This window comes from Schistocerca serialis, chromosome 1 (assembly GCF_023864345.2).
Source record: "Schistocerca serialis cubense isolate TAMUIC-IGC-003099 chromosome 1, iqSchSeri2.2, whole genome shotgun sequence".
NCBI classification, from domain to species: domain Eukaryota; kingdom Metazoa; phylum Arthropoda; class Insecta; order Orthoptera; family Acrididae; genus Schistocerca; species Schistocerca serialis.
Window position 1 is genome coordinate 13,667,064 of NC_064638.1, and position 144,179 is coordinate 13,811,242.

Genomic DNA, 144,179 nt, shown 5'->3' on the forward strand with positions numbered 1-144,179 from the left:
ATACAAAAGGCACAATACCGACTTAAGTACAAGGAGACTGACTCTTCTTACTGACTATGTTTCGAACCATTCCTGTGACACTAGTCATAGATTCCGATGCTTCACTTCAGGATTACTGTATCCCTCTATCCTTCTTATTGACGATGAAACACAAAAATTGCATCGGAATTAAATACAAATGGCACAACGCCGACTTAAGTACAAGAAGACTGACTCTTCTTACAGTCTATGATTTGAACCATCAGTGTGACACTAGTTATAGATTCCGATGCTTCACTCCAGATTTACTGTATCCTTTGTACCTTCTTATTGACGATGAAACACAGAAATTGCATCGGAATTAAATACAAAAGCACAATACCGACTTAAGTACAAGAAGACTGACTCTTCTGACAGTCTATGTTTTGAACCATTCCTGTGACACTAGTTGTAGATTCCGATGCTTCAATTCAGGTCTGCTGTATCCCTTGGAACTTCTTATTGACGATGGAACACAGAAATTGCTTCGGAATTAAATACAAAAGGCACAATGCCGACTTAAGTACAAGAAGACTGATTCTTCTTACTGACTATGTTTGAACCATTCCTGTGACACTAGTTATAGAATCCGATGCTCACACATCAGGTTTACTGCATCCCTCTGACTTTCTTATTGACGATGAAACACAAAAATTGCATTGGAATTAAATACAAATGGCACAATGCCGATTTAAGTACATGCAGACTGATATTTTCTACTGTCTATGTTTTGAACCGTTCCTGTGACACTAGTTATAGATTCCGATGGTTCATTTCAGGTTTACTGTATCCCTTGGTCCTTCATATTGACGATGAAACACAGAAATTGCATCGGAATCAAATACAAAAGGCACAATGCCGACTTAAGTACAAGAAGACTGACTCTTCCAACTGTCTAAGATTTGAAAATTTCCTGTGACACCAGTTATAGATTCCGATGCTTCACTTCAGGATTACTGTATCCCTCTGACCCTCTTATTGACGATGATACACAGAAAGTGCATCGGAATTAAATACAAAAGGCACAATGCCGACTTAACTACAGGAAGACTGACTCTTCTTACTGACTATGCTTTGAACCAATCCTGTGACACTAGTTGTAGATTCCGATGCTTACCTTCAGGATTACTGTATCCCTCTGACCTTGTTAGTGACGATGAAACACAGAAATTGCATCGGAATTAAATACAAAAAGCACAATGCCGACTTAAGTACAAGAATACTGACACATCTTACTGTCTATGATTTGAACCGTCCCTGTGACACTAGATATAGATTCCGATGCTTCACTCCAGGTTTAATGTATCCCTTGGACCTTCTTATTGACGATGAAACACAGAAATTGCATCGGAATTAAATACAAAAGGCACAATGCCGACTTATGTACAAGAAGACTGACTCTTCTTACTGACTATGTTTTGAACCATTCCTGTGACACTAGTTATAGATTCCGATGGTTCATTTCAGGTTTACTGTATCCCTTGGACCTTCTTATTGACGATGAAACACAGAAATTGCATCGGAATTAAATAGAAAAGGCACAATGCCGACTTAACTACAAGAAGACTGACTCTTCTTACAGACTATGCTATGAACGATTCCTGTGACACTAGTTATAGATTCCGATGCTTCACTTCAGGATTACTGTATCCCTCTGACCTAGTTAGTGACGATGAAACACAGAAATTGCATCGGAATTAAATACAAAAAGCACAATGCCGACTTAAGTACAAGAATACTGACACATCTTACTGTCTATGATTTGGACCGTCCCTGTGACAATAGATATAGATTCCGATGTTTCACTCCAGGTTTAATGTATCCCTTGGACCTTCTTATTGACGATGAAACACAGAAATTGCATCGGAATTAAATACAAAAGACACAATGCCGACTTATGTACAAGAAGACTGACTCTTCTTACTGACTATGTTTTGAACCATTCCTGTGACACTAGTTATAGATTCCGATGCTTCACTTCAGGTTTACTGTATCCCTCTGACCTTCTTATTGACGTTGATACACAGAAATTGCATCGGAATTAAATACAAAAAGCACAATGCCGAATTAATTACAAGAAGACTGACTCTTCTTACTGCCTATGTTTTGAACCATTCCTGTGACACTAGTTATAGACTCCGATGCTTCACTCCAGGTTTACTGTATCCCTCTGACCTTCTTATTGACGATGAAACACAGAAATTGCATCGGAATTAAATTCAAAGGGCACAATGCCGACTTAAGTACAAGAAGACTGACTCTTCCTACTGTCTATGTTTTGAAAAATTCCTGTGACACTAGTTATAGATTCCGATGCTTCACTCCAGGTTTACCGTATCCCTCTGACCTTCTTATTGACGATGAAACACAGAAATTGCATCGCAATTAAATACAATAGCCACAATGCCGACTTAAGTACAAGAAGAGTGACTCTTGCTCCTGTCTATTTTTTGAACCATTCCTGTGACACTAGTTATGGATTCCGATGCATCACTTCAGGTTTACTGTACCCCTTGGACCTTCTTATTGACAATGAAACACAGAAATAGCATCGGAATTAAATACAAGAGGCACAATGCCGACTTAGGTACAAGAAGACTGACTCTTCTTACTGTCTATGTTTTGAACCATTCCTGTGACTCTAGTTATAGATTCCGATGCTTCACTTCAGGTTTACTGTATCCTCTGACCTTCTTATTGACGATGAAGCACAGAAATTGCATCAGAATTAAATACAAAAGGCACTATGCCGACTTAAGTACAAGAAGACTGACTCTTCTTACTGACTATGTTTTGAACCATTCCTGTGACACTAGTTATAGATTCCGATGGTAGACTTCACGTTTCCTGTATCGCTTGGAACTTCTTATTGACGATGAAACACAGAAATTGCATCGGAATTAAATACAGAAGGCACAAATCCGACGAAACTACAAGAAGACTGACTCTTCTTACTGACTATGTTTTGAACCATTCCTGTGACACTAGTTATAGATTACGATGCATAATTTAAGGATTACTGTATCCCTGTGACCCTCTTATTGACGATGAAACACAGAAATTGCTTCGGAATTAAATACAAAAGGCACAAAGCCGACTAAAGTACATGAAGACTGACTCTTCTGACAGTCTATGTTTTGAACCATTCCTGTGACACTAGTTATAGACTCCGATGATCACTCCAGGTTTACTGTATCCCTCTGACCTTCATATTGACGATGAAACACAGAAATTGCTTCGGAATTAAATACAAAAAGCACAATGCCGACTAAAGTACAAGCATACTGACTCATGTTACTGACTATGTTTTGAACCGTCCCTCTGACCCTAGTTATAGATTCCGATGCTTCACTCCAGGTTTACTGTATCCCTTGGACCTTCTTATTGACGATGAAACACAGAAATTGCATCAGAATTTAATCGAAAAGGCACAATGTTGACTTAAGTACAAGAAGACTGACTCGTCTTACTATCTATGCTTTGAACCATTCCTGTGACGCTAGGTTTATTTTCCGATGCTTCACTTCAGGTTTATTGTATCCCTTGGACGTTCTTATTGACGATGAAGCACAGAAATTGCATCGGAATTAAATACAAATGGCACAACGCCGACTTAAGTACAAGAAGACTGCCTCTTCTTACAGTCTATGATTTGAACCATCAGTGTGACACTAGTTATAGATTCCGATGCTTCACTCCAGGTTTACTGTATCCTTTGGACCTTCTTATTGACGATGAAACACAGAAATTGCATCGGAATTAAATACAAAAGGCACAATGCCGACTTAAGTACAAGAAGACTGACTCTTCTTACTGACTATGTTTTGAACCATTCCTGTGACACTAGTTATAGATTCCGATGCTTAACTTCTGGATTACTGTATCCCTCTGACCTTCATAGTGACGATGAATCACAGAAATTGCATCGGAATTAAATACAAAATGCACAATGCCGACTTAAGTACAACAATACTGACTCATCTTACTGTCTATGTTTTGAACAGTCCCTGTGACTGTGGTTTTAGATTCCGATGCTTCACTCCAGGTTTAAAGTATCCCTTGGACCTTCTTATAGACGATGAAACACAGAAATTGCATCGGAATTAAATACAAAAGGCACAATGCCGACTTAAGTACAAGAAGACTGACTCTTCTTACTGACTATGTTTTAAGCCATTCCTGTGACACTAATTGTGTCCGATGCCTCACTTGAGGCTTACAGTATCCCTCTGACCTTCGTATTGACGATGAAACACAGAAATTGCATCGGAATTAAATACAAAAGGCGCAATGCCGAATTTAGTACAAGAAGACTGACTCTTCTTACTGCCTATGCTTTGAACCATTCCTGTAACACTAGTTATAGACTCCGATGCTTCACTACATCTTCACTGTATCCCTCTGACCTTCTTATTTACGATGAAACACAGTAATTGCATCGGAATTAAATACAAAAGGCACAATGCTGACAAGTACAAGAAGACTGACTCTTCCTACTGTCTATGTTTTGTACCATTCCTGTGACACTAGTTATAGATTCCGATGCTTCACTTCAGGTTTCCTGTATCCCTCTGACCTTCTTATTGACGATGAATCACAGAAATTGCATCGGAATTAAATACAAAAGGCACAATGCCGACATAAGTACAAGAAGACTGACTCTTCTTACTGCCAATGTTTTGAACCATTCCTGTATTACTAGTTATAGACTCCGATGCTTCACTACAGGTTTACTGTATCCCTCTGACCTTCTTATTGACGATGAAACACAGAAATTGCATCGTAGTTAAATAAAAAAGGCACAATGCCGACTTAAGTACAAGAAGACTGACTCTTCCTACTATCTATGTTTGAACCATTCCTGTGACACTAGTTATAGATTCCGATGCTTCACTCCAGGTTTTCTTTGTCCCTTGGACTTTCTTATTGACAATGAAACACAGAAATAGCATCGGAATTAAATACAAAAGGCACTGTGCCGACTTTAGTACAAGAAGACTAACTCTTCTTACTGACTATGTTTTGAACCATTCCTGTGACACTAGTTATAGATTCCGATGGTACACTTCAGGTTTACTGTATCCCTTGGACCTTCTTATTGACGAAGAAGCACAGAAATTGCGCCGGAATTAAATACAGAAGGCACAAAGCCGACTTAACTACGAGAAGACTGACTCTTCTTACTGACTATGTTTTGAACCATTCCTGTAACACTAGTTATAGATTCCGATGCTTCACTTCAGGTTTACTGTATCCCTCTGACCTTCTTATTGACGATGAAACACAGAAATAGCATCGGAATTAAATACAAAAGGCACAATGCCGATTTAAGTACAAGAAGACTGACTCTTTTTACTGTCTATGCTTTGAACCATTCCTGTGACACTAGTTACAGACTCCGATGCTTCACTCCTGGTTTACTGTATCCCTCTGACCTTCTTATTGACGATGAAACACAGAAATTGCATCGGAATTAAATACAAAAGGCACAATGCCTTCTTAAGTACATGTAGACTGACTTTTCCTACTGTCTACGTTTTGAACCATTCCTGTGACACTAGTTATAGATTCCGATGGTTCATTTCAGGTTTACTGTATCCCTTGGACCTTCTTAATGACGATGAAACACAGAAATTGCATCGGAATTAAATAGAAAAGGCACAATGCCGACTTAACTACAAGAAGACTGACTCTTCTTACAGACTATGCTATGAACGATTCCTGTGACACTAGTTATAGATTCCGATGCTTAACTTCAGGATTACTGTATCCCTCAGACCTTGTTAGTGACGATGAAACACAGAAATTGCATCGGAATTAAATACAAAAAGCACAATGCCGACTTAAGTACAAGAATACTGACACATCTTACTGTCTATGATTTGAACCGTCCCTGTGACAATAGATATAGATTCCGATGCTTCACTCCAGGTTTAATGTATCCCTTGGACCTTCTTATTGACGATGAAACACAGAAATTGCATCGGAATTAAATACAAAGGGCACAATGCCGACTTCTGTACAAGAAGACAGACTCTTCTTACTGACTATGTTTTGAACCATTCCTGTGACACTAGTTATAGATTCCGATGCTTCACTTCAGGTTTACTGTATCCCTCTGACCTTCTTATTGACGATAAAACACAGAAATTGCATCGGAATTAAATACAAAAGGCACAATGCCGAATTAAGTACAAGAAGACTGACTCTTCTTACTGCCTATGTTTTGAACCACTCCTGTGACACTAGTTATAGACTCCGATGCTTCACTCCAGGTTTACTGTATCCCTCTGACCTTCTTATTGACGATGAAACACAGAAATTGCATCGGAATTAAATTCAAAAGGCACAATGCCGACTTAAGTACAAGAAGACTTACTCTTCCTACTGTCTATGCTTTGAAAAATTCCTGTGACACTAGTTATAGATTCCGATGCTTCACTCCAGGTTTACTGTGTCCCTTGGACCTTCTTATTGACGATGAAACACAGAAATAGCATCGGAAATTAGTACAAGGGCACAATGCCGACTTAAGTTCAAGAAGACTGACTCTTCTTACTGTCTATGTTTTGAACCATTCCTGTGACTCTAGTTATAGTTTCGGATGCTTCAATTCAGGTCTACTGTATCCCTTGGACCTTCTTATTGACGATGAAACACAGAAATTGCATCGGAATTAAATACAAAAGGCCCAATTCCGATTTAAGTACAATAAGACTGACTCTTCTTACTGACTGTGTTTTGAACCATTCCTGTGACTCCAGTTACAGATTCCGATGCTTCACTTCAGGTTTACTGTATCCTCTGACCTTCCTATTGACGATGAAACACAAAAATTGCATCGGAATTAAATACAAAAGGAACAATGCCGACTTAAGTACAAGATGACTGACTCTTCATACTGTCTATGTTTTGAACCATTCCTGTGACACTAGTTATAGATTCGGATGCTTCAATTCAGGTCTACTGTATCCCTAGGACCTTCATATTGACGATGAAACACAGAAATTGCATCGGAATTAAATACAAAAGGCACAATGCCGACTTAAGTACAAGAAGACTGACTCTTCCAACTGTCTAAGATTTGTAAATTTCCTGTGACACCAGTTATAGATTCCGATGCTTCACATCAGGATTACTGTATCCCTCTGACCTTCTTATTGACGATGAAACACAGATATTGCATCGGAATTAAATAAAAAAGGCACAACGCCGACTTAAGTACAAGAAGACTGACTCTTCCTACTGTCTATGTTTGAACCATTCCTGTGACACTAGTTATAGATTCCGATGCTTAACTTCTGGATTACTGTATCCCTCTGACCTTCATAGTGACGATGAAACACAGAAATTGCATCGGAATTAAATACAAAAAGCACAATGCCAACTTAAGTACAAGAATACTGACTCATCTTACTGTCTATGTTTTGAACAGTCCCTGTGACTGTGGTTATAGATTCCGATGCTTCACTCCAGGTTTAATGTATCCCTTGAACCTTCTTAGTGACGATGAAACACAGAAATTGCATCGGAATTAAATACAAAAGGCACAATGCCGACTTAAGTACAAGAAGACTGACTCTTCTTACTGACTATGTTTTAAGCCATTCCTGTGACACTAATTGATTCCGATGCCTCACTTGAGGCTTACAGTATCCCTCTGACCTTCTTATTGACGATGAAACACAGAAATTGCATCGGAATTAAATACAAAAGGCGCAATGCCGAATTAAGTACAAGAAGACTGACTCTTCTTACTGCCTATGCTTTGAACCATTCCTGTAACACTAGTTATAGACTCCGATGCTTCACTACAGGTTTACTGTATCCCTCTGACCTTCTTATTGACGATGAAACACAGTAATTGCATCGGAATTAAATACAAAAGACACAATGCTGACTTAAGTACAAGAAGACTGACTCTTCCTACTGTCTATGTTTTGAACCTTTCCTGTGACACTAGTTATAGATTCCGATGCTTCACTTCAGGTTTCCTGTATCCCTCTCACCTTCTTATTGACGATGAATCACAGAAATTGCATCGGAATTAAATACAAAAGGCTCAATGCCAACTTAAGTACAAGAAGACTGACTCTTCTTACTGCCTATGCTTTGAACCATTCCTGTATTACTAGTTATAGACTCCGATGCTTCACTACAGGTTTACTGTATCCCTCGGACCTTCTTATTGACGATGAAACACAGAAATTGCATCGTAATTAAATAAAAAAGGCACAATGCCGACTTAAGTACAAGAAGACTGACTCTTCCTACTATCTACGTTTGAACCATTCCTGTGACACTAGTTATAGATTCCGATGCTTCACTCCAGGTTTTCTGTGTCTCTGGGACCTTCTTATTGACAATGAAACACAGAAATTGCAGCGGAATTTAATACAAAAGGCACAATTCCGACTTAAGTACAAGAAGACTGACTCTTCTTACTGTCTATGTTTTGAACCATTCGTGTGACTCTAGTTATAGATTCCGATGCTTCACCTCAGGTTTACTGTATCCCTCTGACCTTCTTATTGACGATGAAACACAGAAATTGCATCGGAATTAAATACAAAAGGCACAATGCCGACTTAAGTACAAGAAGACTGACTCTTCCTACTGTCTCTGTTTGAACCATTCCTGTGACACTAGTTATAGATTCCGATGCTTCACTCCAGGTTTACTGTGTCCCTTGGACCTTCTTATTGACGATGAAACACAGAATTTGCATGGAATTAAATACAAAAAGCACGATGCCGATTTAAGTACAAGAAGACGGACCCTTCATACTGCCTATGTTTTGAACCATTCCTGTGACACTAGTTATAGACTCCGATGCTTCACTCCAGGTTTACTGTATCCCTCTGACCTTCTTATTGACGATGAAACACAGAAATTGTATCGCAATTAAATACAATAGCCACAATGCCGACTTAAGTACAAGAAGAGTGACTCTTGCTCCTGTCTATGTTTTGAACCATTCCTGTGACACTAGTTATGGATACCGATGCTTCACTTCAGGTTTACTGTATCCCTTGGTCCTTCTTAATGACAATGAAACACAGAAATAGCGTCGGAATTAAATACAAAAGGCACTATGCCGACTTTAGCACAAGAAGACTGACTCTTCCTACTATCTACGTTTGAACCATTCCTGTGACACTAGTTATAGATTCCGATGCTTCACTCCAGGTTTTCTGTGTCTCTGGGACCTTCTTATTGACAATGAAACACAGAAATTGCAGCGGAATTTAATACAAAAGGCACAATTCCGACTTAAGTACAAGAAGACTGACTCTTCTTACTGACTATGCTTTGAACCATTCCTGTGACACTAGTTATAGATTCTGATGGTACACTTCAGGTTTACTGTATCCCTTGGACCTTCTTATTGACGATGAAGCACAGAAATTGCACCGGAATTACATACAGAAGGCACAAAGCCGACTTAACTACAAGAAGACTGACTCTTCTTACTGACTATACTTTGAACCATTCCTCTGACACTAGTTATAGATTCCGATGCTTAACGTCAGGATTACTGTATCCCTCTGACCTTCATAGTGACAATGAAACACAGAAATTGCATCGGAATTAAATACAAAAAGCACAATGCCGACTTAAGTACAAGAATACTGACTCATCTTACTGTCTATGTTTTGAACCGTCCCTGTGACTGTAGTTACAGATTCCGATGCTTCACTCCAGGTTTAATGCATCCCTTGGACCTTCTTATTGACGATGAAACACAGAAATTGCATCGGAATTAAATACAAAAGGCACAATGCCGACTTAAGTACAAGATTACTGACTCTTCTTACTGACTATGTTTTAAACCATTCCTGGGACACTAATTGATTCCGATGCTTCACTTCAGGTTTACTGTATCCTCTGACCTTCTTATTGGCGATGAAACACCGTAATTGCATCGGAATTAAATACAAAAGGCACTATGCCGACTTAAGTACAAGAAGACTGACTGTTCTTCTTGACTATGTGTTGAACCATTCTTGTGACATTAGCTATAGATTCCGATGCTTCACCTCAGGTTTACTGTATCCCTTACACCTTGTTATTGACGATGAAACACAGAAATAGCATAGGAATTAAATACAAAAGGAACAATGCCGACTTAAGTACAAGAAGACTGATTCTTCTTATTGTCTATGTTTGAACCATTCGTGTGACACTAGTTATAGATTCCGATGCTTCACCTCAGGTTTACTGTATACCTCTGACCTTCTTATTGACGATGAAACACAGAAATTGCATCGGAAGTAAATACAAAAGGCATATTGCCGACTTAAGTACAAGAAGACTGACTCTTCATACTGTCTATGTTTGAAAAATTCCTGTGACACTAGTTATAGATTCCAATGCTTCACTCCAGGTTTACTGTGTCCCTTGGACCTTCTTATTGACGATGAAATACAGAAATTGCATCGGAATTATATGCAATAGCCGCAATGCCGACTTAAGTACAAGAAGAGTGACTCTTCCTCCTGTCAATGTTTTGAACCATTCCTGTGACACTAGTTATAGATTCCGATGCTTCACATCAGGTTTACTGTATCCCTCTGACCTTCTTATTGAAGATGAAACACAGAAATTGCATCGGAATTAAATACAAAAGGCACAATGCCGACTTAAGTACAAGAAGACTGACTCTTCTTACTGACTATGTTTTAAGCCATTCCTGTGACACTAATTGATTCCGATGATTCCCTTGAGGCTTACAGTATCCCTCTGACCATCTTATTGACGATGAAACACAGAAATTGCATCGCAATTAAATACAAAAGGCGCAATGCCGAATTAAGTACAAGAAGACTGACTCTTCTTACTGCCTATGCTTTGAACCATTCCTGTGACACTAGTTATAGATTCCGATGCTTCACTTCAGGTTTCCTGTATCCCTCTGACCTTCTTATTGACGATGAATCACAGAAATTGCATCGGAATTAAATACAAAAGGCACAATGCCGACTTAAGTACAAGAAGACTGACTCTTCCTACTGCCTATGCTTTGAACCATTCCTGTATTACTAGTTATAGACTCCGATGCTTCACTACAGGTTTGCAGTATCCCTCTGACCTTCTAATTGACGTTGAAACACAGAAATTGCATCGTAATTAAATAAAAAAGGCACAATGCCGACTTAAGTACAAGAAGACTGACTCTTCCTACTATCTATGTTTGAACCATTCCTGTGACACTAGTTATAGATTCCGATGCTTCACTCCAGGTTTTCTGTGTCCCTTGGACCTTCTTATTGACAATGAAACACAGAAATTGCATCGGAATTTAATACAAAAGGCACAATGCCGACTTAAGTACAAGATTACTGACTCTTCTTACTGACTATGTTTTAAACCATTCCTGGGACACTAATTGATTCCGATGCTTCACTTCAGGTTTACTGTATCCTCTGACCTTCTTATTGACGATGAAACACAGAAATTGCATCGGAATTAAATACAAAAGGCACTATGCCGACTTAAGTACAAGAAGACTGACTGTTCTTACTGACTATGTTTTGAACCATTCTTGTGACATTAGCTATAGATTCCGATGCTTCACTTCAGGTTTACTGTATCCCTTACACCTTCTTATTGACGATGAAACACAGAAATAGCATCGGAATTAAATACAAAAAGAACAATGCCGACTTAAGTACAAGAAGACTGACTCTTCTTACTGTCTATGTTTTGAACCATTCGTGTGACTCTAGTTATAGATTCCGATGCTTCACCTCAGGTTTACTGTATCATTCTGACCTTCTTATTGACGATGAAACACAGAAATTGCATCGGAATTAAATAAAAAAGGCACAATGCCGACTTAAGTACAAGAAGACTGACTCTTCCTACTGTCTATGTTTTAACCATTCCTGTGACACTAGTTATAGACTCCGATGCTTCACTCCAGGTTTACTGTGTCCCTTGGACCTTCTTATCGACGATGAAACACAGAATTTGCATGGAATTAAATACAAAAAGCACAATGCCGATTTAAGTACAAGAAGACGGACCCTTCATACTGCCTAGGTTTTGAACCATTCCTGTGACACTAGTTATAGACTCCGATGCTTCACTACAGGTTTACTGTATCCCTCTGACCTTCTTATTGACGATGAAACACAGAAATTGCATCGCAATTAAATACAATAGCCACAATGCCGACTTAAGTACAAGAAGAGTGACTCTTGCTCCTGTCTATGTTTTGAACCATTCCTGTGACACTAGTTATGGATTCCGATGCTTCACTTCAGGTTTACTGTATCCCTTGGTCCTTCTTAATGACAATGAAACACAGAAATAGAATCGGAATTAAATACAAAAGGCACTATGCCGACTTTAGTACAAGAAGACTGACTCTTCTTACTGACTATGTTTTGAACCATTCCTGTGACACTAGTTATAGATTCCGATGGTACACATCAGGTTTACTGTATCCCTTGGACCTTCTTATTGACGATGAAATACAGAAATTGCATCGGAATTATATGCAATAGCCGCAATGCCGACTTAAGTACAAGAAGAGTGACTCTTCCTCCTGTCAATGTTTTGAACCATTCCTGTGACACTAGTTATAGATTCCGATGCTTCACATCAGGTTTACTGTATCCCTCTGACCTTCTTATTGAAGATGAAACACAGAAATTGCATCGGAATTAAATACAAAAGGCACAATGCCGACTTAAGTACAAGAATACTGACTCTTCTTGCTGACTATGTTTTAAGCCATTCCTGTGACACTAATTGATTCCGATGCCTCACTTGAGGCTTACAGTATCCCTCTGACCTTCTTATTGACGATGAAACACAGAAATTGCATCGGAATTAAATACAAAAGGCGCAATGCCGAATTAAGTACAAGAAGACTGACTCTTCTTACTGCCTATGCTTTGAACCATTCCTGTAACACTAGTTATAGACTCCGATGCTTCACTACAGGTTTACTGTATCCCTCTGACCTTCTTATTGACGATGAAACACAGTAATTGCATCGGAATTAAATACAAAAGGCACAATGCTGACTTAAGTACAAGAAGACTGACTCTTCCTACTGTCTATGTTTTGTACCATTCCTGTGACACTAGTTATAGATTCCGATGCTTCACTTCAGGTTTCCTGTATCCCTCTGACCTTCTTATTGACGATGAATCACAGAAATTGCATCGGAATTAAATCCAAAAAGCACAATGCCGACTTAAGTACAAGAAGACTGACACTTCTTACTGCCTATGCTTTGAACCATTCCTGTATTACTAGTTATGGACTCCGATGCTTCACTACAGGTTTACTGTATCCCTCTGACCTTCTTATTGACGATGAAACACAGAAATTGCATCGTAATTAAATAAAAAAGGCACAATGCCGACTTAAGTACAAGAAGACTGACTCTTCCTACTATCTATGTTTGAACCATTCCTGTGACACTAGTTATAGATTCCGATGCTTCACTCCAGGTTTTCTGTGTCCCTTGGACCTTCTTATTGACAATGAAACACAGAAATTGCATCGGAATTTAATACAAAAGGCACAATGCCGACTTAAGTACAAGAGTACTGACTCTTCTTACTGACTATGTTTTAAACCATTCCTGGGACACTAATTGATTCCGATGCTTCACTTCAGGTTTACTGTATCCTCTGACCTTCTTATTGACGATGAAACACAGAAATTGCATCGGAATTAAATAAAAAAGGCACTATGCCGACTTAAGTACAAGAAGACTGACTGTTCTTACTGACTATGTTTTGAACCATTCTTGTGACATTAGCTATAGATTCCGATGCTTCACTTCAGGTTTACTGTATCCCTTACACCTTGTTATTGACGATGAAACACAGAAACAGCATCGGAATTAAATACAAAAAGAACAATGCCGACTTAAGTACAAGAAGACTGACTCTTCTTACTGTCTATGTTTTGAACCATTCGTGTGACTCTAGTTATAGATTCCGATGCTTCACCTCAGGTTTACTGTGTCCCTCTGACCTTCTTATTGACGATGAAACACAGAAATTGCATCGGAATTAAATAATAAAGGCACAATGCCGACTTAAGTACAAGAAGACTGACTCTTCCCACAGTCTATGTTTGAACCATTCCTGTGACACTAGTTATAGATTCCGATGCTTCACTCCAGGTTTACTGTGTCCCTTGGACCTTCTTATTGACGATGAAACACAGAATTTGCATGGAATTAAATACAAAAAGCACAATGCCGATTTAAGTACAAGAAGACGGACCCTTCATACTGCCTATGTTTTGAACCATTCCTGTGACACTAGTTATAGACTCCGATGCTTCACTCCAGGTTTACTGTATCCCTCTGACCTTCTTATTGACGATGAAACACAGAAATTGCATCGCAATTAAATACAATAGCCACAATGCCGACTTAAGTACAAGCAGAGTGACTCTTGCTCCTGTCTATGTTTTGAACCATTCCTGTGACACTAGTAATGGATTCCGATGCTTCACTTCAGGTTTACTGTATCCCTTGGTCCTTCTTAATGACAATGAAACACAGAAATAGCATCGGAATTAAATACAAAAGGCACTATGCCAACTTTAGTACAAGAAGACTGACTCTTCTTACTGACTATGTTTTGAACCATTCCTGTGACACTAGTTATAGATTCCGATGATACACTTCAGGTTTACTGTATCCCTTGGACCTTCTTATTGACGATGAAGCACAGAAATTGCACCGGAATTAAATACAGAAGGCACAAAGCCGACTTAACTACAAGAAGACTGACTCTTCTTACTGACTATGCTTTGAACCACTCCTGTGACACTAGTTATAGATTCCGATGCTTAACTTCAGGATTACTGTATCCCTCTGACCTTCATAATGACAATGAAACACAGAAATTGCATCGGAATTAAATACAAAAAGCACAATGCCGACTTAAGTACAAGAATACTGACTCATCTTACTGTCTATGTTTTGAACCGTCCCTGTGACTGTAGTTACAGATTCCGATGCTTCACTCCAGGTTTAATGCATCCCTTGGACCTTCTTATTGACGATGAAACACACAAATTGCATCGGAATTAAATACAAAAGGCACAATGCCGACTTAAGTACAAGATTACTGACTCTTCTTACTGACTATGTTTTAAACCATTCCTGGGACACTAATTGATTCCGATGCTTCACTTCAGGTTTACTGTATCCTCTGACCTTCTTATTGACGATGAAACACCGTAATTGCATCGGAATTAAATACAAAAGGCACTATGCCGACTTAAGTACAAGAAGACTGACTGTTCTTACTGACTATGTGTTGAACCATTCTTGTGACATTAGCTATAGATTCCGATGCTTCACCTCAGGTTTTCTGTATCCCTTACACCTTGTTATTGACGATGAGACACAGAAATAGCATAGGAATTAAATACAAAAGGAACAATGCCGACTTAAGTACAAGAAGACTGATTCTTCTTATTGTCTATGTTTGAACCATTCGTGTGACTCTAGTTATAGATTCCGATGCTTCACCTCAGGTTTACTGTATACCTCTGACCTTCTTATTGACGATGAAACACAGGAATTGCATCGGAAGTAAATACAAAAGGCATATTGCCGACTTAAGTACAAGAAAACTGACTCTTCATACTGTCTATGTTTGAAAAATTCCTGTGACACTAGTTATAGATTCCGATGCTTCCCTCCAGGTTTACTGTGTCCCTTGGACCTTCTTATTGACGATGAAATACAGAAATTGCATCGGAATTATATGCAATAGCCACAATGCCGACTTAAGCACAAGAAGAGTGACTCTTCCTCCTGTCAATGTTTTGAACCATTCCTGTGACACTAGTTATAGATTCCGATGCTTCACTCTAGGTTTACTGTATCCCTTGGATCTTCTTATTGACGATGAAACACATAAATTGCATCGGAATTAAATAGATAATGCACAATGATGACTTAAGTACAAGAAGACTGACTCGTCTTACTGACTATGATTTGAACCAGTCCTGTGACACTAGCTAGAGATTCCGATGCCTCACTTCAGGTTTACTGTATCCCTCTGACCTTCTTATTGTCTATGAAACACACAAATTGCAGCGGAATTAAATACAAAAGGCACAATACAGACTTAAGTACAAGACGACTGACTCTTCCTACTGTCTATGTTTTGAACTATTCCTGTGACACTAGTTATAGATTCCGATGCTTCACGCCAGGTTTATTGTGTCCCTTGGACCTTCTTATTGACGATGAAACACAGAAATTGCATGGAATTAAATACAAAAGGCACAATGCCGAATTAAGTACAAGAAGACTGACCCTTCTTACTGCCTATGTTTTGAACCATTCCTGTGACACTGGTTGTAGACTCCAGGTTTACTGTATCCCTCTGACCTTCTTATTGACGATGAAACACAGAAATTGCATCGGAATTATATACAAAAGGCATAATGCCGACTTAAGTACAAGAAGACTGACTCTTCCTACTGTCTGTGTTTTGAAAAATTCCTGTGACACTAGTTATAGATTTAGATGCTTCACTCCAGGTTTACTGTATCCCTTGGACTTTCTTATTGACGATTAAACACAGAAATAGCATCGTAATTAAATACAAGATGCACAATGCCGATTTAAGTACAAGAAGACTGACTCTTCTTACTGACTATGTTTTGAACCATTCTTGTGACACTACCTATAGATTCCGATGCTTCACTACAGGTTTACTGTATCCCTTAACCTTGTTATTGACGATGAAACACAGAAATAGCATTGGAATTAAATACAAGAGGCACAATGCCGACTTAAGTACAAGAAGACTTTACTCTTCTTACTGTCTATATTTTGAACCACTCCTGTGACTCTAGTTATAGATTCCGATGCTTCACTTCAGGTTTACTGTATCCTCTGTCCTTCATATTGACGATGAAACACAGTAATTGCATCGGAATTAAATACAAAAGGCACTATGCCGACTTAAGTACAAGAAGACTGACTCTTCATACTGACTATGTTTTGAACCATTCCTGTGACACTAGTTATAGAGTCTGATGGTTCACTTCAGGTTTACTGTATCCCTTGGACCTTCTTATTGACGATGAAACACAGAAATTGCATCGGAATTAAATACAAAACGCACAATGCCGATTTAAGTACAAGAAGACTGACTCTTCTTACTGACTATGTTTAAACCATTCCTGTGACACTAATTGATTCCGATGCTTCACTTCAGGCTTACAGTATCCCTCTGACCTTCTTATTGACGATGGAACACAGAAATTGCATCGGAATTAAATAAAAAGGCGCAATGCCGAATTAAGTACAAGAAGACTGACTCTTCTTATTGTCTATGTTTTGAACCATTCCTGTGACACTAGTTATAGACTCCGATGCTTCACTCCAGGTTTACTGTATCCCTTGGACCTTCTTATTGACGATGAAACACAGAAATTGCATAGGAATTAAATACAAAAGGCACAATGCCGACTTAAGTACAAAAATACTGACTCATCTTACTGTCTATGATTTGAACCGTCCCTGTAACACTAGTTATAGATTCCGATGCTTTACTCAAGGTTTACTGTATCCCTTGGACCTTCTTATTGACGATGAAACACAGAAATTGCATCGAAATTAAATACAAAAGGCATAATGCCGACTTAAGTACAAGAAGAATGACTCTTCTTACTGACTATGTTTAAACCATTCCTGTGACACTAATTGATTCCGATGCTTCACTTCAGGCTTACAGTATCCCTCTGACCTTCTTATTGACTAAGAATCACAGAAATTACATCGGAATTAAATACAGAAGGCACAATGCCGAATTAAGTACAAGAAGACTGACTCTTCTTACTGCCTATGTTTTGAACCATTCCTGTGACACTAGTTATTGATTCCGATGCTTAACTTCAGGATTGCTGTATCCCTCTAACCTTCATAGTGACGATGAAACACAGAAATTGCATCGGAATTAAATACAAAAAGCACAATTCCGACTTAGGTACAAGAATACTGACTCATCTTACTGTCAATGTTTTGAACCGTCTCTGTGACTGTAGTTACAGATTCCGATGCCTCACTCCAGGTTTAATGTATCCCTTGGACCTTCTTATTGACGATGAAACACAGAAATTGCATCGGAATTAAATACAAAAGGCACAATGCCGACTTAAGTACAATTACACTGACTCATCTTACTGTCTATGATTTGAACCGTCCCTGTGACACTAGTTATAGATTCCGATGCTTTACTCCAGGTTTACTGTATCCCTTGGACCGTCTTATCGACGATGAAACACAGAAATTGCATCGAAATTAAATACAAATGGGCACAAAGCCGACTTAACTACAAGAAGACTGACTCTTCTTACTGACTATGTTTTGAACCATTCCTGTGACACTAGTTATAGATTCCGATGCTTAACTTCAGGATTACTGTATCCCTCTGACCTTCATAGTGACGTTGAAACACAGAAATTGCATCGGAATTAAACACAAAAAGCACAATGCCGACTTAAGTACTAGAAGACTGACTCTTCTTACTGTCTATGTTTTGAACCATCCCTGTGACACTAGTTATAGATTCCGATGCTTCACTCCAGGTTTACTGTATCCCTTGGTCCTTCTTATTGACGATGAAACACAGAAATTGCATCGGAATTAAATACAAATGGCACAATGACGACTTAAGTACAAGAAGATTGACTCTTCTTACTGACTATGTTTTGAACCATTCCTGTGACACTAGTTATAAATACCGATGCTTCACTTCAGTTTTACTGTATCCCTCTGACCGTCTTATTGACGATGAAACACAGAAATTGCATCGGAATTAAATAGAATATGCACAATGCCGACTTAAGTACCAGAAGGCTGACTCTTCCTACTGTGTATGTTTTGAACCATTCCTGTGACACTAGTTACAGATTCCGATGCTTAACTTCAGGATTACTCTATCCCTTGGCCCTTGTTAATGACGATTAAACGCAGAAATTTCATCGGAATTAAGTACAAAAGGCACAATGCCGCCTTATGTACAAGAAGACTGACTCTTCTTACTGTCTATGTTTTGAACCATTCGTGTGTCTCTAGTTATAGATTCCGATGCTTCACTTCAGGTTTACTGTATCCCTCTGACCTTCTTATTGACAATGAAACACAGAAATTGCATCGGAATTAAATACAAAAGGCACCATACCAACTTAAGTACAAGAAAACTGACTCTTCTTACTGTCTATGTTTTAGAACCATTCCTGTGACACTAGTTACAGATTCCGATGCTTCAATTCAGGTCTACTGCATCCCTCTGACCTTCTTATTGACGATGAAACACAGAAATTGCATCGGAATTAAATACAAAAGGCACAATGCCGACTTAAGTACAAGAAGACTGACTCTTCTTACTGACTATGTTTTGAACCATTCCTGTTACACTAGTTATAAATTCCGATGCTTCACATCAGGTTTACTGTATCCCTCTGACCTTCTTATTGACGATGAAACACAGAAATTGCATCGGAATGAAATACAAAAGGCACAATGCCGACTTAACTACAAGAAGACTGACTCTTCTTACTGACTATGCTTTGAACCATTCCTGTGACACTAGTTATAGATTCCGATGCTTAACTTCAGGATTACTGTATCCCTCTGACCTTCTTAGTGACGATGAAACACAGAAATTGCATCGGAATTAAATACAAAAAGCACATTGCCGACTTAAGTTTAAGAATACTGAGTCAACTTACTGTCTATGATTTGAACCGTCCCTGTGACACTAGTTATAGATTCCGATGCTACACTTCAGGTTTACTGTATCCCTTGGACCTTCTTATTGACGATGAAACACAGAAATTGCATCGCAATTAAATAGAAAATGCGCAATGCCGACTTAGGTACTAGAAGACGGACTCTTCCTACTGTGTATGTTTTGAACCATTCCTGTGACACTAGTATTAGATTCCGATGCTTCACTTCAGGTTTATTGTATCCCATGGACCTTCTTATTGACGATGAAACACAGAAATTGCATCGGAATTAAATACAAAAGGCACAATGCCGACTTAAGTAAAAGAAGTCTGACTTTTCTTACTGTCTATGTATTGAACCATTCCTGTAACACTAGTTATAGATTCCGATGCTTCACTCCAGGTTTACTGTATCCCTTTGACCTTCTTATTGACGATGAAACACAGAAATTGCACCGAAATTAAGTACAAAAGGCACAATGCCGCCTTATGTACAAGAAAACTGACCCTTCTAACTGACTATGATTTGAACAAATCCTGTGACACTAGATATAGATTCCAATGCTTCACTTCAGGTTTACTGTATCCCTTGGACCTCCTTATTGACGATGAAACACAGAACTTGCATCGGAATTAAATAGAAAATGCACAATGCCGACTTAAGTACATGAATAATGACTCATCTTACTGTCTATGTTTTGAACCGTCCCTGTGACACTAGTGATAGATTCCGATGCTTCACTCCAGGTTTACTGTATCCCTTGGACCTTCTTATTGACGATGAAACACAGAAATTGCATCGGAATTAAATACAAAAGGCACAATGCCGACTTAAGTACAAGATGACTGACTCTTCTTACTGACTATGTTTTGAACCATTCCTGTGACATTAGTTATAGATTCCGATACTTCACTTCAGGTTTACTGTATCACTCTGACCATCTTATTGACGATGAAACACTGAAATTGCATCGCAATTAAATACAAAAGGCACAACGCCAAATTAAGTACAAGAAGACTGATTCTTCTTACTGTCTATGTTTGAACCATTCCTGTGACACTAGTTATAGACTCCGATGCTTCAATCCAGGTTAACTGTATCCCTTGGACCTTTTTGTTGACGATGAATCACAGAAATTGCAACGGAACTAAATACAAAAGGCACAATGCCGACTAAAGTACAAGAAGACTGACTCTTCTTACTATCTATGTTTTGAACCATGCTTGTGACACTAGTTATAGATTCCGATGCTTCACTCCAGGTTTACTGTATCCCTTGGTCCTTCTTATTGACGAAGAAACACAGAAATTGCATCGGAATTAAAAACACAAAAGGCACAATGCCGACTTAAGTACAAGAAGACTGACTCCTCTAACTGACTATGTTTTGAACCACTCCTGTGACACTAGTTATAAATACCGATGCTACACTTCAGGTTTACTGTATCCCTCTGACCGTCTTATTGACGATGAAACACAGAAATTACATCGGAATTAAATAGAATATGCACAATGCCGACTTAAGTACTAGAAGGCTGACTCTTCCTACTGTGTATGTTTTGAACCATTCCTGTGACACTAGTTATAGATTCCGATGCTTAACTTCAGGATTACTGTATCCCTCTGACCTTCTTAGTGACGCGGAAACACAGAAATTGCATCGGAATTAAATACAAAAAGCACATTGCCGACTTAAGTACAAGAATACTGAGTCAACTTACTGTCTATGTTTTGAACCGTCCCTGTGACACTAGTTATAGATTCCGATGCTACACTTCAGGTTAACTGCATCCCTTGGACCTTCTTATTGACGATGAAACACAGAAATTGCAACGGAACTAAATACAAAAGGCACAATGCCGACCTAAGTACAAGAAGACTGACTCTTCTTACTCTCTATGTTTTGAACCATGCCTGTGACACTAGTTATAGATTCCGATGCTTCACTCCAGGTTTACTGTATCCCTTGGTCCTTCTTATTGACGAAGAAACACAGAAATTGCATCGGAATTAAAAACACAAAAAGCACAATGCCGACTTAAGTACAAGAATACTGAGTCAACTTACTGTCTATGTTTTGAACCGTCCCTGTGACACTAGTTATAGATTCCGATGCTACACTTCAGGTTAACTGCATCCCTTGGACCTACTTATTGACGATGAAACACAGAAATTGCATCGGACTTAAATACAAGAGGCACAATGCAGACTTAACTACAAGAAGATTGACTCTTCTTACTGACTATGCTTTGAACCATTCCTGTGACACTAGTTATAGATTCCGATGCTTAACTTCAGGATTACTGTATCCCTCTGACCTTGTTAGTGATGATGAAACACAGAAATTGCATCGGAATTAAATACAAAAAGCACATTGCCGACTTAAGTACAAGAATACTGACTCATCTTACTGTCTATGTTTTGAACCGTCCCTGTGACACTAGTTATAGAGTCCGATGCTTCACTCCAGGTTTACTGTATCCCTTGGACCTTCTTAATGACGATGAAACACAGAAATTGCATCGGAATTGAATACAAAAGGCACAATGCCGACTTAAGTAAAAGAAGTCTGACTTTTCTTACTGTCTATGTTTTGAACCATTCCTGTAACACTAGTTATAGATTCCGATGATTCACTGCAGGTTTATTGTATCCCTTTGACCTTCTTATTGACGAAGAAACACAGAAATTGCACCGAAATAAATAGAAAATGCACAATGATGACTTAAGTACAAGAAAACTGACCCTTCTAACTGACTATGATTTGAACAAATCCTGTGACACTAGTTATAGATTCCAATGCTTCACTTCAGGTTTACTGTATCCCTTGGACCTCCTTATTGACGATGAAACACAGATCTTGCATCGGAATTAAGTAGAAAATTCACAATGCCGACTTAAGTACAAGAATACTGACTCATCTTACTGTCTATGTTTTGAACCGTCCCTGTGACACTAGTTATAGATTCCGATGCTTCACTCCAGGTTTACTGTATCCCTTGGACCTTCTTATTGACGATGAAACACAGAAATTGCATCGGAATTAAATACAAAAGGCACAATGCCGACTTAAATACAAGATGACTGACTCTTCTTACTGACTATGTTTGAACCATTCCTGTGACATTAGTTATAGATTACGATACTTCACTTCAGGTTTACTGTATCACTCTGACCATCTTATTGACGATGAAACACTGAAATTGCATCGGAATTAAAGACAAAAGGCACAACGCCAAATTAAGTACAAGAAGACTGACTCTTCTTACTGTCTATGTTTAAACCATTTCTGTGACACTAGTTATAGACTCCGATGCTACACTCCAGGTTAACTGTATCCCTTGGACCTTCTTATTGACGATGAAACACAGAAATTGCAACGGAACTAAATACAAAATGCACAATGCCGACGTAAGTACAAGAAGACTGACTCTTCTTGCTGTCTATGTTTTGAACCATGCCTGTGACACTAGTTATAGATTCCGATGCTTCACTCCAGGTTTACTGTATCCCTTGGTCCTTCTTATTGACGAAGAAACACAGAAATTGCATCGGAATTAAATACAAAAGGCACAATGCCGACTTAAGTACAAGATGACTGACTCTTCTTACTGACTATGTTTTGAACCATTCCTGTGACATTAGTTATAGATTCCGATACTTCACTTCAGGTTTACTGTATCACTCTGACCATCTTATTGACGATGAAACACTGAAATTGCATCGCAATTAAATACAAAAGGCACAACGCCAAATTAAGTACAAGAAGACTGATTCTTCTTACTGTCTATGTTTGAACCATTCCTGTGACACTAGTTATAGACTCCGATGCTTCAATCCAGGTTAACTGTATCCCTTGGACCTTTTTGTTGACGATGAAACACAGAAATTGCAACGGAACTAAATACAAAAGGCACAATGCCGACTAAAGTACAAGAAGACTGACTCTTCTTACTATCTATGTTTTGAACCATGCTTGTGACACTAGTTATAGATTCCGATGCTTCACTCCATGTTTACTGTATCCCTTGGTCCTTCTTATTGACGAAGAAACACAGAAATTGCATCGGAATTAAAAACACATAAAGCACAATGCCGACTTAAGTACAAGAATACTGAGTCAACTTACTGTCTATGTTTTGAACCGTCCCTGTGACACTAGTTATAGATTCCGATGCTACACTTCAGGTTAACTGCATCCCTTGGACCTACTTATTGACGATGAAACACAGAAATTGCATCGGACTTAAATACAAGAGGCACAATGCAGACTTAACTACAAGAAGATTGACTCTTCTTACTGACTATGCTTTGAACCATTCCTGTGACACTAGTTATAGATTCCAATGCTTCACTTCAGGTTTACTGTATCCCTTGGACCTCCTTATTGACGATGAAACACAGATCTTGCATCGGAATTAAGTAGAAAATTCACAATGCCGACTTAAGTACAAGAATACTGACTCATCTTACTGTCTATGTTTTGAACCGTCCCTGTGACACTAGTTATAGATTCCGATGCTTCACTCCAGGTTTACTGTATCCCTTGGACCTTCTTATTGACGATGAAACACAGAAATTGCATCGGAATTAAATACAAAAGGCACAATGCCGACTTAAATACAAGATGACTGACTCTTCTTACTGACTATGTTTGAACCATTCCTGTGACATTAGTTATAGATTACGATACTTCACTTCAGGTTTACTGTATCACTCTGACCATCTTATTGACGATGAAACACTGAAATTGCATCGGAATTAAAGACAAAAGGCACAACGCCAAATTAAGTACAAGAAGACTGACTCTTCTTACTGTCTATGTTTAAACCATTTCTGTGACACTAGTTATAGACTCCGATGCTACACTCCAGGTTAACTGTATCCCTTGGACCTTCTTATTGACGATGAAACACAGAAATTGCAACGGAACTAAATACAAAATGCACAATGCCGACGTAAGTACAAGAAGACTGACTCTTCTTGCTGTCTATGTTTTGAACCATGCCTGTGACACTAGTTATAGATTCCGATGCTTCACTCCAGGTTTACTGTATCCCTTGGTCCTTCTTATTGACGAAGAAACACAGAAATTGCATCGGAATTAAATACAAAAGGCACAATGCCGACTTAAGTACAAGATGACTGACTCTTCTTACTGACTATGTTTTGAACCATTCCTGTGACATTAGTTATAGATTCCGATACTTCACTTCAGGTTTACTGTATCACTCTGACCATCTTATTGACGATGAAACACTGAAATTGCATCGGAATTAAATACAAAAGGCACAACGCCAAATTAAGTACAAGAAGACTGACTCTTCTTACTGTCTATGTTTGAACCATTCCTGTGACACTAGTTATAGACTCCGATGCTTCACTCCAGGTTAACTGTATCCCTTGGACCTTTTTATTGACGATGAAACACAGAAATTGCAACGGAACTAAATACAAAAGGCACAATGCCGACTTAAGTACAAGAAGACTGACTCTTCTTGGCGTCTATGTTTTGAACCATGCCTGTGACACTAGTTATAGATTCTGATGCTTCACTCCAGGTTTACTGTATCCCTTGGTCCTTTTTATTGACGAAGAAACACAGAAATTGCATCGGAATTAAAAACACAAAAGGCAAAATGCCGACTTAAGTACAAGAAGACTGACTCTTCTTACTGACTATGTTTTGAACCACTCCTGTGACACTAGTTATAAATACCGATGCTTCACTTCAGGTTTACTGTATCCCTCTGACCGTCTTATTGACGATGAAACACAGAAATTACATCGGAATTAAATACAATATGCACAATGCCGACTTAAGTACTAGAAGGCTGACTCTTCCTACTGAGTATGTTTTGAACCATTCCTGTGACACTAGTTATAGATTCCGATGCTTAACTTCAGGATTACTGTATCCCTCTGACCTTCTTAGTGACGATGAAACACAGAAATTGCATCGGAATTAAATACAAAAAGCACATTGCCGACTTAAGTACAAGAATACTGAGTCAACTTACTGTCTATGTTTTGAACCGTCCCTGTGACACTAGTTATAGATTCCGATGCTACACTTCAGGTTTACTGTATCCCTTGGACCTTCTTATTGACGATGAAACACAGAAATTGCATCGCAATTAAATAGAAAATGCGCAATGCCGACTTAGGTACTAGAAGACGGACTCTTCCTACTGTGTAGGTTTTGAACCATTCCTGTGACACTAGTTATAGATTCCGAAGCTTCTCTTCAGGTTTACTGTATCCCTTGGACCTACTTATTGACGATGAAACACAGAAATTGCATCGGACTTAAATACAAAAGGCACAATGCAGACTTAACTACTAGAAGACTGACTCGTCTTACTGACTATGCTTTGAACCATTATTGTGACACTAGTTATAGATTCCGATGCTTAACTTCAGGATTACTGTATCCCTCTGACCTTCTTAGTGACGATGAAACACAGAAATTGCATCGGAATTAAATACAAAAAGCACATTGCCGACTTAAGTACAAGAATACTGACTGATCTTACTGTCTATGTTTTGAACCGTCCCTGTGACACTAGTTATAGATTCCGATGCTTCACTCCAGGTTTACTGTATCCCTTGGACCTTCTTATTGACGATGAAACACAGAAATTGCATCGGAATTAAATACAAAAGGCACAATGCCGACTTAAGTAAAAGAAGTCTGACTTTTCTTACTGTCTATGTTTTGAACCATTCCTGTAACACTAGTTATATATTCCGATGCTTCACTCCAGGTTTACTGTATCCCTTGGACCTTCTTATTGACGATGAAACACAGAAATTGCACCGACATTAAATAGAAAATGCACAATGATGACTTAAGTATAAGAAAACTGACTCTTCTAACTGACTATGATTTGAACCAATCCTGTGACACTAGTTATAGATTCCGATGCTTCACTTCAGGTTTACTGTATCCCTTGGACCTTCCTATTGTCGATGAAACACAGAACTTGCATCGGAATGAAATATAAAGTGCACAATGCCGACTTAAGTACAAGAATACTGACTCATCTTACTGTCTATGTTTTGAACCATTCCTGTGACTCTAGTTATAGATTCCGATGCTTCACTTCGGGTTTACTGTATCCCTCTGACCTTCATATTGACGATGAAACACAGAAATTGCACCGGAATTAAATACAAAAGGGACAATGCCGACCCAAGTACAAGAGGACTGACTCTTCCTACTGTCTATGTTTCGAAACATTCCTGTGACACTAGTTATAGATTCCGATGCTTCACCCCAGGTTTACTGTGTCTCTTGGACCTTCCTATTGACGATGAAACACAGAAATTGCATCGGAATTAAATACAATAGGCACAATGCCGACTTAAGTACAAGAAGACTGACTCTTGCTCCTGTCTATGCTTTGAACCATTCCTGTGACACTAGTTATAGATTCCGATGCTTCACTTTAGGTTTACTGTATCCCTTGGACCTTCTTATTGCCGATGAAACACAGTAATTGCATCGGAATTAAATACAAAGGGCACTATACCGACATAAGTACAAGAAGACTGACTCTTCTTAGTGACTATGTTTTGAACCATTCCTGTGACACTAGTCATAGATTCCGATGCTTAACTTCAGGATTACTGTATCCCTTGGACCTTCTTATTGACGATTAAACTCAAAAATGGCATCGGAATTTAATACAAAATGCACAATGGCGACTTAAGTACAAGAAGACTGACTCTTCTTACTGACTATGCTTTGAACCATTCTTGTGACACTACCTATAGATTCCGATGCTTCACTTCAGGTTTACTGTATCCCTTAACCTTCTTACTGACGCTGAAACACAGAAATAGCATCGGAATTAAATACAAGAGGCACAATGCCGACTTAAGTACAAGAAGACTGACTCTTTTTACTGTCTATGGTTTGAACCATTCCTGTGACTCTAGTTATAGATTCCGATTCTTTACTTCAGGTTTACTGTATCCTCTGACCTTCTTATTGACGATGAAACACAGAAATTGCATCGGAATTAAATACAAAAGGCACTATGCCGACTTAAGTACAACAAGACCGACTCTTCTTACTGACTATGTTTTGAACCATTCCTGTGACACTAGTTATAGAGACCGATGGTTCACTTCAGGTTTACTGTATCCCTTGGACCTTCTTATTGACGATGAAACACAGAGATCGCATCGGAATTAAATACAGAAGGCACAAAGCCGACTTAACTACAAGAAGACTGACTCTTCTTACTGACTATGCTTTGAACCATACCTGTGACACTAGGTATAGATTCCGATGCCTAACTTCAGGATTACTGTATCCCTCTGACCTTCATAGTGACGATGAAACACAGAAATTGCATCGGAATTAAATACATAAAGCACAATGCCGACTTAAGTACAAGAATACTGACTCATCTTACTGTCAATGTTTTGAATGGTCCCTGTGACTGTAGTTATAGACTCCGGTGCTTCACTCCAGGTTTAATGTATCGCTTGGACCTTCTTATTGACGACGAAACATAGAAATTGCATCGGAATTAAATACAAAAGGCACAATGCCGACATAAGTACAAGAAGACTGACTCTTTTTACTGACTATGTTTTAACCATTACTGTGACACTAATTGATTCCGATGCTTCACTTCAGGCTTACAGTATCCCTCTGGCCTTCTTATTGACGATGAAACACAGAAATTGCATCGGAATTAAATACAAAAGGGGCAATGCCGAATTAAGTACAAGAGGACTGACTCTTCTTACTGTCTATGTTTTGAACCATTCCTGTGACACTAGTTATAGACTCCCATGCTTCACTCCAGGTTTACTGTATGCCTTGGACCTTCTTATTGACGATGAAACACAGAAATTGCATCGGAATTGAATACAAAAGGCACAATGCCGACTTAAGTACAAGAGTACTGACTCTTCTTACTGTGTATGTTTTGAACCGTCCCTGTGACACTAGTTATAGATTCCGGTGCTTTACTCCGGGTTTACTGTATCCCTTGGACCTTCTTATTGACGATGAAACACAGAACTTGCATCGGAATTAAATAGAAAATGCACAATGCCGACTTAAGTACAAGAATACTGACTCATCTTACTGTCTATGTTTTGAACCGTCCCTGTGACACTAGTTATAGATTCCGATGCTTCACTCCAGGTTTACTGTATCCCTTGGACCTTCTTATTGGCGACGAAACACAGAAATTGCATCGGAATTAAATACAAAAGGCACAATGCCGACTTAAGTACAAGAAGACTGACTCTTCTTACTGTCTATGTTTTGAACCATTCCTGTGACATTAGTTATAGATTCCTATACTTCACTTCAGGTTTACTGTATCACTCTGACCATCTTATTGACGAAGAAACACTGAAATTGCATCGGAATTAAATACAAAAGGCACAACGCCAAATTAAGTACAAGAAGACTGACTCTTCTTACTGTCTATGTTTTGAACCATTCCTGTGACACTAGTTATAGACTCCCATGCTTCACTCCAGGTTTACTGTATGCCTTGGACCTTCTTATTGACGATGAAACACAGAAATTGCATCGGAATTGAATACAAAAGGCACAATGCCGACTTAAGTACAAGAGTACTGACTCTTCTTACTGTGTATGTTTTGAACCGTCCCTGTGACACTAGTTATAGATTCCGGTGCTTTACTCCAGGTTTACTGTATCCCTTGGACCTTCTTATTGACGATGAAACACAGAACTTGCATCGGAATTAATTAGAAAATGCACAATGCCGACTTCAGTACAAGAAGACTGACTCTTCTCACTGACTATGTTTTGAGCCACACCTGTGATACTAGTTATAAATACCGATGCTTCACTTCAGGTTTACTGTATCCCTCTGACCGTCTTATTGACCATGAAACACAGAAATTACATCGAAATTAAATAGAATATGCACAATCCCACCTTAAGTACTAGAAGGCTGACTCTTCCTACTGTGTATGTTTTGAACCATTCCTGTGACACTAGTTACAGATTCCGATGCTTCAATTCAGGTTTACAGTATCCCTTGGACCTTCTTATTGACGATGAAACACAGAAATTGCATCAGAATTAAATAGAAAAGGCACAATGCCGACTTAAGTACAAGTAGACTGACGATTCTTACTATGTTTTGAACCATTCCTGTGACACTAGTTGTTGATTCCGATGCTTCACTTCAGGTTTACTGTATCGCTTGGACCTTCTTATTGACCATAAAACACAGAAATTTCATCAGAATTAAATAGAAAAAGCACAATGCCGACTTAAGTACAAGAAGACTGACGCTTCTTACTGAATATGTTTTGAACCATTCCTGTGACACTAGTTATAGATTCCGATTCTTCACTTCAGGTTTACTCTATCCCTTGGACCATCTTATTGACGATGAAACACAGATATTGCATCGGAATTAAATAGAAAAGGCACACTGCCGACTTAGGTGCAGGAAGACTGACTCTTCTTACTGTTTATGTTTGAACCATTCCTGTGACACTAATTATAAATTCCGATGCTTCACTTCAGGTTTAATGTATCCCTCTGACCTTCCTATTGACGATGAAACACAGAAATTGCATCCGAATTAAATACAAAAGGCACAATGCCGACTTAAGTACAAGAAGACTGACTCTTCCTACTGTCTATGTTTTGAACCATTCCTGTGACACTACTTATAGATTCCGATGCTTCACTTCAGGTTTACTGTATCCCTCTGACCTTCTAATTGACGATGAAACACAGAAATTGCATCGGAATTAAATACAAAAGTCGCAATGCCGACTTAAGTACAAGAAGACTGACTCTTCTTACTGACTATGTTTTGAACCATTCTTGTGACACTGGTATAGATTCCGATGTTTCACTTCAGGTTTACTGTATCCCTTAAACTTTCTTATTGACGATGAAACAAAGAAATTGCATCGGAATTAAATACAAAAGGCACAATGCCGACTTAAGTACAAGAAGACTGACTCTTCTTACTGTCTATGTTTTGAACCATTCCTGTGACTCTAGTTATAGATTCTGATGCTTCACTTCAGGTTTACTGTATCCCTCTGACCTTCTTATTGACGATGAAACACAGAAATTGCACCGGAATTAAATACAAAAGGCACAATGCCGACTTAAGTACAAGAAGACTGACACTTCCTACTGTCTATGTTTCGAAAAATTCCTGTGACACTAGTTATAGATTCCGATGCTTCACTCCAGATTTACTGTGTCTCTTGGACCTTCTTATTGACGATGAAACACAGAAATTGCATCGGAATTAAATACAATAGGCACAATGCCGACTTAAGTACAAGAAGAGTGACTCTTGCTCCTGTCTATGTTTTGAACCATTCCTGTGACACTAGTTATAGATTCCGATGCTTCACTTTAGGTTTACTGTATCCTTCGGACCTTCTTATTGCCGATGAAGCACAGAAATTGCATCGGAATTAAATACAAAAGGCACTATACCGACATAAGTACAAGAAGACTGACTCTTCTTACTGACTATGTTTTGAAACAATTATGTGACACTAGTTATAAATACCGATGCTTCACTTCAGGTTTACTGTATCCCTCTGACCGTCTTATTGACCATGAAACACAGAAATTACATCGGAATTAAATAGAATATGCACAATCCCGCCTTAAGTACTAGAAGGCTGACTCTTCCTACTGTGTATGTTTTGAACCATTCCTGTGACACTAGTTACAGATTCCGATGCTTCACTTCAGGTTTACAGTATCCCTTGGACCTTCTTGTTGACGATGAAACACAGAAATTGCATCAGAATTAAATAGAAAAGGCACAATGCCGACTTAAGTACAAGTAGACTGACGATTCTTACTATGTTTTGAACCATTCCTGTGACACTAGTTATAGATTCCGATTCTTCACTTCAGGTTTACTCTATCCCTTGGACCATCTTATTGACGATGAAACACAGATATTGCATCGGAATTAAATAGAAAAGGCACACTGCCGACTTAGGTACAGAAAGACTTACTCTTCTTACTGTTTATGTTTGAACCATTCCTGTGACACTAATTATAAATTCCAATGCTTCACTTCAGGTTTAATGTATCCCTCTGACCTTCCTATTGACGATGAAACACAGAAATTGCATCCGAATTAAATACAAAAGGCACAATGCCGACTTAAGTACAAGAAGACTGACTCTTCCTACTGTCTATGTTTTGAACCATTCCTGTGACACTACTTATAGATTCCGATGCTTCACTTCAGGTTTACTGTATCCCTCTGACCTTCTAATTGACGATGAAACACAGAAATTGCATCGGAATTAAATACAAAGGGCGCAATGCCGACTTAAGTACAAGAAGACTGACTCTTCTTACTGACTATGTTTTGAACCATTCTTGTGACACTAGTATAGATTCCGATGTTTCACTTCAGGTTTACTGTATCCCTTAAACTTTCTTATTGACGATGACACAAAGAAATTGCATCGGAATTAAATACAAAAGGCACAATGCCGACTTAAGTACAAGAAGACTGACTCTTCTTACTGTCTATGTTTTGAACCATTCCTGTGACTCTAGTTATAGATTCTGATGCTTCACTTCAGGTTTACTGTATCCCTCTGACCTTCTTATTGACGATGAAACACAGAAATTGCACCGGAATTAAATACAAAAGGCACAATGCCGACTTAAGTACAAGAAGACTGACACTTCCTACTGTCTATGTTTCGAAAAATTCCTGTGACACTAGTTATAGATTCCGATGCTTCACTCCAGATTTACTGTGTCTCTTGGACCTTCTTATTGACGATGAAACACAGAAATTGCATCGGAATTAAATACAATAGGCACAATGCCGACTTAAGTACAAGAAGAGTGACTCTTGCTCCTGTCTATGTTTTGAACCATTCCTGTGACACTAGTTATAGATTCCGATGCTTCACTTTAGGTTTACTGTATCCTTCGGACCTTCTTATTGCAGATGAAGCACAGAAATTGCATCGGAATTAAATACAAAAGGCACTATACCGACATAAGTACAAGAAGACTGACTCTTCTTACTGACTATGTTTTGAAACAATCCTGTGACACTAGTCATAGATTCCGATGCTTAACTTCAGGATTACTATATCCCTTGGACCTTCTTATTGACGATTAAACACAGAAATGGCATCGGAATTTAATACAAAATGCACAATGCCGTCATAAGTACAAGAAGACTGACTCTTCTTACTGACTATGTTTTGAACCATTCTTGTGACACTACCTATAGATTCCGATGGTTCACTTCAGGTTTACTGTATCCCTTAACCTTCTTACTGACGCTGAAACACAGAAATAGCATCGGAATTAAATACAAGAGGCACAATGCCTACTTAAGTACATGAAGACTGACTCTTCTTACTGTCTATGTTTTGAACCATTCCTGTGACTCTAGTTATAGATTCCGATGCTTCACTTCAGGTTTACTGTATCCTCTGACCTTCTTGTTGAAGATGAAACACAGAAATTGCATCGGAATTAAATACAAACGGCACTATGCCGACTTAAGTACAACGAGACTGACTCTTTTTACTGACTACGTTTTGAACCATTCCTGTGACACTAGTTATAGAGACCGATGGTTCACTTCAGGTTTACTGTATCCCTTTGACCTCCTTATTGACGATGAAACACAGAAATCGCATCGGAATTAAATACAGAAGGCACAAAGCCGACATAACTACAAGAAGTCTGACTCTTCTTACTGACTATGCTTTGAACCATTCCTGTGACACTAGTTATAGATTCCGATGCTTAACTTCAGGATTACTGTATCCCTCTGACCTTCATAGTGACGATGAAACACAGAAATTGCATCGGAATTAAATACATAAAGCACAATGCCGACTTAAGTACAAGAATACTGACTCATCTTACTGCCAATGTTTTGAACCGTCCCTGTGACTGTAGTTATAGACTCCGTTGCTTCACTCCAGGTTTAATGTATCGCTTGGACCTTCTTATTGACGACGATACATAGAAATTGCATCGGAATTAAATACAAAAGGCACAATGCCGACATAAGTACAAGAAGACTGACTCTTCTTACTGACTATGTTTTAAACCATTACTGTGACACTAATTGATTCCGATGCTTCACTTCAGGCTTACAGTATCCCTCTGACCTTCTTATTGACGATGAAACACAGAAATTGCATCGGAATTAAATACAAAAGGCGCAATGCCGAATTAAGTACAAGAGGACTGACTCTTCTTACTGTCTATGTTTTGAACCATTCCTGTGACACTAGTTATAGACTCCGATGCTTCACTCCAGGTTTACTGTATCCCTTGGACCTTCTTATTGACGATGAAACACAGAAATTGCATCGGAATTTGAATACAAAAGGCACAATGCTGACCTAAGTACAAGAGTACTGACTCTTCTTACTGTGTATATTTTGAACCGTCCCTGTGACACTAGTTATAGATTCCGATGCTTTACTCCAGGTTTACTGTATCCGTTTGGACCTTCTTATTGACGATGAAACACAGAAATAGCATCGAAATTAAATACAAAAGGCATAATGCCGACTTAAGTACAAAAAGACTGACTCTTCTTACTGACTATGTTTTGAACCATTCCTGTGACACTAGTTATAGATTCCGATGCTTCACTTCAGGTTTACTGTATCCCTCTGACCTTCTTATTGACCAAGAATCACAGAAATTGCGTCGGAATTAAATACAAAAGGCACAATACCGACATAAGTACAAGAAGACTGACTCTTCTTACTGACTATGTTTTGAACCATTCCTGTGACACTAGTAATAGATTCCGATGCTTCACTTCAGGATTACTGTATCCCTTGGACCTTCTTATTGACGATTAAACAAAGAAATTGCATCGGAATTAAATACAAAAGGCACAATGCCGACTTAAGTACAAGAAGACTGACTCTTCTTACTGGCTATGTTTTGAACCATTCTTGTGACATTAGCTATAGATTCCGATGCTTCACCTCAGGTTTACTGTATCCCTTACACCTTCTTATTGACGATGAAACACAGAAATAGCATCGGAATTAAATACAAAAGGAACAATTTTGACTTAAGTACAAGAAGACTGACTCTTCTTTCTGTCTATGTTTTGAACCATTCGTGTTACTCTAGTTATAGATTCCGATGCTTCACTTCAGGGTTACTGCATCCCTCTGACCTCCTTATTGACGATGAAACACAGAAATTGCATCGGAATTAAATACAAAAGGCACCATACCGACATAAGTACAAGAAGACTGACTTTTCCTACTGTCTATGATTTGAACCATTCCTGTGACACAAGTTATAGATTCCGATGCTTCACTTCAGGTTCACTGTATCCCTTGGACATTCTTATTGACGATGAAACACAGAAATTGCAACTGAATTAAATACAAAGGCACAATACCGACATAAGTACAAGAAGACTGACTCTTCTTACTGACTATGTTTTGAACCATTCCTGTGACACTAGTAATAAATTCCGATGCTTCACTTCAGGATTACTGTATCCCTTGGACCTTCTTATTGACGATTAAACAAAGAAATTGCATCGGAATTAAATACAAAAGGCACAATGCCGACTTAAGTACAAGAAGACTGACTCTTCTTACTGGCTATGTTTTGAACCATTCTTGTGACATTAGCTATAGATTCCGATGCTTCACCTCAGGTTTACTGTATCCCTTACACCTTCTTATTGACGATGAAACACAGAAATAGCATCGGAATTAAATACAAAAGGAACAATTTTGACTTAAGTACAAGAAGACTGACTCTTCTTTCTGTCTATGTTTTGAACCATTCGTGTTACTCTAGTTATAGATTCCGATGCTTCACTTCAGGGTTACTGCATCCCTCTGACCTCCTTATTGACGATGAAACACAGAAATTGCATCGGAATTAAATACAAAAGGCACCATACCGACATAAGTACAAGAAGACTGACTTTTCCTGCTGTCTATGATTTGAACCATTCCTGTGACACAAGTTATAGATTCCGATGCTTCACTTCAGGTTCACTGTATCCCTTGGACATTCTTATTGACGATGAAACACAGAAATTGCAACTGAATTAAATACAAAGGCACAATACCGACATAAGTACAAGAAGACTGACTCTTCTTACTGACTATGTTTTGAACCATTCCTGTGACACTAGGCATAGATTCCGATGCTTCACTTCAGGATTACTGTATCCCTTGGACCTTCTTATTGACGTTTAAACACAGAAATTGCATCGGAATTAAATACAAAAGGCACAATGCCGACTTAAGTACAAGAAGACTGACTCTTCTTACTGACTATGTTTTGAACCATTCTTGTGACATTAGCTATAGATTCCGATGCTTCACCTCAGGTTTACTGTATCCCTTACACCTTCTTATTGACGATGAAACACAGAAATAGCATCGGAATTAAATACAAAAGGAACAATGCCGACTTAAGTACAAGAAGACTGACTCTTCTTACTGTCTATTTTTTGAACCATTCGTGTGACTCTAGTTATAGATTCCGATGCATCACTTCAGGTTTACTGTATCCCTCTGACCTTCTTATTGACGATGAATCACAGAAGTTGCATCGGAATTAAATACAAAATTCACCATACCGACTTAAGTACAAGAAGACTGACATTTCCTACTGTCTATGTTTTGAACCATTCCTGTGACACTAGTTATAGATTCCGATGGTTCATTTCAGGCTTTCTGTATCCCTTGGACCCTCTTATTGACGATGAAACACAGAAATTGCATCGGAATTAAATACAAAAGGCACAATGCCGACTTAAGTAAAAGAAGACTGACTCTTCCAACTGTCTATGTTTTGAACCATTCCTGTGACACTAGTTCTAGAGTCCGATGCTTCTCTTCAGGTTTACTGTATCCCTCTGACCGTCTTATTGACGATGAAACACAGAAATTGCATCGCAATTAAATAGAAAATGCGCAATGCCGACTTAAGTACTAGAAGACGGACTCTTCCTACTGTGTATGTTTTGAGCCATTCCTGTGACACTAGTTATAGAATCCGATGGCTCACTTCAGGTTTACTGTATCCCTTGGACCTTCTTATTGATGATGAAACACAGAAATTGCATCGGAATTAAATACAAAAGGCACAATGCCGACTTAAGTAAAAGAAGTCTGACTTTTCTTTCTGTCTATGTTTTGAACCATTCCTGTGACACTAGTTATAGATTCCGATGCTTCATTCCAGGTTTACTGTATCCCTTTGACCTTCTTATTCACGATGAAACACAGAAATTGCACCGAAATTAAATAGAAAATGCACAATGATGACTTAAGTACAACAAAACTGACCCTTCTAACTGACTATGATTTGAACAAATCCTGTGACACTAGTTATAGATTCCGATGCTTAACTTCAGGTTTACTGTATCCCTCTGACCATCCTGGTGACGATGAAACACAGAAACTGCATCGGAATTAAATACAAAAAGCAAATTGCCGAGTTAAGTAGATGAATACTGACTCATCTTACTGTCTATGTTTTGAACCGTCCCTGTGACACTAGTTATAGATTCCGATGCTTCACTTCAGGTTTCCTGTATCCCTTGGACCTTCTTATTGAAGATGAAACACAGAAATTGCAACGGAAATAAATAGAAAAGGCACAATGCCGACGTTTGTACAAGAAGACTGACTCTTCTTACTGACTATGTTTTGAACCATTCCTGTGACACTAGTTATAGACTCCGATGCTTCACTCCAGGTTTACTGTATCCCTTGGACATTCTTATTGACGATGAAACACGGAAATTGCTTCGGAATTAAATACAAAAGGCACAATGCCGGCTTAAGTAAAAGAAGTCTGAAATTTCTTACTGTCTATGTTTGAACAATTCCTGTGACACTAGTTATAGATTCCAATGCTTCACTTCAGGTTTACTGTATCCCTTGGACCTTCTTATTGACGATGAAACACAGAACTTGCATCGGGACTAAATACAAAAGGCACAATGCCGACATAAGTACAAGAGGACTGACCCTTTTTACTGTCTATGTTTTGAACCATCACTGTGACACTAGTTATAGATTACGATGCTTCACTCCAGGTTTACTGTAGCCCTTGATCCTTCTTATTGACGATGAAACACAGAAATTGCATCGGAATTAAATACAAAATGCACAATGCCGACTTAAGTACAAGAAGACTGACTCTTCTTACTGACTATTTTTTGAACCATTCCTGTGACACTAGTTATAGATACCGATGCTTCACTTCAGGTTTACTGTATCCCTTGGACCTTCTTATTGACGATGAAACACAGAAATTGCATCGGAATTAAATACTAAAGGCACAATGCAGAATTAAGTACAAGAAGACTGACTCTTCTTACTGTCTATGGTTTTAACCATTCCTGTGACACTAGTTATAGATTCCGATGCTTCACTCCAGGTTTACTGAATCCCTTGGACCTTCTTATTGACGATGAAACACAGAAATTGCATCGGAATTAAATAGAAAAGGCACAATGCCAATTTTAGTACAAGAATGCTGACTCATCTTACTCTCTATGTTTTGAAACATCCCTGTGACACTAGTTATAGATTCCGATGCTTCACACCAGGTTTACTGTATCCCTTGGACCTTCTTATTGACGATGAAACACAGAACTTGCATCGGGACTAAATACAAAAGGCACAATGCCGACATAAGTACAAGAGGACTGACCCTTTTTACTGTCTATGTTTTGAACCATCACTGTGACACTAGTTATAGATTACGATGCTTCACTCCAGGTTTACTGTAGCCCTTGATCCTTCTTATTGACGATGAAACACAGAAATTGCATCGGAATTAAATACAAAATGCACAATGCCGACTTAAGTACAAGAAGACTGACTCTTCTTACTGACTATTTTTTGAACCATTCCTGTGACACTAGTTATAGATACCGATGCTTCACTTCAGGTTTACTGTATCCCTTGGACCTTCTTATTGACGATGAAACACAGAAATTGCATCGGAATTAAATACTAAAGGCACAATGCAGAATTAAGTACAAGAAGACTGACTCTTCTTACTGTCTATGGTTTTAACCATTCCTGTGACACTAGTTATAGATTCCGATGCTTCACTCCAGGTTTACTGAATCCCTTGGACCTTCTTATTGACGATGAAACACAGAAATTGCATCGGAATTAAATACAAAAGGCACAATGCTGACTTAAGTAAAAGAAGTCTGACTTTTCTTACTGACTATGCTTTGAACCATTCCTGTGGCACTAGTTATAGATTCCAATAGTTCACTTGAGGTTTACTGTATCCCTCTGACCTTCTTATTGACGATGAAACACAGAAATTGCCTCAGAATTAAATACAAAAGGCACAATGCCAATTTAGTACAAGAAGACTGACTCTTCTTACAGTCTATGTTTTGAACTGTCCCTGTGACTGTAGTTATACATTCCGATGCTTTTCTCCAGGTTTAATGTAGCCCTCGGACCTTCTTATTGACGATGAAACACAGTAACTGCATCGGAAATAAATACAAAAGGCACAATGCCGACTTATGTACAAGAAGACTGACTCTTCTTACTGACTGTGTTTTGAACCTTTCCTGTGACACTAATAGATTCCGATGCCTCACTTCAGGCATACAGTATCCCTCTGACCTTCGTATTGACGATGAAACACAGAAATTGCATCGGAATTAAATACAAAAGGCGCAATGCCGACTTAAGTACAAGAATACTGACTCATCTTACTGTCTATGTTTTGAACCGTCCCTGTGACACTAGTTATAGATTCCGATGCTTCACTCCAGGTTTACTGTATCCCTTGACCTTCACATTGACGATGAAACACAGAAATTGCATCGAAATTAAATACAAAAGGCACAATGCCGAGTTAAGTACAAGAAGACTGACTCTTCTTACTGGGTATGCTTTGAACCATTCCTGTGACACTAGTTATAGATTCCGATGCTTCACTTCAGGTTTACTGTATCCCTCTGACCTTCTTATTGACGACGAAACACAGAAATTGAATTGGAATTAAATACAAAAATTCACAATGCCGACTTAAGTACAAGAAGACTGACTCTTCCAACTGTGTATGTTTTGAACCACTCCTGTGACACTAGTTATAGATTCCGATGCTTCACTCCAGGTTTACTGTGTCCCTTGGACCTTCTTATTGACGATGAAACACAGAAATTGCATCGGAATTAAATACAATAGGCACAATGCCGGCTTAAGTACAAGAAGGGTGACTCTTGCTACTGTCTATGTTTTGAAACATTCCTGTGACACTAGTTATAGACTCCGATGCTTCACTTCAGGTTTACTGTATCCCTCTGTCCTTCTTATTGACGATGAAACATAGAAATTGCGTCGGAATTAAATAGAAAAGCCACAATGCCGACTCAAGCACAAGAAGACTGACTCTTCTTACTGTCTATGAATTGAACCATTCCTGTGACACTAGTTATAGATTCAGATGCTTCACTTCAGGTGTACTGTATACCTCTGACCTTCTTATTGACGATGAAACACAGAAATTGCATCGGAATTAAATACAAAAGGCACAATGCCGAATTAAGTACAACTAGACAGACTCTTCTTATTGTCTATGTTTTGAACCATTCCTGTGACTCTAGTTATAGAATATGATGCTTCACTTCAGGTTTAATGTATCCCTCTGACCCACTTATTGACGATGAAACACAGATAATGCATCGGAATTAAGTACAAAAGGCACAATGCCGTCTTAAGTACAAGAAGACTGACTCTTCTTACTGACTATGTTTTGGACCATTCCTGTGACACTAGTTATAGATTCCGATGCCTCACTTCAGGTTTACTGTATCCCTCTGCCCTTCTTATTGACGATGAAACACAGATATTGCATCGGAATTAAATAGAAAAGGCACAATGCCGACTTAAGTACAAGAAGACTTACTATTCTTACTGACTATGCTTTGAACTATTCCTGTGACACTAGTTATAGACTCCGATGCTTCACTTCAGGTTTACTGTATCACTCTGACCTTCTTTTTGATGATGAAACACAGAAATTGCATCGGAATTAAATAGAATAGGCACAATGCCGACTTAAGTACAAGAAGACTGACTCTTCTTACTGACTATGTTTTAAACCATTCTGTGACACTAGTTGTAGATTCCGATGCCTCACTTCAGGTTTACTGTATCCCTCTGCCCTTCCTATTGACGATGAAACACAGATATTGCATCGGAATTAAATAGAAAAGGCACAATGCCGACTTAAGTACAAGAAGACTGGCTCTTCTTACTGTCTATGTTTTGAACCATTCCTGTGACACTAGTTATAGATTCCGATGCTTCACGTCAGGTTTACTGTATCCCTCTGTCCTTCTCATTGACGACGAAAAACAGAAATTGCATCGGAATTAAAAACAAAACGCACAATGCCGGCTCAAGTACAAGAAGACTCGCTCTTTCTACTGTCAATGTCCTGAACCATTCCTGTGACACGAGTTATAGATTCCGATGCCTCACTTCAGGTTTACTGTATCCCTTGGACCTTCTTATTGACGAAGAAACATAGAAATTGCATCGGAATTAAATACAAAAGGGACAATGCCGACTTAAGTACAATTAGACTGACACTTCTTACTGTCTATGTTTTGAACCATTCCTGTGACTCTAGTTATAGATTATGATGCTTCACTTCAGGTTCACTGTATCCCTCTGACCCTCTTATTGACGATGAAACACAGAAATAGCATCGGAATTAAATACAAAAGGCACAATGCCGACTTAAGCACAAGAAGACTGACTCATCTTACTGACAATGTTTTTAACCATTCCTGTGACACTAGTTATAGATTCCGATGCCTCACTTCAGGTTTACTGTATCCCTCTGCCCTTCCGATTGACGATGAAACACAGATATTGCATCGGATTTAAATAGAAAAGGCACAATGCCGACTTAAGTACAAGAAGACGGACTCTTCTTACTGATTATGTTTTGAACCATTCCTGTGACGCTAGTAGGTAATCCGATGCTTCACTTCAGGTTTACTGTATCACTCTGATCTTCTTATTGTTGATGAAACACAGAAATTTCATCGGAATTATATAGAAAAGGCACAATGCCGACTTAAGTACAAGAAGACTGACTCTTCTTACTGACTATGTTTTGAACCGTTCCTGTGACACTAGTTGTAGATTCCGATGCCTCACTTCAGGTTTACTGTATCCCTCTGCCCTTCTTATTGACGATGCAACACAGAAATTGCATCGGAATTAAACAGAAAAGGCACAAGGCCGAGTTAAGTACAAGAAGACTGACTCTTCTTACTGTCTATGTTTTGAACCATTCCTGTGACACTAGTTATAGATTCTAATGCCTCACTTCAGGTTTTCTGTATCCTTGGACCTTCATATTGACGATGAAACACAGAAATTGCATCGGAATTAAATACAAAAGCACAATGCCGACTTAAGTACAAGAAGACTGACTCATCCTGCTGTCTATGTTTTGAACCATTCCTGTGACACTAGTTATAGATTCCGATGCTTCACTTCAGGTTTACTGTATCCCTCTGTCCTTCTTATTGACGATGAAACATAGAAATTGCATCGGAATTAAATAGAAGAGGCACAATGCCGACTTAAGTGCAAGAAGACTGACTCTTCCTACTGTCTATGTTTTGAACCATTCCTGTGACACTAGTTATAGATTGCGATGCTTCACTTCAGGTTTACTGTATCCCTCTGCCCTTCTTATTGACGATGAAACACAGATAATGCATCGGAATTAAATAGAAAAGGCACAATGCCGACTTAAGTACAAGAAGACTGACTCTTCTTACTGATTATGTTTTGAACCATTCCTGTGACACTAGTAGTTGACTCCGATGCTTCACTTCAGGTTTACTGTATCACTCTGATCTTCTTATTGTTGATGAAACACAGAAATTGCTTCGGAATTAAATAGAAAAGGCACAATGCCGACTTAAGTACAAGAAGACAGACTCTTCTTACTGTCTATGTTTTGAACCGAACCTGTGACACCAGTTATAGATTCCGATGCTTCACTTCTGGTTTACTGTATCCCTTGGACCTTCTTATTGACGATGAAACACCGAATTTGCATCGGAATTATATACGAAAGGCACAATGCCGACTTAAGTACAAGAAGACTGACTCTTCTTACTGTCTATGATTTGAACCATTCCTGTGACACTAGTTATAGATTCCGATGCTTCACTTCATGTGTACTGTATCCCTTGGACCATCTTATTGACGATGAAACACAGAAATTGCATCGGAATTAAATACAAAAGGCACAATGGCGACTGAAGTACAAGTAGACTGACTCTTCTTACGGTCTATGCTTTGAACCATTCCTGTGACACTAGTTATAGATTCTGATGCTTCACTTCAGGTTTAATGCTTTCCTCTGACCCTCTTATAGACGATGAAACACAGATATTGCATCGGAATGAAATACAAAAGGCACAATGCCGACTCAAATACAAGATGACTGGCTCTTCTTATTGTCTATGATTTGAACCTTTCCTGTGATACGGGTTTTAGATTCCGATGCTTCACTTCAGGTTTACTGTATCCCTTGGACCTTCTTATTGATGATGAAACACAGAAATTGCATCGGAATTAAATAGAAAAGGCACAATGCCGACTTAAGTACAAGAAGACTGACTCTTCTTACTGACTATGTTTTGAACATTTTCTGTGAGACCAGTTTCAGATTCCGATCCTTCACTATATGTTTACTTTATCCTTTGGACCTTCTTATTGAAGATGAAACACAGATATTGCATCGGAATTAAATACAAATGGCACCATGCCGACTTAAGTACAAGGAGACTGACTCTTCTTACTGGCTATGTTTTGAACCATTCCTGTGACACTAGTTACAGATTCCGATGCCTCACATCGGGTTTACTGTATCCCTCTGACCTTCTTATTGACGATGAAACATACAAATTATATCGGAATGAAACAGAAAAGGCACAATGTCGACTTAAGTATGAGAAGACTGACTCTTCCTACTGTCTATGTTTTGAAGCATTCCTGTGACACTAGCTATAGATTCCGATGCATCACTTCTGGTTTACTGTATACCTCTGACCATCTTATTGACATTGAAAAACAGAAATTGCATCGGAATTAAATACAAAACTTACAATGCCGACCCAAGTACAAGAAGACTGACTCTTCCTACTGTCTATGTTTTGAACCATTCCTGTGACACTAGTTATAGATTCCGATGCTTCTCCTCAGGTTTACTGTATCCCTCTGACCTTCTTATTGACGATGAAACACAGAAATTTCATCGGAATTAAATAGGAAAGGCACAATGCCGACTTAAGTACAAGAAGACTGACTCTTCTTACTGTCTATGATTTAAACCATTCCTGTGACACTAGATATAAATTCCAATGCTTCACTTCAGGTGTACCGTATCCCTTGGACCATCTTATTAGACGATGAACCACAGAAATTGCATCGGAATCAAATACAAAGGGCACAATGCCGACCTAAGTACAAGAAGACTGACTCTTCCTACTGTCTACGTTTTGAACCATCCCTGTGACACTAGTTATAAATTCCGATGTTCACTTCAGGTTTACTGTATCCCTCTGACCTTCTTACTGACGATAAAACACAGAAATTGCACCGGAATTAAATACAAAAGGCACAATGCCGACTTAAGTACAAGAAGACTGATTCTTCTTACTGATTATGTTTTGAACCAAGCCTGTGACCCTAGTTATAGATTCCGATGCTTCACTTCAGGTTTACTGTATCCCTCTGACCATCATATTGACGATGAAACACAGAAATCGCATCGGAATTAAATACAAAATTCACAATTCGGACTCAAATACAAGATGACTGGCTCTTCTTACTCCCTTTCTTTTGAACCTTTCCTGTGAGACCCGTTTTAGATTCCAATGCTTCACTTCAGGTTTACTGTATCCCACTGACCTTCTTATTGACGATGAAACACATACATTGCATCGGCATTAAATACAAAAGGCACAATGACGACTTAAGTACAAGGAGACTGACTCTTCTTACTGACTATGTTTTGAACATTTCCTGTGATACCAGGTTTAGGATCCGTTGCTTCACTATATGATTACAGTATCTCTTGGACCTTCTTATTGCCAATGAAACACAGAAATTGCATCGGAATTAAACAGAAAAGGCACAATGCCGACTTAAGTACAAGAAAACTAACTCTTCTTACTGTCTAAGTTGTGAACCATTCCTGTGACACTAGTTTTAGATTCCGATGCCTCACTTTAGGTTTACTGTATCCCTTGGACCTTCTTATTGACGATGAAACACAGAAATTGCATCGGAATCAAATACAAATGGCACAATGCCGACTTAAGTACAAGTAGACTGACTCTTATTACTGTCTATGATTTGAACCATTCCTGTGACACTAGTTATCGATTCCGATGCTTCACTTCAGGTTTACTGTATCCCTCTGACCTCCTTATAGACGATGAGTCATAGAAATTGCATCGGAATTAAATAGAAAGGGCACAATGCCGACTTAAGTACAAGAAGACTGACTCTTCCTACTGTCTATGTTTTGAACAACTCCTGTGACACTAGTTATAGAATCCGATGCTTCACTTCAGGTTTACTGTATCCCTCTGATATTCTTATTGACAATGAAAAACAGAAATTGCATCCGAATTAAATACAAAAGGCACAATGCCGACTCAAGTACAACAAGACTGACTCTTCCTACAGTCTATGTTTTGAACCATTCCTGTGACACTAGTTATTGATTCCGATGATTCACTTAAGGTTTACTGTATCCCTCCGACCTTCTTATTGGCGATGAAACACAGAAATTGCATCGGAATTAAATAGAAAAGGCACAATGCCGACATAATTACAAGAAGACTGACTCTTCTTACTGTCTATGATTTGAACCATTCCTGTGACACTAGTTGTAGATTCCGATTCTTCACTTCAGGTGTGCTGTATCCCTTGGACCTTCTTATTGACGATGAAACACAGAAATTGCATCGAAGTTAAATACAAAAGGCACAATGCCGACTTAAGTACAAGTAGACTGACTCTTCTAACTGTCTATGTTTTGAACCATTCCTGTGGCACTAGTTAAAGATTCTGATGCCTCACTTCATGTTTACTGTATCCCTCTGACCTTCTTTTTGACGATGAAACTTAGATATTGCATCGGAATTAAATCCAAAAGGCACAATGCCGACTCAAATGCAAGATGAACGGCTCTTCTTACTCTCTATGTTTCGAACCTTTCCTGTGAGACCGGTTTTAGATTCCGATGCTTCACTTCAGGTTTATTGTATCCCTTGGACCTTCTTATTGACGACGAAACACAGAAATTGCATCGGAATTAAATACAAAAGGCCCAATGCCGACTTAAGTACAAGATGACTGACTCTTCTTACTGGCTATGTTTTGAATCATTCCTGTGACACTAGTTATAGATTCCGATGCTTAACTTTAGGTTTACTGTATCTCTTGGAACTCCTTATTGACGATGAAACACAGAAATTGCATAGGAATTAAATACAAAAGGCACAATGCCGACTCAAATACAAGATGACTGGCTCTTCTTACTCTCTGTGATTTGAACCTTTCCTGTGAGACGGGTTTTAGATTCCGATGCTTCACTTCAGGTTTACTGTATCCCTTGGACCTTCTTATTGACGACGAAACACAGAAATTGAATCGGAATTAAATAGAAAAGGCACAATGCCTACGTAAGTACAAGAAGACTGACTCTTCCTACTGACTGTGTTTTGAACATTTCCTGTGAGACCAGTTTCAGATTCCGATGCTTCACTATATGTTTACTGTATCCCTTGGACCTTCTTACTGAAGATGAAACACAGATATTGCATCAGAATTAAATAAAAAAGGCACCATGCCGACTTAAGTACAAGAAGACAGACTCTTCTTACTGACTATGATTTGAACCATTCCTGTGACACTAGTTATAGATTCCGATGCATCACATCAGGTTTGCTGTATCCCTCTGACCTTCTTATTGACGACGAAACATACAAATTATATCGGAATTAAATAGAAAAGGCACAATGCCGACTTAAGTACAAGAAGAGTGACTTTTCCTACTGTCTATGATTTAAACCATTCCTGTGACACTAGTTATAAATTCCGATGCTTCATTTCAGGTGTACCGTATCCCTTGGGCCTTCTTATTGACGATGAACCACATAAATTGCATCGGAATTAAATACAAAAAGCACAATGCCGACTTAAGTACAAGAAGACTGACTCTTCCTACTGTCTACATTTTGAACCATCCCTGTGATACTAGTTATAAATTCCGATGTTTCACTTTAGGTTTACTGTATCCCTCTGACCTTCTTACTGACAATAAAACACAGAAATTGCATCGGAATTAAATACAAAAGGCACAATGCCGACTTAAGTATAAGAAGACTGACTCTTCTAACTGTCTATGTCTTGAACCATTCCTGTGGCACTAGTTAAAGATTCTGATGCTTCACTTCAGGTTTACTGTATCCCTGTGACCCTCTTATTGACGATGAGACACAGAAATTGCATCGGAATTAAATACAAAAGGCACAATGCCGACTCAAGTACATGAAGACTGAGTCTTCCTACTGTCTATAATTTGAACCATCCCTGTGGCACTAGTTATAGATTCCGATGCTCCACTTCAGGTTTACTGTATCCCTATGACCTTCTTTTTGACGATGAAACTTAGAAATTGCATCGGAATTAAATACAAAAGGTACAATGCCGACTCAAATGCAAAATGAACGGCTCTTCTTACTCTCTATGTTTTGAACCTTTCCTGTGAGACCGGTTTAAGATTCCGATGCTTCACTTCCGTTTTACTGTATCCCTTGGACCTTCTTATTGAAGATGAAACACGGATATTGCATCGGAATTAAATAAAAAAGGCACCATGCCGACTTAAGTACAAGAAGACAGACTCTTCTTACTGACTATGATTTGAACCATTCCTGTGACACTAGTTATAGATTCCGTTGCCTCACATCAGGTTTGCTGTATCCCTCTGATCTTCTTATTGACAACGAAACATACAAATTACATCGGAATTAAATAGAAAAGGCACAATGCCGACTTAAGTACAAGAAGAGTGACTTTTCCTACTGTCTATGATTTAAACCATTCCTGTGACACTAGTTATAAATTCCGATGCTTCATTTCAGGTGTACCGTATCCCTTGGGCCTTCTTATTGACGATGAACCACAGAAATTGCATCGGAATTAAATACAAAAAGCACAATGCCGACTTAAGTACAAGAAGACTGACTCTTCCTACTGTCTACGTTTTGAACCATCCCTGTGACACTAGTTATAAATTCCGATGTTTCACTTCAGGTTTACTGTATCCCTCTGACCCTCTTATTGACGATGAGACACAGAAATAGCATCGGAATTAAATACAAAAGGCACAATGCCGACTCAAGTACATGAAGACTGAATCTTCCTACTGTCTATGTTTTGAACCATCACTGTGACACTAGTTATAGATTCCGACGCTTCACTTCAGGTTTACTGTATCCCTCTGACCTTCGTATTGACGATAAAACATAGAAATTGCATCGGAATCAAGTAGAAATGGCACAATGCCGACTTGAGTACAAGAAGACTGACTCTTCTTACTGACTATGTTTCGAACCATTCCTGTGACACTAGTTTTAGGTTCCGATGCATCACTTTAGGTTTGCTGTTTTCCTTGGACCTTCTTATTGACGTTGAAACACAGAAAATGCAACGGAATTAAATACAAAACGCACAATGCCGACTTAAGTACAAGAAGACTGACTCTTCTTACTGTCTATGTTTTTAACCATTCCTGTAACACTAGTTATAGATTCCGATGCTCCAATTCAGGTTTACTGTATCCCTCTGACCTTCTTTTTGACGATGAAACTTAGACATTGCATCGGAATTAAATACAAAAGGCACAATGCCGACTCAAATACAAGATGGACGGCTCTTCTTACTCTCTATGTTTTGAACCTTTCCTGTGAGACCGGTTTTAGATTCCGATGCTTCACTTCAGGTTTACTGTATCCCTCTGACTTTCTTATTGACGATGAAACAGAGAAATTGCATCGGAATTAAATAGAAAAGGCACAATGCCGACTTAAGTACAAGAAGACTGACTCTTCCTACTCTCTATGTTTTGAACCATACCTGTGACACTAGTTATAGTTTCCGATGCTTCACTTCAGGTTTACTGTATCCCTCTGACCTTCTTATTGACGATGAAACACAGAAATTGCATCGGAATTAAATACGAAAGACACAATGCCGACTCAACTACATGAAGACTGACTCTTCCTACTGTCAATGTTTTGAACCATTCCTGTTACACTACTTATACATTCTGATGCTTCGCTTCAGGTATACTGTATCCCTCTGACCTACTTCTTGATGATGACACACAGAAATTGCATCGGAGTTAAATAGAAAGGGCCCAATGCCGACTTAAGTACAAGAAGACTGACTCATCTTACTGTCTATGATTTGAACCATTCCCGTGACACTAGTTATAGATTCCGATGCTTCACTTCAGGTGTACTGTATCCCTCTGACCTTCTTGTTGACGATGAAACACACAAATTGCATCGGGATTAAATACAAAAGGCACAATGCCGACTTAAGTACAAGTAGACTGAGTCTTCTTACTGTCTCTGCTTTGAACCATTCCTGTGACACTAGTTATAGATTCTGATGCTTCACTTCAGTTTTACTGTATCCCTTGGACCTTCTTATTGGCGATGAAAGACAGAAATTGTATCGAAATTAAATACAAAAGGCACAATGCCGACTTAAGTACAAGAAGACTGACTCTTATTACTGTCTATGTTTTGAACCATTCCTGTGACACTAGTTATTGATTCCGATGCTTCACTTCAGGTTTACTGTATCCCTCTGTCCTCCTTACTGACGATGAGACACAGAAATTGCATCGGAATTAAATACAAAAAGCACAATGCCGACTTATGTACAAGAAGACAGACTCTTCCTACTGTCTATTTTTTGAACCATTCCTGTGACACTTGTTATAGATTCCGATACTTCTCTTCAGGTTTACTGTATCCCTCTGACTTTCTTATTGACGATGAAACAGAGACATTGCATCGGAATTAAATAGAAAAGGCACAATGCCGACTTAAGTACAAGAAGACTGACTCTTCCTACTGTCTATGTTTTGAACCGTTCCTGTGACACTTGTTATAGATTCCGATGCCCCACTTCAGGTTTACTGTATCCCTTGGACCTTCTTTTTGACGATGAAACACAGAAATTGCATCGGAATTAAATACAAAGGCACAATGCTGACATAAGTACAAGAAGACTGACCCTTCCTACTGTCTATTTTCTGAACCATTCCTGTGACACTTGTTATAGATTCCGATGCTTCACTTCAGGATTACTGTATCCCTCTGACTTTCTTATTGACGATGAAACAGAGAAATTGCATCGAAATTAAATAGAAAAGGCACAATGCCGACTTAAGTACAAGAAGACTGACTCTTCCTACTGTCTATGTTTTGAACCATTCCTGTGACACTAGTTATAGTTTCCGATGCTTCACTTCAGGTTTACTGTATCCCTCTGACCTTCTTATTGACGATGAAACACAGAAATTGCATCGGAATTAAATACAAAACGCACAATGCCGACTCAAGTACATGAAGACTGACTCTTCCTACTGTCGATGTTTTGAACCATTCCTGTTACACTAGTTATACATTCTGATGCTTCACTTTAGGTTTACTGTATCCCTCTGACCTACTTCTTGATGATGAAACACAGAAATTGCATCGGAATTAAATAGAAAGGGCACAATGCCGACTGAAGTACAAGGAGACTGGCTCATCTTACTGTCTATGATTTGAACCATTCCTGTGACACTAGTTATAGATTCCGATGCTTCACTTCAGGTGTACTGTTTCCCTTGGACCTTCTTATTGACGATGAAACACAGAAATTGCATCGGGCTTAAATACAAAAGGCACAATGCCGACTTAAGTACAAGTAGACTGACTCTTCTTACTGTCTATGTTTTGAACCATTCCTGTGACACTAGTTATAGATTCTGAAGCTTCACGTCAGGTTTACTGCATCCCTCTGACCCTCTTATTGACGATGAAACACAGAAATTGCATCGGAATAAAATACAAAAGGCACAATGCCGACTTAAGTACAAGAAGACTGTCTCTTCCTACTGTCTATGTTTTGAACCATTCCTGTAACAGTAGTTATTGATTCCGATGCACACATCAGGTTTACTGTATCCCTTGGACCTTCTTATTGGCGATGAAAGACAGAAATTGCATCGGAATTAAACAGAAAAGGCACAATGCCGACTTAAGTACAAGAAAACTGACTCTTATTACTGTCTATGTTTGAACCATTCCTGTGACACTAGTTATAGATTCCGATGCCTCACTTCAGGTTTACTATATCCCTTGGACCTTCTTATTGACGATGAAACACAGAAGTTGCATCGGAATTAAATACAAAAGGCACAATGCCGACTTAAGTACAAGAAGACTGAATCTTCCTACTGTCTATGTTTTGAACCATTCCTGTGACACTAGTTATAGATTCTGATGCTTCACTTCAGGTTTACTGTATCCCTCTGACCTTTTTATTGACGATGAAACATAGAAATTGCATCGGAATAAAATAGAAAAGGCACAATGCCGACTCAAGTACAAGAAGGCTGACTCTTCCTACTGTCTATGTTTTGAACCAATCCTGTGACACTAGTTATAGATTCCGATGATTCACTTCAGGTTTACTGTATCCCTCTGACCTTCTTATTGAGTATGAAACACAGAAATTGCATCGGAATTAAATACAAAAGGCACAATGCCGACTTAAGTACAAGTAGACTGACTCTTCTTACTGTCTATGTTTTGAACCATTCCTGTGACACTAGTTATAGATTTTGATGCCTCACTTCAGGTTTACTGTATCCCTCTGACCCTCTTATTGACGCTGAAACACAGAAATTGCATCGGAATTAAATACAAAAGGCACAATGCCGACTTAAGTACAAGAAGACTAACACTTCCTACTGTCAACGTCTTGAACCATCCCTGTGACACTAGTTATGGATTCCGATGCTTCACTTCAGTTTTCTGTATCCCTCTGACCTTCCTATTGACGATAAAACACAGAAATTGCAACGGAAATTAATAGAAAAGGCACTATGCTGACTTATGTACAAGATGACTGACTCTTCTTACTGTCTATGTTTTGAACCATTCCAGTGACAGTAGTAATAGATTCCGATGCCTCACTTCAGGTTTACTGTATCCCTTGGACCTTCTTATTGACGATGAAACACAGAAGTAGCTTCGGAATTAAATACAAAAGGCACAAAGCCGACTTAAGTACAAGAAGACTGACTCTTCTTACTGTCTATGTTTTTAACCATTCCTGTGACACTAGTTATAGATTCCTATGTTCCACTTCAGGTTTACTGTATCCCTCTGAGCTCCTTTTTGACGATGAAACTTAGAAATTGCATCGGAATTAAATACAAAAGGCACAATGCCGACTCAAATACAAGAAGACTGACTGTTCCTACTGTCTATGTTTTCAACCATTCCTGTGACACTGGTTATAGTTTCCGATGCATCACTTCAGGGTTACTGTATCCCTCTGACCTTCTTATTGACGATGAAACACAGAAATTGCATCGGAATTAAATATAAATGGCACAAAGCCGACCCAAGTACATGAAGACTGACTCGTCCTACTGTCAATGTTTTGAACCATTCCTGTTACACTAGTTATACATTCTGATGCTTCACTTCAGGTTTGCTGAATCCCTCTGACCTACTTCTTAATGATGAAACACAGAAATTGCATCGGAATTAAATAGAAAGGGCACAATGCCGACTTAAGTACAAGAAGACTGACTCATCTTACTGTCTATGATTTGAACCATTCCCGTGACACTAGTTATAGATTCCGATGCTTCACTTCAGGTGTACTGTATCCCTTGGACCTTCTTATTGACGATGAAACACAGAAATTGCATCGGGATTAAGTACAAATGGCACAATGCCGACTTAAGTACAAGTAGACTGACTCTTCTTACTGTCTATGTTTGAACCATTCCTGTGACACTAGTTGTAGATTCTGATGCTTCACTTCAGGTTTACTGTATCCCTCTGACCTTCTTATTGACGATGAAACACAGAAATTGCATCGCAATTAAATACAAAAGGCACAATGCCGACTTAAGTACAAGAAGACTGAATCTTCCTACTGTCTATGTTTTGAACCATTCCTGTGACACTAGTTATGGATTCCGATGCTTCACTTCAGGTTTACTGTATCTCTCTGACCTTCTTATTGACGATGAAACATAGAAATTGCATCGGAATAAAATAGAAAAGGCACAATGCCAAATTAAGTACAAGAAGACTGACTCCTCCTACTGTCTATGATTTGAACAATTCCTGTGACACTAGTTATAGATTCCGATGCTTCACTTTGGGTTTACTATATCCCTCTGACCTTCTTATTGGCGATGAAAAATAGCAATTGCATCGGAATTAAATACAAAAGGCACAATGCCGACATAAGTACAAAAAGACTGACTCTTCTTACGGTCTATGATTTGAACCATTCCTGCGACGCTAGTTATAGATTCCGATTTTTCACATCAGGTGTGCTGTATCCCTTGGACCTTCTTATTGACGATGAAACACAAAAATTGCATCGGAATTAAATACAAAAGACACAATGCCGACTTAAGTACAAGAAGACAGACTCTTCTTACTGTCAATGTTATTAACCATTCCTGTGGCACTAGTTATAGATTCCGATGCTTCACTTTAGGTTTACTGTATCCCACTGACCTTCTTATTGACGATGAAACTTAGAAAATGCATCGGAATTAAATACAAAAGGCACAATGCCGACTTAAGTACAAGAAGACTGCCTCTTCCTACTGTCAATGTTTTGAACCATTCCTGTGACACTATTTATGGATTCCGATGCTTCACTTCAAGTTTACTGTATCCCTCTGACCTTCGTATTGACGATAAAACACAGAAATTGCATCGGAATTAAATAGAAATGGCACAATGCTGACTTAAGTACAAGAAGACTGGCTCTTCTCACTCTCTATGTTTTGAACCTTCCCTGTGAGACCGGTTTTAGATTCCGATGTTTCACTTCAGGTTTACTGTATCCCTTGGACCTTCTTATTGACGACGAACCACAGATATTGAATCGGAATTAAATAGAAAAGGCACATTGCCGACTTAAGTACAAGAAGACTGACTCTTGTTACTTACTATGTTTGAACATTTCCTGTGAGACCAGTTTTAGATTCCGATGCTTCACTGTATGTTTAGTGTATCCCTTGGACCTTCTTATTGACGGTGAGACACAGAAATTGCATCGGAATTAAATACAAAAGGCACCATGAAGACTTAAGTACAAGAAGACTGACTCTTCTTACTGACTACGTTTTGAACCATTCCTGTGACACTTGTAATACATTCCGATGGTTCACTTCAGGTTTACTGTATCCCTCTGACCTTCTAACTGACGATGAAACACAGAAATTGCATCGGAATTAAATACAAAAGGCACAATGCCGACTAAAGTACAAGATGACTGACTCTTCCTACTATCTATGTTTTGAACCATTTCTGTGAGACTAGTTATACATTCCGATGCTTCACTTCAGGTTTACTGTATATCTCTGACCTCCTTCTTGATGATGAAACCCAGAAATTACATCGGAATTAAATAGAAAAGCACAATGCCGACATAAGTACAAGAAGACTGACTCTTCTTACTGTCTATGATTTGAACCATTCCCGTGACACTAGTTATAGATTCCGATTCTTCACATCAGGTGTGCTGTATCCCTTGGACCTTCTTATTGACGATGAAACACAAAAATTGCATCGGAATTAAATACAAAAGGCACAATGCCGACTTAAGTACAAGAAGACGGACCCTTCTTACTGTCAATGTTATTAACCATTCCTGTGACACAAGTTATAGATTCCGATGCTTCACTTCAGGTTTACTGTATCCCACTGACCTACTTATTGACGATGAAACTTAGAAATTGCATCGGAATTAAATAAAAAAGGCACATTGCCGACTTAAGTACAAGAAGACTGACTCTTCTTACTTACTATGTTTTGAACATTTCCTGTGAGACAAGTTTTAGATTCCGATGCATCACTGTATGTTTAGTGTATCCCTTGTACCTTCTTATTGACGATGAAACACAGAAATTGCATCGGAACTAAATACAAAAGGCACCATGCCGACTTAAGTACAAGAAGACTGACTCTTCTTACTGACTATGTTTTGAACCATTCCTGTGACACTTGTTATAGATTCCGATGCTTCACTTCAAGTTTACTGTATCCCTCTGACTTTCTTATTGACGATAAAACAGAGAAATGGCATCGGAATTAAATGGAAAAGGCACAATGCCGACTTAAGTACAAGAAGACTGACTCTTCCTACTGTCAATGATTTGAACCATACCTGTGACCCTAGTTATTGATTCCGATGGTTCACTTTAGGTTTACTGTATCCCTCTGACCTTCTAAATGACTATGAAACACAGAAATTGCATCGGAATTAAATACAAAAGGCACAATGCCGACTAAAGTACAAGATGACTGACTCTTCCTACTATCTATGTTTTGAACCATTCCTGTGAGACTAGTTATACATACCGATGCTTCACTTCACGTTTACTGTATCCCTCTGACCTTCTTCTTGATGATGAAATCCAGAAATTACATCGGAATTAAATAGAAAAGCACAATGCCGACTTAAGTACAAGAAGACTGACTCTTCTTACTGTCTACGATTTGAACCATTCCTGTGACACTAGTTATAGATTCCGATGCTTCACTCCAGCTGTACTGTATCCCTTGGACCTTCTTATTGACGATGAAACACAGAAATTGCATCGGAATTAAATACAAAAGGCACAATGCCGACTTAAGTACAAGAAGACTGTCTCTTCCTACTGTCTATGTTTTGAACCATTCCTGTGACACTAGTTATAGATTCCGATGCTTCACTTCAGGTTTACTGTATCCCCCAGACCTTCGTATTGACGATGAAACTTAGAAATTGCATCGGAATCAAATACAAAAGGCACAATGCCGACTCAAATACAAGATGACTGGCTCTTCTTACTCACCATGCTTTGAACCTTTCCTGTGAGACCGGTATTAGTTTCCGATGCTTCACTTAAGGTTTACTGTATCCCTTGGACCTTCTTATTGTCGACGAAACACAGAAATTACATCGGAATTAAATAGAAAAGGCGCAATGCCAACTTACGTACAAGAAGACTGACTCTTCTTACTGACTATGTTTGAACATTTCCTGTGAGACCAGTTTTAGATTCCGATGCTACACTATATGTTTACTGTATATCTTGGACCTTCTTATTGACGATGAAACACAAAAATTGCATCGGAATTAAATACAAAAGGCACCATGCCGACTTAAGTACAAGAAGACTGACACTTCTTACTGACTATGTTTTGAACCATTCCTGTGACACTAGTTATAGATTCCGATGCCTCACTTCAGGTTTACTGTATCCCTTGGACGTACGTATTGATGACGAAACACAGAAATTGCATCGGAATTAAATACAAAAGGCACAATGCCGACTTAAGTACAAGAAGACTGACTATTCCTACTGTCTATGTTTTGAACCATTCCAGTGACACTAGTTATAGATTCCGATGCCTCACTTCAGGTTCACTGTATCCCTTGGACCTTCTTATTGACGATGAAACACAGAAATTGCATCGGAATTAAATAGAAAATGCACAATGCCGACTTAAGTACAAGAAGAATGACACCTCCTACTGTCTATTTTTTGAACCATTCCTGTGACACTTGTTATAGATTCCGATGCTTCACTTCAGGTTTACTGTATCTCTCTGACCTTCTTATTGAAGATGAAACACAGAAATTGCATCGGAATTAAATACAAAAGACACAATGCCGACTCAAGTACAAGAAGACTGACTCTTCCTACTGTCTATGTTTTGAACCATTCCTGTGACACTAGTTACACATTCCGATGCTTCACTTCAGGTTTACTGTATCCCTCTGACCTTCTTATTGAAGATGAAACACAGAAATTGCATCGGAATTAAATACAAAAGACACAATGCCGACTCAAGTACAAGAAGACTGACTCTTCCTACTGTCTATGTTTTGAACCATTCCTGTAACACTAGTTATACATTCCGATGCTTCACTTCAGGTTTACTGTATCCCTCTGACCTTCTTCTTGATGATGAAACACAGAAAATGCATCGGAATTAAATAGAAAAGGCACAATGCCGACTTAAGTACAAGAAGACTGACTCTTCTTACTGTCTATGATTTGAACCATTCCTGTGACACTAGTTATAGATTCCGATGCTTCACTTCCAGTGTACTGTATCCCTTGGACCGTTGTATTGACGATGAAACACAGAAATTGCATCGGGATTAAATACAAAAGGAACAATGCCGACTTCAGTACAAGAAGACTGAATCTTCCTACTGTCTACGTTTTTAACCATCCCTGTGACACTAGTTATAGATTCCGATGCTTCACTTCAGGTTTACTGTATCCCTCTGACCTTCTTATTGACGATGAAACACAGAAATTGCATCGGAATTAAATTGAAAAGGCACAATGCTGACTTAAGTACAAGAAGACTGACTCTTCTTAATGTCTATGTTTTGAACCATTCCTGTGACACTAATTATAGATTCCGATGCCTCACTTCAGGTTCACTGTATCCCTAGGCCCCCTCTTATTGACGATGAAACACAGTAATTGCGTCGGAATTAAATACAAAAATCACAATGCCGACTCAAGTACAAGATGACTGACTCTTCCTACTGTCTATGTTTTGAACCAATCCTGTGACACTAGTTATAGAATCCGATGCTTCACTTCAGGTTTACTGTATCCCTCAGACCTTCTTATTGACGATGAAAAACAGAAATTACATCGGATTTAAATGCAAAAGGCACAATGTTGACATAAGTACAAGAAGACCGACTCTTCTCACTGCCTATGATTTGAACCATTCCTGTGACACTAGTAATAGATTCCGATTCTTCACTTCAGGTGTGCTGTATCCCTTGGACCTTCTTATTGACGATGAAATACAGAAATTGCATCGGAATTAAATACAAAAGGCACAATGCCGACTTAAGTACAAGTAGACTGACTCTTCTTACTGTCTATGATTTGAACCATTCCTGTGACACTTGTAATAGATTCCGATGCTTCGCTTCAGGTTTACTGTATCCCTCTGACTTTCTTATTGACGATGAAACAGAGAAATTGCATCGGAATTAAATAGAAAAGGCACAATGCCGACTTAAGTACAAGAAGACTGACTCTTCCTACTGTCAATGTTTTGAACCATACCTATGACACTAGTTATAGATTCCGATGGTTCACTTTAGGTTTACTGTATCCCTCTGACCTTCTAATTGACGATGAAACACAGAAATTGCATCGGAATTAAATACAAAAGGCACAATGCCGACTAAAGTACAAGATGACTGACTCTTCCTACTATCTACGTTTTGAACCAATCCTGTGAGACTAGGTATACATTCCGATGCTTCACTTCAGGTTTACTGTATCCCTTTGACCTTCTTCTTGATGATGAAACCCAGAAATTACATCGGAATTAAGTAGAAAAGCACAATGCCGACATAAGTACAAGAAGACTGACTCTTCTTACTGTCTATGATTTGAACCATTCCTGTGACACTAGTTATAGATTCCGATTCTTCACATCAGTTGTGCTGCATCCCTTGGACCTTCTTATTGACGATGAAACACAGAAATTGCATCGGAATTAAATACAAAAGGCACAATGCCGACTTAAGTACAAGAAGACTGTCTCTTCCTACTGTCTATGTTTTGAACCATTCCTGTGGCACTAGTTATAGATTCCGATGCTTCACTTCAGGTTTACTGTATCCCCCTGACATTCTTATTGACGATGAAACTTAGAAATTGCTTCGGAATGAAATACAAAAGGCACAATGCCGACTCAAATACAAGATGACTGGCTCTTCTTACTCACTATGCTTTGAACCTTTCCTGTGAGACCGGTATTAGTTTCCGATGCTTTACTTCAGGTTTACTGTATCCCTTAAACCTTCTTATTGAGGACGAAACACAGAAATTTCATCGGAATTAAATAGAAAAGGCACATTGCCGACTTACGTACAAGAAGACTGACTCTTCTTACTGACTATGCTTTGAACATTTCCTGTGAGACCAGTTTTAGATTCCGATGCTACACTATATGTTTACTGCATATCTTGGACCTTCTTATTGACGATGAAACACAGAAATTGCATCGGAATTAAATACAAAAGGCACCATGCCGACTTAAGTACAAGAAGACTGACTCTTCTTACTGACTATGTTTTGAACCATTCCTGTGACACTAGTTATATATTCCGATGCCTCACTTCAGGTTTACTGTATCCCTTGGACCTTCGTATTGGTGATGAATCACAGAAATTGCATCGGAATTAAATACAAAAGGCACAATGCCGACTTAAGTACAAGAAGACTGACTATTCCTACTGTCAATGTTTTGAACCATTCCTGTGACACTAGTTATACATTGCGATGCTTCACTTCAGGTTTACTGTATCCCTCTGGCCTTCTTCTTGATGATGAAACACAGAAATTGCATCGGAATTAAATAGAAAAGGCACAATGCCGACTTAAGTACAAGAAGACTGACTCTTCTTACTGTTTATGATTTACACCATTCCTATGACACTAGTTATAGATTCCGATGCTTCACTTCCGGCGTACTGTATCCCTTGGACCGTCGTATTGACGATGAAACACAGAAATTGCATCGGGATTAAATACAAAAGGAACAATGCCGACTTAAGTACAAGTAGACTGACTCTTCTTACTGTCTATGCTTTGAACCATTCCTGTGACACTAGTTATAGATTCTGATGCTTCACTTCAGTTTTACTGTATCCCTCGGACCTTCTTATTGACGATGAAACATAGAAATTGCATCGGAATTAAATACAAAAGGCACAATGCCGACTTAAGTACAAGAAGACTCTCTCTTCCTACTGTCTATGTTTTGAGCCATTCCTGTGACACTAGTTATAGATTCCGATGCCTCACTTCAGATTTACTGTATCCCTTGGACCTTCTTATTGATGATGAAAGACAGAAATTGCATCGGATTTAAATAGAAAAGGCACAATGCCGACTTCAGTACAAGAAGACTGAATCTTCCTACTATCTACGTTTTGAACCATCCCTGTGACACTAGTTATAGATTCTGATGCTTCACTTCAGGTTTACTGTATCCCTCTGACCTTCTTATTGACGATGAAACACAGAAATTGCATCGGAATTAAATAGAAAAGGCATAATGCTGACTTACGTACAAGAAGACTGACTCTTCTTAATGTCTATGTTTTGAACCATTCCTGTGACACTAGTTACACATTCCGATGCTTCACTTCAGGTTTACTGTATCCCTCTGACCTTCTTATTGAAGATGAAACACAGAAATTGCATCGGAATTAAATACAAAAGACACAATGCCGACTCAAGTACAAGAAGACTGACTCTTCCTACTGTCTATGTTTTGAACCATTCCTGTAACACTAGTTATACATTCCGATGCTTCACTTCAGGTTTACTGTATCCCTCTGACCTTCTTCTTGATGATGAAACACAGAAAATGCATCGGAATTAAATAGAAAAGGCACAATGCCGACTTAAGTACAAGAAGACTGACTCTTCTTACTGTCTATGATTTGAACCATTCCTGTGACACTAGTTATAGATTCCGATGCTTCACTTCCAGTGTACTGTATCCCTTGGACCGTTGTATTGACGATGAAACACAGAAATTGCATCGGGATTAAATACAAAAGGAACAATGCCGACTTCAGTACAAGAAGACTGAATCTTCCTACTGTCTACGTTTTTAACCATCCCTGTGACACTAGTTATAGATTCCGATGCTTCACTTCAGGTTTACTGTATCCCTCTGACCTTCTTATTGACGATGAAACACAGAAATTGCATCGGAATTAAATTGAAAAGGCACAATGCTGACTTAAGTACAAGAAGACTGACTCTTCTTAATGTCTATGTTTTGAACCATTCCTGTGACACTAATTATAGATTCCGATGCCTCACTTCAGGTTCACTGTATCCCTAGGCCCCCTCTTATTGACGATGAAACACAGTAATTGCGTCGGAATTAAATACAAAAATCACAATGCCGACTCAAGTACAAGATGACTGACTCTTCCTACTGTCTATGTTTTGAACCAATCCTGTGACACTAGTTATAGAATCCGATGCTTCACTTCAGGTTTACTGTATCCCTCAGACCTTCTTATTGACGATGAAAAACAGAAATTACATCGGATTTAAATGCAAAAGGCACAATGTTGACATAAGTACAAGAAGACCGACTCTTCTCACTGCCTATGATTTGAACCATTCCTGTGACACTAGTAATAGATTCCGATTCTTCACTTCAGGTGTGCTGTATCCCTTGGACCTTCTTATTGACGATGAAATACAGAAATTGCATCGGAATTAAATACAAAAGGCACAATGCCGACTTAAGTACAAGTAGACTGACTCTTCTTACTGTCTATGATTTGAACCATTCCTGTGACACTTGTAATAGATTCCGATGCTTCGCTTCAGGTTTACTGTATCCCTCTGACTTTCTTATTGACGATGAAACAGAGAAATTGCATCGGAATTAAATAGAAAAGGCACAATGCCGACTTAAGTACAAGAAGACTGACTCTTCCTACTGTCAATGTTTTGAACCATACCTATGACACTAGTTATAGATTCCGATGGTTCACTTTAGGTTTACTGTATCCCTCTGACCTTCTAATTGACGATGAAACACAGAAATTGCATCGGAATTAAATACAAAAGGCACAATGCCGACTAAAGTACAAGATGACTGACTCTTCCTACTATCTACGATTTGAACCAATCCTGTGAGACTAGGTATACATTCCGATGCTTCACTTCAGGTTTACTGTATCCCTTTGACCTTCTTCTTGATGATGAAACCCAGAAATTACATCGGAATTAAGTAGAAAAGCGCAATGCCGACATAAGTACAAGAAGACTGACTCTTCTTACTGTCTATGATTTGAACCATTCCTGTGACACTAGTTATAGATTCCGATTCTTCACATCAGTTGTGCTGCATCCCTTGGACCTTCTTATTGACGATGAAACACAGAAATTGCATCGGAATTAAATACAAAAGGCACAATGCCGACTTAAGTACAAGAAGACTGTCTCTTCCTACTGTCTATGTTTTGAACCATTCCTGTGGCACTAGTTATAGATTCCGATGCTTCACTTCAGGTTTACTGTATCCCCCTGACATTCTTATTGACGATGAAACTTAGAAATTGCTTCGGAATGAAATACAAAAGGCACAATGCCGACTCAAATACAAGATGACTGGCTCTTCTTACTCACTATGCTTTGAACCTTTCCTGTGAGACCGGTATTAGTTTCCGATGCTTTACTTCAGGTTTACTGTATCCCTTAAACCTTCTTATTGAGGACGAAACACAGAAATTTCATCGGAATTAAATAGAAAAGGCACATTGCCGACTTACGTACAAGAAGACTGACTCTTCTTACTGACTATGCTTTGAACATTTCCTGTGAGACCAGTTTTAGATTCCGATGCTACACTATATGTTTACTGCATATCTTGGACCTTCTTATTGACGATGAAACACAGAAATTGCATCGGAATTAAATACAAAAGGCACCATGCCGACTTAAGTACAAGAAGACTGACTCTTCTTACTGACTATGTTTTGAACCATTCCTGTGACACTAGTTATATATTCCGATGCCTCACTTCAGGTTTACTGTATCCCTTGGACCTTCGTATTGGTGATGAATCACAGAAATTGCATCGGAATTAAATACAAAAGGCACAATGCCGACTTAAGTACAAGAAGACTGACTATTCCTACTGTCAATGTTTTGAACCATTCCTGTGACACTAGTTATACATTCCGATGCTTCACTTCAGGTTTACTGTATCCCTCTGGCCTTCTTCTTGATGATGAAACACAGAAATTGCATCGGAATTAAATAGAAAAGGCACAATGCCGACTTAAGTACAAGAAGACTGACTCTTCTTACTGTTTATGATTTGAACCATTCCTATGACACTAGTTATAGATTCCGATGCTTCACTTCCGGCGTACTGTATCCCTTGGACCGTCGTATTGACGATGAAACACAGAAATTGCATCGGGATTAAATACAAAAGGAACAATGCCGACTTAAGTACAAGTAGACTGACTCTTCTTACTGTCTATGCTTTGAACCATTCCTGTGACACTAGTTATAGATTCTGATGCTTCACTTCAGTTTTACTGTATCCCTCGGACCTTCTTATTGACGATGAAACATAGAAATTGCATCGGAATTAAATACAAAAGGCACAATGCCGACTTAAGTACAAGAAGACTCTCTCTTCCTACTGTCTATGTTTTGAGCCATTCCTGTGACACTAGTTATAGATTCCGATGCCTCACTTCAGATTTACTGTATCCCTTGGACCTTCTTATTGATGATGAAAGACAGAAATTGCATCGGATTTAAATAGAAAAGGCACAATGCCGACTTCAGTACAAGAAGACTGAATCTTCCTACTATCTACGTTTTGAACCATCCCTGTGACACTAGTTATAGATTCTGATGCTTCACTTCAGGTTTACTGTATCCCTCTGACCTTCTTATTGACGATGAAACACAGAAATTGCATCGGAATTAAATAGAAAAGGCATAATGCTGACTTACGTACAAGAAGACTGACTCTTCTTAATGTCTATGTTTTGAACCATTCCTGTGACACTAATTATAGATTCCGATGCCTCACTTCAGGTTTACTGTATCCCTCTGACACTCATATTGACGATGAAACACAGAAATTGCATCGGAATTAAATACAAAAATCACAATGCCGACACAAGTACAAGAAGACTGACTCTTCCTACTGTCTATGTTTTGAACCAATCCTGTGACACTAGTTATAGATTCCGATGCCTCACTTCAGGTTCACTGTATCCCTCTGACCTTCTTATTGACGATGAAACATAGAAATTGCATCGGAATTAAATACAAAAGGCACAATGCCGACTTAAGTACAAGAAGACTCTCTCTTCCTACTGTCTATGTTTTGAACCATTCCTGTGACACTAGTTATAGATTCCGATGGCTCACTTCAGGTTTACTGTATCCCTTGGACTTTCTTATTGACGATGAAACACAGAAATTGCATCGGAATTAAATACAAATGGCACAATGCCGACTTCAGTACGAGGAGACTGACTCTTCTTACTGTCTATGTTTTGAACCATTCCTGTGACACTAGTTATAGATTCTAATGCCTCACTTCAGGTTTACTGTATCCCTCTGACCCTCTTAAAGACGATGAAACACAGAAATTGCATCGGATATTAATTGAAAAAGCACAATGCTGACTTAGGTAAAAGAAGACTGACTCTTCTTAGTGTCTATGATTTGAACCATTCCTGTGACAGTAGTAATAGATTCCGATGCCTCACTTCAGGTTTACTGTATCCCTTTGACCTTCTTCTTGATGATGAAACCCAGAAATTACATCGGAATTAAATAGAAAAGCACAATGCCGACATAAGTACAAGAAGACTGACTCTTCTTACTGTCTATGATTTGAACCATTCCTGTGACACTAGTTATAGATTCCGATTCTTCACATCAGGTGTGCTGTATCCCTTGGACCTTCTTATTGACGATGAAACACAAAAATTGCGTCGGAATTAAATACAAAAGGCACAATGCCGACTTAAGTACAAGAAGACTGACCCTTCTTACTGTCAATGTTATTAACCATACCTGTGACCCTAGTTATAGATTCCGACGGTTCACTTTAGGTTATCTGTATCCCTCTGACCTTGCAAATGACGATGAAACACAGAAATTGCATCGGAATCAAATACAAAAGACACAATGCCGACTAAAGTACAAGATGACTGACTCCTCCTACTATCTATGTTATGAACCATTCCTGTGAGACTAGTTATACATTCCGATGGTTCACTTCAGGTTTACTGTAACCCTCTGACCTTCTTCTTGATGATGAAACCCAGAAATTACATCGGAATTAAATAGAAAAGGCACAATGCCGTCTGAAGTACAAGAAGACTGACTCTTCACACTGTCTATGATTTGAACCATTCCTGTGACAATAGTTATAGATTCCGAAGCTTCACTCCAGGTGTACTGTATCTTTTGGACCTTCTTATTGACGATGAAACACAGATATTGCATCGGGATTAAATACAAAAGGCACAATGACGACTTAAGTACAAGTAGACTGACTCTTCTTACTGTCTATGTTTTGAACCATTCCTGTGACACTAGTTATAGATTCTGATGCTTCACTTCAGTTTTACTGTATCCCTCTGACCTTCTTATTGACGATGAAACACAGAAATTGCATCGGAATTAAATACAAAAGGCACAATGCCGACTTAAGTACAAGAAGACTGTCTCTTCCTACTGTTTATTTTTGAACCATTCCTGTGGCACTAGTTATAGATTCAGATGCTTCACTTCAGGTTTACTGTATCCCCCTGACCTTCTTATTGACGATGAAACTTAGAAATTGCTTCGGAATCAAATACAAAAGGCACAATGCCGACTCAAATACAAGATGACTGGCTCTTCTTACTCTCTATGATTTGAACCTTTCCTGTGAGACCGGTATTAGATTCCGATGCTTCACTTCAGGTTTACTGTATCCCTTGGACCTTCTTATTGAGGACGAAACACAGAAATTTCATCGGAATTAAATAGAAAAGGCACATTGCCGACTTACGTACAAGAAGACTGACTCTTCTTACGGACTATGCTTTGAACATTTCCTGTGAGACCACTTTTAGATTCCGATGCCACACTATATGTTAACTGCATATCTCGGACCTTCTTATTGACGATGAAAGACAGAAATTGCATCGGAATTAAATAGAAAAGGCACAATGCCGACTTCAGTACAAGAAGACTGAATCTTCCTACTGTCTACGTTTTTAACCATCCCTGTGACACTTGTTATAGATTCCGATGCTTCACTTCAGGTTTACTGTATCCATCTGACCTTCTTATTGACGATGAAACACAGAAATTGCATCGGAATTAAATAGAAATGGCACAATGCCGACTTCAGTACGAGTAGACTGACTCTTCTTACTGTCTATGTTTGAACCATTCCTGTGACACTAGTTATAGATTCTGATGCCTCACTTCAGGTTTACTGTATCCCTCTGACCCTCTTATTGACGATGAAACACAGAAATTGCATCGGAAATTAATTGCAAAGCACAATGCTGACTTAGGTACAAGAAGACTGACTCTTCTTAGTGTCTATGATTTGAACCATTTCTGTGACAGTAGTAATAGATTCCCATGCCTCACTTCAGGTTTACTGTATCCCTTTGACCTTCTTCTTGATGATGAAACCCAGAAATTACATCGGAATTAAATAGAAAAGCACAATGCCGACATAAGTACAAGAAGACTGACTCTTCTTACTGTCTATGATTTGAACCATTCCTGTGACACTAGTTATAGATTCCGATTCTTCACATCAGGTGTGCTGTATCCCTTGGACCTTCTTATAGACGATGAAACACAAAAATTGCATCGGAATTAAATACAAAAGGCACAATGCCGACTTAAGTACAAGAAGACTGACCCTTCTTACTGTCAATGTTATTAACCATACCTGTGACCCTAGTTATAGATTCCGACGGTTCACTTTAGGTTATCTGTATCCCTCTGACCTTCTAAATGACGATGAAACACAGAAATTGCATCGGAATTAAATACAAAAGGCAAAATGCCGACTAAAGTACAAGATGACTGACTCTTCCTACTATCTATGTTATGGACCATTCCTGTGAGACTAGTTATACATTCCGATGGTTCACTTCAGGTTTACTGTAACCCTCTGACCTTCTTCTTGATGATGAAACCCAGAAATTACATCGGAATTAAATAGAAAAGGCACAATGCCGACTGAAGTACAAGAAGACTGACTCTTCTTACTGTCTATGATTTGAACCATTCCTGTGACAATAGTTATAGATTCCGAAGCTACACTCCAGGTGTACTGTATCCCTTGGACCTTCTTATTGACGATGAAACACAGATATTGCATCGGGATTAAATACAAAAGGCACAATGCCGACTTAAGTACAAGTAGACTGACTCTTCTTACTGTCTATGTTTTGAACCATTCCTGTGACACTAGTTATAGATTCTGATGCTTCACTTCAGTTTTACTGTATCCCTCTGACCTTCTTATTGACGATGAAACACAGAAATTGCATCGGAATTAAATACAAAAGGCACAATGCCGACTTAAGTACAAGAAGACTGTCTCTTCCTACTGTTTATTTTTGAACCATTCCTGTGGCACTAGTTATAGATTCAGATGCTTCACTTCAGGTTTACTGTATCCCCCTGACCTTCTTATTGACGATGAAACTTAGAAATTGCTTCGGAATCAAATACAAAAGGCACAATGCCGACTCAAATACAAGATGACTGGCTCTTCTTACTCTCTATGCTTTGAACCTTTCCTGTGAGACCGGTATTAGATTCCGATGCTTCACTTCAGGTTTACTGTATCCCTTGGACCTTCTTATTGAGGACGAAACACAGAAATTTCATCGGAATTAAATAGAAAAGGCACATTGCCGACTTACGTACAAGAAGACTGACTCTTCTTACGGACTATGCTTTGAACATTTCCTGTGAGACCACTTTTAGATTCCGATGCCACACTATATGTTAACTGCATATCTTGGACCTTCTTATTGACGATGAAAGACAGAAATTGCATCGGAATTAAATAGAAAAGGCACAATGCCGACTTCAGTACAAGAAGACTGAATCTTCCTACTGTCTACGTTTTTAACCATCCCTGTGACACTAGTTATAGATTCCGATGCTTCACTTCAGGTTTACTGTATCCATCTGACCTTCTTATTGACGATGAAACACCGAAATTGCATCGGAATTAAATAGAAATGGCACAATGCCGACTTCAGTACGAGTAGACTTACTCTTCTTACTGTCTATTATTTGAACCATTCCTGTGACACTAGTTATAGATTCTGATGCCTCACTTCATGTTTACTGTATCCCTCTGACCCTCTTATTGACGATGAAACACAGAAATTGCATCGGAAATTAATTGCAAAGCACAATGCTGACTTAGGTACAAGAAGACTACCTCTTCTTAGTGTCTATGATTTGAACCATTCCTGTGACAGTAGTAATAGATTCCCATGCCTCACTTCAGGTTTACTGTATCCCTTTGACCTTCTTCTTGATGATGAAACCCAGAAATTACATCGGAATTAAATAGAAAAGCACAATGCCCACATAAGTACAAGAAGACTGACTCTTCTTACTGTCTATGATTTGAACCATTCCTGTGACACTAGTTATAGATTCCGATTCTTCACATCAGGTGCGCTGTATCCCTTGGACCTTCTTATTGACGATGAAACACAAAAATTGCATCGGAATTAAATACAAAAGGCACAATGCCGACTTAAGTACAAGAAGACTGACCCTTCTTACTGTCAATGTTATTAACCATACCTGTGACCCCAGTTATAGATTCCGACGGTTTACTTTAGGTTATCTGTATCCCTCTGACCTTCTAAATGACGAAGAAACACAGAAATTGCATCGGAATTAAATACAAAAGGCACAATGCCGACTAAAGTACAAGATGACTGACTCTTCCTACTATCTATGTTATGAACCATTCCTGTGAGACTAGTTATACATTCCGATGGTTCACTTCAGGTTTACTGTAACCCTCTGACCTTCTTCTTGATGATGAAACCCAGAAATTACATCGGAATTAAATAGAAAAGGCACAATGGCGACTGAAGTACAAGAAGACTGACTCTTCTTACTGTCTATGATTTGAACCATTCCTGTGACAATAGTTATAGATTGCGAAGCTTCACTCCAGGTGTACTGTATCCCTTGGACCTTCTTATTGACGATGAAACACAGATATTGCATCGGGATTAAATACAAAAGGCACAATGCCGACTTAAGTACAAGTAGACTGACTCTTCTTACTGTCTATGTTTTGAACCATTCCTGTGACACTAGTTATAGATTCTGATGCTTCACTTCAGTTTTACTGTATCCCTCTGACCTTCTTATTGACGATGAAACACAGAAATTGCATCGGAATTAAATACAAAAGGCACAATGCCGACTTAAGTACAAGAAGACTGTCTCTTCCTACTGTTTATTTTTGAACCATTCCTGTGGCACTAGTTATAGATTCAGATGCTTCACTTCAGGTTTACTGTATCCCCCTGACCTTCTTATTGACGATGAAACTTAGAAATTGCTTCGGAATCAAATACAAAAGGCACAATGCCGACTCAAATACAAGATGACTGGCTCTTCTTACTCACTATGCTTTAAACCTTTCCTGTGAGACCGGTATTAGATTCCGATGCTTCACTTCAGGTTTACTGTATCCCTTGGACCTTCTTATTGAGGACGAAAAACAGAAATTTCATCGGAATTAAATAGAAAAGGCACATTGCCGACTTACGTACAAGAAGACTGACTCTTCTTACGGACTATGCTTTGAACATTTCCTGTGAGACCACTTCAAGATTCCGATGCTACACTATATGTTAACTGCATATCTTGGACCTTCTTATTGACGATGAAAGACAGAAATTGCATCGGAATTAAATAGTAAAGGCACAATGCCGACTTCAGTACAAGAAGACTGATTCTTCCTACTGTCTACGTTTTTAACCATCCCTGTGACACTAGTTATATTTTCCGATGCTTCACTTCAGGTTTACTGTATCCATCTGACCTTCTTATTGACGATGAAACACAGAAATTGCATCGGAATTAAATAGAAATGGCACAATGCCGACTTCAGTACGAGTAGACTGACTCTTCTTACTGTCTATGTTTTGAACCATTCCTGTGACACTAGTTATAGATTCCGATGGCTAACTTCAGGTTTACTGTATCCCTTGGACCTTCTTATTGACGATGAAACACAGAAGTTGCATCGGAATTAAATACAAAAGGCACAGTGCCGACTTAAGTACTAGAAGACTGACTCTTCCTGCTGTCTATGTCTGGAACCATTCCTGTGACACTAATTACAGATTTCGATGATTCACTTCATGTATACTGTATCCCTCTAACCTTCTTATTGACGATGAAACACAGAAATTGCATCGGAATTAAATAGAAAAGGAGAAATGCCGACATAAGTACAAGAAGACTGACTCTTCTTACTGTCTATGATTTGAACAATTCCTGTGACACTAGTTATAGATTCCGATTCATCACTTCAGGTGTGCTGTATCCCTTGGACCTTCTTATTGACGATGAAACACAGTAATTGCATCGGAATTAAATACAAAAATCACAATGCCGACTTAAGTACAAGAAGAGTGTCTCTTCCTACTGTCTACGTTTTGAACCATCCCTGTGACATTAGTTATAGATTCCGATGCTTCACTTCAAGTTTACTGTATCCCTCTGACCTTCGTATTGACGATAAAACACAGAAATTGCATCGGAATTAAATAGAAATGGCACAATGTTGACTTAAGTACAAGAAGACTAACTCTTCTTACTGACTATGTTTTGATATATTCCTGTGACCCTAGTTATAGATTCCGGTGCTTCACTTTAGGTTTTCTGTATAACTTGGACCTTCTTATTGGCGATGAAACACAGAAATTGCATCGGAATTAAATAGAAAAGGCAGAATGCCGACTTAATTACAAGAAGACTGACTCTTCCTACTGTCAATGTTTTGAACCATTCCTGTGACACTAGTTATAGATTCCGATGCTTGACTTCAGGTTTACTGTATCCCTCTGACCTTCTTATTGACGATGTAACACAGAAATTGCATCGGAACCAAGTACAAAAGGCACAATGTCGACTTAAGTACAAGAAGACTGACTCTTCACACTGTCTACGTTTTGAACCATCCCTGTCACACTAGTTATAGATTCCGATGTTTCACTTCAGGTTTATTGTATCCCTCTGACCTTCTTATTGACGATGAAACACAGATATTGCATCGGGATTAAATACAAAAGGCACAATGCCGACTTAAGTACAAGTAGACTGACTCTTCTTACTGTCTATGTTTTGAACCATTCCTGTGACACTAGTTATAGATTCTGATGCTTCACTTCAGTTTTACTGTATCCCTCTTACCTTCTTATTGACGATGAAACACAGAAATTGCATCGGAATTAAATACAAAAGGCACAATGCCGACTTAAGTACAAGAAGACTGTCTCTTCCTACTGTTTATTTTTGAACCATTCCTGTGGCACTACTTATAGATTCAGGTGCTTCACTTCAGGTTTACTGTATCCCCCTGACCTTCTTATTGACGATGAAACTTAGAAATTGCTTCGGAATCAAATACAAAAGGCACAATGCCGACTCAAATACAAGATGACTGGCTCTTCTTACTCACTATGCTTTGAACCTTTCCTGTGAGACCGGTATTAGATTCCGATGCTTCACTTCAGGTTTACTGTATCCCTTGGACCTTCTTATTGAGGACGAAACACAGAAATTTCATCGGAATTAAATAGAAAAGGCACATTGCCGACTTACGTACAGGAAGACTGACTCTTCTTACGGACTATGCTTTGAACATTTCCTGTGAGACCACTTTTAGATTCCGATGCTACACTATATGTTTACTGCATATCTTGGACCTTCTTATTGACGATGAAAGACAGAAATTGCATCGGAATTAAGTAGAAAAGGCACAATGCCGACTTCAGTACAAGAAGACTGAATCTTCCTACTGTCTACGTTTTGAACCATCCCTGTGACACTAGTTATAGATTCCGATGCCTCACTTCAGGTTCACTGTATCCCTCTGACCCTATTATTGACGATGAAACACAGAAATTGCATCGGAATTAAATACAAAAATCACAATGCCGACTCAAGTACAAGAAGACTGACTCTTCCTACTGTCTATGTTTTGAACCAATCCTGTGACACTAGTTATAGATTCCGATGCCTCACTTCAGGTTCACTGTATCCCTCTGACCTTCTTATTGACGATGAAACATAGAAATTGCATCGGAATTAAATACAAAAGGCACAATGCCGACGTAAGTACAAGAAGACTCTCTCTTCCTACTGTCTATGTTTTGAACCATGCCTGTGACACTAGTTATAGATTCCGATGCCTCACTTCAGGTTTACTGTATCCCTCTGACCTTCTTATTGACGATGAAACACAAAAATTGCATCGGATTTAAATAGAAAAGGCACAATGCCGACTTAAGTACAAGAAGACTGTCTCTTCCTACTGTTTATTTTTGAACCATTCCTGTGGCACTACTTATAGATTCAGGTGCTTCACTTCAGGTTTACTGTATCCCCCTGACCTTCTTATTGACGATGAAACTTAGAAATTGCTTCGGAATCAAATACAAAAGGCACAATGCCGACTCAAATACAAGATGACTGGCTCTTCTTACTCACTATGCTTTGAACTTTTCCTGTGAGACCGGTATTAGATTCCGATGCTTCACTTCAGGTTTACTGTATCCCTTGGACCTTCTTATTGAGGACGAAACACAGAAATTTCATCGGAATTAAATAGAAAAGGCACATTGCCGACTTACGTACAGGAAGACTGACTCTTCTTACGGACTATGCTTTGAACATTTCCTGTGAGACCACTTTTAGATTCCGATGCTACACTATATGTTTACTGCATATCTTGGACCTTCTTATTGACGATGAAAGACAGAAATTGCATCGGAATTAAGTAGAAAAGGCACAATGCCGACTTCAGTACAAGAAGACTGAATCTTCCTACTGTCTACGTTTTGAACCATCCCTGTGACACTAGTTATAGATTCCGATGCCTCACTTCAGGTTCACTGTATCCCTCTGACCCTATTATTGACGATGAAACACAGAAATTGCATCGGAATTAAATACAAAAATCACAATGCCGACTCAAGTACAAGAAGACTGACTCTTCCTACTGTCTATGTTTTGAACCAATCCTGTGACACTAGTTATAGATTCCGATGCCTCACTTCAGGTTCGCTGTATCCCTCTGACCTTCTTATTGACGATGAAACATAGAAATTGCATCGGAATTAAATACAAAAGGCACAATGCCGACGTAAGTACAAGAAGACTCTCTCTTCCTACTGTCTATGTTTTGAACCATTCCTGTGACACTAGTTATAGATTCCGATGCCTCACTTCAGAATTACTGTATCCCTCTGACCTTCTTATTGACGATGAAACACAAAAATTGCATCGGATTTAAATAGAAAAGGCACAATGCCGACAAAAGTACAAGAAGACTGACTCTTTTTACCGTCTATGATTTGAACCACTCCTGTGACACTAGTTATAGATTCCGAATCTTCACTTCAGGTGTGCTGTATCCCTTGGACCTTCTTATTGACGATGAAACACAGAAATTGCATCGGAATTAAATACAAAAGGCACAGTGCCGACTTAAGTACAAGAAGACTGACTCTTCCTGCTGTATATGTCTGGAACCATTCCTGTGACACTAATTACAGATTTCGATGATTCACTTCATGTATACTGTATCCCTCTAACCTTCTTATTGACGATGAAACACAGAAATTGCATCGGAATTAAATAGAAAAGGCAAAATGCCGACATAAGTACAAGAAGACTGACTCTTCTTACTGACTATGTTTTGATATATTCCTGTGACCCTAGTTATAGATTCCGATGCTTCACTTTAGGTTTACTGTATAACTTGGACCTTCTTATTGGCGATGAAACACAGAAATTGCATCGGAATTAAATACAAAAGGTTCAATGCCGACTCAAGTACAAGAAGACTGACTCTTCCTACTGTCTATGTTTTGAACCATTCCTGTGGCACTAGTTATAGATTCCGATGCTTGACTTGAGGTTTACTGTATCCCTCTGACCTTCTTATTGACGATGTAACACAGAAATTGCATCGGAATTAAATACTAAAGGTACAATGCCGACTCAAGTACAAGAAGACTGACTCTTCCTACTGTCTACGTTTTGAACCATTCCTGTGAGACTAATTATACATTCCGATGCTTCCCTTCAGGTGTACTGTATCCCTTGGACCTTCGTATTAACGATGGAACACAGATATTGCATCGGGATTAAATACAAAAGGCACAATGCTGACTTAAGTACAAGTAGACTGACTCTTCTTACTGTCTATGTTTTGAACCATTCCTGTGACACTCGTTATAGATTCTGATGCTTCACTTCAGTTTAACTGTATCCCTCTGACCTTCTTATTGACGATGAAACGCAGAAATTGCATCGGAATTAAATACAAAAGGCACAATGCCGACTTAAGTACAAGAGGACTGTCTCTTCCTACTGTCTATGATTTGAACCATTCCTGTGACACTAGTTATAGATTCCGATGCCTCACTTCAGGTTTACTGTATCCCGTGGACCTTCTTATTGACGATGAAAGACAGAAATTGCATCGGAATTAAACAGAAAAGGCACAATGCCGACTTAAGTACAAGAAAACTCACTCTTCTTACTGTCTATGTTTTGAACAATTCCTGTAACACTAGTTATTGATTCCGATGCTTCACTTCAGGTTTACTGAATCCCTTGGACCTTCGTATTGACGATGAAAGACAGAGGTTGCATCCTAATTAAATACAAAAGGCACAATGCCGATTTAAGTACAAGAAGACTGACTCTTCTCACTGTCTATGTTTCGAACCATTCCTGTGACACTAGTTATAGATTCCAATACTTCACTTCAGGTTTACTGTATCCCTCTGACCATCTTATTGACGATGAAACATAGAAATTGCATCGGAATTAAATAGAAAAATCACAATGCCGAATTAAGTACAAATAGACTGACTCTTCTTACAGTCTATGTTTTGAACCATTCCTGTGACACTAGTTATAGATTCTGATGCCTCACTTCAGGTTTACTGTATCCCTCTGTCCCTCTTATTGACGATGAAGCACAGAAATTGCATCGGAATCAAGTACAAAATGCACAATGTCGACTTAAGTACAAGAAGACTGACTCTTCACACTGTCTACGTTTTGAACCATCCATGTCACACTAGTTATAGATTCCGATGTTTCACTTCAGGTTTACTGTATCCCTCTGACCTTCTTATTGACGATGAAACACAGAAATTGCATCGGAATTAAATACAAAAGGCACAATGCCGACTCAAGTACAAGAGGACTGACTCTTCCTACTGTCTATGTTTTGAACCATTCCTGTGAGACTAGTTATACATTCTGATGCTTCACTTCAGGTGTACTGTATCCATTGGACCTTCTTATTGACGATGAAACACAGAAATTGCATCGGAATTAAATACAAAAGGCACAATGTCGACTCAAATACAAGATGATTGGCACTTCTTACTCACTATGCTTTGAACCTTTCCTGTGAGACCGGTTTTAGATTCCGATGCTTCACTTCAGGTTTACTGTATCCCTTGGACCTTCTTATTGATGACGAAACACAGAAATTGCATCGGAATTTAATACAAAATGCACAATGCCGACCCAAATACAAGATGACTGGCTCTTCTTACTCACTATGCTTTGAACCATTCCTGTGACACTAGTTATAGATTCCGATGTCTCACTTCAGGTTTACTGTATCCCTTGGAACTTCTTATTGACGATGAAACACAGAAATTGCATCGGAATTAAATACAAAAGGCACAATGCCGACTTATGTACAAGAAGACTGACTCCACCTACTGTCTATTATTTGAACCATTCCTGTGACACTAGTTATACATTGCGATGCTTCACTTCAGGTTTACTGTATCCCTCTGACCTTCTTCTTGACGATAAAACACAGAAATAGGATCGGAATTAAAGAGAAAAGGCACAATGCTGACTTAAGTACAAGAAGACAGACTCTTCCTACTGTCTACGTTTTGAACCATTCCTGTGACACTAGTTATAGATTCTGATGCCTCACTTCATCTTCACTGTATCCCTCTGACCCTCTTATTGACGATGAAACACAGAAATTGCATCGGAATTAAATACAAAAATCACAATGCCGACTTAAGTACAAGAAGACTGACTCTTCCTACTGTCTACGTTTTGAACCAACCCTGTGACACAAGTTATAGATTCGTATGACTCACTTCAAGCTTTCTGTATCCCTCTGACCTTCTTATTGATGATAAAACACAGAAATAGGATCGGAATTAAATAGAAAAGGCACAATGCTGACTTAAGTACAAGAAGACTGACTCTTCTTACTGACTATGTTTTGAACCATTCCTGTGACACTACTTATGGATTCCGATGCTTCACTTTAGGTTTACTGTATCACTAGGACCTTCTTATTGACGATGAAACACAGAAATTGCATCGGAATTAAATACAAAAGGCACAATGCCGACTTAAGTACAAGAAGACTGACTCTTCTTACTGACTATGTTTTGAACATTTCCTGTGAGCCCATTTTAGATTCCGATGCTTCACTATATGTTTACTCTATCCCTCGGACCTTCTTATTGACGATGAAACACAGAAATTGCATCGGAATTAAATGCAAAAGGCACCATGCCGACATAAGTACTAGAAGACATACTCTTCTTATTGACTATGTTTTGAACCATTCCTCTGACACTTGTTATAGATTCCGATGCTTCACTTCAGGTTTACTGTATCCCTCTGACTTTCTTATTGACGATGAAACAGAGAAATTGCATCGGAATTAAATAGAAAAGGCACAATGCCGACTCAAATACAAGATGACTGGCTCTTCTTACTCTCTATGTTTTGAACCTTTCCTGTGAGACCGGTTTTAGATTCCGATGCTTCACTTCAGGTTTACTGTATCCCTTGGACCCTCTTATTGACGACGACACACTGAAATTGCATCGGAATTAAATAGAAAAGGCACAATGCCGACTTAAGTACAAGAAGACTTACTCTACTTACTGACTATGTTTTGAACATTTCCTGTGAGACCATTTTAGATTCCGATGCTTCACTATATGTTTACTCTATCCCTCGGACCTTCTTATTGACGATGAAACACAGAAATTGCATCGGAATTAAATGCAAAAGGCACCATGCCGACATAAGTACTAGAAGACATACTCTTCTTACTGACTATGTTTTGAACCATTCCTGTGACACTTGTTATAGATTCCGATGCTTCACTTCAGGTTTACTGTATCCCTCTGACTTTCTTATTGATGATGAAACAGAGAAATTGCATCGGAATTAAATAGAAAAGGCACAATACCGACTTAAGTACAAGTACACTGACTCTTCTTACTGTCTATGTTTTGAACCATTCCTGTGACACTAGTTATAGATTCTGATGCTTCACTTCAGTTTTACTGTATCCCTCTGACCTTCTTATTGACGATGAATCACAGAAATTGCATCGGAATTAAATACAAAAGGCACAATGCCGACTTAAGTACAAGAAGACTGTCTCATCCTACTGTCTATGTTTGAACCATTCCTGTGACACTACTTATAGATTCGGATGCCTCACTTCAGGTTTACTGTATCCCTTGGACCTACTCATTGACGATGAAAGACAGAAATTGCATCGGAATTAAATACAAAAGTCACAATGCCGACTTAACTACAAGAGGACTGACTCTTCCTACTGTCTACGTTTTGAACCATCCCTGTGGCACTAGTTATAGATTCCGATGGTTCACTTCAGGTTTACTGTATCCCTCTGACCTTCTTATTCACGATGAAACACAGAAATTGCATCGGAATTAAATAGAAAAGGCACAATGCTGACTTATGTACAAGAAGACTGACTCTTCTTACTGTCTATGTTTGAACCATTCCTGTGACACTAGTTATAAATTCCGATGCCTCACTTCAGGTTTACTGTATCCCTTGGACCTTCTTATTGACGATGAAACACAGAAGTTGCATCGGAATTAAATACAAAAGGCACAATGCCGACTTAAGTACAAGAAGACTGACTCTTCCTACTGTCTATGCTTTGAACCATTCCTGCAACCAATGAAATTCAGTTTAAGAGAAGCCTAAAGGATTTATTGGTGGCCAACTCCTTCTACTCCATTGATGAATTTCTGAGGAAAACCAACTGATTTGTATATAAGTACAACATAACTTCTGCACAATTTCAGTGCAGTAATGTGTTCACTGAAAATTTGTGTGTGTGTGTGTGTGTGTGTGTGTGTGTGTGTGTGTGTGTGTGTGTGTGTGTAAGTATAATCTAACTTCTGCACCATTTCAGTGCAGTAATGTGTTCATTGTAAATAAGTATTACAGTAGTTGTATTACATGTTTCTTACCTTATAAATAAATATAAAACTTTTTTATTTTAAATTCAGTGCAATAGTATTTGTAAAATGACTCTTAGTGTTCATTAAAAAATGACGATCATTCCACTTGGGACCTGTGGAATGGTACATTAGCTTATTTGTTTTAGTTTAAATATTTGTCATGTATTATTGTTTTTCTGACATGTTCCACATCCTGGAGGACCTCCTCACTACGGATCAATTGGAATGAAAGTAAATCTAATCTAATCTAACCTGTGACACTAGTTTTGATTCTGATGCCTCACTTCAGGTTCACTGTATCCCTCTGACCCTCTTATTGACGATGAAACACAGAAATTGCATCGGAATTAAATACAAAAATCACAATGCCGACATAAGTACAAGATGACAGATTCTTCCTACTGTCTACGTTTTGAAACATCCCTGTGACACTAGTTATAGATCCCGTTGCTTCACTTCAAGTTTACTGTATCCCTCTGACCTTCTTAATGACGATAAAACACAGAAATTTCATCGGAATTAAATAGAAAAGGCACAATGCTAACTTAAGTAAAAGAAGACTGACTCTTCTTACTGACTATGTTTGAACCACTCCTGTGACACTAGTTATAGATTCCGATGCTTCATTTTAGGTTTACTGTATCACTTGGACTTTCTTATTGACGATGAAACACAGAAATTGCATCGGAATTAGATACAAAAGTCACAATGCCGACTTAAGTACAAGAAGACTGACTCTTCTTACTGTCAATGTTTTGAACCATTCCTGTGACACTAGTAATAGATTCCGATGCCTCACGTCAGGTTTACTGTATCCCTTGGACCTTCGTATTGCCGAGGAATCACAGAAGTTCCATCGGAATTAAATACAAAAAGGACAATGCCGACTTAAGTACAAGAAGACTGACTCTTCCTACTGTCTATGTTTTGAACCAATCCTGTGACATTAGTTATAGATTCTGATGCCTCACTTCAGGTTTACTGTATCGCTCTGACCCTTTTATTGACGATGAAAAACAGAAATTGCAACGGAATTAAATACAAAAATCACAATGCCGACTTAAGTACAAGAAGACTGACTCTTCCTACTGTCTACGTTTTGAACCATCCCTGTGACACTAGTTATAGATTCCGATGCTTCACTTCAAGTTTACTGTATCCCTCTGACCTTCTTATTGACGATAAAATACAGAAATTGCATCGCAATTAAATAGAAAAGGCACAATGCTGACTTAAGTACAAAAAGACTGACTCTTCTTACTGACTATGTTTTGAACCATTCCTGTGACACTAGTTATAGATTCCGATGCTTCACTTTAGGTTTACTGTATCACTTGGACCTTCTTATTGTCGATGAAACACAGAAATTGCATCGTAATTAAATACAAAAGTCACAATGCCGACTTAAGTACAAGAAGACAGACTCTTCTTACTGTCAATGTTTTTAACTATTCCTGTGACACTAGTTATAGATTCCGATGCTTCACTTCAGGTTTACTGTATCCCTTGGACCTTCTTATTGACGACGAAACATAGAATTTGCATCGGAATTAAATAGAAAAGGCACAATGCCGACATATGTACAAGAAGACTGACTCTTCCTGCTGTCTCTGTTTCGAACCATTCCTGTGACACTAGCTATAGATTCCAATGCTTCACTTCAGGTTTACTGTAGCCCTCTGACCATCTAATTGACGATGAAACACAGAAATTGCATCGGAATTAAATACAAAAGGCACAATGCCGACCCAAATACAAGATGACTGGCTCTTCTCACTCTCTATGCTATGAACCTTTCCTGTGAGACCGGTATTAGATTCCGATGCTTCACTTCAGGCTTACTGTATCCCTTGGACCTTCTTATTGACGACGAAAAACAGAAATTGCATCGGAATTAAATATAAAAGGCACAATGCCGACTTAAGTACAAGAGGACTGACTCTTCTTACTGGCTATGTTTTGAACATTTCCTGTGAGACCAGTTTTAGATTCCGATGCTTCACAATATGTTTACTGTATCCCTTGTACCTTCTTAATGACGATGAAACACAGAAATTGCATCGGAATTAAATACAAAATGCACCATGCCGACTTAAGTACAGGAAGACTGACTCTTCTCACTGACTATGTTTTGAACCATTCCTGTGACACTAGTTATAGATTCCGATGCCTCACTTCGGGTTTACTGTATCCCTCTGACCTTCTTATTTACGATGAAACACAGCAATCCATCGGAATTAAATACAAAAGGCACAATGCCGACTTAAGTACAAGAAGACTGACTCTTCTTACTGTCTATGTTTTGATCCATTCCGGTGACACTAGTTATAGTTTCCGATGCTTCACTTTAGGTTTACTGTATCACTAGGACCTTCTTATTGACGATGAAACACAGAAATTGCATCGGAATTAAATACAACAGGCACAATGCCGACTCAAGTACAAGAAATCTGACTCTTCCTACTGTCTATGTTTTGAACCATTCCTGTGACACTAGTTATACATTACGATGCTTCACTTCAGGTTTACTGTATCCCTCTGACCTAATTGACGATGAAACACAGAAATTGCATCGGAATTAAATACAAAAGGCACAGTGCCGTTTTAAGTATAAGAAGACTGACTCTTCCTAATCTCAATGTTTTGAACCATTCCCGTGAGACTAGTTATAGATTCCGAAGCTTCTCTTCAGGTTTACTGTATCCCTCTGACCATCTTATTGACGATCAAACACAGAAATTGCATCGGAATTAAATACGAAAGGCACAATGACGACTTACGTACAAGAAGCCCGACTCATCCTTCTGTCTATGTTTTGAACCATTCCTGTGACACTAGTTATAGATTCCGATGCTTCACTTCAGGTTTACTGTATCCCTTGGACCTTCTCATTGACGACGAAACACAGAAACTGCATCGAAATGAAATAGAAAAGGCACAATGCCGACATAAGTACAAGAAGGCTGACTCTTCCAACTGTCTATGTTTTGAACCATTCCTGTGACACTAGTTACAGATTTCGATGCTTCACTTCAGGTTTACTGTATCCCTCTGACCTTCTTATTGTAGATGAAACACAGAAATTAAATCGGAATTAAATACAGAAGGCACATTGCCGAATTAAGTAGAAGAATACTGTCTCTTAAAACTGTCTACGTTTTGAACCATCCCTGTGACCCTAGTTATAGATTCCGATGCTTCACTTCAGGTTTACTGTATCCCTCTGACCTTCTAATTGACGATAAAACACAGAAATTGCATCGGAAATAAATAGAAAATGCGCAATGCTGACTTAAGTACAAGAAGTCTGGCTCTTCTTACTGACTATGCTTTGAACAATTCCTGTGACACTAGTTATATATTCCAATGCTTCACTTTAGGTTTACAGTATCACTTGGATCTTCTTATTGACGATGAAACACAGAAATTGCATCGGAATCAAATACAAAAGGCACAATGCCGACTAAAGTACAAGAAGACTGACTCTTTTTACTGTCAATGTTTTTAACCATTCCTGTACACTAGTCATAGATTCCGATGCTTCGCTTAAGGTTTACTGTATCCCTCTGACCTTCTTATTGACGATGAAACTTAGAAGTTGCATCGGAATTAAATACAAAAGGCACAATGCCACTCAAATACAAGATGACTGGCTCTTCTTACTCTCTATGCTATGAACCTTTCCTGTGAGACCGGTATTAGATTCCGATGCTTCACTTCAGGTTTACTGTATCCCTTGGACCTTCTTATTGGCGACGAAATACAGAAATTGCATCGGAATTAAATAGAAAAGGCACAATGCCGACTTAAGCACAAGAGGACTGACTCTTCTTACTGACTATGTTTTGAACATTTCCTGTGAGACCAGTTTTAGATTCCGATGCTTCACAATATGTTTACTGTATCCCTTGGACCTTCTTATTGACGATGAAACACAGAAATTGCATCGCAATTAAATACAGAAGCCACCATGCCGACTTAAGTACAAGAAGACTGACTCTTCATACTGTCTATTTTTTGAACCATTCCTGTGACACTTGTTATAGATTCCGATGCTTCACTTCAGGATTACTGTATCCCTGTGACCTTCTTATTGACGATGAAACACAGAAATTGCATCGGAATTAAATACAAAAGTCTCAATGCCGACTCAAGTACAAGAAAACTGACTCTTCCTACTGTCTATGTTTTGAACCATTCCTGTGACACTAGTTACACATTCCGATGCTTCACTTCAGGTTTACTGTATCCCTCTGACATTCTTCTTGATGATGAAACACAGAAATTGCATCGGAATTAAATGGAAATGGCACAATGCCTACTTAAGTACAAGAAGACTGACATTTCTTACTGTCTATGTTTTGAACCATTCCTATGAGACTAGTTATAGATTCCGATGCTTCACTTCAGGTTTACAGTATCCCTTGGACCTTCTTATTGGCGACGAAACATAGAATTTGCATTGGAATTAAATAGAAAAGGCACAATGCAGACTTATGTACAAGAAGACTGACTCTTCCTACTATCTCTGTTTCGAACCATTCCTGTGACACTAGCTATAGATTCCGATGCTTCACTTCAGGTTTACTGTAGCCCTCTGACCTTCTAATTGACGATGAAACACAGAAATTGCATCGGAATTAAATACAAAAGGCACAATGCCGACTCAATTACAAGATGACTGGCTCTTCTCACTCTCTATGCTATGAACCTTTCCTGTCAGACCGGTATTAGATTCCGATGCTTCACTTCAGGTTTACTGTATCCCTTGGACCTTCTTATTGACGACGAAAAACAGAAATTGCATCGGAATTAAATATAAAAGGCACAATGCCGACTTAAGTACAAGAGGACTGACTCTTCTTACTGGCTATGTTTTGAACATTTCCTGTGAGACCAGTTTTAGATTCCGATGCTTCACAATATGTTTACTGTATCCCTAGGACCTTCTTAATGACGATGAAACACAGAAATTGCATCGGAATTAAATACAAAAGGCACCATGCCGACTTAAGTACAAGAAGACTGACTCTTCTCACTGACTATGTTTTGAACCATTCCTGTGACACTAGTTATAGTCTCCGATGCCTCACTTCGGGGTTACTGTATCCCTCTGACCTTCTTATTTACGATGAAACACAGAAATTGCATCGGAATCAAATACAAAAGGCACAATGCCGAGTTAAGTACAAGAATTCTGACTCTTCTTACTGTCCATGTTTTGATCCATTCCGGTGACACTAGTTATAGTTTCCGATGCTTCACTTTAGGTTTACTGTATCACTAGGACCTTCTTATTGACGATGAAACACAGAAATTGCATCGGAATTAAATACAACAGGCACAATGCCGACTCAAGTACAAGAAATCTGACTCTTCCTACTGTCTATGTTTTGAACCATTCCTTTTGACACTAGTTATACATTACGATGCTTCACTTCAGGTTTACTGTATCCCTCTGACCTAATTGACGATGAAACACAGAAATTGCATCGGAATTAAATACAAAAGGCACAGTGCCGACTTAAGTATAAGAAGACTGACTCTTCCTAATCTCAATGTTTTGAACCATTCCCGTGACACTAGTTATAGATTCCGATGCTTCACTTCAGGTTTACTGTATCCCTCTGACCATCTTATTGACGATCAAACACAGAAATTGCATCGGAATTAAATACAAAAGGCACAATGACGACTTACGTACAAGAAGCCCGACTCATCCTTCTGTCTATGTTTTGAACCATTCCTGTGACACTAGTTATAGATTCCGATGCTTCACTTCAGCTTTATTGTATCCCTTGGACCTTCTCATTGACGACGAAACACAGAAACTGCATCGGAATTAAATAGAAAAGGCACAATGCCGACTTAAGTACAAGAAGACTGACTCATCCAACTGCCTATGTTTTGAACTATCCCTGTGACACTAGTTATAGATTCCGATGCTTCACTTCAGGTTTACTGTATCCCTCTGACCTTCTTATTGACGACAAAACACAGAAATTGCATCGGAAATAAATAGAAAATGCGCAGTGCTGACTTAAGTACAAGAAGTCTGACTCTTCTTACTGACTATGTTTTGAACAATTCCTGTGACACTAGTTATATATTCCGATGCTTCACTTTATGTTTACTGTATCACTTGGATCTTCTTATTGACGATGAAACACAGAAATTCCATCGGAATTAAATACAAAAGGCACAATGCCGACTAAAGTACAAGAAGACTGACTCTTTTTACTGTCAACGTTTTTAACCATTCCTGTACACTAGTTATAGATTCCGATGCTTCGCTTAAGGTTTACTGTATCCCTCTGACCTTCTTATTGACGATGAAACACAGAAATTGCATCGGAATTAAATACATAAGGCACAATGCCACTCAAATACAAGATGACTGGCTCTTTTTACTCTCTATGCTATGAACCTTTCCTGTGAGACCGGTATTAGATTCCGATGCTTCACGTCAGGTTTACTGTATCCCTTGGACCTTCTTATTGACGATGAAACACAGAAATTGCATCCCAATTAAATACAGAAGGTACCATGCCGACTTAAGTACAAGAAGACTGACTCTTCTTACTGACTATGTTTTGAACCATTCCTGGGACACTAGTTATAGATTCCGATGCCTCACTTCGGGTTTACTGTATCCCTTGGACCTTCATATTGACGATGAAACACAGAATTTGCATCGGAATGAAATACAAAAGGCACAATGCCGACTTTAGTACAAGAAGACTGACTCTTCCTACTGTCTGTTTTGAACCATAACTGTGACACTAGCTATAGATTCCGATGCTTCACTTCAGGTTTACTTTAGCCCTCTGACCCTCTTATTGACGATGAAACACAGAAATTGCAGCGGCATTTAATACAAAAGGCACAATGCCGACTCAAATACAAGATGACTGGCTCTTTTTACTCTCTATGCTATAAATCTTTCCTGTGAGACCGGTATTAGATTCCGATGCTTCACGTCAGGTTTACTGTATCCCTTGGACCTTCTTATTGACGACGAAACACAGAAATTGCTTCGGAATTAAATAGAAAAGGCACAATGCCGACTTAAGTACAAGTGGACTCACTCTTCTTACTGGCTATGTTTTGAACATTTCCTGTTAGACCAGTTTTAGATTCCGATGCTTCACAATATGTTTACTGTATCCCTTGGACCTTCTTATTGACGATGAAACACAGAAATTGCATCGGAATTAAATACAAAAGGCACCATGACGACTTAAGTACAAGAAGACTGACTCTTCTTACTGACTATGTTTTGAACCATTCCTGTGAAACTAGTTATAGTTTCCGATGCCTCACTTCAGGTTTACTGTATCCCTCTGACCTTCTTATTGATGATGAAACACAGAAATTGCATCGGAATTAAATACAAAAGGTACAATGCCGACTTAAGTACAAGGAGACTTACTCTTCCTACTGTCTATGTTTTGAACCATTCCTGTGACACTACTTATAGATTCCGATGCCTCACTTCAGGTTTACTGTATCCCTTGGACCTTCTTATTGACGATGAAACACAGAAATTGCATCGGAATTAAATACAAAAGGCAGAATGCCGACTTAAGTACAAGAAGACTGAGTCTTCCTACTGTCTATTTTTTGAACCATTCCTGTGACACTTGTTATAGATTCCGATGCTTCACTTCAGGTTTACTGTATCCCTCTGACCTTCTTATTGACGATGAAACACAGAAATTGCATCGGAATTAAATACAAAATGTACAATGCCGACTCAAGTACAAGAAAACTGACACTTCCTACTGTCTACGTTTTAAACCATTCCTGTGACACTAGTTATACATTCCGATGCTTCACTTCAGGTTTACTGTATCCCTCTGACCTTCTTCATGATGAAGAAACACAGAAATTGCATCGGAATTAAGTAGAAAATTCACAATGCCGACTTAAGTACAGGAAGACTGACTTTTCTTACTGTCTATGTTTTTAACCATTCCTGTGACACTAGTTATGGATTCCGATGCTTCACTTCAGGTTTACTGTAGCCCTCTGACGTTCTTATTGTCGATGAAACACAGAATTTGCATCGGAATGAAATACAAAAGGCACAATGCCGACTTTAGTACAAGAAGACTGACTCTTCCTACTGTCTGTTTTGAACCATAACTGTGACACTAGCTATAGATTCCGATGCTTCACTTCAGGTTTACTTTAGCCCTCTGACCCTCTTATTGACGATGAAACACAGAAATTGCAGCGGCATTAAATACAAAAGGCACAATGCCGACTCAAATACAAGATGACTGGCTCTTTTTACTCTCTATGCTATAAATCTTTCCTGTGAGACCGGTATTAGATTCCGCTGCTTCACGTCAGGTTTACTGTATCCCTTGGACCTTCTTATTGACGACGAAACACAGAAATTGCTTCGGAATTAAATAGAAAAGGCACAATGCCGACTTAAGTACAAGTGGACTCACTCTTCTTACTGGCTATGTTTTGAACATTTCCTGTTAGACCAGTTTTAGATTCCGATGCTTCACAATATGTTTACTGTATCCCTTGGACCTTCTTATTGACGATGAAACACAGAAATTGCATCGGAATTAAATACAAAAGGCACCATGACGACTTAAGTACAAGAAGACTGACTCTTCTTACTGACTATGTTTTGAACCTTTCCTGTGAAACTAGTTATAGTTTCCGATGCCTCACTTCAGGTTTACTGTATCCCTCTGACCTTCTTATTGATGATGAAACACAGAAATTGCATCGGAATTAAATACAAAAGGTACAATGCCGACTTAAGTACAAGGAGACTTACTCTTCCTACTGTCTATGTTTTGAACCATTCCTGTGACACTACTTATAGATTCCGATGCCTCACTTCAGGTTTACTGTATCCCTTGGACCTTCTTATTGACGATGAAACACAGAAGTTGCATCGGAATTAAATACAAAAGGCAGAATGCCGACTTAAGTACAAGAAGACTGACTCTTCCTACTGTCTATTTTTTGAACCATTCCTGTGACACTTGTTATAGATTCCGATGCTTCACTTCAGGTTTACTGTATCCCTCTGACCTTCTTATTGACGATGAAACACAGAAATTGCATCGGAATTAAATACAAAATGTACAATGCCGACTCAAGTACAAGAAAACTGACACTTCCTACTGTCTATGTTTTAAACCATTCCTGTGACACCAGTTATACATTCCGATGCTTCACTTCAGGTTTACTGTATCCCTCTGACCTTCTTCATGATGAAGAAACACAGAAATTGCATCGGAATTAAGTAGAAAATTCACAATGCCGACTTAAGTACAGGAAGATTGACTTTTCTTACTGTCTATGTTTTTAACCATTCCTGTGACACTAGTTATGGATTCCGATGCTTCACTTCAGGTGTACTGTAGCCCTCTGACGTTCTTATTGTCGATGAAACACAGAAATTGCATCGGAATTAAATACAAATGGCACAATTCGTACTTAAGTACAAGAAGACTGACTCTTCTTACTGTCTATGTTTTGAACCAAATACGGTGACACTAGTTATGGTTTCCGATGCTTCACTTTAAGTTTACTGTATCACTTGGACTTTCTTATTGACGATGAAAGACATAAATTGCATCGGAATTAAATACAAAAGGCACAAGCCGACTCAAGTACAACAAAACTGACTCTTCCTACTGTCTATGATTTGAACCATTCCCGTGACACTAGTTATAGATTTCGATGCTTCACTTCAGGTTTACTGTATCCCTCTGACCTTCTTATATACGATGAAACACAGAAATTGCATCGGAGTTAAATACAAAAGGCACAATGCCGACTTACGTACAAGAAGACAGACTGATCCTTCTGTCTATGTTTTGAACCATTCCTGTGACACTAGTTATAGATTCCGATGCTTCACTTCAGGTTTACAGTATCCTTGGACCTTCTCATTGACGACGAAACACAGAAACTGCATCGGAATTAAATATAAAAGGCACAATGCCGACTTATGTACAAGAAGACTGACTCTTCCAACTGTCTATGTTTGAACCATTCCTGTGACACTAGTTATAGATTCCGATGCTTCACTTCAGGTTTACTGCATCCCTTGGACCTTCTTATTGACGACGAAACACAGAAATTTCATCGGAATTCAATACAAAAAGCACAATGCCGACTTAAGTACAAGAAGACTGACTCTTCTTACTGTTAATGTTATTAACCATTCGTGTGACACTAGTTATAGATTCCGATGCTTCACTTCAGGTTTACTGTATCCCTCTGACCTTCTTATTGACGATGAAACACAGAAATTGCATCGGAATTAAATACAAAAGGCAAAATGCCGAATCATGTACAAGAAGACTGACTCTTCCTACTGTCTATGTTTTGAACCATTCCTGTGACACTAGTTATAGATTCCGATGATTCACTTCAGGTTTACTGTATCCCTCTGACCTTCTTCATGATGAAGAAACACAGAAATTGCATCGGAATTAAGTAGAAAATTCACAATGCCGACTTAAGTACAGGAAGATTGACTTTTCTTACTGTCTATGTTTTTAACCATTCCTGTGACACTAGTTATGAATTCCGATGCTTCACTTCAGGTGTACTGTAGCCCTCTGACGTTCTTATTGTCGATGAAACACAGAAATTGCATCGGAATTAAATACAAATGGCACAATGCGTACTTAAGTACAAGAAGACTGACTCTTCTTACTGTCTATGTTTTGAACCAAATACGGTGACACTAGTTATGGTTTCCGATGCTTCACTTTAAGTTTACTGTATCACTTGGACTTTCTTATTGACGATGAAAGACATAAATTGCATCGGAATTAAATACAAAAGGCACAAGCCGACTCAAGTACAACAAAACTGACTCTTCCTACTGTCTATGATTTGAACCATTCCCGTGACACTAGTTATAGATTTCGATGCTTCACTTCAGGTTTACTGTATCCCTCTGACCTTCTTATATACGATGAAACACAGAAATTGCATCGGAGTTAAATACAAAAGGCACAATGCCGACTTACGTACAAGAAGACAGACTGATCCTTCTGTCTATGTTTTGAACCATTCCTGTGACACTAGTTATAGATTCCGATGCTTCACTTCAGGTTTACAGTATCCTTGGACCTTCTCATTGACGACGAAACACAGAAACTGCATCGGAATTAAATATAAAAGGCACAATGCCGACTTATGTACAAGAAGACTGACTCTTCCAACTGTCTATGTTTGAACCATTCCTGTGACACTAGTTATAGATTCCGATGCTTCACTTCAGGTTTACTGCATCCCTTGGACCTTCTTATTGACGACGAAACACAGAAATTTCATCGGAATTCAATACAAAAAGCACAATGCCGACTTAAGTACAAGAAGACTGACTCTTCTTACTGTTAATGTTATTAACCATTCGTGTGACACTAGTTATAGATTCCGATGCTTCACTTCAGGTTTACTGTATCCCTCTGACCTTCTTATTGACGATGAAACACAGAAATTGCATCGGAATTAAATACAAAAGGCAAAATGCCGAATCATGTACAAGAAGACTGACTCTTCCTACTGTCTATGTTTTGAACCATTCCTGTGACACTAGTTATAGATTCCGATGATTCACTTCAGGTTTACTGTATACCTCTGACCGTCTTAGTGACTATGAAACACAGAAATTCCATCGGAATTAAATACAAAATGCACAATGCCGACTTAAGTTCAAGAAGACTGACTCTTCTTACTGTCAGTGTTTTTAATCATTCCTGTGACACTAGTTATAGATTCCGATGCTTCACTTCAGGTTTACTGTATCCCTTGGACCATCTTATTGACGACGAAACACAGAATTTGCATCGGAATTAAATAGAAAAGGCACAATGCCGACTTAAGTACAACAAGACGGACTCTTCCTACTGTCTCTGTTGTGAACCATACCTGTGACACTAGCTATAGATTCCGATGCTTCACTTCAGGTTTACTTTAGCCCTCTGACCTTCTTATTGACGATGAAACACAGAAATTGCAGCGGCACTAAATACAAAAGGCACAATGCCGACTCAAATACAAGATGACTGGCTCTTTTTACTCTCTATGCTATGAATCTTTCCTGTGAGACCGGTATTAGATTCCGATGCTTCACGTCAGGTTTACTGTATCCCTTGGACCTTCTTAGTGACGACGAAACACAGAAATTGCTTCGGAATTAAATAGAAAAGGCACAATGCCGACTTAAGTACAAGAGGACTGACTCTTCTTACTGGCTATGTTTTGAACATTTCCTGTTAGACCAGTTTTAGATTCCGATGCTTCACAATATGTTTACTGTATCCCTTGGACCTTCTTAATGACGATGAAACACAGAAATTGCATCGGAATTAAATACAGAAGGCACCATGCCGACTCAAGTACAAGAAGACTGACTCTTCTTACTGACTATGTTTTGAACCATTCCTGAGAAACTAGTTATAGATTGCGATGCCTCACTTCAGGTTTACTGTATCCCTCTGACCTTCTTATTGATGATGAAACACAGAAATTGCATCGGAATTAAATACAAAAGGCACAATGCCGACTTAAGTACAAGGAGACTTACTCTTCCTACTGTCTATGTTTTGAACCATTCCTGTGAAACTAGTTACGGATTCCGTAGGTTCACTTCAGGTTTACTGTATCCCTCTGATCATCTTATTTACGATGAAACACAGAAATTGCATCGGAATTAAATAGAAAAGGCACAGTGCTGACTTAAGTACAAGAAGACTGACTCTCCTTACTGTCTATGATTTGAACGATTCCTGTGACACTAGTTATAGATTCCGATGCTTCTTTCAGGTGTACTGTATCCCTTGGACCTTCTTATTGACGATGAAACACAGAAGTTGCATCGGAATTAAATACAAAAGGCACAATGCCGACTTAAGTACAAGAAGACGGACTCTTCCAACTGTCTATGCTTTGAACCATTCCTGTGACACTAGTTATAGATTCCGATGCTTCACTTCAGGTTTACTGTATCCCTCTGACCTTCTTATTGACGATGAAACACAGAAATTGCATCGGAATTAAATACAAAAGGCAAAATGCCGAATCAAGTACAAGAAGATTGACTCTTCCTACTGTCTATGTTTTGAACCATTCCTGTGACACTAGTTATAGATTCCGATGCTTCACTTCAGGTTTACTACATCCCTTGGACCTTCTTATTAACGACGAAACACAGAAATTGCATCGGAATTCAATACAAAAAGCACAATGCCGACTTAAATACAAGAAGACTGACTCTTCTTACTGTCAATGTTATTAACCATTCGTGTGACACTAGTTATAGATTCCGATGCTTCACTTCAGGTTTACTGTATCCCTCTGACCATCTTATCGCCGATGAAACTTAGAAATTGCATCGGAATTAAATACAAAAGGCACAATGCCGACTCAAATACAAGATGACTGGCTCTACTTACTCTCTATGTTTTGAACCTTTCCTGTGAGACCGGTTTTTGATTCCGATGCTTCACTTCAGGTTTACTGTATCCCCTGGACCGTCTTATTGATGACGAAACTCAGAAATTGCATCGGAATTAAATAGAAAACGCACAATGCAGTCTTAAGTACAAGAAGACTGACTCTTCTTACTGACTAAGTTTTGAACTTTTCTTGTGAGACCAGTTTTAGATTCCGATGCTTCACTATATGTTTACTGTATCCCTTGGACCTTCTTATTGACGATGAAACACAGAAATTGCATCGGAATTAAATACAAAAGTCACCATGCCGACTTAAGTATAAGAAGACTGACTCCTCTTACTGACTATGTTTTGAACCATTCCTGTGACACTAGTTATAGATTCCGATGCCTCACTTCAGGTTTACTGTATCCCTTGGACCTTCTTATTGATGATGAAACACAGAAAATGCATCGGAATTAAATACAAAAGGCACAAAGCCGACTTAAGTACAACAAGACTGACTCTTCCTACTGTCTATTTTTTGAACCATTCCTGTGACACTTGTTATAGATTCCGCTGCTTCACGTCAGGTTTACTGTATCCCTTGGACCTTCTTATTGACGACGAAACACAGAAATTGCTTCGGAATTAAATAGAAAAGGCACAATGCCGACTTAAGTACAAGTGGACTCACTCTTCTTACTGGCTATGTTTTGAACATTTCCTGTTAGACCAGTTTTAGATTCCGATGCTTCACAATATGTTTACTGTATCCCTTGGACCTTCTTATTGACGATGAAACACAGAAATTGCATCGGAATTAAATACAAAAGGCACCATGACGACTTAAGTACAAGAAGACTGACTCTTCTTACTGACTATGTTTTGAACCTTTCCTGTGAAACTAGTTATAGTTTCCGATGCCTCACTTCAGGTTTACTGTATCCCTCTGACCTTCTTATTGATGATGAAACACAGAAATTGCATCGGAATTAAATACAAAAGGTACAATGCCGACTTAAGTACAAGGAGACTTACTCTTCCTACTGTCTATGTTTTGAACCATTCCTGTGACACTACTTATAGATTCCGATGCCTCACTTCAGGTTTACTGTATCCCTTGGACCTTCTTATTGACGATGAAACACAGAAGTTGCATCGGAATTAAATACAAAAGGCAGAATGCCGACTTAAGTACAAGAAGACTGACTCTTCCTACTGTCTATTTTTTGAACCATTCCTGTGACACTTGTTATAGATTCCGATGCTTCACTTCAGGTTTACTGTATCCCTCTGACCTTCTTATTGACGATGAAACACAGAAATTGCATCGGAATTAAATACAAAATGTACAATGCCGACTCAAGTACAAGAAAACTGACACTTCCTACTGTCTATGTTTTAAACCATTCCTGTGACACCAGTTATACATTCCGATGCTTCACTTCAGGTTTACTGTATCCCTCTGACCTTCTTCATGATGAAGAAACACAGAAATTGCATCGGAATTAAGTAGAAAATTCACAATGCCGACTTAAGTACAGGAAGATTGACTTTTCTTACTGTCTATGTTTTTAACCATTCCTGTGACACTAGTTATGGATTCCGATGCTTCACTTCAGGTGTACTGTAGCCCTCTGACGTTCTTATTGTCGATGAAACACAGAAATTGCATCGGAATTAAATACAAATGGCACAATTCGTACTTAAGTACAAGAAGACTGACTCTTCTTACTGTCTATGTTTTGAACCAAATACGGTGACACTAGTTATGGTTTCCGATGCTTCACTTTAAGTTTACTGTATCACTTGGACTTTCTTATTGACGATGAAAGACATAAATTGCATCGGAATTAAATACAAAAGGCACAAGCCGACTCAAGTACAACAAAACTGACTCTTCCTACTGTCTATGATTTGAACCATTCCCGTGACACTAGTTATAGATTTCGATGCTTCACTTCAGGTTTACTGTATCCCTCTGACCTTCTTATATACGATGAAACACAGAAATTGCATCGGAGTTAAATACAAAAGGCACAATGCCGACTTACGTACAAGAAGACAGACTGATCCTTCTGTCTATGTTTTGAACCATTCCTGTGACACTAGTTATAGATTCCGATGCTTCACTTCAGGTTTACAGTATCCTTGGACCTTCTCATTGACGACGAAACACAGAAACTGCATCGGAATTAAATATAAAAGGCACAATGCCGACTTATGTACAAGAAGACTGACTCTTCCAACTGTCTATGTTTGAACCATTCCTGTGACACTAGTTATAGATTCCGATGCTTCACTTCAGGTTTACTGCATCCCTTGGACCTTCTTATTGACGACGAAACACAGAAATTTCATCGGAATTCAATACAAAAAGCACAATGCCGACTTAAGTACAAGAAGACTGACTCTTCTTACTGTTAATGTTATTAACCATTCGTGTGACACTAGTTATAGATTCCGATGCTTCACTTCAGGTTTACTGTATCCCTCTGACCTTCTTATTGACGATGAAACACAGAAATTGCATCGGAATTAAATACAAAAGGCAAAATGCCGAATCATGTACAAGAAGACTGACTCTTCCTACTGTCTATGTTTTGAACCATTCCTGTGACACTAGTTATAGATTCCGATGATTCACTTCAGGTTTACTGTATCCCTCTGACCTTCTTCATGATGAAGAAACACAGAAATTGCATCGGAATTAAGTAGAAAATTCACAATGCCGACTTAAGTACAGGAAGATTGACTTTTCTTACTGTCTATGTTTTTAACCATTCCTGTGACACTAGTTATGAATTCCGATGCTTCACTTCAGGTGTACTGTAGCCCTCTGACGTTCTTATTGTCGATGAAACACAGAAATTGCATCGGAATTAAATACAAATGGCACAATGCGTACTTAAGTACAAGAAGACTGACTCTTCTTACTGTCTATGTTTTGAACCAAATACGGTGACACTAGTTATGGTTTCCGATGCTTCACTTTAAGTTTACTGTATCACTTGGACTTTCTTATTGACGATGAAAGACATAAATTGCATCGGAATTAAATACAAAAGGCACAAGCCGACTCAAGTACAACAAAACTGACTCTTCCTACTGTCTATGATTTGAACCATTCCCGTGACACTAGTTATAGATTTCGATGCTTCACTTCAGGTTTACTGTATCCCTCTGACCTTCTTATATACGATGAAACACAGAAATTGCATCGGAGTTAAATACAAAAGGCACAATGCCGACTTACGTACAAGAAGACAGACTGATCCTTCTGTCTATGTTTTGAACCATTCCTGTGACACTAGTTATAGATTCCGATGCTTCACTTCAGGTTTACAGTATCCTTGGACCTTCTCATTGACGACGAAACACAGAAACTGCATCGGAATTAAATATAAAAGGCACAATGCCGACTTATGTACAAGAAGACTGACTCTTCCAACTGTCTATGTTTGAACCATTCCTGTGACACTAGTTATAGATTCCGATGCTTCACTTCAGGTTTACTGCATCCCTTGGACCTTCTTATTGACGACGAAACACAGAAATTTCATCGGAATTCAATACAAAAAGCACAATGCCGACTTAAGTACAAGAAGACTGACTCTTCTTACTGTTAATGTTATTAACCATTCGTGTGACACTAGTTATAGATTCCGATGCTTCACTTCAGGTTTACTGTATCCCTCTGACCTTCTTATTGACGATGAAACACAGAAATTGCATCGGAATTAAATACAAAAGGCAAAATGCCGAATCATGTACAAGAAGACTGACTCTTCCTACTGTCTATGTTTTGAACCATTCCTGTGACACTAGTTATAGATTCCGATGATTCACTTCAGGTTTACTGTATACCTCTGACCGTCTTAGTGACTATGAAACACAGAAATTCCATCGGAATTAAATACAAAATGCACAATGCCGACTTAAGTTCAAGAAGACTGACTCTTCTTACTGTCAGTGTTTTTAATCATTCCTGTGACACTAGTTATAGATTCCGATGCTTCACTTCAGGTTTACTGTATCCCTTGGACCATCTTATTGACGACGAAACACAGAATTTGCATCGGAATTAAATAGAAAAGGCACAATGCCGACTTAAGTACAACAAGACGGACTCTTCCTACTGTCTCTGTTGTGAACCATACCTGTGACACTAGCTATAGATTCCGATGCTTCACTTCAGGTTTACTTTAGCCCTCTGACCTTCTTATTGACGATGAAACACAGAAATTGCAGCGGCACTAAATACAAAAGGCACAATGCCGACTCAAATACAAGATGACTGGCTCTTTTTACTCTCTATGCTATGAATCTTTCCTGTGAGACCGGTATTAGATTCCGATGCTTCACGTCAGGTTTACTGTATCCCTTGGACCTTCTTAGTGACGACGAAACACAGAAATTGCTTCGGAATTAAATAGAAAAGGCACAATGCCGACTTAAGTACAAGAGGACTGACTCTTCTTACTGGCTATGTTTTGAACATTTCCTGTTAGACCAGTTTTAGATTCCGATGCTTCACAATATGTTTACTGTATCCCTTGGACCTTCTTAATGACGATGAAACACAGAAATTGCATCGGAATTAAATACAGAAGGCACCATGCCGACTCAAGTACAAGAAGACTGACTCTTCTTACTGACTATGTTTTGAACCATTCCTGAGAAACTAGTTATAGATTGCGATGCCTCACTTCAGGTTTACTGTATCCCTCTGACCTTCTTATTGATGATGAAACACAGAAATTGCATCGGAATTAAATACAAAAGGCACAATGCCGACTTAAGTACAAGGAGACTTACTCTTCCTACTGTCTATGTTTTGAACCATTCCTGTGAAACTAGTTACGGATTCCGTAGGTTCACTTCAGGTTTACTGTATCCCTCTGATCATCTTATTTACGATGAAACACAGAAATTGCATCGGAATTAAATAGAAAAGGCACAGTGCTGACTTAAGTACAAGAAGACTGACTCTCCTTACTGTCTATGATTTGAACGATTCCTGTGACACTAGTTATAGATTCCGATGCTTCTTTCAGGTGTACTGTATCCCTTGGACCTTCTTATTGACGATGAAACACAGAAGTTGCATCGGAATTAAATACAAAAGGCACAATGCCGACTTAAGTACAAGAAGACGGACTCTTCCAACTGTCTATGCTTTGAACCATTCCTGTGACACTAGTTATAGATTCCGATGCTTCACTTCAGGTTTACTGTATCCCTCTGACCTTCTTATTGACGATGAAACACAGAAATTGCATCGGAATTAAATACAAAAGGCAAAATGCCGAATCAAGTACAAGAAGATTGACTCTTCCTACTGTCTATGTTTTGAACCATTCCTGTGACACTAGTTATAGATTCCGATGCTTCACTTCAGGTTTACTACATCCCTTGGACCTTCTTATTAACGACGAAACACAGAAATTGCATCGGAATTCAATACAAAAAGCACAATGCCGACTTAAATACAAGAAGACTGACTCTTCTTACTGTCAATGTTATTAACCATTCGTGTGACACTAGTTATAGATTCCGATGCTTCACTTCAGGTTTACTGTATCCCTCTGACCATCTTATCGCCGATGAAACTTAGAAATTGCATCGGAATTAAATACAAAAGGCACAATGCCGACTCAAATACAAGATGACTGGCTCTACTTACTCTCTATGTTTTGAACCTTTCCTGTGAGACCGGTTTTTGATTCCGATGCTTCACTTCAGGTTTACTGTATCCCCTGGACCGTCTTATTGATGACGAAACTCAGAAATTGCATCGGAATTAAATAGAAAACGCACAATGCAGTCTTAAGTACAAGAAGACTGACTCTTCTTACTGACTAAGTTTTGAACTTTTCTTGTGAGACCAGTTTTAGATTCCGATGCTTCACTATATGTTTACTGTATCCCTTGGACCTTCTTATTGACGATGAAACACAGAAATTGCATCGGAATTAAATACAAAAGTCACCATGCCGACTTAAGTATAAGAAGACTGACTCCTCTTACTGACTATGTTTTGAACCATTCCTGTGACACTAGTTATAGATTCCGATGCCTCACTTCAGGTTTACTGTATCCCTTGGACCTTCTTATTGATGATGAAACACAGAAAATGCATCGGAATTAAATACAAAAGGCACAAAGCCGACTTAAGTACAACAAGACTGACTCTTCCTACTGCCTATGTTTTGAACCATTCCTGTGACGCTAGTTATAGATTCCGATGCCTCACTTCAGGTTTACTGTATCCCTTGGACCATCTTATTGACGATGATACACGGAACTTGCATCGGAATTAAATACAAAAGGAACAATGCTGACTTAATTACAAGAAGACTGACTCTTCGTACTGTCTATTTTTTGAACCATTCCTGTGACACTTGTTACAGATTCCGATGCTTCACTTCAGGTTTACTGTATCCCTTGGACCTTCTTATTGACGATGAAACACAGAAATTGCATCGGAAATATATACAAAAGGCACATTGCCGACTTAAGTACAAGAAGACTGACTCTTCCTACTGTCTATGATTTGAACCATTCCATTGACACTAGTTATAGATTCCGATGGTTCACTCCAGGTTTACTGTATCCATTTGACCTTGTTATTGACGATGAAACCCTGAAATTGCATCGGGATTAAATAGAAAAGGCACAGTGTCGACATAAGTACAAGAAGACTGACTCTTCTTACTGACTATGTTATAAACCATTCCTGTGACACTAGTTATGGATTCCGATGATTCACTTCAGGTTTACTGTATCCCTTGGACCTTCTTATTGACGATGAAACACAGAAATTGCATCGGGATTAAATACAAAAGGCACAATGCCGACTTAAGTACAACAAGACGGACTCTTCCTACTGTCTCTGTTTTGAACCATACCTGTGACGCTAGCTATAGATATCGATGCCTCACTTCAGGTTTACTGTATCCCTTGGACCTTCTTATTGACGATGAAACACAGAAATTGCATCGGAATTAAATACAAAAGGCAGAATGCCGACTTAAGTACAAGAAGACCGACTCTTCCTACTGTCTATTTTTTGAACCATTCCTGTGACACTTGTTATAGATTCCGATGCTTCACTTCAGGTTTACTGTATCCCTTGGACCTTCTTATTGACGATGAAACACAGAAGTTGCATCGGAATTAAATACAAAAGGCACAATGCCGACTTAAGTACAAGAAGACGGACTCTTCCAACTGTCTATGCTTTGAACCATTCCTGTGACACTAGTTATAGATTCCGATGCTTCACTTCAGGTTTACTGTATCCCTCTGACCTTCTTATTGACGATGAAACACAGAAATTGCATCGGAATTAAATACAAAAGGCAAAATGCCGAATCAAGTACAAGAAGATTGACTCTTCCTACTGTCTATGTTTTGAACCATTCCTGTGACACTAGTTATAGATTCCGATGCTTCACTTCAGGTTTACTACATCCCTTGGACCTTCTTATTAACGACGAAACACAGAAATTGCATCGGAATTCAATACAAAAAGCACAATGCCGACTTAAATACAAGAAGACTGACTCTTCTTACTGTCAATGTTATTAACCATTCGTGTGACACTAGTTATAGATTCCGATGCTTCACTTCAGGTTTACTGTATCCCTCTGACCATCTTATCGCCGATGAAACTTAGAAATTGCATCGGAATTAAATACAAAAGGCACAATGCCGACTCAAATACAAGATGACTGGCTCTACTTACTCTCTATGTTTTGAACCTTTCCTGTGAGACCGGTTTTTGATTCCGATGCTTCACTTCAGGTTTACTGTATCCCCTGGACCGTCTTATTGATGACGAAACTCAGAAATTGCATCGGAATTAAATAGAAAACGCACAATGCAGTCTTAAGTACAAGAAGACTGACTCTTCTTACTGACTAAGTTTTGAACTTTTCTTGTGAGACCAGTTTTAGATTCCGATGCTTCACTATATGTTTACTGTATCCCTTGGACCTTCTTATTGACGATGAAACACAGAAATTGCATCGGAATTAAATACAAAAGTCACCATGCCGACTTAAGTATAAGAAGACTGACTCCTCTTACTGACTATGTTTTGAACCATTCCTGTGACACTAGTTATAGATTCCGATGCCTCACTTCAGGTTTACTGTATCCCTTGGACCTTCTTATTGATGATGAAACACAGAAAATGCATCGGAATTAAATACAAAAGGCACAAAGCCGACTTAAGTACAACAAGACTGACTCTTCCTACTGCCTATGTTTTGAACCATTCCTGTGACGCTAGTTATAGATTCCGATGCCTCACTTCAGGTTTACTGTATCCCTTGGACCATCTTATTGACGATGATACACGGAACTTGCATCGGAATTAAATACAAAAGGAACAATGCTGACTTAATTACAAGAAGACTGACTCTTCGTACTGTCTATTTTTTGAACCATTCCTGTGACACTTGTTACAGATTCCGATGCTTCACTTCAGGTTTACTGTATCCCTTGGACCTTCTTATTGACGATGAAACACAGAAATTGCATCGGAAATATATACAAAAGGCACATTGCCGACTTAAGTACAAGAAGACTGACTCTTCCTACTGTCTATGATTTGAACCATTCCATTGACACTAGTTATAGATTCCGATGGTTCACTCCAGGTTTACTGTATCCATTTGACCTTGTTATTGACGATGAAACCCTGAAATTGCATCGGGATTAAATAGAAAAGGCACAGTGTCGACATAAGTACAAGAAGACTGACTCTTCTTACTGACTATGTTATAAACCATTCCTGTGACACTAGTTATGGATTCCGATGATTCACTTCAGGTTTACTGTATCCCTTGGACCTTCTTATTGACGATGAAACACAGAAATTGCATCGGGATTAAATACAAAAGGCACAATGCCGACTTAAGTACAACAAGACGGACTCTTCCTACTGTCTCTGTTTTGAACCATACCTGTGACGCTAGCTATAGATATCGATGCCTCACTTCAGGTTTACTGTATCCCTTGGACCTTCTTATTGACGATGAAACACAGAAATTGCATCGGAATTAAATACAAAAGGCAGAATGCCGACTTAAGTACAAGAAGACCGACTCTTCCTACTGTCTATTTTTTGAACCATTCCTGTGACACTTGTTATAGATTCCGATGCTTCACTTCAGGTTTACTGTATCCCTTGGACCTTCTTATTGACGATGAAACACAGAAATTGCATCGGAATTAAATACAGAAGGCACCATGCCGACTTAAGTACAGGAAGACTGACTTTTCTTACTGTCTATGTTTTGAACCATTCCTGTGACACTAGTTATGGATGCCGATGCTTCACTTCAGTTTTACTGTAGCCCTCTGACCTTCTTATTGTCGATGAAACACAGAAATTGCATCGGAATTAAATACAAATGGCACAATGCCTACTTAAGTACAAGAAGACTGACTCTTCTTACTGTCTACGTTTTGAACCAAATACGGTGACACTAGTTATGGTTTGCGATGCATCACTTTAAGTTTACTGTACCACTTGGACCTTCTTATTGACGATGAAAGACAGAAATTGCATCGGAATTAAATACAAAAGGCACAAGCCGACTCAAGTACAAGAAATCTGACTCTTCCTACTGTCTATGATTTGAACCATTGCTGTGACACTAGTTATACATTCCGATGTTTCTCTTCAGGTTTACTGTATCCCTCTGACCTTCTAATTGACGATGAAACACAGAAATTGCATCGGAATTAACTACAAAAGGCACAGTCCCAACTAAAGTATAAGAAGACTGACTCTTCCTAATCTCTATGTTTTGAACAATTTCCGTGACACTAGTTATAGATTCCGATGCTTCACTTCTGTTTTACTGTATCCCTCTGACCTTCTTATTGTCGATGAAACACAGAAATTGCATCGGAATTAAATACAAAAAGCACAATGCCGACTTAAGTACAAGTGGACTCACTCTTCTTACTATCTATGTTTTGAACCATTCCTGTGACACTAGTTATAGATTCCGATGCTTCACTTCAGGTTTACTGCATCCCTTGGACCTTCTTATTGACGACGAAACACAGAAATTGCATCGGAATTAAATACAAAAGGCACCATGCCGACTTAAGTATAAGAAGACTGACTCCTCTTACTGACTATGCTTTGAACCATTCCTGTGACACTAGTTATAGATTCCGATGCCTCACTTCAGGTTTACTGTATCCCTTGGACCTTCTTATTGTCGATGAAACACAGAAATTGCATCGGAATTAAATACAAAAAGCACAATGCCGACTTAAGTACAAGTGGACTCACTCTTCTTACTATCTATGTTTTGAACCATTCCTGTGACACTAGTTATAGATTCCGATGCTTCACTTCAGGTTTACTACATCCCTTGGACCTTCTTATTAACGACGAAACACAGAAATTGCATCGGAATTCAATACAAAAAGCACAATGCCGACTTAAATACAAGAAGACTGACTCTTCTTACTGTCAATGTTATTAACCATTCGTGTGACACTAGTTATAGATTCCGATGCTTCACTTCAGGTTTACTGTATCCCTCTGACCATCTTATCGCCGATGAAACTTAGAAATTGCATCGGAATTAAATACAAAAGGCACAATGCCGACTCAAATACAAGATGACTGGCTCTACTTACTCTCTATGTTTTGAACCTTTCCTGTGAGACCGGTTTTTGATTCCGATGCTTCACTTCAGGTTTACTGTATCCCCTGGACCGTCTTATTGATGACGAAACTCAGAAATTGCATCGGAATTAAATAGAAAACGCACAATGCAGTCTTAAGTACAAGAAGACTGACTCTTCTTACTGACTAAGTTTTGAACTTTTCTTGTGAGACCAGTTTTAGATTCCGATGCTTCACTATATGTTTACTGTATCCCTTGGACCTTCTTATTGACGATGAAACACAGAAATTGCATCGGAATTAAATACAAAAGTCACCATGCCGACTTAAGTATAAGAAGACTGACTCCTCTTACTGACTATGTTTTGAACCATTCCTGTGACACTAGTTATAGATTCCGATGCCTCACTTCAGGTTTACTGTATCCCTTGGACCTTCTTATTGATGATGAAACACAGAAAATGCATCGGAATTAAATACAAAAGGCACAAAGCCGACTTAAGTACAACAAGACTGACTCTTCCTACTGCCTATGTTTTGAACCATTCCTGTGACGCTAGTTATAGATTCCGATGCCTCACTTCAGGTTTACTGTATCCCTTGGACCATCTTATTGACGATGATACACGGAACTTGCATCGGAATTAAATACAAAAGGAACAATGCTGACTTAATTACAAGAAGACTGACTCTTCGTACTGTCTATTTTTTGAACCATTCCTGTGACACTTGTTACAGATTCCGATGCTTCACTTCAGGTTTACTGTATCCCTTGGACCTTCTTATTGACGATGAAACACAGAAATTGCATCGGAAATATATACAAAAGGCACATTGCCGACTTAAGTACAAGAAGACTGACTCTTCCTACTGTCTATGATTTGAACCATTCCATTGACACTAGTTATAGATTCCGATGGTTCACTCCAGGTTTACTGTATCCATTTGACCTTGTTATTGACGATGAAACCCTGAAATTGCATCGGGATTAAATAGAAAAGGCACAGTGTCGACATAAGTACAAGAAGACTGACTCTTCTTACTGACTATGTTATAAACCATTCCTGTGACACTAGTTATGGATTCCGATGATTCACTTCAGGTTTACTGTATCCCTTGGACCTTCTTATTGACGATGAAACACAGAAATTGCATCGGGATTAAATACAAAAGGCACAATGCCGACTTAAGTACAACAAGACGGACTCTTCCTACTGTCTCTGTTTTGAACCATACCTGTGACGCTAGCTATAGATATCGATGCCTCACTTCAGGTTTACTGTATCCCTTGGACCTTCTTATTGACGATGAAACACAGAAATTGCATCGGAATTAAATACAAAAGGCAGAATGCCGACTTAAGTACAAGAAGACCGACTCTTCCTACTGTCTATTTTTTGAACCATTCCTGTGACACTTGTTATAGATTCCGATGCTTCACTTCAGGTTTACTGTATCCCTTGGACCTTCTTATTGACGATGAAACACAGAAATTGCATCGGAATTAAATACAGAAGGCACCATGCCGACTTAAGTACAGGAAGACTGACTTTTCTTACTGTCTATGTTTTGAACCATTCCTGTGACACTAGTTATGGATGCCGATGCTTCACTTCAGTTTTACTGTAGCCCTCTGACCTTCTTATTGTCGATGAAACACAGAAATTGCATCGGAATTAAATACAAATGGCACAATGCCTACTTAAGTACAAGAAGACTGACTCTTCTTACTGTCTACGTTTTGAACCAAATACGGTGACACTAGTTATGGTTTGCGATGCATCACTTTAAGTTTACTGTACCACTTGGACCTTCTTATTGACGATGAAAGACAGAAATTGCATCGGAATTAAATACAAAAGGCACAAGCCGACTCAAGTACAAGAAATCTGACTCTTCCTACTGTCTATGATTTGAACCATTGCTGTGACACTAGTTATACATTCCGATGTTTCTCTTCAGGTTTACTGTATCCCTCTGACCTTCTAATTGACGATGAAACACAGAAATTGCATCGGAATTAACTACAAAAGGCACAGTCCCAACTAAAGTATAAGAAGACTGACTCTTCCTAATCTCTATGTTTTGAACAATTTCCGTGACACTAGTTATAGATTCCGATGCTTCACTTCTGTTTTACTGTATCCCTCTGACCTTCTTATTGTCGATGAAACACAGAAATTGCATCGGAATTAAATACAAAAAGCACAATGCCGACTTAAGTACAAGTGGACTCACTCTTCTTACTATCTATGTTTTGAACCATTCCTGTGACACTAGTTATAGATTCCGATGCTTCACTTCAGGTTTACTGCATCCCTTGGACCTTCTTATTGACGACGAAACACAGAAATTGCATCGGAATTAAATACAAAAGGCACCATGCCGACTTAAGTATAAGAAGACTGACTCCTCTTACTGACTATGCTTTGAACCATTCCTGTGACACTAGTTATAGATTCCGATGCCTCACTTCAGGTTTACTGTATCCCTTGGACCTTCTTATTGATGATGAAACACAGAAAATGCATCGGAATTAAATACAAAAGGCACAAAGCCGACTTAAGTACAACAAGACTGACTCTTCTTACTGACTATGTTTTGAGCCATTCCTGTGACACTAGTTATGGATTCCGATGATTCACTTCAGGTTTACTGTATCCCTTGGACCTTCTTATTGACGATGAAACACAGAAATTGCATCGGGATTAAATACAAAAGGCACAATGCCGACTTAAGTACAAGTAGACTGACTCTTCTAACTGTCTATGTTTTGAACCATTCCTGTGACACTAGTTATAGATTCTGATGCTTCACTTCAGCTTCACTGTATCCCTCTGACCTTCTCATTGACGATGAATCACAGAAATTGCATCGGAATTAAATAAAAACGCACAATGCTGACTTAAGTGCAACAAGACTGACTCTTCCTATTGTCTTTGCTTTGAACCATCCCTGTGACACTAGTTATGGATTCCGATGCTTTATTTCAGGTTTACTGTATCCCTTGGACCTTCTTGTTGACGATGAAACACAGAAATTGCATCGGAATTAAATACAAAAGGCACAATGCTGACTTAAGTACAAGAATACTGACTCCTCCTACTGTCTATGTTTTTATAACCATTCCTGTGACACTAGTTATAGTTTCCGATGCTTCACTTCAGGTTTACTGCATCCCTCTAACCTTCTCATTGACGATAAAACTCAGAAATTGGATCGGAATTAAATAAAAAAGGCACAATGCCGACACAAGTACAAGAAGACTGACTCTTCCTACTGTCTATGTTTGAAACATTCCTGTGACACTAGTTATACATTCCGATGCTTCACTTCAGGTTTACAGTATCGCTCTGACCTTCTTCTTGATGATGAAACACAGAAATTGCATGGGAATTGAATAGAAAAGGCACTATGCCGACTTAAGTACAAGAAGACTGACTCTTCTTACTGTCTATGATTTGAACCATTCCTGTGACACTAGATATAGATTCCGATGCTCACTTCAGGTGTACTGTATCCCTTGGACATTCTTATTGACGATGAAACGCAGAAATTGCATCGGGATTAAATATAAAAGGCACAATGCCGACTTAAGTACAAGTAGACTGACTCTTCTAACTGTCTATGTTTTGAACCATTCCTGTGACACTAGTTATAGATTCTGATGCATCACTTCAGTTTCACTGTATCCCTCTGACCTTCTCATTGACGATGAATCACAGAAATTGCATCGGAATTAAATACAAACGCACAATGCTGACTGAAGTGCAACAAGACTGACTCTTCCTATTGTCTTTGCTTTGAACCATCCCTGTGACACTAGTTATAGATTCCGATGCTTTATTTCAGGTTTACTGTATCCCTTGGACCTTCTTGTTGACGATGAAACACAGAAATTGCATCGGAATCAAATACAAAAGGCACAATGCCGACTTAAGTACAAGAGGACTGACTCTTCCTACTACCTATGTTTTGAACCATTCCTATGACACTAGTTATAGATTCCGATGATTCACTTTACGTTTACTGTATCCCTTTGACCTTCTTATTGACGATGAAACACAGAAATTGCATCGGAATTAAATAGAAAAGGCACTATGCCGACTTAAGTACAAGAAGACTGACTCTTCTTACTGTCTATGATTTGAACCATTCCTATGACACTAGTTATAGATTCCGATTCTTCACTTCAGGTTTACTATATCCCTTGGCTTTATTATTGGCGATGACATACAGAAATTGCGTCGGAATTAAATAGAAAATGCACAATGCCGACTTAAGTACAAGAAGACTGACTCTTCTTACTGTCTATGTTTTGAACCATTCCTGTGACACTAGTTGTAGATTCCGATGCTTCACGTCAGGTTTACTGTATCCCTCTGACCTTCTTATTGACGATGAAACACAGAAATTACATCGTAATTACATAGAAAAGGCACAATGCCGACTTATGTACAAGGAGACTGACTCTTCATACTGTCTATGTTTTGAAAAATTCCTGTGACACTAGTTATAGATTCCGATTCTTCACTTCAGGTTAACGGTATCCCTTGGACCTACTCATTGACGACGAAACACAAAATTTTCATCGGAATTAAATAGAAAAGGCACAATGCCGACTCAAGTACAAGAACACTGACTCTTCCTACTGTCTATGTTTTGAACCATTCCTGTAACACCAGTTATACATTCCGATGTTCCACTTCACGTTTACTGTATCCCTCTGACCTTCGTATTGGCGATGAAAGACAGAAATTGCATCGGAATTAAATACAAAACGCACAATGCCTATTTAAGTACAAGAAGACTGACTCTTCCTACTGTCTACGTTTTGAACCATCCCTGTGACCTTAGTTATAGATTCCGACGCTTCACTTCAGGTTTATTGTATCCCTCTGACCTTCTTATTGACGACGAAACTTAGAAATTGCGTCGGAATTAAATACAAAAGGCACAATGCCGACTCAAATAATAGATGCCTGGCTTTTCTTACTCTCTATGCTTTGAACCTTTCCTGTGAGTCCGGTTTCAGATTCCGATGCTTCACTTCAGGTTTACTGTATCCCTCTGACTTTCTTATTGACGATGAAACAGAGAAATTGGATCGGAATTAAATACAAAAGGCACATTGCCGACTTAAGTACAAGAATACTGACTCTTCCTACTGTCTATGTTTAGAACCATTCCTGTGACACTAGTTGTAGATTCCGATGCTGCACTTCAGGTTTACTGCATCCCTCTGACCTTCTCATTGACGATGAAACTCAGAAATTGAATCGGAATTAAATACAAAAGGCACAATGCCGACACAAGTACATGAAGACTGACTCTTCCTACTGTCTATGATTTGAACCATTCCTGTGACACTAGATATAGATTCCGATGCTTCACTTCAGGTGTACTGTATTACTCTGACCTTCTTGTTGACGATGAATCACAGATATTGCTTCGGAATTATGTACAAAAGGCACAATGCCGACTTAAGTACAAGAAGACTGTCTCTTCTTTCCGACTATTTTGTGAACATTTCCTGTGAGACCAGTTTTTGATTCCGATGCTTCACTATATGTTTATTGAATCCCTTGGACCTTCTTATTGACGATGAAACACAGAAATTGCATCGGAATTAAATTCAAAAGGCACAATGCCGACTTTAGTACATGTAGACTGACTCTTCTTACTGTCTATGTTTAAAACCATTCCTGTGACACTAGTTATAGATTGCGATGCTTCACTTCAGGTTTACTGTATTCCTCTGACATTCTTATTTACGATGGAACACAGAAATTGCATCGGAATTAAATAGAAAAGGCACAATGCCGACTTAAGTACAAGAAGACTGACTCTTATTACTGTCTATGTTTTGAACCATTCCGGTGACACTAGTTATAGTTTCCGATGCTTCACTCCAGGTTTACTGTATCACTTGGACCTTCTTATTGACTATGAAACACAGATATTGCATCGGAACTAAATACAAAATTCATAATGCCGACATAAGTACAAGAAGACTGACACTTCCTACTGTCTATGTTTGAACCATTCTTGTGACACAAGTTATAGATTCCGATGCATCACTTCAGGTTTACCGTATCCCTTGGACCTTCTTATTGACGATGAGACACACAAATTGCATCGGAATTAAATACAAAAGGCACAATGCCGACTTAAGTACATGAAGACTTACTCTTCTTGCAGTGTATGTTTTGAACCATACCTGTGGCACTAGTTATAGATTCCGATGCTTCACTTAAGGTTTACTCTATCCCTCTGACCTTCGTGTTGACGACGAAACACAGAAACTGCATCGCAATTAAATAAAAAAGGCACAATGATGACTTAAGTACATGAAGACTGACTCTTCCTACTGTCTATGTTTGCACCATTCCTGTGACACTAGTTATAGATTCCGATGCTTCACTTCAGGTTTACTGTATCCCTCTGACCTTCTTATTGACGATGAAACACAGAAAATGCATCGGAATTAAATACAAAAGGCTCAATGCCGACTTAAGCACAAGAAGACTGTCTCTTCTTTCTGACTATGGTGTGAACATTACCTGTGAGACCAGATTTAGATTCCGATGCTTCACTATATGTTTATAGTATCCCTTGGACCTTCTTATTGACGATGAAACACAGAAATTGCATCGGATTTAAATGCAAAAGGCACAATGCCGACTTCAGTACAAGAAGACTGACTCTTCTTAATATCTATGTTTAGAACCATTCCTGTGACACTAGTTATAGATTCCGATGCTTCACATCAGGTTTACTGTATCCCTCTGACCTTCTTATTTACGATGAAACACAGAAATTGCATCGGAATTAAATACAAAAGGCACAATGCCGACTTAAGTACACGAAGACTGACTCTTCTTACTGTCTATGTTTGAACCATTCCGGTGACACTAGTTATAGATTCTGATGCTTCACTTCTGGTTTAGTGTATCCCTCTGACCTTCTTATTGACGATGAAACACAGATATTGCTTCGGAATTATGTACAAAAGGCACAATGCCGACATAAGTACAAGAAGACTGTCTCTTCTTTCCGACTATTTTGTGAACATTTCCTGTGAGACCAGTTTTTGATTCCGATGCTTCACTATATGTTTATTGAATCCCTTGGCCCTTCTTATTGACGATGAAACACAGAAATTGCATCGGAATTAAATAGAAAAGGCACAATGCCGACTTTAGTACATGTAGACTGACTCTTCTTACTGTCTATGTCTAAAACCATTCCTGTGACACTAGTTATAGATTCCGATGCTTCACTTCAGGTTTACTGTATTCCTCTGACATTCTTATTTACGATGGAACACAGAAATTGCATCGGAATTAAATAGTAAAAGGCACAATGCCGACTTAAGTACAAGAAGACTGACTCTTTTTACTGTCTATGTTTTGAACCATTCCGGTGACACTAGTTATAGTTTCCGATGCTTCACTTCAGGTTTACTGTATCACTTGGACCTTCTTATTGACGATGAAACACAGAAATTGCATCGGAATTAAATACAAAAGGCACAATGCCGACGCAAGTACAAGAAGACTGACTCTTCCTACTGTCTATGTTTTGAACCATTCCTGTGACACTAGTTATACATTCCGATGCTTCACTTCAGGTTTACTGTATCCCTCTGACCTTCTTATTGACGATGAAACACAGATATTGCATCGGAATTAAATACAAAAGGCACAATGAATACTTAAGTACGAGAAGACTGTCTCTTCTTTCTGACTATGTTGTGAACATTTCCTGTGAGACCAGTTTTAGATTCCGATGCTTCACTATACGTTTATTGTATCCCTTGGACCTTCTTATTGATGATGAAACACAGAAATTGCATCGCAATTAAATACAAAAGGCACAATGCCGAATTAAGTACAAGAAGACTGACTCTACTTACTGTCTATGTTTAGAACCATTCCTGTGTCACTAGTTATAGATTCCGATGCTTCACTTCAGGTTTACTGTATCCCTCTGACCTTCTTATTTACGATGAAACACAGAAACTGCATCGGAATTAAATACAAAAGGCACAAAGCCGACTTAAGTACAAGAAGACTGACACTTCTCACTGTCTATGTTTTGAACCACTCCGGTGACACTAGTTATAGTTTCCGATGCTTCACTTCAGGTTTACTGTATCACTTGGACCTTCTTATTGACGATGAAACACTGAAATTGCATCCGAATAAATTACAAAAGGCACAATGCCAACTTAAGTACAAGAAGACTGACTCTTCTTACTGTCTATGTTTTGAACCATTCCGGTGACACTAGTTATAGTGCAGATGCTTCACTTCAGGTTTACTGTATCACTTTGACCTTCTTATTGACGATGAAACACATAAATTGCATCAGACGTAAATACAAAAGGCACAATGCCGACCAAAGTACAAGAAGACTGACTCTTCTTACTGTCTATGTTTTGAACAATTCCTGTGACACTAGTTATAGATTCCGATGCTTCACTTCAGGTTTACTGTATCCCTCTGACCTTCTTAATGACGATGAAACACGGAAATTGCATCGGAAATAAATACAAAAGGCTCAATGCCGACTTAAGTACAATTAGACTGTCTCTTCTTTCTGACTATGGTGTGAACATTTCCTGTGAGACCAGATTTAGATTCCGATGCTTCACTATATGTTTATAGTATCCCATGGACCTTCTTATTGACGATGAAACACAGAAATTGCATCGGAATTAAATGCAAAAGGCACAATGCCGACTTCAGTACAAGAAGTCTGACTCTTCTAACTGTTTATGTTTAGAACCATTCCTGTGACACTAGTTATAGATTCCGATGCTTCACATCAGGTTTACTGTATCCCTCTGACCTTCTTATTTACGATGAAACACAGAAATTGCATCGGAATTAAATACAAAAGGCACAATGCCGACTTAAGTACACGAAGACTGACTCTTCTTACTGTCTATGTTTTGAACCATTCCGGTGACACTAGTTTTAGTTTCCGATGCTTCACTTCAGGTTTAATGTATCACATGGACCTGCTTATTGACGGTGAAACACAGAAATTGCATCGGAATTAAATACAAAAGGCACAATGCCGACTATAGTACAAGATGACTGTTTCTTCCTACTGTCTATGTTTTGAACCATTCCTGTGACACTAGTTATACATTCCGTTCCTTCACTTCTGGTGTACTGTACCCCTCTGACCTTCTTATTGACGATGAAACACAGAAATTGCATCGGAATTAAATACAAAAGGCACAACGCCGACTTAAGTACAAGAAGACTGTCTCTTCTTTCTACTATGTTGTGAACATTTCCTGTGAGACCAGTTTTAGATTCCGAAGCTTCACAATATGTTTACTTTATCCCTTGGACCTTTTTCTTGACGATGAAACCCAGAAATTGCATCGGAATTAAATACAAAATGCACAATGCGGAATTAAGTACAAGAAGACTGACTCTTCTTACTGTCTATGTTTAGAACCATTCCTGTGACACTAGTTATAGATTCCGATGCTTCACTTCAGGTTTACTGCATCCCTTGGACCTTCTTGTTGACGACGAAACACAGAAATTGCATCGGAATTAAATACAAAAGGCACGATGCCGACTTAAGTACAAGAAGACTGACCCTTCCTATTGTCTATGCTTTGAATCATTCCTGTGACACTAGTTATAGATTCCGATGCTTCACTTCAGGTTTACTGTAGCCCTTGGAACTTCTTATTGACGACGAAACACAGAATTTGCATCGGAATTAAATAGAAAAGGCACTATGCCGACTTAAGTACAAGAAGACTGACTCTTCCTACTGTCTCTGTTTTGAACCATTCCTGTGACACTAGTTATAGATTCCGATGCTTCACTTCAGGTTTACTGTATCTCTCTGACCTTCTTATTGACGATGAAACACAGAAATTGCATCGGAATTAAAGACAAAAGGCACAATGCCGACTTAAGTACAAGAAGACTGTCTCTTCTTTCTGACTATGTTGTGAACATTTCCTGTGAGACCGGTTTTAGATTCCGATGCTTCACTATATGTTTATTGTATCCCTTGGACCTCCTTATTGATGACGAAACACAGAAATTGCATCGGAATTAAATACAAAAGGCACAATGCCGACTTAAGTACAAGAAGACTGACTCTTCTTACTGTCTATGATTTGAACCATTCCTGTGACACTAGTTATAGATTCCGATGCTTCACTTCAGGTTTAATGTATTCCTTGGACCTTCTTATTGACGATGAAACACAGAAATTGCATCGGAATTAAAGACAAAAGGCACAATGCCGACTTAAGTACAAGAAGACTGTCTCTTCTTTCTGACTATGTTGTGAACATTTCCTGTGAGACCGGTTTTAGATTCCGATGCTTCACTATATGTTTATTGTATCCCTTGGACCTCCTTATTGATGACGAAACACAGAAATTGCATCGGAATTAAATACAAAAGGCACAATGCCGACTTAAGTACAAGAAGACTGACTCTTCTTACTGTCTATGATTTGAACCATTCCTGTGACACTAGTTATAGATTCCGATGCTTCACTTCAGGTTTAATGTATTCCTTGGACCTTCTTATTGACGACGAAACACAGAATTTGCATCGGAATTAAATAGAAAACGCACTATGCCGACTTAAGTACAAGAAAAATGACTCTTCCTACTATCTATGTTTTGAACCATTCCTGTGACACTAGTTATAGATTCCGATGCTTCACTTCAGGTTTACTGTATCCCTCTGACCTTCTTATTGACGATGAAACACAGAAATTGCATCGGAATTAAATACAAAGGGCACAATGCCGACTTAAGGACAAGAAGATTGTTTATTCTTTCTGACTATGTTGTGAACATTTCCTGTGAGACCAGTTTTAGATTCAGATGCTTCACTATTTGTTTATTGTATCCCTTGGACCTTCTTATTGACGACGAAACACAGAAATTGCATCGGAATTAAATACAAAAGGCACAATGCCGATTTAAGTACAAGAAGACTGACTCTTCTTAGTGTCTATGTTTAGAACCATTCCTGTGACACTTGTTATAGGTTCCGATGCTTCACTTCAGGTTTACTGTATCCCTCTGACCTTCTTATTTACGATGAAACACAGAAATTGCATCGGAATTAAATAGAAAACGCACTATGCCGACTTAAGTACAAGAAGACTGACTCCTCCTACTGTCTATGTTTTGAACTATTCCTGTGACACTAGTTATAGATTCCGATGCTTCACTTCAGGTTTACTATATCCCTTGGCTTTATTATTGACGATGACATACAGAAATTGCATCGGAATTAAATAGAAAATGCACAATGCCGACTTAAGTACAAGAAGACTGACTCTTCTTACTGTCTATGTTTTGAACCATTCCTGTGACACTAGTTCAAGATTCCGATGCTTCACTTCAGGTTTACTGTATCCCTCTGACCTTCTTATTGACGATGAAACACAGAAATTGCATCGTAATTATATAGAAAAGGCACAATGCCGACTTATGTACAAGGAGACTGAGTCTTCATACTGTCTATGTTTTGAACCATTCCTGTGACACTAGTTATAGATTCCGATTCTTCACTTCAGGTTTACGGTTTCCCTTGGACCTACTTATTGACGACGAAACACAAAATTTTCATCGGAATTAAATAGAAAAGGCACAATGCCGACTCAAGTACAAGAACACTGACTCTTCCTACTGTCTATGTTTTGAACCATTCCTGTAACACTAGTTATACATTCCGATGCTTCACTTCAGGTTTACTATATCCCTTGGCTTTATTATTGACGATGACATACAGAAATTGCGTCGGAATTAAATAGAAAATGCACAATGCCGACTTAAGTACAAGAAGACTGACTCTTCTTACTGTCTATGTTTTGAACCATTCCTGTGACACTTGTTATGGGTTCCGATGCTTCACTTCAGGTTTACTGTATCCCTCTGACCTTCGTATTGGCGATGAAACACAGAAATTGCATCGGAATTAAATACAAAACGCACAATGCCGATTTAAGTACAAGAAGACTGACTCTTCCTACTGTCTACGTTGTGAACCATCCCTGTGACCTTAGTTATAGATTCCGACCCTTCACTTCAGGTTTATTGTATCCCTCTGACCTTCTTATTGACGTTAAAACACAGAACTTGCATCGGAATTAAATACAAAATGCACAGTGCTGACTTAAGTACCAGCAGACTGACTCTTCTTACTCACTATGTTTTGGACTATTCCTGAGACCCTAGTTATAGATTCCGATGCTACACTTTGTGTTTACTGTATCACTTGGAACTGCTTATTGACGATGAAACATAGAAATTGCATCGGAATTAAATACAAAATGCACAATGCCGACTTAAGTACAAGAAGACTGACCCTTCCTATTGTCTATGCTTTGAATCATTCCTGTGACACTAGTTATAGGTTCCGATGCTTCACTTCAGGTTTACTGTATCCCTCTGACCTTCTTATTGACGATGAAACTTAGAAATTGCGTCGGAAGTAAATACAAAAGGCACAATGCCGACTCCAATAATAGATGCCTAGCTTTTCTTACTCTCTATGCTTTGAACCTTTCCTGTGAGTCCGGTTTTAGATTCCGATGCTTCACTTCAGGTTTACTGTATCCCTCTGACTTTCTTATTGACGATGAAACAGAGAAATTGAATCGGAATCAAATACAAAAGGCACATTGCCGACTTAAGTACAAGAATACTGACTCTTCCTACTGTCTATGTTTTGAACCATTCCTGTGACACTAGTTGTAGATTCCGATGCTGCACTTCAGGTTTACTGCATTCCTCTGACCTTCTCATTGATGATGAAACTTAGAAATTGCATCGGAATTAAATACAAAATACACAATGCCGACACAAGTACATGAAGACTGACTCTTCCTACTGTCTATGTTTGAAACATTCCTGTGACACTAGTTATACATTCCGATGCTTCACTTCAGGTTTACAGTATCGCTCCGACCTTCTTCTTGATGATGAAACACAGAAATTGCATGGGAAATAAATAGAAAAGGCACTATGCCGACTTAAGTACAAGTAGACTGACTCTTCTTACTGTCTATGCTTTGAACCATTCTTGTGACACTAGTTATAGATTCTGATGCTTCACTTAAGTTTCACTGTATCCCTCTGACCTTCTCATTGACGATGAATCACAGAAATTGCATCGGAATTAAATACAAAACGCACAATGCCGACTTAAGTACAACAAGACTGACTCTTCCTATTGTCTATGCTTTGAACCATCCCTGTGACACTAGTTATAGATCGCGATGCTTTACTTCAGGTTTACTGTATCCCTTGGACATTCTTGTTGACGATGAAACACAGAAATTGCATCGGAATCAAATACAAAAGGCACAATGCCCACTTAAGTACAAGAGGACTGACTCTTCCTACTGTCTATGTTTTGAACCATTGCTATGACACTAGTTATAGATTCCGATGATTCACTTTACGTTAACTGTATCCCTTTGACCTTCTTCTTGACGATGAAACACAGAAATTGCATCGGAATTAAATAGAAAAGGCACAATGCCGATTTAAGTACAAGAAGAATGACTCTTCCTACTGTCTATGTTTTGAACCATTCCTGTGGCACTAGTTATAGATTCCGATGCTTCACTTCAGGTTTACTGTATCCCTCTGACCTTCTTATTGACGATGAAACACAGAAAATGCATCGGAATTAAATACAAAAGGCACAATGCCGACTTAAGTAGAAGAAAACTGACTCTTCTTACTGTCTATGTTTTGAACCATTCCTGTGACACTACTTATAGATTCCGATGCTTCACTTCAGGTTTACTGTATCCCTCTGACCTTATTGACGATGAAACACAGAAATTGCTTCGTAATTAAATACAAAAGGCACAATGCCGACTTACGTACAAGTAGACTGACTCATCTTACTGTCTATTTTTTGAACCATTCCTGTGACACTACTTATAGATTCCGATGCTTCACTTCAGGTTTACTGTATCCCTTGCACCTTCTCATTGACGACGAAACACAGAAATTGCATCGGAATTAAATAGAAAAGGCACAATGTCGACTTAAGTACAAAAAGACTGACTCTTCCAACTGTCTATGTTTTGAACCATTCCTGTGACACTAGATATAGATTCCGATGCTTCACTTCAGGTTTACTGTATCCCGCTGACCCTCTTATTGACGATGAAACACAGAAATTGCATCGGAATTGAATAGAAAAGGCACAATGCCGACTTAAGTACAAGAAGACTGACTCTTCATACTGTCTATGTTTTGAACCACTACTGTGACACTAGTTATAGATTCCGATGCTTCACTTCAGGTTTACTGTATCCCGTGGATCTTCTTATTGACGACGAAACACAGAATTTGCATCGGAAATAAATCGAAAAGGCACAATGCCGACTTAAGTAAAAGAAGACTGTCTCTTCTTTCTGACTATTTTGTGAACATTTCCTGTGAGACCAGTTTTAGTTTCCGATGCTTCACTATACGTTTATTGTATCCCTTGGACCTTCTTATTGATGATGAAACACAGAAATTGCATCGGAATAAAATACAAAAGGCACAATGCCGACTTAAGTACAAGAAGACTGACTCTTCTTACTGTCTATGTTTTGAACCATTCCGGTGACACTAGTTATAGTTTCAGATGCTTCACTTCAGGTTTACTGTATCACTTGGACCTTCTTATTGACGATGAAACACAGAAATTGCATCAGAATTAAATACAAAAGGCACAATGCCGACCTAAGTACAAGAAGACTGACTCTTCTTACTATCTATGTTTTGAACAATTCCGGTGACACTAGTTATAGATTCCGATGCTTCACTTCAGGTTTACTGTATCCCTTGGACCTTCTTATCGACGATGAAACACAGAAATTGCATCGGAATTAAATACAAGAGGCACAATGCCGACATAAGTACAAGAAGACTGACTCTTCTTACTGTCTATGTTTTGAACCATTCCTGTGACACTAGTTATAGATTCCGATGCTTCATTTTAGGTTTACTGTATCCTTTTGACATTCTTATTGACGACGAAACACAGAAATTGCATCGAAATTAAATAGAAAAGGCACAATGCCGACTTAAGTACAAGAAGACTGACTCTTCCTACTGTCTATGTTTTGAACCATTCCTGTGACACTAGTTATAGATTCCGTTGCTTCACTTCAGGTTTACTGTATCCCTCTGACCTTCTTATTGATGATGGAACACAGAAATTGCATCGGAATTAAATACAAAATGCACAATGCCGACTTGGGTACAAGTAGACTGACTCTTCTTACTGACTATGTTGTGAACATTTCCAGTGAGACCAGTTTTAGATTCCGATGCTTCACTATATGTTTAATGTATCCCTTTGACCTTCTTATTGACGATGAAACACATACATTGCTTCGGAATTAAATAGAAAAGGCACAGTGCCGACTTAAGTACAAGAAAACAGACTCTTCCTACTGTCTATGTTTTAACCATTCCTGTGACACTAGTTATAGATTCCGATGCTCCACTTCAGGTTTACTGATTCCCTCTGACCTTCTTATTGACGATGAAACACAGAAACCGCATCGGAATTAAATACAAAAGGCACAATGCCGACTCAAATACAAGATGACTGGCTCTTCTTACTCTCTATGTTTTACACCTTTCCTGAGAGACCGGTTTTAGATTCCGGTGCTTCACTTCAGGTTCACTGTATCCCTTGGACCTTCTTATTGACGACGAAACACAGAAATTGCATCAAAATTACATAGAAAAGGCACAATGCCGACTTAAGTAAAAGAAGACTGAATCTTCTTACTTACTATGATTTGAACATTTCCTGTGAGACCAGTTTTAGATTCCGATGCTTCACCATGTGTGTACTGTATCCCTTGGACCTTCTTATTGACGATGAAACACAGAAATTGCATCGAAATGAAATACAAAAGGCACAATGCCGACATAAGTACAAGAAGAATGACTCTTCTTACTGTCTATGTTTTGAACCATTCCTGTGACACTAGTTATAGATTCCGATGCTTCACTTCAGGTTTACTGTATCCCTTGGACCTTCTTATTGACGATGAAACACAGATATTGCATCGGAATTAAATACAAAATTCATAATGCCGGCGTAAGTACAAGAAGACTGACACTTCCTACTGTCTATGTTTGAACCATTCCTGTGACACAAGTTATAGATTCCGATGCATCACTTCAAGTTTACCGTATCCCTTGGACCTTCTTATTGACGATGAAACACAGAAATTGCATCGTAATTATATAGAAAAGGCACAATGCCGACTTATGTACAAGGAGACTGAGTCTTCATACTGTCTATGTTTTGAACCATTCCTGTGACACTAGTTATAGATTCCGATTCTTCACTTCAGGTTTACGGTTTCCCTTGGACCTACTTATTGACGACGAAACACAAAATTTTCATCGGAATTAAATAGAAAAGGCACAATGCCGACTCAAGTACAAGAACACTGACTCTTCCTACTGTCTATGTTTTGAACCATTCCTGTAACACTAGTTATACATTCCGATGCTTCACTTCAGGTTTACTATATCCCTTGGCTTTATTATTGACGATGACATACAGAAATTGCATCGGAATTAAATAGAAAATGCACAATGCCGACTTAAGTACAAGAAGACTGACTCTTCTTACTGTCTATGTTTTGAACCATTCCTGTGACACTTGTTATGGGTTCCGATGCTTCACTTCAGGTTTACTGTATCCCTCTGACCTTCGTATTGGCGATGAATCACAGAAATTGCATCGGAATTAAATACAAAACGCACAATGCCGATTTAAGTACAAGAAGACTGACTCTTCCTACTGTCTACGTTGTGAACCATCCCTGTGACCTTAGTTATAGATTCCGACCCTTCACTTCAGGTTTATTGTATCCCTCTGACCTTCTTATTGACGTTAAAACACAGAACTTGCATCGGAATTAAATACAAAATGCACAGTGCTGACTTAAGTACCAGCAGACTGACTCTTCTTACTCACTATGTTTTGGACTATTCCTGAGACCCTAGTTATAGATTCCGATGCTACACTTTGTGTTTACTGTATCACTTGGAACTGCTTATTGACGATGAAACATAGAAATTGCATCGGAATTAAATACAAAATGCACAATGCCGACTTAAGTACAAGAAGACTGACCCTTCCTATTGTCTATGCTTTGAATCATTCCTGTGACACTAGTTATAGGTTCCGATGCTTCACTTCAGGTTTACTGTATCCCTCTGACCTTCTTATTGACGATGAAACTTAGAAATTGCGTCGGAAGTAAATACAAAAGGCACAATGCCGACTCCAATAATAGATGCCTAGCTTTTCTTACTCTCTATGCTTTGAACCTTTCCTGTGAGTCCGGTTTTAGATTCCGATGCTTCACTTCAGGTTTACTGTATCCCTCTGACTTTCTTATTGACGATGAAACAGAGAAATTGAATCGGAATCAAATACAAAAGGCACATTGCCGACTTAAGTACAAGAATACTGACTCTTCCTACTGTCTATGTTTTGAACCATTCCTGTGACACTAGTTGTAGATTCCGATGCTGCACTTCAGGTTTACTGCATCCCTCTGACCTTCTCATTGATGATGAAACTTAGAAATTGCATCGGAATTAAATACAAAATACACAATGCCGACACAAGTACATGAAGACTGACTCTTCCTACTGTCTATGTTTGAAACATTCCTGTGACACTAGTTATACATTCCGATGCTTCACTTCAGGTTTACAGTATCGCTCCGACCTTCTTCTTGATGATGAAACACAGAAATTGCATGGGAAATAAATAGAAAAGGCACTATGCCGACTTAAGTACAAGTAGACTGACTCTTCTTACTGTCTATGCTTTGAACCATTCTTGTGACACTAGTTATAGATTCTGATGCTTCACTTAAGTTTCACTGTATCCCTCTGACCTTCTCATTGACGATGAATCACAGAAATTGCATCGGAATTAAATACAAAACGCACAATGCCGACTTAAGTACAACAAGACTGACTCTTCCTATTGTCTATGCTTTGAACCATCCCCGTGACACTAGTTATAGATCGCGATGCTTTACTTCAGGTTTACTGTATCCCTTGGACATTCTTGTTGACGATGAAACACAGAAATTGCATCGGAATCAAATACAAAAGGCACAATGCCCACTTAAGTACAAGAGGACTGACTCTTCCTACTGTCTATGTTTTGAACCATTGCTATGACACTAGTTATAGATTCCGATGATTCACTTTACGTTAACTGTATCCCTTTGACCTTCTTCTTGACGATGAAACACAGAAATTGCATCGGAATTAAATAGAAAAGGCACAATGCCGATTTAAGTACAAGAAGAATGACTCTTCCTACTGTCTATGTTTTGAACCATTCCTGTGGCACTAGTTATAGATTCCGATGCTACACTTCAGGTTTACTGTATCCCTTGGACCTTCTTATTGACGATGAAACACAGAAAATGCATCGGAATTAAATACAAAATTCACAATGCCGACTTAAGTAGAAGAAAACTGACTCTTCTTACTGTCTATGTTTTGAACCATTCCTGTGACACTACTTATAGATTCCGATGCTTCACTTCAGGTTTACTCTATCCCTCTGACCTTATTGACGATGAAACACAGAAATTGCTTCGTAATTAAATACAAAAGGCACAATGCCGACTTACGTACAAGTAGACTGACTCATCTTACTGTCTATTTTTTGAACCATTCCTGTGACACTACTTATAGATTCCGATGCTTCACTTCAGGTTTACTGTATCCCTTGCACCTTCTCATTGACGACGAAACACAGAAATTGCATCGGAATTAAATAGAAAAGGCACAATGTCGACTTAAGTACAAAAAGACTGACTCTTCCAACTGTCTATGTTTTGAACCATTCCTGTGACACTAGATATAGATTCCGATGCTTCACTTCAGGTTTACTGTATCCCGCTGACCCTCTTATTGACGATGAAACACAGAAATTGCATCGGAATTGAATAGAAAAGGCACAATGCCGACTTAAGTACAAGAAGACTGACTCTTCATACTGTCTATGTTTTGAACCACTACTGTGACACTAGTTATAGATTCCGATGCTTCACTTCAGGTTTACTGTATCCCGTGGATCTTCTTATTGACGACGGAACACCGAATTTGCATCGGAAATAAATCGAAAAGGCACAATGCCGACTTAAGTAAAAGAAGACTGTCTCTTCTTTCTGACTATTTTGTGAACATTTCCTGTGAGACCAGTTTTAGTTTCCGATGCTTCACTATACGTTTATTGTATCCCTTGGACCTTCTTATTGATGATGAAACACAGAAATTGCATCGGAATAAAATACAAAAGGCACAATGCCGACTTAAGTACAAGAAGACTGACTCTTCTTACTGTCTATGTTTTGAACCATTCCGGTGACACTAGTTATAGTTTCAGATGCTTCACTTCAGGTTTACTGTATCACTTGGACCTTCTTATTGACGATGAAACACAGAAATTGCATCAGAATTAAATACAAAAGGCACAATGCCGACCTAAGTACAAGAAGACTGACTCTTCTTACTATCTATGTTTTGAACAATTCCGGTGACACTAGTTATAGATTCCGATGCTTCACTTCAGGTTTACTGTATCCCTTGGACCTTCTTATCGACGATGAAACACAGAAATTGCATCGGAATTAAATACAAGAGGCACAATGCCGACATAAGTACAAGAAGACTGACTCTTCTTACTGTCTATGTTTTGAACCATTCCTGTGACACTAGTTATAGATTCCGATGCTTCATTTTAGGTTTACTGTATCCTTTTGACATTCTTATTGACGACGAAACACAGAAATTGCATCGAAATTAAATAGAAAAGGCACAATGCCGACTTAAGTACAAGAAGACTGACTCTTCCTACTGTCTATGTTTTGAACCATTCCTGTGACACTAGTTATAGATTCCGTTGCTTCACTTCAGGTTTACTGTATCCCTCTGACCTTCTTATTGATGATGAAACACAGAAATTGCATCGGAATTAAATACAAAATGCACAATGCCGACTTGGGTACAAGTAGACTGACTCTTCTTACTGACTATGTTGTGAACATTTCCAGTGAGACCAGTTTTAGATTCCGATGCTTCACTATATGTTTAATGTATCCCTTTGACCTTCTTATTGACGATGAAACACATACATTGCTTCGGAATTAAATAGAAAAGGCACAGTGCCGTCTTAAGTACAAGAAAGCAGACTCTTCCTACTGTCTATGTTTTAACCATTCCTGTGACACTAGTTATAGATTCCGATGCTCCACTTCAGGTTTACTGATTCCCTCTGACCTTCTTATTGACGATGAAACACAGAAACCGCATCGGAATTAAATACAAAAGGCACAATGCCGACTCAAATACAAGATGACTGGCTCTTCTTACTCTCTATGTTTTACACCTTTCCTGAGAGACCGGTTTTAGATTCCGGTGCTTCACTTCAGGTTCACTGTATCCCTTGGACCTTCTTATTGACGACGAAACACAGAAATTGCATCAAAATTACATAGAAAAGGCACAATGCCGACTTAAGTAAAAGAAGACTGAATCTTCTTACTTACTATGATTTGAACATTTCCTGTGAGACCAGTTTTAGATTCCGATGCTTCACCATGTGTGTACTGTATCCCTTGGACCTTCTTATTGACGATGAAACACAGAAATTGCATCGAAATGAAATACAAAAGGCACAATGCCGACATAAGTACAAGAAGAATGACTCTTCTTACTGTCTATGTTTTGAACCATTCCTGTGACACTAGTTATAGATTCCGATGCTTCACTTCAGGTTTACTGTATCCCTTGGACCTTCTTATTGACGATGAAACACAGATATTGCATCGGAATTAAATACAAAATTCATAATGCCGGCGTAAGTACAAGAAGACTGACACTTCCTACTGTCTATGTTTGAACCATTCCTGTGACACAAGTTATAGATTCCGATGCATCACTTCAAGTTTACCGTATCCCTTGGACCTTCTTATTGACGATGAAACACAGAAATTGCATCGTAATTATATAGAAAAGGCACAATGCCGACTTATGTACAAGGAGACTGAGTCTTCATACTGTCTATGTTTTGAACCATTCCTGTGACACTAGTTATAGATTCCGATTCTTCACTTCAGGTTTACGGTTTCCCTTGGACCTACTTATTGACGACGAAACACAAAATTTTCATCGGAATTAAATAGAAAAGGCACAATGCCGACTCAAGTACAAGAATACTGACTCTTCCTACTGTCTATGTTTTGAACCATTCCTGTGACACTAGTTGTAGATTCCGATGCTGCACTTCAGGTTTACTGCATCCCTCTGACCTTCTCATTGATGATGAAACTTAGAAATTGCATCGGAATTAAATACAAAATACACAACGCCGACACAAGTACATGAAGACTGACTCTTCCTACTGTCTATGTTTGAAACATTCCTGTGACACTAGTTATACATTCCGATGCTTCACTTCAGGTTTACAGTATCGCTCCGACCTTCTTCTTGATGATGAAACACAGAAATTGCATGGGAAATAAATAGAAAAGGCACTATGCCGACTTAAGTACAAGTAGACTGACTCTTCTTACTGTCTATGCTTTGAACCATTCTTGTGACACTAGTTATAGATTCTGATGCTTCACTTAAGTTTCACTGTATCCCTCTGACCTTCTCATTGACGATGAATCACAGAAATTGCATCGGAATTAAATACAAAACGCACAATGCCGACTTAAGTACAACAAGACTGACTCTTCCTATTGTCTATGCTTTGAACCATCCCTGTGACACTAGTTATAGATCGCGATGCTTTACTTCAGGTTTACTGTATCCCTTGGACATTCTTGTTGACGATGAAACACAGAAATTGCATCGGAATCAAATACAAAAGGCACAATGCCCACTTAAGTACAAGAGGACTGACTCTTCCTACTGTCTATGTTTTGAACCATTGCTATGACACTAGTTATAGATTCCGATGATTCACTTTACGTTAACTGTATCCCTTTGACCTTCTTCTTGACGATGAAACACAGAAATTGCATCGGAATTAAATAGAAACGGCACAATGCCGATTTAAGTACAAGAAGAATGACTCTTCCTACTGTCTATGTTTTGAACCATTCCTGTGGCACTAGTTATAGATTCCGATGCTTCACTTCAGGTTTACTGTATCCCTCTGACCTTCTTATTGACGATGAAACACAGAAAATTCATCGGAATTAAATACAAAATGCACAATGCCGACTTAAGTAGAAGAAAACTGACTCTTCTTACTGTCTATGTTTTGAACCATTCCTGTGACACTACTTATAGATTCCGATGCTTCACTTCAGGTTTACTGTATCCCTCTGACCTTATTGACGATGAAACACAGAAATTGCTTCGTAATTAAATACAAAAGGCACAATGCCGACTTACGTACAAGTAGACTGACTCATCTTACTGTCTATTTTTTGAACCATTCCTGTGACACTACTTATAGATTCCGATGCTTCACTTCAGGTTTACTGTATCCCTTGCACCTTCTCATTGACGACGAAACACAGAAATTGCATCGGAATTAAATAGAAAAGGCACAATGTCGACTTAAGTACAAAAAGACTGACTCTTCCAACTGTCTATGTTTTGAACCATTCCTGTGACACTAGATATAGATTCCGATGCTTCACTTCAGGTTTACTGTATCCCGCTGACCCTCTTATTGACGATGAAACACAGAAATTGCATCGGAATTGAATAGAAAAGGCACAATGCCGACTTAAGTACAAGAAGACTGACTCTTCATACTGTCTATGTTTTGAACCACTACTGTGACACTAGTTATAGATTCCGATGCTTCACTTCAGGTTTACTGTATCCCGTGGATCTTCTTATTGACGACGGAACACAGAATTTGCATCGGAATTAAATCGAAAAGGCACAATGCCGACTTAAGTAAAAGAAGACTGTCTCTTCTTTCTGACTATTTTGTGAACATTTCCTGTGAGACCAGTTTTAGTTTCCGATGCTTCACTATACGTTTATTGTATCCCTTGGACCTTCTTATTGATGATGAAACACAGAAATTGCATCGGAATAAAATACAAAAGGCACAATGCCGACTTAAGTACAAGAAGACTGACTCTTCTTACTGTCTATGTTTTGAACCATTCCGGTGACACTAGTTATAGTTTCAGATGCTTCACTTCAGGTTTACTGTATCACTTGGACCTTCTTATTGACGATGAAACACAGAAATTGCATCAGAATTAAATACAAAAGGCACAATGCCGACCTAAGTACAAGAAGACTGACTCTTCTTACTATCTATGTTTTGAACAATTCCTGTGACACTAGTTATAGATTCCGATGCTTCACTTCAGGTTTACTGTATCCCTTGGACCTTCTTATCGACGATGAAACACAGAAATTGCATCGGAATTAAATACAAGAGGCACAATGCCGACATAAGTACAAGAAGACTGACTCTTCTTACTGTCTATGTTTTGAACCATTCCTGTGACACTAGTTATAGATTCCGATGCTTCATTTTAGGTTTACTGTATCCTTTTGACATTCTTATTGACGACGAAACACAGAAATTGCATCGAAATTAAATAGAAAAGGCACAATGCCGACTTAAGTACAAGAAGACTGACTCTTCCTACTGTCTATGTTTTGAACCATTCCTGTGACACTAGTTATAGATTCCGTTGCTTCACTTCAGGTTTACTGTATCCCTCTGACCTTCTTATTGATGATGAAACACAGAAATTGCATCGGAATTAAATACAAAATGCACAATGCCGACTTGGGTACAAGTAGACTGACTCTTCTTACTGACTATGTTGTGAACATTTCCAGTGAGACCAGTTTTAGATTCCGATGCTTCACTATATGTTTAATGTATCCCTTTGACCTTCTTATTGACGATGAAACACATACATTGCTTCGGAATTAAATAGAAAAGGCACAGTGCCGACTTAAGTACAAGAAAACAGACTCTTCCTACTGTCTATGTTTTAACCATTCCTGTGACACTAGTTATAGATTCCGATGCTCCACTTCAGGTTTACTGATTCCCTCTGACCTTCTTATTGACGATGAAACACAGAAACCGCATCGGAATTAAATACAAAAGGCACAATGCCGACTCAAATACAAGATGACTGGCTCTTCTTACTCTCTATGTTTTACACCTTTCCTGAGAGACCGGTTTTAGATTCCGGTGCTTCACTTCAGGTTCACTGTATCCCTTGGACCTTCTTATTGACGACGAAACACAGAAATTGCATCAAAATTACATAGAAAAGGCACAATGCCGACTTAAGTAAAAGAAGACTGAATCTTCTTACTTACTATGATTTGAACATTTCCTGTGAGACCAGTTTTAGATTCCGATGCTTCACCATGTGTGTACTGTATCCCTTGGACCTTCTTATTGACGATGAAACACAGAAATTGCATCGAAATGAAATACAAAAGGCACAATGCCGACATAAGTACAAGAAGAATGACTCTTCTTACTGTCTATGTTTTGAACCATTCCTGTGACACTAGTTATAGATTCCGATGCTTCACTTCAGGTTTACTGTATCCCTTGGACCTTCTTATTGACGATGAAACACAGATATTGCATCGGAATTAAATACAAAATTCATAATGCCGGCGTAAGTACAAGAAGACTGACACTTCCTACTGTCTATGTTTGAACCATTCCTGTGACACAAGTTATAGATTCCGATGCATCACTTCAAGTTTACCGTATCCCTTGGACCTTCTTATTGACGATGAAACACAGAAATTGCATCGTAATTATATAGAAAAGGCACAATGCCGACTTATGTACAAGGAGACTGAGTCTTCATACTGTCTATGTTTTGAACCATTCCTGTGACACTAGTTATAGATTCCGATTCTTCACTTCAGGTTTACGGTTTCCCTTGGACCTACTTATTGACGACGAAACACAAAATTTTCATCGGAATTAAATAGAAAAGGCACAATGCCGACTCAAGTACAAGAACACTGACTCTTCCTACTGTCTATGTTTTGAACCATTCCTGTAACACTAGTTATACATTCCGATGCTTCACTTCAGGTTTACTATATCCCTTGGCTTTATTATTGACGATGACATACAGAAATTGCATCGGAATTAAATAGAAAATGCACAATGCCGACTTAAGTACAAGAAGACTGACTCTTCTTACTGTCTATGTTTTGAACCATTCCTGTGACACTTGTTATGGGTTCCGATGCTTCACTTCAGGTTTACTGTATCCCTCTGACCTTCGTATTGGCGATGAAACACAGAAATTGCATCGGAATTAAATACAAAGCGCACAATGCCGATTTAAGTACAAGAAGACTGACTCTTCCTACTGTCTACGTTGTGAACCATCCCTGTGACCTTAGTTATAGATTCCGACCCTTCACTTCAGGTTTATTGTATCCCTCTGACCTTCTTATTGACGTTAAAACACAGAACTTGCATCGGAATTAAATACAAAATGCACAGTGCTGACTTAAGTACCAGCAGACTGACTCTTCTTACTCACTATGTTTTGGACTATTCCTGAGACCCTAGTTATAGATTCCGATGCTACACTTTGTGTTTACTGTATCACTTGGAACTGCTTATTGACGATGAAACATAGAAATTGCATCGGAATTAAATACAAAATGCACAATGCCGACTTAAGTACAAGAAGACTGACCCTTCCTATTGTCTATGCTTTGAATCATTCCTGTGACACTAGTTATAGGTTCCGATGCTTCACTTCAGGTTTACTGTATCCCTCTGACCTTCTTATTGACGATGAAACTTAGAAATTGCGTCGGAAGTAAATACAAAAGGCACAATGCCGACTCCAATAATAGATGCCTAGCTTCTCTTACTCTCTATGCTTTGAACCTTTCCTGTGAGTCCGGTTTTAGATTCCGATGCTTCACTTCAGGTTTACTGTATCCCTCTGACTTTCTTATTGACGATGAAACAGAGAAATTGAATCGGAATCAAATACAAAAGGCACATTGCCGACTTAAGTACAAGAATACTGACTCTTCCTACTGTCTATGTTTTGAACCATTCCTGTGACACTAGTTGTAGATTCCGATGCTGCACTTCAGGTTTACTGCATCCCTCTGACCTTCTCATTGATGATGAAACTTAGAAATTGCATCGGAATTAAATACAAAATACACAATGCCGACACAAGTACATGAAGACTGACTCTTCCTACTGTCTATGTTTGAAACATTCCTGTGACACTAGTTATACATTCCGATGCTTCACTTCAGGTTTACAGTATCGCTCCGACCTTCTTCTTGATGATGAAACACAGAAATTGCATGGGAAATAAATAGAAAAGGCACTATGCCGACTTAAGTACAAGTAGACTGACTCTTCTTACTGTCTATGCTTTGAACCATTCTTGTGACACTAGTTATAGATTCTGATGCTTCACTTAAGTTTCACTGTATCCCTCTGACCTTCTCATTGACGATGAATCACAGAAATTGCATCGGAATTAAATACAAAACGCACAATGCCGACTTAAGTACAACAAGACTGACTCTTCCTATTGTCTATGCTTTGAACCATCCCTGTGACACTAGTTATAGATCGCGATGCTTTACTTCAGGTTTACTGTATCCCTTGGACATTCTTGTTGACGATGAAACACAGAAATTGCATCGGAATCAAATACAAAAGGCACAATGCCCACTTAAGTACAAGAGGACTGACTCTTCCTACTGTCTATGTTTTGAACCATTGCTATGACACTAGTTATAGATTCCGATGATTCACTTTACGTTAACTGTATCCCTTTGACCTTCTTCTTGACGATGAAACACAGAAATTGCATCGGAATTAAATAGAAACGGCACAATGCCGATTTAAGTACAAGAAGAATGACTCTTCCTACTGTCTATGTTTTGAACCATTCCTGTGGCACTAGTTATAGATTCCGATGCTTCACTTCAGGTTTACTGTATCCCTCTGACCTTCTTATTGACGATGAAACACAGAAAATGCATCGGAATTAAATACAAAATGCACAATGCCGACTTAAGTAGAAGAAAACTGACTCTTCTTACTGTCTATGTTTTGAACCATTCCTGTGACACTACTTATAGATTCCGATGCTTCACTTCAGGTTTACTGTATCCCTCTGACCTTATTGACGATGAAACACAGAAATTGCTTCGTAATTAAATACAAAAGGCACAATGCCGACTTACGTACAAGTAGACTGACTCATCTTACTGTCTATTTTTTGAACCATTCCTGTGACACTACTTATAGATTCCGATGCTTCACTTCAGGTTTACTGTATCCCTTGCACCTTCTCATTGACGACGAAACACAGAAATTGCATCGGAATTAAATAGAAAAGGCACAATGTCGACTTAAGTACAAAAAGACTGACTCTTCCAACTGTCTATGTTTTGAACCATTCCTGTGACACTAGATATAGATTCCGATGCTTCACTTCAGGTTTACTGTATCCCGCTGACCCTCTTATTGACGATGAAACACAGAAATTGCATCGGAATTGAATAGAAAAGGCACAATGCCGACTTAAGTACAAGAAGACTGACTCTTCATACTGTCTATGTTTTGAACCACTACTGTGACACTAGTTATAGATTCCGATGCTTCACTTCAGGTTTACTGTATCCCGTGGATCTTCTTATTGACGACGGAACACAGAATTTGCATCGGAATTAAATCGAAAAGGCACAATGCCGACTTAAGTAAAAGAAGACTGTCTCTTCTTTCTGACTATTTTGTGAACATTTCCTGTGAGACCAGTTTTAGTTTCCGATGCTTCACTATACGTTTATTGTATCCCTTGGACCTTCTTATTGATGATGAAACACAGAAATTGCATCGGAATAAAATACAAAAGGCACAATGCCGACTTAAGTACAAGAAGACTGACTCTTCTTACTGTCTATGTTTTGAACCATTCCGGTGACACTAGTTATAGTTTCAGATGCTTCACTTCAGGTTTACTGTATCACTTGGACCTTCTTATTGACGATGAAACACAGAAATTGCATCAGAATTAAATACAAAAGGCACAATGCCGACCTAAGTACAAGAAGACTGACTCTTCTTACTATCTATGTTTTGAACAATTCCTGTGACACTAGTTATAGATTCCGATGCTTCACTTCAGGTTTACTGTATCCCTTGGACCTTCTTATCGACGATGAAACACAGAAATTGCATCGGAATTAAATACAAGAGGCACAATGCCGACATAAGTACAAGAAGACTGACTCTTCTTACTGTCTATGTTTTGAACCATTCCTGTGACACTAGTTATAGATTCCGATGCTTCATTTTAGGTTTACTGTATCCTTTTGACATTCTTATTGACGACGAAACACAGAAATTGCATCGAAATTAAATAGAAAAGGCACAATGCCGACTTAAGTACAAGAAGACTGACTCTTCCTACTGTCTATGTTTTGAACCATTCCTGTGACACTAGTTATAGATTCCGTTGCTTCACTTCAGGTTTACTGTATCCCTCTGACCTTCTTATTGATGATGAAACACAGAAATTGCATCGGAATTAAATACAAAATGCACAATGCCGACTTGGGTACAAGTAGACTGACTCTTCTTACTGACTATGTTGTGAACATTTCCAGTGAGACCAGTTTTAGATTCCGATGCTTCACTATATGTTTAATGTATCCCTTTGACCTTCTTATTGGCGATGAAACACATACATTGCTTCGGAATTAAATAGAAAAGGCACAGTGCCGTCTTAAGTACAAGAAAGCAGACTCTTCCTACTGTCTATGTTTTAACCATTCCTGTGACACTAGTTATAGATTCCGATGCTCCACTTCAGGTTTACTGATTCCCTCTGACCTTCTTATTGACGATGAAACACAGAAACTGCATCGGAATTAAATACAAAAGGCACAATGCCGACTCAAATACAAGATGACTGGCTCTTCTTACTCTCTATGTTTTACACCTTTCCTGAGAGACCGGTTTTAGATTCCGGTGCTTCACTTCAGGTTCACTGTATCCCTTGGACCTTCTTATTGACGACGAAACACAGAAATTGCACCAAAATTACATAGAAAAGGCACAATGCCGACTTAAGTAAAAGAAGACTGAATCTTCTTACATACTATGATTTGAACATTTCCTGTGAGACCAGTTTTAGATTCCGATGCTTCACCATGTGTGTACTGTATCCCTTGGACCTTCTTATTGACGATGAAACACAGAAATTGCATCGAAATGAAATACAAAAGGCACAATGCCGACATAAGTACAAGAAGAATGACTCTTCTTACTGTCTATGTTTTGAACCATTCCTGTGACACTAGTTATAGATTCCGATGCTTCACTTCAGGTTTACTGTATCCCTTGGACCTTCTTATTGACGATGAAACACAGATATTGCATCGGAATTAAATACAAAATTCATAATGCCGGCGTAAGTACAAGAAGACTGACACTTCCTACTGTCTATGTTTGAACCATTCCTGTGACACAAGTTATAGATTCCGATGCATCACTTCAAGTTTACCGTATCCCTTGGACCTTCTTATTGACGATGAAACACACAAATTGCATCGGAATTAAATACAAAAGGCACAATGCCGACTTAAGTACAAGAAGACTTACTCTTCTTGCTGTGTATGTTTTGAACCATTCCTGTGACACTAGTTATAGATTCCGATGCTTCACTTAAGGTTTACTCTATCCCTCTGACTTTCGTATTGACGACGACACACAGAAACTGCACCGCAATTAAATAAAAAAGGCACAATGCCGACCTAAGTACATGAAGACTGACTCTTCCTACAGTCTATGCTTTCCACCATTCCTGTGACACTAGTTATAGATTCCGATGCTTCACTTCAGGTTTATTGTATCCCTCAGACCTTCTTATTGACGATGAAACACAGAAATTGCATCGGAATTAAATACAAAAGGCACAATGTCGACTTAAGTACAAGAAGACTGACTCTTCTTACTGTTGATGATTTGAACCATTCCTGTCACACTAGTTAGAGATTCCAATGCTTCACTTCTGGTTTACTGTATCCCCTGGACCTTCGTATTGACGACGAAACACAGAATTTGCATCGGAATTAAATACAAAAGGCACAATGCCGACTTAAGTAAAAGAAGACTGACTCTTATTACTGTCTATGTTTTGAACCATTCCGGTGACACTAGTTATAGTTTCCGATGCTTCACTTCAGGTTTACTGTATCACTTGGACCTTCTTATTGACGATGAAACACAGAAATTGCATCGGAATTAAATACAAAATGCACAATGCCGACTTGAGTACAAGTAGACTGACTCTTCTTACTGACTATGTTGTGAACATTTCCTGTGAGACCAGTTTTAGATTCCGATGCTTCACTATATGTTTATTGTATCCCTTGGACCTTCTTATTGACGATGAAACACATACATTGCTTCGGAATTAAATAGAAAAGGCTCAATGCCGACTTAAGTACAAGAAGACTGTCTCTTCTTTCTGACTATGGTGTGAAGATTTCCTGTGAGACCAGATTTAGATTCTGATGCTTCACTATATGTATATAGTATCCCTTGGACCTTCTTATTGACGATGAAACAAAAAATTGCATCGGATTTAAATGCAAACGGCACAATGCCGACTTAAGTACGAGAAGACTGACTCTTCTTACTGTCTATGTTAAGAACCATTCCTGTGACACTAGTTATAGATTCCGATCCTTCACATCAGGTTTACTGTATCCCTCTGACCTTCTTATTGACAACGAAACACAGAAATTGCATCAGAATTAAATACAAAAGCCACAATGCCGACTTAAGTACACGAAGTCTGACTCTTCTTACTGTCTATGTTTTGAACCATTCCGGTGACACTAGTTATAGTTTCCGATGCTTCACTTCAGATTTACTGTATCACTTGGACCTTCTTATTGACGATGAAACACAGAAATTGCATCGGAATTAAATACAAAAGGGACAATGCCGACTATAGTACAAGATGACTGACTCTTCCTACTGTCTATGTTTTGAACCATTCCCGTGACACTAGTTATACATTCCGATGCTTCACTTCAGGTGTACTGTATCCCTCTGACCTTCTTATTGACAACGAAACACAGAAATTGCATCAGAATTAAATACAAAAGGCACAATGCCGACTTAAGTACAAGAAGACTGTCTCTTCTTTCTACTATGTTGTGAACTTTTCCTGTGAGACCAGTTTTAGATTCCGAAGCTTCACTATATGTTTATTCTATCCCTTGGACCTTTTTCTTGACGATGAAATCCAGAAATTGCATCGGAATTAAATACAAAAGGCACAATGCCGACTAAAGTACAAGAAGACTGACTCTTCCTACTGTCTATGTTTAGAACCATTCCTGTGACACTGGTTATAGATTCCGATGCTTCACTTCAGGTTAACTGTATCCCTCAGACCTTCTTATTGACGACGAAACACAGAAATTGCACCGGAATTAAATTGGAAAGGCACAATGCCGACCTAAGTACAAGAAGACTGACCCTTCCTATTGTCTATGTTTTGAATCATTCCTGTGACACTAGTTATAGATTCCGATGCTTCACTTCAGGTTTACTGTATCCCTTGGAACTTCTTATTGACGACGAAACACAGAAATTGCACCGGAATTAAATTGGAAAGGCACAATGCCGACCTAAGTACAAGAAGACTGACCCTTCCTATTGTCTATGTTTTGAATCATTCCTGTGACACTAGTTATAGATTCCGATGCTTCACTTCAGGTTTACTGTATCCCTTGGACCTTCTTATTGTCGGCGAAACACAGAAATTGCATCGGAACTAAATACAAAAGGCACAATGCCGACTTAAGTACAAGAAGACTTATTCTTCTTACTGTCTATGTTTTGAACCATTCCTGTGACACTAGTTATAGATTCCGATGCTTCATTTTAGGTTTACTGTATCCTTTTGACATTCTTATTGACGACGAAACACAGAAATTGCATCGAAATTAAATAGAAAAGGCACAATGCCGACTTAAGTACAAGAAGACTGACTCTTCCTACTGTCTATGTTTTGAACCATTCCTGTGACACTAGTTATAGATTCCGTTGCTTCACTTCAGGTTTACTGTATCCCTCTGACCTTCTTATTGATGATGAAACACAGAAATTGCATCGGAATTAAACACAAAATGCACAATGCCGACTTGGGTACAAGTAGACTGACTCTTCTTACTGACTATGTTGTGAACATTTCCTGTGAGACCAGTTTTAGATTCCGATGCTTCACTATATGTTTAATGTATCCCTTGGACCTTCTTATTGACGATGAAACACATACATTGCTTCGGAATTAAATAGAAAAGGCACAGTGCCGACTTAAGTACAAGAAGACAGACTCTTCCTACTGTCTATGTTTTAACCATTCCTGTGACACTAGTTATAGATTCCGATGCTCCACTTCAGGTTTACTGGTTCCCTCTGACCTTCTTATTGACGATGAAACACAGAAACTGCATCGGAATTAAATACAAAAGGCACAATTCCGACTCAAATACAAGATGACTGGCTCTTCTTACTCTCTATCTTTTACACCTTTCCTGAGAGACCGGTATTAGATTCCGGTGCTTCACTTCAGGTTCACTGTATCCCTTGGACCTTCTTATTGACGACGAAACACAGAAATTGCATCAAAATTACATAGAAAAGGCACAATGCCGACTTAAGTAAAAGAAGACTGAACCTTCTTACTTACTATGATTTGAACATTTCCTGTGAGACCAGTTTTAGATTCCGATGCTTCACCATGTGTGTACTGTATCCCTTGGACCTTCTTATTGACGATGAAACACAGAAATTGCATCGAAATTAAATACAAAAGGCACAATGCCGACTTAAGTACAAGAAGAATGACTCTTCTTACTGTCTATGTTTTGAACCATTCCTGTGACACTAGTTATAGATTCCGATGCTTCACTTCAGGTTTACTGTATCCCTTGGACCTTCTTATTGACGATGAAACACAGATATTGCATCGGAATTAAATACAAAATTCATAATGCCGGCGTAAGTACAAGAAGACTGACACTTCCTACTGTCTATGTTTGAACCATTCCTGTGACACAAGTTATAGATTCCGATGCATCACTTCAAGTTTACCGTATCCCTTGGACCTTCTTATTGACGATGAAACACACAAATTGCATCGGAATTAAATACAAAAGGCACAATGCCGACTTAAGTACAAGAAGACTTACTCTTCTTGCTGTGTATGTTTTGAACCATTCCTGTGACACTAGTTATAGATTCCGGTGCTTCACTTAAGGTTTACTCTATCCCTCTGACCTTCGTATTGACGACGAGACACAGAAACAGCATCGCAATTAAATAAAAAAGGCACAATGCCGACCTAAGTACATGAAGACTGACTCTTCCTACAGTCTATGCTTTCCACCATTCCTGTGACACTAGTTATAGATTCCGATGCTTCACTTCAGGTTTACTGTATCGCTCAGACCTTCTTATTGACGATCAAACACAGAAATTCATCGGAATTAAATACAAAAGGCACAATGTCGACTTAAGTACAAGAAGACTGACTCTTCTTACTGTTGATGATTTGAACCATTCCTGTCACACTAGTTAGAGATTCCGATGCTTCACTTCTGGTTTACTGTATCCCCTGGACCTTCGTATTGATGACGAAACACAGAATTTGCATCGGAATTAAATACAAAAGGCACTATGCCGACTTAAGTACAAGAAGACTGACTCTTCCTACTGTCTATGTTTTGAACCATTCCTGTGACACTAGTTATAGATTCCGTTGCTTCACTTCAGGTTTACTGTATCCCTCTGACCTTCTTATTGACGATGAAACACACAAATTGCATCGGAATTAAATACAAAAGCCACAATGCCGACTTAAGTACACGAAGTCTGACTCTTCTTACTGTCTATGTTTTGAACCATTCCGGTGACACTAGTTATAGTTTCCGATGCTTCACTTCAGACTTACTGTATCACTTGGACCTTCTTATTGACGATGAAACACAGAAATTGCATCGGAATTAAATACAAAAGGCACAATGCCGACTATAGTACAAGATGACTGACTCTTCCTACTGTCTATGTTTTGAACCATTCCTGTGACACTAGTTATAGATTCCGATGCTTCACTTCAGGTGTACTATATCCCTCTGACCTTCTTATTGACAACGAAACACAGAAATTGCATCAGAATTAAATACAAAAGGCACAATGCCGACTTAAGTACAAGAAGACTGTCTCTTCTTTCTACTATGTTGTGAACATTTCCTGTGAGACCAGTTTTAGATTCCGAAGCTTCACTATATGTTTATTCTATCCCTTGGACCTTTTTCTTGACGATGAAATCCAGAAATTGCATCGGAATTAAATACAAAAGGCACAATGCCGACTTAAGTACAAGAAGACTGACTCTTCTTACTGTCTATGTTTAGAACCATTCCTGTGACACTGGTTATAGATTCCGATGCTTCACTTCAGGTTAACTGTATCCCTCAGACCTTCTTATTGACGACGAAACACAGAAATTGCACCGGAATTAAATTGGAAAGGCACAATGCCGACCTAAGTACAAGAAGACTGACCCTTCCTATTGTCTATGTTTTGAATCATTCCTGTGACACTAGTTATAGATTCCGATGCTTCACTTCAGGTTTACTGTATCCCTTGGAACTTCTTATTGACGATGAAACACAGAAATTGCACCGGAATTAAATTGGAAAGGCACAATGCCGACCTAAGTACAAGAAGACTGACCCTTCCTACATTCTATGTTTTGAATCATTCCTGTGACACTAGTTATAGATTCCGATGCTTCACTTCAGGTTTACTGTATCCCTTGGACCTTCTTATTAACGGCGAAACACAGAAATTGCATCGGAATTAAATACAAAAGGCACAATGCCGACTTAAGTACAAGAAGACTTACTCTTCTTACTGTCTATGTTTTGAACCATTCCTGTGACACTAGTTATAGATTCCGATGCTTCATTTTAGGTTTACTGTATCCTTTTGACATTCTTATTGACGACGAAACACAGAAATTGCATCGAAATTAAATAGAAAAGGCACAATGCCGACTTAAGTACAAGAAGACTGACTCTTCCTACTGTCTATGTTTTGAACCATTCCTGTGACACTAGTTATAGATTCCGTTGCTTCACTTCAGGTTTACTGTATCCCTCTGACCTTCTTATTGATGATGAAACACAGAAATTGCATCGGAACTAAATACAAAATGCACAATGCCGACTTGGGTACAAGTAGACTGACTCTTCTTACTGACTATGTTGTGAACATTTCCTGTGAGACCAGTTTTAGATTCCGATGCTTCACTATATGTTTAATGTATCCCTTGGACCTTCTTATTGACGATGAAACACATACATTGCTTCGGAATTAAATAGAAAAGGCACAGTGCCGACTTAAGTACAAGAAGACAGACTCTTCCTACTGTCTATGTTTTAACCATTCCTGTGACACTAGTTATAGATTCCGATGCTCCACTTCAGGTTTACTGATTCCCTCTGACCTTCTTATTGACGATGAAACACAGAAACTGCATCGGAATTAAATACAAAAGGCACAATGCCGACTCAAATACAAGATGACTGGCTCTTCTTACTCTCTATCTTTTACACCTTTCCTGAGAGACCGGTATTAGATTCCGGTGCTTCACTTCAGGTTCACTGTATCCCTTGGACCTTCTTATTGACGACGAAACACAGAAATTGCATCAAAATTACATAGAAAAGGCACAATGCCGACTTAAGTAAAAGAAGACTGAATCTTCTTACTTACTATGATTTGAACATTTCCTGTGAGACCAGTTTTAGATTCCGATGCTTCACCATGTGTGTACTGTATCCCTTGGACCTTCTTATTGACGATGAAACACAGAAATTGCATCGAAATTAAATACAAAAGGCACAATGCCGACTTAAGTACAAGAAGAATGAATCCTCTTACTGTCTATGTTTTGAACCATTCCTGTGACACTAGTTATAGATTCCGATGCTTCACTTCAGGTTTACTGTATCCCTTGGACCTTCTTATTGTCGATGAAACACAGATATTGCATCGGAATTAAATACAAAATTCATAATGCCGGCGTAAGTACAAGAAGACTGACACTTCCTACTGTCTATGTTTGAACCATTCCTGTGACACAAGTTATAGATTCCGATGCATCACTTCAAGTTTTCCGTATCCCTTGGACCTTCTTATTGACGATGAAACACACAAATTGCATCGGAATTAAATACAAAAGGCACAACGCCGACTTAAGTACAAGAAGACTTACTCTTCTTGCTGTGTATGTTTTGAACCATTCCTGTGACACTAGTTATAGATTCCGGTGCTTCACTTAAGGTTTACTCTATCCCTCTGACCTTCGTATTGACGACGAGACACAGAAACAGCATCGCAATTAAATAAAAAACGCACAATGCCGACCTAAGTACATGAAGACTGACTCTTCCTACAGTCTATGCTTTCCACCATTCCTGTGACACTAGTTATAGATTCCGATGCTTCACTTCAGGTTTACTGTATCCCTCAGACCTTCTAATTGACGATGAAACACAGAAATTCATCGGAATTAAATACAAAAGGCACAATGTCGACTTAAGTACAAGAAGACTGACTCTTCTTACTGTTGATGATTTGAACCATTCCTGTCACACTAGTTAGAGATTCCGATGCTTCACTTCTGGTTTACTGTATCCCCTGGACCTTCGTATTGACGACGAAACACAGAATTTGCATCGGAATTAAATACAAAAGGCACTATGCCGACTTAAGTACAAGAAGACTGACTCTTCCTACTGTCTATGTTTTAAACCGTTCCTGTGACACTAGTTATAGATTCCGATGCTTCACTTCAGGTTTGCTGTATCCCTCTGACCTTCTTATTGACGATGAAACACAGAAATTGCATCGGAATTAAATACAAAAGGCTCAATGCCGACTTAAGTACAAGAAGACTGCCTCTTCTTTCTGACTATGGTGTGAACATTTCCTGTGAGACCAGATTTAGATTCCGATGCTTCACTATATGTATATAGTATCCCTTGGACCTTCTTATTGACGATGAAACACAGAAATTGCATCGGATTTAAATGCAAAAGGCACAATGCCGACTTAAGTACGAGAAGACTGACTCTTCTTACTGTCTATGTTTAGAACCATTACTGTGACACTAGTTATAGATTCCGATGCTTCACATCAGGTTTACTGTATCCCTCTGACCTTCTTATTTACGATGAAACACAGAAATTGCATCGGAATTACATACAAAAGCCACAATGCCGACTTAAGTACACGAAGTCTGACTCTTCTTACTGTCTATGTTTTGAACCAATTCGGTGACACTAGTTATAGTTTCCGATGCTTCACTTCAGGTTTACTGTATCACTTGGACCTTCTTATTGACGATGAAACACAGAAATAGCATCGGAATTAAATACAAAAGGCACAATGATGACTATAGTACAAGATGACTGACTCTTCCTACTGTCTATGTTTTGAACCATTCCCGTGACACTAGTTATACATTCCGATGCTTCACTTCAGGTGTACTGTTTCCCTCTGACCTTCTTATTGACAACGAAACACAGAAATTGCATCAGAATTAAATACAAAAGGCACAATGCCGGCTTAAGTACAAGAAGACTGTCTCTTCTTTCTACTATGTTGTGAACATTTCCTGTGAGACCAGTTTTAGATTCCGAAGCTTCACTATATGTTTATTCTATCCTTTGGACCTTTTTCTTGACGATGAAATCCAGAAATTGCATCGGAATTAAATACAAAAGGCACAATGCCGAATTATGTACAAGAAGACTGACTCTTCTTACTGTCTATGTTTAGAACCATTCCTGTGGCACTGGTTATAGATTCCGATGGTTCACTTCGGGTTAACCGTATCCCTCAGACCTTCTTATTGACGACGAAACACAGAAATTGCACCGTAATTAAATTGGAAAGGCACAATGCCGACCTAAGTACAAGAAGACTGACCCTTCCTATTGTCTATGTTTTGAATCATTCCTGTGACACTAGTTATAGATTCCGATGCTTCACTTTAGGTCTACTGTATCCCTTGGAACTTCTTATTGACGACGAAACACAGAATTTGCATCGGAATTAAATAGAAAAGGCACTATGCCGACTTAAGTACAAGAAGACTGACTCTTCCACTGTCTCTGGTTTGAACCATTCCTGTGACACTAGTTATAGATTCCGATGCTTCACTTCAGGTTTACTGTATCCCTCTGACCTTCTTATTGACGATGAAACACAGAAATTGCATCGGAATTAAATACAAAAGGCACAATGCCGACTTAAGTACAAGAAGACTGTCTCTTCTTTCTGACTATGTTGTGAACATTTCCTGTGAGACCGGTTTTAGATTCCGATGCTTCACTTTATGTTTATTGTATCCCTTGGACCTTCTTATTGACGACGAAACACAGAAATTGCATCGGAATTAAATACAAAAGGCACAATGCCGACTTAAGTACAAGAAGACTGACTCTTCTTACTGTCTATGATTTGAACCATTCCTGTGACACTAGTTATAGATTCCTATGCTTCACTTCAGGTTTAATGTATCCCTTGGACCTTCTTATTGACGACGAAACACAGAATTTGCATCGTAATTAAATAGAAAACGCACTATGCCGACTTACGTACAAGAAGACTGACTCTTCCTACTGGCTATAATTTGAACCATTCCTGTGACACTAGTTATAGATTCCGATGCTTCACTTCAGGTTTACTGTATCCCTCTGACTTTCTTATTGACGATGAAACACAGAAATTGCATCGGAATTAAATACAAAAGGCACAATGCCGACTATAGTACAAGATGACCGACTCTTCCTACTGTCTATGTTTGACCATTCCTGTGACACTAGTTATACATTCCGATGCTTCACTTCAGGTGTACTGTATCCCTCTGACCTTCTTATTGACGATGAAACACAGAAATTGCATCGGAATTAAATACGAAAGGCACAAAGGGGACTTAAGTACAAGAAGACTGTCTCTTCTTTCTGACTGTGTTGTGAACATTTCCTTCGAGACCAGTTTTAGATTCCGATGCTTCAATATATGTTTATTGTATCCCTTGGACCTTCTTATTGACGACGAAACACAGAAATTACATCGGAATTAAATACAAAAGGCACAATGCCGTCTTAAGTACAAGAAGACTGACTCTTCTTACTGTCTATGTTTTGAACCATTCCTGTGACACTAGTTATAGATTCCGATGCTTCTCTTCAGGTTTACTGTATCCCTTGGACCTTCTTATTGACGACGAAACACAGAATTTGCATCGGAATTAAGTAGAAAAGGCACTATGCCGACTTAAGTACAAGAAGACTGACTCTTCCTACTGTCTATCTTTTGAACCATTCCTGTGACACTAGTTATAGATTCCGATGCTTCACTTAAGGTTTACTGTATCCTTCTGACCTTCTTATTGACGATGAAACACAGAAATTGCATCGGAATTAAATACAAAATGCACAATGCCGACTTAAGTACAAGAAGACTGATTCTTCTTACTGACCATGTTGTGAACATTTCCTGTGAGACCAGTTTTAGATACCGATGCTTCACTATATGTTAACTGTATCCCATGGACCTTCTTATTGACGATGAAACACAGAACTTGCATCGGAATTAATTAGAAAAGGCACAATGCCGACTAAAGTACAAGAAGACTCACACTTCCACCTGTCTATGTTTTGAACCATTCCTGTGGCACTAGTTATAGATTCCGATGCTACACTTAAGGTTTACTGTATCCCTCTGACCTTCGTATTGACGACGAAACACAGAAACTGCATCGGAATGAAATAGAAAAGGCACAATGCCGACTTAAGTACAAGAAGATTGACTCTTGCTACTGTCTATGCTTTGCACCATTCCTGTGACACTAGTTATAGATTCCGATGCTTCACTTCAGGTTTACTGTATCCCTCAGAACTTCTTATTGACGATGAAAACACACATTGCATCGGAATTAAATACCAAAGGCACAATGTCGACTTAAGTACAAGACGACAGACTCTTCTTACTGTCTATGTTTTGAACCTTTTATGTGGCACTAGTTATAGATTCCGATGATTCACTTCAGGTTTACTGCATCCCTCTGACCTTCTTCTTGATGATGAATCACAGAATTTGCATTGGAATTAAATAGAAAAGGCACAATGCCGACTTACATACAAGAAGACTGACTCATCTTACTGTCTATTTTTTGTACCATTCCTGTGATACTAGTTATGGATTCCGAAGCTTCACTTCAGGTTTACTGTATCCCTCTGACCCTCTTATTGACGATGAAACACAGAAATTGCATCGGAATTAAATAGAAAAGGCACAATGCCGACTTAAGTACAATAAGACTGACTCTTCTTACTGTCGATGATTTGAACCATTCCTGTGATACTAGTTACAGATTCCGACGCTTCGCTTCAGATTTACTGTATCCCTCTGACCTTCTTATTGACGATGAAACACAGAAATTGCATCTCTATTAAATACAAAAGTCACAATGCCGACTTAAGTACAAGAAGACTGTCTCTTCTTTCTGACTATGTTGTGAACATTTCCTGTGAGACCAGTTTTAGATTCCGATGCTTCACTATATGTTTATAGTATCCCTCGGACCTTCTTATTGACGATGAAACAGAAATTGCATCGGAATTAAAAACAAAAGCACAATGCCGACTTAAGTACAAGAAGACTGACTCTTCTTACTGTCTATGTTAAGAACTATTCCTGTGACACTAGTTATAGAATCCGATGCTTCACTTCAGGTTTACTGTATCCCTTTGACCTTCGTATTTACGATGAAACACAGAAATTGCATCGGAATTAAATACAAAAGGCACAATGCCGACTTAAGTACAAGAAGACTGCTTCTTCTTACTGTCTATGTTTTGAACCATTCCTGTGACACTAGTTATAGATTCCGATGCTTCACTTCAGGTTTACTGTATCCCTTGGACCTTCTTATTGACGACGAAACACAGAAATTGCATCGGAATTAAATACAAAGTTCACAATGCCGACTTAAGTACAAGAAGACTGTCACTTCTTTCTGACTATGTTGTGAACATTCCCTGTGAGACCAGTTTTAGATTCCATTGCTTCACTATATGTTTATTGTATCCCTTGGACCTTCTTATTGACGAAGAAACACAGAAATTGCATCGGAATTAAATGCAAAAGGCACAATGCCGACTTAAGTACAAGAAGACTGACTCTTCTTACTGTCTATGTTTAGAACCATTCCTGTGACGCTAGTTATAGATTCCGATGCTTCACATCAGGCTTACTATATCCCTCTGACCTTCTTATTTACGATGAAACACAGAAATTGCATTGGATTTAAATACAAAAGGCACAATGCCGACTAAAGTACACGAAGACTGACTCTTCTTACTGTCTATGATTTGAACCATTCCGGTGACACTAGTAATAGTTTCCGAAGCTTCACTTCAGGTTTACTGTATCACTTGGACCTTCTTATTGACGATGAAACACAGAAATTGCATCGGAATTAAATACAAAAGGCACAATGCCGACTATAGTACAAGATGACCGACTCTT